At 41.7% G+C, this 124,941-nt stretch overlaps 2 protein-coding genes across 3 annotated transcripts; both read right to left on the bottom strand.

The window, feature by feature from the left end:
- Window positions 1–11,341: 11,341 nt before the first annotated feature.
- On the bottom strand, window positions 11,342–79,784 carry lrp2b (low density lipoprotein receptor-related protein 2b). Its single transcript, XM_088905944.1, has 79 exons — window positions 79,747–79,784; window positions 78,743–78,808; window positions 77,606–77,625; window positions 77,313–77,435; window positions 74,974–75,090; window positions 73,428–73,538; window positions 73,006–73,119; window positions 72,445–72,561; window positions 71,762–71,905; window positions 71,043–71,159; window positions 69,703–69,831; window positions 69,156–69,325; window positions 68,401–68,624; window positions 66,770–66,976; window positions 66,466–66,668; window positions 65,983–66,123; window positions 65,004–65,207; window positions 64,231–64,423; window positions 63,256–63,381; window positions 62,561–62,691; window positions 61,282–61,419; window positions 60,655–60,936; window positions 60,041–60,280; window positions 59,149–59,268; window positions 58,621–58,737; window positions 58,058–58,435; window positions 57,602–57,850; window positions 57,016–57,227; window positions 56,443–56,627; window positions 55,399–55,627; window positions 54,663–54,840; window positions 54,176–54,304; window positions 53,320–53,486; window positions 52,938–53,081; window positions 51,676–51,785; window positions 51,107–51,284; window positions 50,272–50,485; window positions 49,798–50,034; window positions 49,193–49,384; window positions 47,987–48,907; window positions 47,218–47,383; window positions 46,227–46,385; window positions 45,570–45,859; window positions 44,831–45,034; window positions 43,944–44,186; window positions 42,760–42,885; window positions 42,259–42,378; window positions 41,326–41,457; window positions 40,746–40,947; window positions 39,258–39,553; window positions 38,159–38,675; window positions 37,662–37,814; window positions 36,789–36,959; window positions 35,982–36,205; window positions 34,839–35,016; window positions 33,893–34,089; window positions 33,239–33,481; window positions 32,718–32,846; window positions 31,673–31,792; window positions 30,737–30,853; window positions 30,028–30,144; window positions 27,864–28,001; window positions 27,391–27,513; window positions 26,499–26,627; window positions 25,954–26,085; window positions 25,378–25,503; window positions 24,351–24,494; window positions 23,206–23,374; window positions 22,532–22,660; window positions 21,582–21,802; window positions 20,088–20,270; window positions 19,380–19,499; window positions 18,503–18,590; window positions 16,775–16,839; window positions 15,932–16,055; window positions 15,308–15,386; window positions 14,206–14,319; window positions 13,372–13,431; window positions 11,342–11,604 (listed from the first exon to the last, which is right to left on the bottom strand). Exons 1-79 carry the CDS (start codon window positions 79,782–79,784, stop codon window positions 11,587–11,589), a joined length of 13,581 nt encoding a protein of 4,526 aa, XP_088762070.1. The 3' UTR covers window positions 11,342–11,586.
- Window positions 79,785–82,661: 2,877 nt separating this feature from the next.
- On the bottom strand, window positions 82,662–121,976 carry LOC148814561 (protein HEG homolog 1-like). Of its 2 annotated transcripts, XM_088906447.1 has the most exons (14): window positions 121,602–121,976; window positions 97,794–98,480; window positions 96,975–97,118; window positions 96,321–96,464; window positions 95,407–95,523; window positions 94,868–94,977; window positions 93,803–93,861; window positions 93,061–93,191; window positions 92,028–92,165; window positions 90,248–90,290; window positions 88,157–88,194; window positions 87,414–87,501; window positions 85,953–86,133; window positions 82,662–84,456 (listed from the first exon to the last, which is right to left on the bottom strand). In XM_088906447.1, exons 1-14 carry the CDS (start codon window positions 121,678–121,680, stop codon window positions 84,322–84,324), a joined length of 2,094 nt encoding a protein of 697 aa, XP_088762573.1. In that variant the 5' UTR covers window positions 121,681–121,976; the 3' UTR covers window positions 82,662–84,321. The 2 variants fall into 2 exon arrangements, with proteins under 2 accessions (XP_088762573.1, XP_088762574.1); XM_088906448.1 differs by lacking the exon at window positions 96,975–97,118 and having other exon boundaries at window positions 121,602–121,971.
- Between the last annotated feature and the right edge of the window lie 2,965 nt (window positions 121,977–124,941).

Here is a 124,941-nt window from a genome sequence, read left to right as displayed (position 1 = left end):
GGTATACTGTACCTTCAAGTAGTTCATCTTTAGACCAGCTAATTCAAATGCATCTTTTATATTTTTGGAAACAAACTGTTAACATTTAAAAACCTGGTGCTGTTCCATAGAACAGAAATGTGTAAAAACAGAAAAATATGCTCACAGAGCCCTGGCTGTAGAGAATATGACAAATTCTATCAAAGCACATTTAATAAATCTGTGATTCATTCCTTAGAGCCAAGTATTCTTCAGTTTTCCTGGGAGACAACAGCAAGCATAATCTGAGTAGAAACCACTATGTCAGCATCACTGGTTACTTACAGTACCTAATCGGACTAAAGAAATGAATGGTCTCCGTCTAACCCCCATGCTCCGTGTTGAAGAAATTTCTTACAGCTCAGCTTCGATTTATGGTTTTAATGTTAAACGAGCACTCAGAAAAATGAGAATGGCTGCAAATTATTCACCTGCGTTGTGAAAGAAAGTTCTATGTAGAGCTTTAGACCTGACAATCCACTCACTGAATCATTGTGAAAGGAACATGTTTGACAGCAAAAGTCTGTTTGGCATTAACAGTCACATATCCGGAATGGTTACGAGCTGCCTAATCAATGCTTAGATAGCTTCACTTTTACTGGTATTATGCTAGTTTTTATCCAAATTTGAGCTACACGGTAAATTTTCAATATGTTTTGGCTGATTTTTTGTAAACAGAAGAAAGATGTGTGGCACCTAAAATTAGCCATTTATTGAACAAAAGAATCTTCTGTCCCACAGGCCACTCAGCCTAATAATGAGGTACAGTATGTCCTGGAACCTGAACTGGCTCACAGAAATCTTCTATTAATAATTTAACTAATCATGGGTAGAAGCCTCTTATTGCTAATGTATTGGCAATATTAATTTTCTTTTAGGTTATAAACTATTTATAAGGAGATTTCCAAACATGAATATAAAGGGTAACTGTTTTGACTGCCACATAAAAGATATTCATATTTACTCCTTGGAGCTCTGGCCTGCCACTGAGAGAATCTGTTCATTTGCAATCCTGTTACTGGAACCAATGAGTGTACGATACATGTCAGGTTGGAATGACATACCCAACTGTTACAAATGTCATAATAAAAGGGTACTAATACAGTATTTACATATATTTCAAAAACATCAAGACACTTGCAAAAAGATATAGAAGTAAAGATGTCCTAAGCACAACATTGTGAGCATCTACTGTCACTGTATTGTATTTATGGAAGAGGTGTTTATTTTACTGTCAGCGTTCTGTCCTTCAGAGCAGGCTGGTCTGAATAGCTACTGTTTATCACATAACCAATCATTGATATTGTTGGCAGACCTTAAATTAGATGTTTTTTTCCTGTGACTACTGAAGTCTAACAACTATTGAATTCACTGTTTGCTGTAATGGACAATATTTTAATATCCAAATAACATGCTGAAATTAGTTTCATAAACCTAGTTTGGCATAACAAATTCCTGTATATTTAAAATTACATTTACCGCATACAGAAATGATATAACCAATTAATATATTGGCACTGGAAGTGCAGTGGTTAGCATTACTGTCTCACAGTGCTGGGGCCCTGGGCTCAATTCTGGGACCACGGTGCTATCTGTGTGCAGTTTGTATTTCACCCCGTGTTTGTGTGGGTTTCCTCCAGGTGCTCTGGTTTCCTCCCACAGTCCAAAGACACACTGGTAGGGAAATTGGTTTCTGAGCAAACCGTCCCTGGTGTGAGTATATTTCCCCTGTCTTTTACAATGGCCTGGTCCTCCAGCGAGTGTTCTGCCTTGCGCCTGTTGCTTGCCAGGCTTGGGTCCGGTTCCCCTGTGACGCTGAATTGGATGAAGTGGTTAGAAAATGGATGGATGGATTAGATACAGTAGATGGATTTGCCAGACCTTAATTGAGCAGTTTCGTAATAATCCTATCTAACACCTGTCATCTCTGGGAAATTAGGGAGACAAAGAAACATCTGCTGTTTTTGTTCAGGAATTCCTATTCAAGTCTTTTACAGGTATGGGCTCTTTCTCAATCAGCACAAACTTAAGGAATGTAGCTTGTGTTAGAGCCTATGATATTTTGGTTTGTTTAAAACCTTCCCCAGTAAGCTAGTAAAAACCCTTAACATGTTACTGGAGCCTCATTCACTTCCTGCTCAATTTATGCTGCAGAAGATTAGATCTTTTTGATAGTCTCTCTCTCTCTCAAAGTTCTGCTTGAAAGGGTCCCATCTGTTTACTCTCATATAAACACACGTGCGTCCGAACAGCAAAGACTTCATTAGTGTGATTTGTTGAATGCTCAGGAGGTATAATTGAAAAATAATGCCTTGAACCAGTATTTAATCATAAATTAACTGCCACATTTACTGAGAGCTGCAAAATGAACAATTACAAAACATATAGGAGAAGGAGTCAATGAACAAATTTGACTACATATGGGCATACAGTACGAGGTTTGCCAAAAGTGGCATCCGAGTCATCTCTGCTGTCACCTTTCTCAGTCTCAAGCAGAGGCATAGCTAGAGAGGAAGAATGGGACAACAGTTGTGATAATAAGGCCTTGCCACCCCATTTTAGGCATTACTTAAAATTGTCCCCCATATTGGCTTAAATTTACCAACAAAAGAAACTGTAAATGTAGGAAATGGTTATGACACCCCTGAAATGTTTTTTGAGCGTACATGTCTGTACTCCAAACTGTTGACTCTGGTGCAGTCATAAAAGTTTAAGGATTGGTAGAAAGGATAAAATATCAAGGACTGCAAGTAATTAAACTGCATGGGCAATATTAAACTGTCGTGGGATGAGGAGAGATCATCTACCATGAATGTGTAGTCAACAACTTTAAGGGTTTTCTAGCAGTGCAAAAGCAAATTTCAGCCACAGTGAAGCTTGCAAAAGAAATTGAGGTGGGGAGTTTGAAGATATGAAACAGGATTTCCAGTACCAATGATGAACCAATGAATGAGGAACAAGAGCAGATAATATCTGATTGTGATATTTACTGTAAAATAATGGTGCTGAAGAGGGTGAACCAGATGATGGATGGGTGTTTGCCTGTTATGCCTTCTGGCGTGTAGGGGCAGTAAAATCCTGTTGCTGTTTCCGTAACATTAGTTTTTTACGGGACAGGGTTGTTAGCCTTGTGCCCGACCTCCAACATGGAGGACCTGGCGCCCAACATTGTACATGAACCCACTACCCTAAGACTGAGTCTCATGCTCTACCAACAGAGCTAGTCGGGGCCTGAGCCAGATGATATACCCATCCAAATTCATATGCAAGGCAGACCCACCCTACAGGGAGATCTTGATTGAATTTAAAACAAAATGGCAACAAAAAAAATCACTGTATTTTTTCTATGCCTAGAACAGCCACTTTAGCTCCTGATGATCCTCAGCAGTCAACATCTGCAGCATGTTTCTATGATCTCCAGCCTTCGTCTTCATCCATTTCAATGGTCTTTGAGGCCAAACTTCTTGATGATCCTGAGGATCCATCAGCCTCAAACAATTAAAACCTCAGCTTCCAAATGCATCCTGATCAATAGAAGTCTTGATCATCGCTATTCAAAGGTAAGCATTTAATAATTATATTACTCTATGTTAATGTCATAAAGGTTTATGCTATTGTCGTACAGTATATTTTTTTATTTGTTATTAGATGTTAATTTCATGTAAGGTTCAGTATAGGTAAGGCCAATCATTTGTGTGTATACTATTATCTATATAGGGGTTTACGGAAGACTGTACATGGCATATTCCTGTATAATTGAAATGAACTGGACAGTTGCACTTCATTTAATTTCTCGATCTAGGGAAACTGCTGGAATCAAATTAAACACTTAATCGTAAAAATGAAGAAGGCAATAAAATGTATGAAACTGAATTGCAAAAACTTCCAATTAAAATACCAAGAGACAAAAACAGTGTGGAATTAGGTTCCAAACTACCTTTCTAATGCCAAGTTTAATTGCAGGTCTCCTGTTCCTTCTCTTTTTATTAGCAGCAGTAGGGGCGGGAAAGTTAAATTAGAATGCAAATCAGGTTTTTAAACCCTCCAACAATGACAATATCACTCGTTTTCAGAGGAAACATTAAACGTCAGGGAAGGCAGCTGTATCTTCAATAATGTTCACACAGCCAAAAATAATTTTCTAGAATAAATCTGTGACCTACAAATAATATGAAGCTCCATTTACAGCTGCCACTGATTAATTGTCATCTCTCAAACCCTCAATAGTTCAGAAGAATTCAGAGTTTTTTGGGAAAAAGGATATAATTCTGACAGCAGTTTAAAATTCAAATGGTGATTAATGGAAGTAATGTAGTGTTCAGGTCTAATAGGTTTATGAAGTTTTTTGTGAAAGAAGATCAGGGGATCAAATCTCAACCACATCCACTCTACTACATGTAAGTATCTTCGGTTGGTTTCTTCCATCTTTGCACACTGGTTTGTTGGCTGCATTGTTTTCCCTTTCTTCTCAGCAGATTTGCTCAAGCTCTTTCAAGTTGTCTGGGGACTTTTGACTGAGTCACTCAAAGATGTTTACTTTCATAATCTTAGGCCAACCCCCAAGCTTTGAGCTTGTGCTGACCATTGTCCAGCTGAAAGGTGAATTTTTGTCCCCATCTTAGGTGTGAAGCAGGTTTTCCTCTCAGACTTGCCAGTTCTATACCAAGCTTTCACAGCCCCAGCTGATGAGGTGCAAAGCTATAACAACATTGCCTCCACTGTGCTTGACTAGCTTTGCATCAGATGTAACACTCTGTATTTACAGGTCCCCTTTGTGGAGTGACTGAGATATTGTTGACCCCAGAAATATTCTCCCCTTCTCAGCCACTGAACTCAATGAACAGTTGCAACTTTTTGGTAAGTCTTCCAATAACTTTGAAGACAATTTGAAGATTATTTTCTTCAAATAAATCTGCACCTGTAGTTCATTCTGCTTGGAACTGTCGTCTTCCTCTGTGGGAGCAGCCTACTGCTTGTTAAAAGGTACCCCATGACATCATTCACTGCAAGATCACACAGATGCACATATAGGGTCACTATTTTCATGACAGTGTCACCATTGAGGAAATAATCGTACAGTGACTGGCCAATGTCCATTTCATCTTGGAAAACGCAAGCAAATAATAATAGTCTTCTGTTGTAAAAGTAATTGTGAGCTTTTGCTTCAGGTAGAATTGACACAAAACAATGGACAATTTACACAGATACCACCAGAAAGCTTAATTATTATTGACATCTTCCATTTTCAACCCTCACAGCATCCAGATGTTGAATTATGTTTTCCGATTAGCAGCAAGGCTGGTGAATTTCTGACAAATTTGAGACCTGTGAGTAATTCAGCATGCTGGGAAATATTAATTGTATTTAGTGCAGAGGTTGCAGAGATGAGCAAGTAGCAAATGGATCAAAGTGAATTATGACCACCTTCCACACTGGAACTGAACGAACATGCCAGGTAATATATTTAAGGTGAGAGATGATGACTGGCCAAGATTGAGAAAGACTCGCATTCTGCTTGTTATTTTCTCTAGCGCTAATGGCGTTCCAGCTCCTTCTTGTGATGCTAACAGTCCCTTATGCATACTGTATGTCTATATGCAGAAAGCTTTGAAGATTGTATGCATCACACCCTTTGTGGTATGTGGGGTTACTTTCAAAGTGGAATATTTAATACATATGTTCAACAATAAAACAGTGATTGTGTTGTCATTGTGAAGAGTTAGAAATGCTTCCAATGAACACTGTTTTAATCTTAATTTTGTCATAAAGTTCACTCTTCTGTTATAAAGTAGCATAATGTCATTCTCACTGCCCCCCTCCCTAAAATCTTTTTTTTGATAAAGAAATTATAGTGCAGTCCTCTTTTGCTGTAATCAATGCTACAATTCAGAATATATGAAAATGTTTGTAAATTAATGTTCTGACAGACCCTTGAATACCAGTTACAGATTCAACGTCATTTTTAAAATGCAGCAATCCACACTGTTAGAGGTAATTTTGAATTTCCTGATGCTTGTTATGAATTCACATTTTTCCAGGTACTGTGTGTCAGAAAGTGTCCAGTCTCTCCTTGAATGGCCATGGACACTTACTGTACTGCAGTCAGCTCTTGTCTTTTCACTTTAAGTGGAGGGAAGGAGGATTATTGTACCAGCTCTCACAAGCATAAAAATGCAATATATGCAGTACTGAAAAATAAAGGTTAAAACTATGTTTAAGCATCTTATTGTTTTAAGTCTACTAGCAGCTCTCTACAAAGTCAGTCCTTGGAAGCATACCTAACTTTAATCTCTTTTCCATTTAGGTAGCATTCGATATCCAGCTACTGTTCTTCCTATACTAGACCACCACTACTCTTTGTCCAATTCAGGGTCACGGGGGAGCCAGAGCCTAGCCCAGCAAGCAACAGTTACAAGGCAGGGTACAGCCTGGACGGGACACCAGCCTATTGCAGGGCACACACACACTCTCACACCAGGGCCAATCTTCCTGGAAGACAATTTACTTACCAGTATGTTTTTGGAGTATGGGAGGAAACCAGAGCACCCAGAGGACATGGGCGATACACACAGTACAGCATATCATGAAAAAGCAACTGAAATAACATTCATAATAACAGTTAGCCCCTCATCTTGAGATAGAGGCTCCACCCCCCCAGTTGGAAAATAAGAAAAAGAATTGTTATATTCTGGAGAGGCTGAAAGAATAATTCTGCACAGGTTTAAAATTGGGCTTTAGAGAAGCATAGCAAATATTCAAAGCAAGAAAAGGCAGGAAAGATCATTTAATAGGATAATGAACCAGAAAAAAAACATGACAGGCAAAGCTGCTGATGTCAGCTACTTTAAATTCAAAGAACGGCACAGCAGACAACCTGTGGACACGCTTTCTAGTTTTAATATGTCATTCCCCAACAGTACTGCTGCAAGCCTACTGCCAGAGTGAACAACAGCATCTCACATCAGGTTTAGTTTGTAAAGATGAAGTCTGGGCTCATATTACACTTCAGTCGATATTTATTGGATTTCATTCTTGTTTCACAGTTTAGGTAGTCAAAATGACTCAGAGAAGCTCTGAGCTGTTAAGTGGCCTATCGATTTTCATCTCGGGTTAGCACCCAGGGCCTGAACATGGGATTCCCGGTCATAATGACCCCCACACTCCCACACTTCCAGCTCCCCAACCTTGGATGGAAAACCCTGTTCAGTACGAGGAAACAGCTTCTGGTTGTGGTGGTGTTTGGGGTTTCCAAACGCTACTATTAGAGAGTTCAACAATGCCGAAATCTCCTGAGACACACAGTTCCACAGATAATTAAGCAGCAGAACCCACTGCTGTCACAGATGTTTACTGTCTCTTCCACACTGAATATACCCAAGCAGTAAAGTCAAAATATGTTTGTTAATGATAGTTTTCATAACACATCTTATATTATAACAGGTAAATGAGGGAAAGAATAATGTAGCTGAATCCATTCATTATAAGAATCTTACTTATTTCTGGTAAGGGTTGTGTCAGCCTGAGCCCAGTCTTGAAAGCAAAGGGTACAAAACAGAACTACACTGTGGATATACATACAGTACATGCACATAGAATGGCAATTTGGACATATTGTACTGAATAACCCCATACAGAGACTGGAAAAGACAAAGGATTACAATATTTCCCCTGTAGATGTCCTTCTTCCCTCTTGACCATTTCCAAACTATTGCCCCAGAATAGTAACCCCTTGCTGTAAGAGGTTCCATCTTTCAAATAAGTTCAATAACCCAAGGTCCTGACTACTTGGGTAGTCCACTGGGGCTAGAGAATTTAACAGAGGGCAACACAATGGTTAGGGGCCCTAGTTCAATTTCAGACTGCCGGGTCCTCTGGTTTCCTTCCCACGGTTCAAAGACATGCTGTTAGGTTAGTTGCCTTCTGGGGAAATTGGACCTGGTGTGAATGTGTGTATCTGTGCGTGTGTCATGGGATGCTCCCCTGCAAACCAGAATTAAATGAAGTGGTTAGAAAATGGATGGAATTCATCAAAGATCTGGCTTCTGTGTGCTTCTCAAAAATATAGAAATTCAAAAGAGCCAATTCCAACATCGTAGGGTGTTTGTTTAGTAACAGGCACTTCGAAAATTAGGCAAATGGGAGGTGCACGTTAAAAGGGTTACATTAAGAACCTCTGTTCAGCAAATCCATGCTCCTTATATCCTACCACTTCATCAAAGTTATGTTCATGTTCTGTATGAGATAAAGCAGTAAAGTGTCTCTCTGTCTTTTCCAAAAATGTGCAAACCCACAAGTAAAACCTTCTCTGGCAGAACATGAAGGCAGTGCCCTTGGCTGTTTAGATTCAGATTTCAGTTTTGCAGGCTGGCACATGGCTCCTGTAGCTACAGCCTTCTGATCTCATCACATTCCTACGTTTCTTTACATCAGTCTGTAAAAATTACAATTGGAATGAGGCAGATAACTAAACTTTTTCAAAGTAAAAGAACTAACAGGCTTACTACCATAACCTCTTTAATGTAGCAGCCTTCTATCCAGGAATGTCTAGATAAAATCCTTTGTTCGATATTAAATTAGCAAGGTGGGCCAGATAACTTCCTCTCATGTGATCAGTCTGCTGATATAGAACATACACAACAAATAGGAAATGGAAGCTTGCGACAACCTGTGTTCGTACAGCTTTCCTTAACACAACAGTACAGACGTTTGGAAGTGTAGGTGTGTTTCCCCTTTGATGGAACGCTTTGAAAAGCGGAAAAAGTAGATGGGCCATATAGTCTGTAGAACAATGTGTATATAGTATGCACTTTTTCCATTTAAAGGGTTTTAAAGTATACTGACTGAATTGAATTCTAATACCATGTACCAGATAAAGCTACTGTTCCTACCATTTGAAACATGTCATTTGCAAATTTGTCAAAATGAAATGTAATCTAGGCCTTCCCAGTTAAAATCAGAAGAAACACACTGTACAGTGTTCTAAAATGAGAGGGAAACCATTTGGTCTGTCTAGCTCCCTTCTTTATTGAGTTGTTCAGATGATTTCTAACTATTTTTTGAAAGAGGCAATGGAATTCGATTTAACAGCATAGCTAGGTAGCTAATTACAGACTTACATTTACCTCACATACTCCTTTCTTGGTACTCTATCTTTACAATATCCTGAACAAAAGACTTTTTTTAATACTAAAACTAAAGAAATGCTTAGAACAGTATATGAATCAAATTTCATATTTCCATCTATGTCTAGAGCTGACATTACTGGTTAAATCTGCTTTTTTTAATCCTCTTCAAAATCTCAGTCAAGACTCACATGAGCCATCGTCTAGTAAGGCTAAAAAGATTTAGTGCTTTCAATCTGCTATGTGCTTTTCTGCAGTCACAGGGATTATTCTGAAAAAAGAAATTCCTCAGTACCTCATTTCATAAGGAAATTATGGCAAGCATAAAGCTACTATGAAACTTAATATGAATCCTTCTTGTGTGATAGAATGGTTACCTTCATAGTTTTTTGTAGGATTGTGATGTAAAGGCTTTTACACGTAACACTCATAATTCCTTGTATTTTATACTGTCTTCAATTCCAAAGCACCCCAGAGTTTTACATATTGAAGGAGACCCACTTCCATCCACCACTGAAGTGCAGCCCTACCTGGGTGATGTGTAGCAGCTATTCTGCACCAGAAGCTAGGTCCTTTATCCCATACTGTATCAGGTAGAGCAATGACACATAGCTGAATCAAGAGGGAACTTAAGAGAGGTCAGTTTGCACAAGCCCAGAGTGGACACTGAATTTAACACTCCTACTCTTTTGAACTCTGCCATGGGATCTTTGATAACAACAACAGTCAGCACCTCATTCTAACTTCTCATCTACAGTACAGCACAGTACAAAATTCAGCTCCCAGAGTGTCCCCTACTGGTCACTCAACACCACTTACAGCACCAAGCTGAGGTCTCCCTTCCCAGGGCTGACTAGGTACAGTCTTGCTCGTCTTCTGGAATTTGACAAGAAATGTGGCACGATCTTTGTATAATTCAAACCTCTTCAAAAATATATAAAATACGAACTACAGTATTCTGTTTGGATTCTGGCAAAGGATAGAATAGGATGAAGAAGTTTAAGCTAAAACAGAATCTATGGGTTACTCATGCAGTCATCACACAGTTCATCCACTTAACTAGTTCAATTACTGAAATCAGAGTTGGAAGACTGTATTACACTTATGAACTTTGTAAATGCACAGGGGAACTTTAAAACTTTCTTTGGGGTTGTGCTGTGGATATCTTATCCAGTGGATGACGAGAGCAAAGTCTACTGTACAGGCTGCAACCACAATGGCTGATATTGCTGCTCTGATCATGGTCTGTGACTAGTTATAATTATATCCCCAAGTACTCACGTCTGGGCTGTTGGCTTCAAGTTGAAGATTTTTTTTAAAGAAGCTGCTTGGTTTTATAATGCAACAGCACAGCCTCTTCTCTGCCTCAGTCATTTATCTGCATCCTATCTATGGCTGCCTTCCCTGACTCTGTTCCTTTGGGGTGCTACAAGGTCAGGCTCTTCTTCCAAACAGCTGCAGCCAGGAGCAAAGGCTTTAAACTGGCTGATATTCCTGTCAGCACTTGAACTGCACTTGAGTGTTTCAGTTTGTTCAAATAACATTGCTGGGAATCCCAGGGCTGTATGAAGGTGTTTTTCCATCGGAAAGAGGGGGTGGCCTTCTGTAGTGGGACGGAACTGAGAAATAAGATGAGAACTTTAAATATTGATGGCCTCTCGGTAAAACTTCAAGAGGTCCAGTCCACTGGACTGGAGACTGTTACACTGAGCATTTTTCCTGGGAAATTTCCATAGTAGTTAAAAGTCTTTATCCACTATAACTTGAAAGTTTAGCTTGGAAAATTTTCCGTAGAATCTTTTCCATGGTTACCATGGGTTTGTTGTGGTTTTCCATACATATAACACACCTACAGTATGCTTTGCTGTGCTGGACCGTGGCGATGTTGTGATTAAAAGTGTTCCGGGTTTCTGAGAAGTTTACTATACTGCTTCACGGTATTCACAAGGATCAGTGTGGTAAAGTCTTTATCACCCAGTTTAAAGCCAAGGCTGACCATACCCCATGTCACAGCTTGTTCACTAAATATGTAGATGCATTCTGGTTCACAACTTCCAGACCCATCTGAAATATTTATTGGGCAAGCCATATGGCATATGCACCAACTGCCCAACAGTATATGCTTAAGTACTGTATATGGCACAGACACTCAGTTTCGACTGTCATTGCCTTCCAAATTTGAAACCAAGCCATAAGGAATCAAATCATTTATTTCAGAATTGTTACCATGCGTCCATGTACTGTATAAGACAAATATAAAGAATTAATTACACAGTTACAAAGACATAGACTGGGTCTCGCAATAATCTTCTGATGGTATTCCGCAGTTCCAAGTGAAGTGCTTTGCAGTAGGTGTACCGTATTTCTGTAATTACAGCAGGTAAAACTTCCATATTGCACAGACCTGTATTTTCCCACAGAATTAAATTACTGATTCTCCGCATTCTTATTTGTTTGCTGAGTCCTGTAAGAAAAGCATGAGGATAAAACTTCAATGAATAAATAAAAAGATCTTGTTAAATTACAAAAAAAACTTGTTAAACAAGTGACAGAATAAAAATAAATGTGTAAAGAATCTAGTAGTTCAAAGCATTTGTTTAAAAATGCCAAGGAGGTGTTGGCAATTAAGCCAATTTCAAGACTAGCACTATTTAACAGCGCATTTTTCTTCTAAAATAAGACTAAACAAAATGACCTTTGCAATTACTATATTAAAGAAAAACATGCATAGTAAGGAAGAAAAATACTATAAAAGTTTAGCAATTAGATACAGAGATTTAACAGCTATATTAAATTCATATAGCTCTCTCCATACATACAGTAGATATTAAATTTTACATTACATATTTAAAACCAGAGGAATACAATGCATTCTTATACTTTTCCTATTTAATTTGTATAAATAACATTCCCCACATATTCCAAGGTTGTCTAGGTTTAAATCTGAATCCAAGGGGAAATTTGTGTCATTTTGTTTTATCTTGAACCTTGCTGCCCTCTCAATTCAGACTCTCTCAAGGGCAAGCATTTTGTTTTCACCTTCCCTGTCCAGGACGACCCCCCAACACTGAGTGCTGTGCAACATCCATGTACTTCCCTGCAGCTTGGGTTAACGAGATCTGATATGCCACGCTATTTAGCCATTTGGGAAATGACACTTCAGTAGGAGGCGCCATTGGCCATCTATTTTCTAACTGCTTTATCCAATACAGGAGCATGGGGCAGCTCCTGCCTACCCCAGAAACCAATGGAGACACCCTGGACAGCAGGGATAGTATTCCTGGACGCCAATTAACCTACCAGTATGTCTTTGGACTGTGGGAGGAAACCCACACAAACATGGGGAGAACATACAGTACCAACGCCATGCAGGTAGCACCCCAGGAATTGAACCCAGGGCCCCAGCACTGTGATGTAGCTATGCTAGCTGCTGCACCACCATGCTGGCCGGCTTCACAATTATGTTGAAAATCCATAAAGAATTAGAAAGCTAAAACCTAGAATCCCAGCCGTCAAGGACTGGGCTTATCACCTCTCTGCATGCCACACACCCCGTTTCCTCACCCCACCCGAAGTGTAATGAATGTTTTGTTTCTGCACTATTTATCACTTTGCTGCTGCAGTTCATCACACTGTTTTTAGTGTCAAACACGCTATGCAACTGTCTAAAAAGATAAACTGCAAACATGAATCATGAATTGCGAGCAGACCAAAAGAGTCCAAAAGGGCAGAACAATCAGTCTTATTTATTTTCAGGAGGGATGCAAAATATTATCAGGCAGTAGCTGTCAGTAAGTCTTCAAGCTGACAGGCTCTCACCATGGGCAATTCCATTTTTATACTGGATTGTCTCCTCCATGCCAAAGGACTCCAGAGCTTTCAAGCCTTAGCACAGTTTATAAGTAACACACACATTGGATAAAATTGGTTTATACAAAAGTGATTTCAGAGAGTTTTTCGAGGTTTTCAGCTTTTCTAATGGATGGGGAGAGAGGCACAGCAACTGAAAACTGTGGCAACAGAATGAATTTGACACCTTGGAGCAATGAATAAATCTTGTGATCTTGGCAACAAGTAGAAAACATGATTTAAGTAATTACTGAGTAGAGGAACACCCTCAAGCATGTGAAGGACTTTTACTGTAAATTATTTGAACTGTTTTGGAATCTTAAAGGGAAACAATGTACATGTTAGGTGCACTATTGTTTTAATGCAATCCTCTTTGTCCTACCTCATAAAACGGATTGTCAAAAGCATCACTGGGCAAATTCTCCTTGAATAAACCTTGGATCTGCGGGACGAAAAATAGAACAATTCAACCAACTGCACTGTTATTCCCAGGCAACCACAAGTCTCGTTTAACTTATCCGTTCTGTTTGTACTACAGCATAATGAACAGTTTGTGGTAAATGAGAAGGCTGCACTAAGTAGCAGAGCTACAACACCTTAAATAAACTGCCCCCAAAGCAGTGGAATTCTGAAAAGCTTTGTGTTCAATCCAAGTACTGTAAACCCACTGTAATGTTGCAAGTTCATTCTAAGTACCAATTCGCCATGATACTGTATATAGTCGAAAACATCATCAACCCTCCATTTTGTGCAGCCAGAACAATCCATAGCTTTCAATCCAGTTGAACAGCAGTTGAACCAGTGGACCATGCAGTTCAATCTCACACAACGTTACCCTCCTTATGTCATTAGCTAAAGCCCGTTCTGCTAGAAGAGTGTGAATGGGAATTAGCTGCAAATAGTTCAGAGCCACATCATTTTCAAGCTTTGCTCTTCTGAGGATCAACACTTTATGCATTTCTAGTCTATTAACGGGAGAGCTCCCTGTCCCAGAGTTCCAGCTCTTGTCCTGGTCCTGACTTTTATCCAAAGAGCACATTATATATTTCATTTGGGAAAACTCTGGATTAAATTAGTTACCAAGCAGATACGGGCTTTCCATTCATTACAGATTTAGGACTCGTGAGTTTTCAAATAAATATAAGGTAGCATACAGTTTATGGAGCTATTAGGATCTAGTCTCTTGGGCAGTATACAATCAACATCATGCCAATACCTTGGCGGATGTGTTGGTAGCAGAGTTTGGTACCTCTCCGTTAACAGTCAAAGAGGAGTACACAGGGTTGTCAAAGTTCTCTCTGTTTTGTGCTTCAGCATCTGCAGTCACATGCTGTTGAGAAGAAAATGGTTAAAATCTGTTAACAGCTAGCGCAACCTCAGCCAGACGAGTGCCAGCCTGTGCCCTTCAGACTGCTAGAAGGTGCAGTGTTGCATCCTAATAAGCCCACTGTGAGAGAGAGAGAGAGAGAGGTGCACGGAGAACAGGCACAGCGAGATGCCCACTCGCAGCTCTACTCCAGTGCTCTGCAATAAAGAGCCCTCTGGCTTCCCAAGGACTGCCCTTCAAAACTCCGACACAGTTCTTTGTCAGGCCTGAGGGACACAGCCAGCCTTTCTCTGGCTTCAAAAATAACTTGCGAAAAGCTAGAGGCCGTTTGAAAATTAAAAAATATATATTCTAAAGGGGAACATAATGCCACAGCCGGTTTAAGCCTGTTTTCAATAGCATTCAGGCTAGAAGAAGCATTAGATTTTTATTTTGATGCTTTTAAAATGTACTGTACATGCAACACAATGCTAAAGAGAACAGACACATTCACTGTTAGCCTGACCTTGTGACCTTGATACTGTAATAATGCTCATGATATTTATACATAGAATGGTTTGCTCTTCCAAACACTTTTTAATCCCTATTTTATTTCAGTTTTGTTTTAAGGACTGTTTCATGCCTTCATTGCAAGATCTCTGTTGAGATCTTTCAATAACTTGTTTACTTTTCATCCTGAGAGAATAGTTTGGGGTTTATAGGTAAATAGCTGTATATTTTTATAAATAAGTATTGGCTGTTGGTATTTGTCTTTATCATGGGGAGAACATACAAACTCCACGATGAGAGCACCCCAGGAACTGATGCCAGGGCCCCAGCACAGCCCTCACGTGAAAGAGCAGCTACCAGTTCACTCACTGCTACATGGAAAATTATGCAGAGCTGCACTGACTTCCTCTAACCACCTGGTTGATTCACTGGGAAAGAGACTGAGATTCACAGGAAACAGATGTAAAAGAATACGTTCATTATGAGATAAAGTAATACAGACCGGACTGAGGTCCACAGAGTTGACTGCCACCTCTGCTGTGTGTGAGACATTGGAGGGACTGAAGTTTTGTGTATGATTCCTGAAAAACATCATGTAAACGCACAATTTTATCTGTCTATCCAATATTAGCAAGCTGATATTCCTGGTGAGGGTCACCAACAAAGAGCCTGTTCCCAGAAGCACAGGTTACAAGGTGATTCTGAGAGAATAAAACCTGCAGTAACCCATCTGTGAATGGAACCTCGAAAGATAATTTCTTTCTCCTTGTGGATTAATATTAAATATTTGCTGTGTATTTTTATAGATACACTTTTGTTCAGAGAGTATAAAAGCAGAAAATCAGAATCGTACTTCTGATAAAAGTTACATGCTAATACAATACATGGTATCTGAAGCATTTGTATATATCTAAACAGGGACATCCAAAAACTCAGTTTTGTTTGAAGCGGCTGTATTTCAACTGATCCCACATTAGAATTTTACAACGAAGGCTTACACTTGTAAATATTTTTCTTTATGGCTCAGAAAGGGTTTTGAGAAGAAGGGTCAGAATTATGGGGTGATTTGTAAAGGTGGACAAGTGCTTCTGGTCTGATTGAACGGTGGCCCGGTGCACGGACTCACCTGAAGAAACTGACGATGCTGTCGTAGCTCATGACCAACCTGAGCCTGGATTTGGTTTGGGCGGCATAGACCAGACACGCCAACAGAACCAGCACGGCCAGGGACACTCCCACAGCAAGACCCACTACAAACACAGACGACAGCGCATCAGCCCTTTATCCACTGAGGGTACAGGCTCTACCACCGCAGAGTGCTCTCCTCTGCCCTTCCCAAACCACTCAGCGAGACCTCGGGAAGGGCAGATAATCTGACCCCCAGCCCCTGGAGGCCTCGACTCAGATGGTTTTCCAAGTCTCTAGGACATATCCAGAGAATATGGGCTCTATCATGAGTCAAACCTGAAAATATATTAAGCAAATCCAAGTCTTAAACTAATGATTTAGGGACCATTAAAACCCTTGGGTTGATTATCCAAGTATTTTATTTTGTATATATTATCCCTCGGATGGATCATAGTTTTCCATCCATAGGCCGCTAAGTTCTCACACCAGCTTCCTGTAGAACAATCTTGAGTCCTTTCTGCAGGGATGAAGGGGCTGCGGTTAACCAGACTGCGTTTCTGTCATCTGGGGCTTTTGCACCACCACTTGCTGCTGCATTTGAAAAGCACATTTCCCTTTCTTCAAGACATCAATGGACAATTCCCTTCAAGTTGCATCTCTGTACCTGATCTTCATTGCGTGACAGTGACGGCAAATTTCTTCAAACGGCATATTTGACAATGCGTGAACCAAAAGCATCTGCATCAGTGTGCATTACACAAGGATATAATGTGGTTTAGTTGGCAGTTCTCTTACTGGTTGTGCTTGCTATAGGAGACTGTTATGTTGACATGAACAGTACCTGACTGCTGAAAGTGATGGTTCTCTCCTATCTGGCAGAAATCTCCATGCCAACCATGAGCACACCTGGAGGGCAAACAAAAATATTGGTTTGTTGATTTTAACATCTATTCCATGTGAGTAATTTACTTAGGAAATAGCTGCTCTCCCAGAGGGAAGTGTTTGATCCTGATCTGTTAGGATTCAAGAAAAAATGAATACAGTGAAAAGAAAAGAAAAAGAATGCAGCTGATTCAAGAAAGGCAGTCAACACATTTTGTTATTTTGTTGTACTGCTTGGTCAGTAAAAGATAACTTAGTGACTGGCCAGGAGGATAGGGCACTTTCCTATCCTTATAGGCTAAGGTGGAACACCCCCTGTGAAAGCAGACATGGGATGACTCTTAAACAGCTGGAAGATGAAGAAAGAGGTCAGCACTGATTCATGGGAGAGGTTGTATGATTTTGTGAATTTTCTATTTAGCCCAAAATTAATGCCTTTTCCAGCCCATGCAGTTTCTGTGCTATAAAGCAGGCCAACCTTTGACCTAGTATTTTTCCTTTCTTATTTTTTTTACCCACCAAGCTTGGACACACAAACTGTATATGACTCAACACCTTTAATGGTTGAGTTATTTAGGAAACCTGGCCTTGAGATTTTAAGGTAAAAAAGTTCTGCGTCTACAGAACATGTGTCTCTACAAAATCAGCAGATGACACTGTTGGGGATAGAGAGGCTCTTCTAAGATGCAAACTTCTTGGATTCTGTTTATTGGTGCATTCAACTGTGCTACACTTTGGTCCAGTATGCATAGCATTGTCATATTAGAGGGAGCACTGCCTACACAAAGAGAACATTATTTACACAAGCCCAATAAATCAGGTGCTGTTATGTTTGTGTCTGCTCCAGAGTTTGCTTGGTGTGGTGTCAGGTGCAGATTGCCTTCATGTCAAGCTCACTTTAATGTCACAGGGCTCTGCTGTTACATGGCTACTCATGTTGACCTTTTATAGGCTGTGCTTACATGCTGGTTTCCAGCTTTTTGTGTTTATTAGAATCAAAATGAACTGTATTAAACTAAAAAATAGCTTGAATCTCAAAATCTACGTGGAAAAAACCCAACATGATTTTATTTCATCAGCCTTCCCAGTGCATTGCTGTGAAACTACAACTTTATTAATCTGTTTTCGTGTATGAATCTGTGTAGCTCTGTCTGTAAGGTTACTGATGAGTCTGTGAGCCTATGAGGTTAATTAAACCAGTTATTTTCTTGCAGTTTCTGCATGTTTGACATTTGGTTAGTTTAACAAGGTGTTTCTCTAGTCTAAACAGCTGTACTTCACATTGATTACATCCTTCGTCATTCACTTAAAAGAACGAAGAGATCAGTTTTCATTGTAGACCTTGCAAATTATCAACATGTTCGTGCATCATCGACATGCATGATCTAGTTACATTTTTTAGAATATATTTGGGTTTAAAATCAGACAGAGGATACACAAATGAATGTTGAGAGATGGCAGCCCCTAGCTACCTGTATTATTTAGAGAGCTCCATTACATATGTTTGAGTTTTCTTTGTTCCTTTCATGTTTTCTCAGGCTGGAGCAGGAAACCTAACAAAACATTTGCCTGTGAGAAGTTTCCCCGAGTATAGCTGACTGACACCTCCCTGTCTGGGGAATAGGGCACATGGAATGCATACAGTCCAGTGATGACAGAGGAAGGAGGAGGTTTGCTGTGTCCTTACTTGCACTTGGCTTGACCATCGTCGTAGTAACAGGTGGCGCCATTCTTACACAGACACAGGGGAGGTGTGGGAGGCACAGGATCAGACCCTTGCAGAGATGAAAGAGAGCTGAGAATTAGAATTTGCTTGAAAATAAAAGCTTGCAAAGTCGTTTTGCATATGTAACTTAATGTAGAGAGGCATCCTGTTGATAGCTTGGGAAAGCCAATGTGAGAATAATCTACATGGGAAATCAGCTGAATGTAAGCACATTAAGCCTCAGATAACCCATAACCATGAGAGAAATCAATCGATTGTTTAAACTGAGGTTTTAAGGCAGCCATACCAGGAGAATGTATGATAAATGTAAAAAATAAGAATTAATAACCGTATATATATAGTATTCATTATGCCACTTCTATATATTTCTGTCACGCAGTGAACCAAAAATGAATCACTGCATGGATGAACAATACACAACACAGTGTAATTTCTATATGACTAATAATTCTGCAGCTGTGATCACAGATTCAGATCGATCCCTGAACTGGTACAGGGAACATTGCAAACACATTCACACTACTTGGAATCCCACAGCTCATAGCAGTCTTAGATCAGCCTGTCCCAGCAGACAGGTACTTATATCCTAAGAACACAGAACTAAAGGAGATTTGTATGACAATAAATCATTTATATACCATGCTGTGTAGAACTCCAAGGATGTATTGGGTTTTAAACAGTGTCTACAAGTGGTATGATAAGGCTTCACACAATCAATTTAGTCAGGACACAAACAGGGCAGCTCTGCACAGTCTGATGTCTGGAGTTCTCCATCAAGGGAACTGCAAAGCTCAGATTGTGAAAACTGTTAAAAATCCATTGTGGAAAATTCACCTACCTGCATCACAGATCATGAAGCTGCCCAGGATGAAGTTTGTGCCCTCTGGGCATGCACATGAATACCCCCTGGGCTGCAAAAGGCACAGGTGGCTACAATTTCCTTTGCATGGGTTACTGACTGAACCAGACAAGACACAGGCAGATTGTCAGTTCCTGATCACAGAAATCGAGCCCTTATCCCCACCCCAAGTGTCATTACTTGCTACTCAGTTTCCTTGATAGATTGTGCATTCTCACTGTTCTGAATTTCATAAACATTGTAAAAAAAAGGAATGTATCTACAGTGTGCGATTGAACCTCATTTACTGGGTCATGCCTTTTAAATAGGGAGAAAGTGTAACTTGTGATTTATGACTTGGAATATGTCTACATCACAACAGACAATCACGGTAACATGTTTGACCCTGCTATGGTGGAACAGTCTTCTGGAGCTTGAATGGCATTCCAAATATGAGGGGTCTCCTGGATGGGTTTTTATGCGTGTTTGCTTTCCTGCTCTGTGGAGATGGCAACTAAATCCCAAAAGAGGCTGAGATGCGCACAGTGAAGCAGAAGGTGTTAGCATGTGAAATACAGCATTTTGATTACTGGAACATTAGACTCAGTAGTACAGACATGTGAATGAAAGGCAGTACAATAGCGCAGAAAGCTTAAACTCGGTGGTTTGCAAAATTTGGGATTTCAGTTTGACTGTGCGTGTACTCACTGTCTTTGCCATTGTATTTCTGCTGCTGATAGATGTTGACTTGGGTCAGCCATGGGCCAGCAGTCAACAGTTTGACCTTTGACCCTTTCCCAAACTTGTGCTGCCTGAACACTTCTCCTTTTTCTCGAGTGCTCCAGTAAATCTGATCTTCAAACACACTCAGGCTTATGGGATTCTTCAAATCTGAAAGAATGACCAACACAGTAATAAGTGATGTGTACCTGTTTGAGGAATGTGATTTGAGAGTAGTCTTCTCCACACACAAGAGGGAATCAAGCTCATGTTCAATTAAGATCAATACTAATAGGAGTATTGCTTCACACTAAGAGCAGTAGGTGTGTGGGATGTGCCCTCAAATTTCGCTGTTGAAATAAACTACCCTACCTCCAAGAAATTCTGATTTTCATATGCACTGTATAGAGCGATACATTTGTATATAATTTAAGAATGTTTGACTATTATTCAAGTATGAATGCACTATTTCTGACCTCCATCCAGTAGACCCTAAACACACAATTCTGCAGGCTGCATCAGTAATCCTTCTCTCTGCCTTGAGTCACTTAAACCTACAGTCCATCACCAGCACTACTATCCTACAGACGCAAACACCTGTTCTTGACTTTTCGCTACTGTAAATGATCAATTACGGTTGTAGATAGATAGATAAGACTTTATTGATCCCGAAGGGAAATTGATAAAATTGTGGAAATTGTGCAACCTGCTTAGTAGCTAACATTGTGTATCTTGCACTGTTCCTTGGCTCAGTGGTGTAATTTATGCATTTGTTTACTGAATTGTGTAAAGAAACTAATCCGTGTGTACTGGTGCCAGTTCCCAAGGATAAAGGCTTCATGTAAACTAACAGTAATTATTCTTCCTTCAGATTGAGATTCCTGAACTTCAGTTTGTTATTCCAGAGGTGCCCATTCTACTGGACAGGTATGTCTCTGTAAAGGTTTATTTTGGCAAATGATGATAAAAGCTAGATAAGGTATATTAATTTACATCAAAGCACAGTGGTTTGGAGGATAGTGCTTCCTACTCATGACAACTCAGGACTAACTGGAAGGTGGGGATAACACATTACAAATTAAACTCATCTCAAACCCTCACTGGACTGTGTTTTGACTCCTTGCTTCCCTACAACATAATGGACTGTTTTATTCAGGAGTTACTTTTGTCCTGCTCCCCACCTTCATTCTTCTAACTGTGGTCTCCTGTCTGTCCTCCAAGTCCATCTATACACTGTGGTTGACAGGGCCTTCTCCTGCTTCTCCTGCTATGCCTCAAAGCTCTGGAATTCTATCCCTAAGGATATCAGAGTCACCTTTCCTGAGCTCTTTCAAATCAAAGACTCAAAACCTTCTTTAGAAGGGCTTATATTTAACTGGGTCAGAGTCTGCCCCTTTGCTTTCCTTCTGTGTTCCACACCCTCATTGTAAATACCTGTCAGGTACAGTATTTACAGTGGTTAACTGCTAAATGGATGCTTACCCATATACAAGGCAATACGCCGGTCTTCTCCAGATGGCAGGATGGATTCTATGAGGTTCTCCTTAGCATCAGACCAGTAGATGCGGTCGTTATTGGCATAATCAATGGATAGTCCTGTAGGCCATCCTAACTGACTGTCCACCAGGACTTTCCTCTGCTGTCCATCCATCCAGGCACTCTCAATCTTCTGGGTGTTGCCCCAGTCAGTCCAGTACATCATCCTGCACAACAGGAGGAAGATAGAAACTTGAGTTCACGCAGTCTCTTCATATCTTAAACCAGGGCCATCCAGTCCAGGTCCAGTGAGGGGGCTGGGGGGGTCAGGGGAGTCACAGTCCGACTTTCTTTCCATCACCAGCTCCACAGGAGAACCTCAGATCAATTTGCCGCTCACTACCACCCACTACTCATTGGCCAAATGGCCACCTCTCCTTTGTAACCTCTCTTTGCATTGAACTGGAATGAAACAGTGGTTTCCAGGACCATAAGGTTATAAGGCTGCCAGCTACACTGATGGATGGGAGTGCAAGACCAGGTTTTAAAGTTTTACCTAAAAAGTGTATATGAAATACCATCCAATTATCCAACTATAATACTAATATAATATATTACTACATAGCATCAGACATACACTATTTCCTATAATCTACTAATATAGGTCTATCTTAAATATTTTCTTAAATATCTTAAATATTTATTAAAAACTAGATTTTCCTATTTTTTTCCCGATGAATTCCTTGGTTGCAGTGCTGTATGTTTTGAGTCATTGTCGTGCTATATTGTAAAGCACCACCCAAAAGAATGGGATAGCTTTAACTGCTGTCATCATTAGTTACAACATCAAGAGACAAATTGCAGGTACAGCTAACTATGACCAGGATATTTGCATTTTTGGAAGGCAGCAATACTGCAGACAGAAAGATGTGGTAGGAAACCCTAACTAGACTCACCTCAGCCTGGGGTTCACTGCCAGGGCAGTTGGCTCGTCAATGCCCGATTTGATCAGGTGTTTTCTGTAGCGCCCATCCAGCAATGCCACCTCTATCCTCTTCTTGCCTGCATCTGCCCAGTAAAGGTTTCTGAAAACAGTTTCAGGGTGCACTTTCATTTGGGAGATTTTTGCATTTTTGGATATATAAAGCATATTGCAAATACAAAGCTGATTTATTTTTGCCACTCTTTTGCTTCCAAAGACATTTGAGCACCTTGCAGTACAGATTTAGAATCTGCGTCCACTCCAAACCAGTTACAAACCAGTACTACAAATTTACATAAGCACGTTCAAGGTTTTGGGTATGGAATTTCAAAATTCCTTTTGGTAACCAGAAGTGCAATGCACAGGCAGGAATAACTGATCAAACGTTCCAGCCCCAGCCAACTTAAAAAAAAAACATAGACAGATCTGCATTTTTGGAATTAGGGAATAATTTGTATATATAAAATAATTACAAAATAACAAGCCCTTCAATATTAGTGTAGCTTCTTTTTTAAAAGAACTTTAAACACTAACCAACACAAAAACAGACTGTGTTAAGACTGATTCTAATAAATGCAATTGTGAGCATCAAACTAACAAAATTGCATTTCAACATGATTTTGCTATAAAGATATAGAATTCTCGTACCTTCCTATCCAATCCACTGCAATGCCGTTGGGCTTCATAATGTATTTGAGGTTAAGAGCCAAGGCCACAGCAGCATTGTTACTGTGGTCAGTGTCCTCAGTGGGCAGGTAGGCTCTTTTGATGGCTCCCTCACTGGTACCCTTCCCCTCTATTGTGAAGTAAACCATGCCTAAGGCAAAGACAAGAAAATTCCATTTCAAACCCAGAGAACATCTCGCTAAACAAATCACAAATGTATTTGCAAATATCTACATAGTTCTAAGAGAAAGACTGAAAATGGTCAAATCTCTGCTGGGCTGCAGGATGATAAATCAGAGAAACTCATAGAGCCAGAGGAGCTGCATCCATATTCACAGGTAAGGTCTGTGATGGGCAGTACAGTAACACAGCTTCCATGTCCCTCCATGTGCTCTGCGGTATTGTGCTCAACAGCACAATGACAGCCTCAATGACCCGCAACACAACTGCCATTGAAAAGTGAAGAAAACAAACTGACACGCAATGAAATAATCATTATAACTTTGGTCAATTACAGTGCGCAGCAAAAAAAGATAGAGACCAGCTGTTCATTATTCACGCCTCCAATCGGATAGAATGAACAGCTCATCAGTAATAAAGATTTAATCTAGGAGAGTCAATGACACTTAAGGAGACTCATTAGTCTATGGCAAAGGATAATTACTGTAGCACTTCTGAAACATGGATATCTGGGGTAAAAATAAAATAATTAAGCTGAATGAATCATAAAATAATTTCTAATCCTCTCCTTTTTCTATTATATATCAAGCTTGTTGTCCTTTTGCACGGCGCATAGCAATATTGCATTTTAAAACAATTAAAAATAGTGCACAGTTGTTTGAAGGCATCTTTAAAATCCTGTCCTGTCTCAGTAGGATACGGTTATTCGACTAGATGGTCAATTCTGCTTCAGGGAGAATCCTTCCGTATCTTTGACTGATACTGTATTTTTCATTATATTTCAATGCTTTATCCAAGGTGACATACTAACAGCTGCAATTACACCTGTGCTGTGTTGACAATTTTCAGTTTACAGTAAGAGCACATGGCAAAACCCACTCAGATCCCACGGCCAGATGGCAGCCCCTGCTGTGAAGGGGGAGGGATACGGGAATGGGAGCTCTTACTGTGCCCTGTGTTGTTGTGGTCCCAGTCATAGTCCAAAGATACTATGTGCTCCTGGTCCTCGATGTAATCGTGATACTCCTCCGACATCAGGTTGTATTTCCGGATTCGAACGTTCTCCGGGAGCAACATCAAAGGGCTGGCTCCTAAGAGACAACACACACAGACAAAACACAGGGGGGCTTCAGCTGAATACCATTTCATCCACCTCCATCTTCTAACCACCCCATCCAGCTCAGAGCCCATCCCAGCAGGCGGGGGCACACCCTGGACAGGTCACCAGTCCATCTCAGGGCAGATATACAAACAGACCCCAGTCCGGAATCGGGCAAGGCAGCAACGCCAACCACCGTGCCACCATGCTGCACAGCTGTCTGGTTTCTACAAGTCGCAACTGTTCTCTCTAAGACCATCAGCATTACAATATTTTACATAAATATGCATTTTAGTGCAGCTGAAAATCTGTGAAATGTGATGCACTGTAATAATTGAAAGAAAAATGCTTCGGTGACCACCCTGTTGTAGTTTTGGATTACATTTTGACATCAGCCCAAGGTGCAAGCAATTGCTTCTACCAGTCTTATCTGCAGATCTAAAGAAACCATGAGTGTATGCTACTTTAACTACCAAATTATAACTGAGGAAAGATCCAGTTTGCAGAGCCCAGTCATTGTTATAATGTTTCAACTCAATATCTCTCAAACTGCAGAGCTCTGACATATTCAGACAGCCAAACAAAAAACATAATAACACTGTTCAAGTTCCGAAAAACATCCATGAATTGAGTAGAAACATCATAAATGCAAGTGTATGCATATAGGCCAAGCTAGCAAATGAACTGTTGTGTTTCGTTCTTCTGTGCGTTTTGTGCTAGGGGTTGTACTGTAAACCCTCCCTCCTCACCACACTACCTGGCTGTCAACACTGCTTTTCTTAACTCTTCTGCTTCAGAGCAAACATGACCCCTTTTTCTTCAAGCCAAGTATCTGGCCACTCAAAACAACATGACATGTCAGAATTGTTGCTTACCTTCTGCTTCACACTCACTCCCTGCTCCCACCTTCCTGTAGCCCGAGGCACACAGACACTCATAGCTGCCCTTCATGTTCCTGCAGTCCTGAGGGCAGGTTCCGTAAATGTCACACTCGTTGATATCTGGGGAAGACGGAAAGATGCCTTACTGCTAAATCACAGAGAGGACATTTTCTGTTCAGAAGTAAACAGCACCCATGTTTTAAAATACCATTGCCATTTTAATCTGTTTGCATGGACAGCCAATATAACAGAGTATTTTAAGTCCTGGAACAGAAGAAATACCAGCAAAGACACGAGGAAATGAGATTGAATGAGAGATGACTCCCCAGTTCCAAGTTCTGATTGATAATAAAAAAAAATAGCCGATTACTGCAAAACACCTGTCTGTTGTCTGCTGAGGGAATCTGCTCTGTCTGACTAGACGATTTGGTCAGCGTTAAAATATTGTGGCTTGCCAATGGAATTTGAGCAGATGAGGTGTTTTGGTATCTATATACTTTTAATGCAATGAAGTTGTGCCGTGGGTAAATGCTGGGGTGCCAGCAACAGGTGTCTGGTTTCTGAAGCTACCGTTGCAGTTGAAGGGGTTCTTTGGGTCCACAGAGAAGCCTGGCCGGCAGGAGCAGATGAAACCCACTCCACTCAGGCTGGTGCAGTTGTGCTCACACAGTTTCTCCTCGCAGCTGCGGTTGTGACCGAAGTCTTGAAAGATAGAAGTAAAAATAAAAAGAACTAGAAGGAGCTGTATTAACAACAATTAAGTCAGCTCTTCTTTGCTCTGAAATTAATTGTAAAATTTAAACACTACAAACCTAGGATGAGAAGAGATGTGAGTGGAATTACACATTGGTTTTTAGCCTGCCTAACTAGCAGCTTATTTGGAGTACGGACAAGTGGAATAGATTTATCATGAATCAAAAGGCTTCAAAAGTTGCTTGGTCAATTTTTTAAATACGTTTTCCTAAAGTAAAAATTGCTTCAGCAGTTTTACTGTACCTTGTTTTACCCTGCTACTGTTATTGTGAACACTCCTTGTACTGTCTGCACTTGCGATCATAGAGAACGTTCAAGTGAGATGGAGCCGAGACTCCTCGGCGCAAACATTGCGTACTCACTGCAGCCCAGCTCGTCCGACAGGTCTCCGCAGTTGTCGACGTGGTCGCAGACGTGCGTCAGCGGTACGCAGCGTCCGTTTGCACACTTGAACTCCTGGAGCGTACAGGGCGCAGGAGTGGGCTCCCGGCCTGCAGGGCACAGACACATGCACACACTCTCACTTACGAGTGTATAGCCCCTTCCGTGGATAAGTGTCTTCAAATGACAGAGCTATGCAATAACAGCGGGAATTAATGATTCGAACAAAGACACCCATACAGCGTGAAGCAAGGCAGTAAACTAAGCAAAATCTGGTAATGTGGGAAGCATTGTTATAAAGGGGACTTGTATAAACAGAAATAGGTGTTACCTGCTCTTTCAAAATCAAGCTCTCTGACATCCGTTGGCAGTGTGGATTTTATTTATCCTAGTGAGAAGCTCTAAATGAGGGCTTTGAGGGAGTTATTACCGACATTTTATTTATTTTTAAAATAACATCAGGGATATTGGCCCAAAACCAATCAAACCAAGAGCCGAAAAACCCAAATAAGCTCACAGGAATTAACCTCAAAAAGACCTAGTTTCAGCAAGATAGGTGACATTTCAACAAATGGAAAGAAAACAACAAGCAGACACAATATCTTTGTATCTTTAACATGGCAGTCGAGGACATGAAAAACCAAATACAGGGTAATTAGGTTACGGAAGAGCAGACAGGAATGAGGAAGGGAAACAGAACAGCCAAGGAATTTGGTTTCGAAGTCCCAGCAGAAACAAGTGCTTAAGTTCTACAAGAAGTCTACATCTACAGGAAGCGAAGTGACAATTACATAGTTTGTAATTGTCCAGTAACAGACCTCCCTATACCAGGCATGATGGGAACGACCAGTTTGAAAGCACTGCATGACTCACACAGGTCTTCTGTTTCGTCACTGCTGTCACCACAATCATTTTTGCCATTGCATATCATCCCGGCGTAGATACAGTAGCCATTGCTGCAGCGGAATCTCCCCGGAGGCTCACAGGGGAGGGTCACTGCAGGAACACAAAGACAGAAACCCCCTGGGTCAGTGGACTGATCAGCTAGACAAAGACTCCTCTCTAAATTTTGGTTTGAAGGCTTGGTTGAAAAGGTCATGGGTTTTAACTTTTTCCTTCATGTCCTGAGTCCAATAGGATTTCAGTGAGCACCACTGGAAATGTTACCATTTTGTGCAGCTGACCAAAGGTCCCTTTAAAGTGTGTAATCATCTCACAGATTGACTGTTCAATGCCAAGCACTTAATAGGGAGATCTTTGTTAATTAAAGAAGCTAGATCATAGTGTGAGAACAGTGCTGTATTAAGTTCTAGAGCTTATTCTAGTGCCACAGAATTTCCACCTACAGCAGAGTCCAAGCTGTTCATCTGACTGGTCCCCACAGTCATCGTACCCATCACACACCCAGCTCTTGCTGACACAGATGTGGTTGTGACACTCAAACTGGGTTGGTGGGCACCATCTTCCTCCAGGATAGCGCGTTGCTGTGGGGCACAAGAGCAGGAAGAACAAGAGCTCAGTGCAAGACGAGAGTAATGGAAAGAGGGCATTTTCACTGAGACCTGGTGTCTGGAAACAGTCCCCTTGCTGTGGTCCTGCTGTCTGACACCCGAGGGCCCCCAGTCCTGCAGATTAGGTTAGATTCAATAAACTACGACCAGCCAAACCAGGATAAAGAGCAAAGTTTGTTCCATTTAACTACAAATTACAGTACTTAAGAACCAATGTGGGATGAAATCAACAGAGCTCGTGTCCCCTGAGGGCCACCATTCACAAACACAGCCCTGTGGCATCATTTGAACTTTACTGGTTCAGGATCTCTATGTGATTTTTTACTCAGAAACTTGAGAACAATCAAAATGCAGATCTGACCTGAAGATACTTTCATTCATCCTTTCATTGTGGCACTGAAATGGCACTTGCTTTACACTCTTCAGAGGATTCTTTTATTTTTCTATCTTAATAATAAACACATCGAATGATTTTCTACCATTTATTACAGCACAGCACAAGACTGAGTAGACCACACAGTCACGTTTTTAGTTTAAATCGACAAGGGGACATTCAAATGAAATATCATGTTTTAATATTCGTTACTGATGATATCTAGTGCGTTACAGCTCCCAGAGTTACAGATCTCTTCTTGTCCACCATTCTCATTCTTTGACCTTATTTAATATACAGTACATGCCCTGCAATGGACTAGCCTGAATTACAACTCTTAAAAGTTACAAGTCTTACCACTTTTCTCAAGTAATTGCACTTTTATTTTTGCATCTGTTTATAACTGCACTTCTCATTTGGTTATGGATACTCTCGGAGGCTGTGAGTTAATCTTAGACAACCTCACCACTCTGATAAAACCATTCTAATACTTTGCCATTCATGGTCAAATCGGAGCTTATTTCTGCCGTACAGATTATACTTACCATCAAAGAATGTTTTCCACACTAATCAGTTACTTTTGGTGTTAATGAGATTTGTAACATTGTGAAAAGAGAAAAGAAGTCTGCTAATCTAATAGTGGGATACCTGTGCCCTGCTGAGTACTAATTAAACTCTTGGGTCCATGTTTGATTCTGGGCATCTTCCTTATGGAATTCACATGGTCCTCCCTGTGCTAAGGTTTTGCTCCAAGTCCTCAAGTTTCCTTCCCGTCTCATGCCTGCTCATTAATTCACCCTGTCCTAGACTCTGTCCTTACCATGACTCTGAAGGAGAGCTATCTGTCATAACTGTCTCCTGAAGACCGCATTCTTTCATCAGCTCACACAACATTCATTTCTCTTCATTTACTCTAAGCAGAGAGTATTAAATTAGTGTTCATTTACTGTAAGCATCTGCTATCTTGCTGCCTGTTCCCACTTCATTCTTCAAACAGCGTTACCTTCATGAGGTCTCAAGGAGGGTGGTGATTTGTGGGATGGAGCAATACTTTTTACCAGATTTAATGGTTTTCAATAGGACCAAGAACAAAATTGTTCTATGGAAGGGTGACAGCTCTGTGAAGTCTTTCCCATGTATCCCGAGAGTCTGTTCGTTGGACTGGAAGCTCCTAGCATTTTGACCAATTAGCAATTAAAGGTTCTGCCACAACAAAGTAGCTTTCTCACAACATGAGGCTCCATGACAAGTGTTTGTGCTTACTCCTCTTTGTGCTTTGCAATTCACTGTACACATTAAGGGAGCTCATTAAACTATGAGAGGACTCTGTAGAAAGAGGATAGATGATATTGCTCTTGTTCTTTCCTTACCTTGAATATCTTTTATTCTCTAATGTGCCATTCTTTTTTTATTTTGTCTTGGCTCATTAAGCCGTTTTACCAAGCAGAGAATGTCTGTGAATAAATAATTTCCTTCTCCTGGACTGCCCCTGAGGAAGCATAATACTGTACACAGCAAAATTGCGCAAGTCAGCAAATAAATATAAGCATCTAATTGTCTAACTAAGATCAATAAGCTGTATAAGTTCAGAATGAACACAAATCGCAGTCCTGGGCTGACACTCACGGCACATGGTCTCGTCTGTGAAGTCCGAGCAGTCTGCCCGCCCATCGCACTGGAGAGAGGAGGAGATGCAATGACCCGAGTCGCACTGGAATGCGTCGGGAAGACACGTCTTCAGCTCTGGGATGAGAAATGCCCATTAAGAGGGTACCCGTTAATTTCCCAAATTCTTTTTTCTGACTTATGAGGTCTTGAAACGTTTAGCTCCAACACAGGCATTCATTCAAAGCAAACATTCCATCTCAGTTTAACAACCTAATGAGTGTGGATGCCCAAATCAAAATTTGTAATGCTCCAAAAGTGAGATCGTCTCCCCACAGTTGTGAGTTTTTCTGTATTTTCAAAATTTTAAAAGCATCTTTTTCTAATCTCATTTTTCAGAGCCAGAGCCATGATTTATATTGCATGATGTTGCAAATTATTTTCTTTACAAAATCAAACTAAAGTCTTCAATTATTATAAAAAACTGGTGCAGAAAACTTCTTAAGTATTAAAAGTGACTAATTTCACCAGATCCATGCTATAGCACTTGAGGTAAAAATGTCTTGTTTTGGGGGAATCTTCAGTCTCCGAGGACTCCTGGTTGAAGAGGTCCTGCTCTCCAAAATAATTGAAGAAAGGAGACATGTTTCATGGGAAAAGGCAGATTTCTTCCTACTTCCTGGATCCTGCAGGCTTGGGAAGAGCAGGAGATGAGGGCATGGGGCCTCACCACAGTCGTGCTCATCCGAGTTGTCCCCGCAGTCGTTGTTATAGTCACAGACCCAGGCTCCTGGGATGCACAGCTGGTTGCTGCATCGGAACTCACTCTCTGTGCAATCTCGTGGCACTGTGGAGACAGAGCGGAGTGGGTCACCACACTGTCACAGTGCGACGTTCTGTATCCTTTTTCATCAAATCCAAAAAACAGCAGTTCTCAAATTAAATAAAAACACGAGGTACATAGAAAGGCAGCTTTTTAAAATCTTAAGTAAAAGAATATGTCAGTGTCAGTGCAGTCTTTTATTTACCAGAACAATGTAATATTGTATGTCTTTACATTAGAATACTTTCTGTGAATGAAAAACAATGAAAATCAAGCTGTAGTTCTCCAAATGCGAGAGTGTCTCAGGCTCCACTCAACCCCTTAAGACAGATCTGGATTTGGGAAAGAAGGAGTGAAACACAGAGTCCCGAAGGATCTTGTACTTTTCAGATTTCTTAATCTACATTCTCATTCTACTGAAAAACAGTGTATACTAAATGATCCACACATAAGGCCATTTTGATTGCACAATTTAAAAAAATGTTTAATACTTTCAAGTCAGGCATGATTTCATATACAACGTTGCAAATGCAAAGGAGGAAGGGGAGCTCTGGGTCAGAAATTGTTCAATAATTTATAAATATGCTACAGTTGAGCACTTAATGGGGTATTTGGCTTGGTCAGGCTTGGAGTCACTTCTGTTGTGGTCCGTGTTGTTTGAGAGAAGGACAATCTCTAGCCAAGATATGGAAACTATTACACTTTAATTTGCTTGGGAGGCCATGATTCCTGAGGTCTTGGGTTACCTGAAACGTGCAGCGTCCTCCAGATTGCGATCCATGCTGTGGGAAGAATTCTCAGGTTAGGTCGGGCCCTAGCCTCTTGCATCTACAGCAGACTCACCGCAGCCGCGCTCATCAGAGCCATCACCGCAGTCGTCTTTCCCATCACACTGCCAGCGCACAGGGACGCACAGGTGGTTGTCGCAGCGGAAATCTCCCTGAGGGTGGCAGGTCACGCTCTCTGACAGAGGGAGGAGGAGGATTTCATCAGGCGTTTCCACTACAACATTGATTTCGATGCATCATGATGAAACAGGGATGAATGAAGAAATCCTTATTGTCACATTACATGCACCACTTTTCTGAGGACTGAGGACTGTACCGAGACTGACAATACACCGTTACTGCCTATGACCAGTTTCAAAAAAAGATTCATATCTGGCATACTTTAAAATATTTTTCCTTTGCTTTTTGCGTTTTAAGGCTAAACATTCATGCAAGGGTAAATTAAGACCACTATTTGGTCTTTACTGAAATGCCTATGCTAAAGGCATCATTTCTGAGGTCATTAGAAGGAATAATCATCATGTATGTTTCATGACATATTTTAGTTTTGGAAAGAGCATATACAACCACAAGGAAAAGATTTTAATTAAACACTTCAGCTTTAGTATTTTCAGATGCTTACATTATCACCAAATGGTACTTTTTAACTTTTAAATGGAATTTATGCAAATATAAGAGAACAGGGAAAAGCCAAAAATTGTTAATTGAATAATGGATCAATGATCCTCTAAACCCTTTGCTCTTTTGTCTAAGACCAAAGAGAAAAAAGCTTGGCTGAATAGTATATTAGTCTGTAGTATGCAGTCTTTGTTTTAGCAATCCAGTGAGGTTTGTACAGTTAAGCATGACAAGGATAGAATAAAAAGTGTTCCTAATGATTTCTCAGATAATTCTTTCTTCCTTTTTCCCCATTTTTTTTTATGAATAGCTGCCCCCACCTCCACATTTCTCCCGATTCTTCCCAACAGAATCGGGTCAGACTTAGGCTTGAAATCAAGAAGGCTCATGCCTGCAGCACAGTGCCGGCTCCTGAGACTGACAGCACTGGGATCCACAGTCCAGCTGTCCAGCTCTCAGTGCTGTGACAGGGACAGGCTTACCGCAGTCCTCCTCATCGCTGTTGTCCACACAATCATTTCTCCCATTGCAGACAGCCCACTGGGGGATGCACTGGTAATTGGTCTTACAGGAGAATTCTGTCTCTCCATCACACCTGTGCTCGGGACCATCTAGACAGATAGACAATACGAGAGAAATAAAATCAGCTTTATTATGTCTCCTCCTCTAGAACATAAAAATGATTACAAATGAGGGAAGGCCTTTCAGCTTTCTGAAAACCATGTGGTACACCTTATGTGCATCCACTTCAGTTGTCACTTGTTCAAAGAACTCTAAAAGGGTGGAAAGATCTGCCTTTTGAAAATCCATGTTGATTATTCCCTAGATTGTTATTTCAATATTGGTGTTCAATTCATTTAATTCTGATATTTGTTACCATAACTTTACTTGTTCAATAATTACTTGATTCAGTTCTCTCCCCCTTCCTATAGATACATTAAGAGTTCCAATCCGGAAGAGGGCTGGGTCTGAGGACTAGGCCTCAGGCTGCGTCCAGACTCACTGCACTCGTCGGGCTCGTCAGAGTTGTCCCCGCAGTCATCTTCCACATCGCACACGTAGGCCTGCGGGATGCAGCGCCTGTTGGCACACTGGAACTCCCCGGGACGGCACGTCTTGGAAGGGCACTCCTGGACGTTTTCATCACTGCCATCGGCACAGTCTGCGATGCCGTCACAGTGCCCAGAGAGAGGGATGCACTGCTTGTTGGCGCACTGGAACTGGCTCTCCTCACAGCGGTGATCGCCTGGAAACAGAGCGTGGATCTCCTCCTTTTCTGAAACACTTTGGCTGACAGCACAGCCCACAGCCCTCCAAGGAATGTGAACAACAGTTTAGCCCCATTTGTTAAACTTTAAATGAGGAAAATGAGACTTCCATTGCATAAGAACATGTTCCATTTTAAGTTTTAAGAACTGTTCAAACAGAAAAGCAAATAAACATACCAACTTTATTATGGATTGTGTGTATGAATCTTATTTAGCTTTTTATCCAATCAATGCATAGTGTGTATATTCTCGTGCAATTGTAGATAAAGTGTAAATTGATATTTAGTTTCTCTCCTTATCCCCGTTCTTCATCTAAAATAAGACAAGGACAAAACATAGTAACGCTGACAGGATTTCTACTGAATTTAAATGGAATCATTGGTACGAACTGCAAAGGGCTGGGTCCTCATCAGATCCATCAGGACAGTCGTTGTGCTTGTTGCACAGAAGGTGAGGGATGATGCAGTTTCCATCATAGCACTGAAACTGGCCTAGGGGGCAGTAGCGAGTCGGGCAGGACCGGGGTTCATCTGAGCCATCCCCGCAGTCTGATTGGCCATCACACTTCCACCAAATAGGAATACACCTAATAAAGAGAAAGAGATGGCAGTGAAGATTGTGGGTCTATCTAATTTTATATTCATGTTTCACTGTCATTTCTGAAGTCCATTGTCTTGACTTTTTCAATGCCTTTCAGGATTATTAATGCTTTAATTAGGCTCGCTTGCAGCTCTGAGTCTTCATGTACAAATCTGAGATGCAAAACCCTTATTAAAATCAGTTGAGCTGGATAGTGCAGTATACATTTAGGAATAAATACTTTTAATGTTTAAAATGATTCATCTTATTACTTACAAGAACATGACAAACAATTGTCTAGTAGGCTATGCCTATGAGATTCCTTTAATTCTGAACTGTTTGTTACAATACTACCACCATGTGGCTTGCATAAAGAAAATCTACTCAAACCCTTTCATCTACGCACCGTACTGATAAATGGCAAATGCAATCTATACTGTAGCTGTCCCAAACTGTGGTAACCAGTTATCGATTCTGATAACGAGCATGTTGTATGACTAGGTGAAGCTTTTAGTTTACAGCAAGGTACTTATAACACCTGTACACAAGTGTTTTTGGGTGGTACAAATTAGCAAAATTATCCCTTGGCTATAAATGCAGTGATTCAAATACAACATTTTCCTTACTGAAGAGGATAAGGGAATTCCTACGAGGCAGAGGCCAAAATATATCTTTATTTTCTTCAAGCAGGATAAAGTGTGCATTATTCTAAATTAAACCCACTTTCTGAAAGCAACATCTTTTTCTAGCGCTCACTTTTCATTGTCTCCGCAGCGGAACTGGGTGCTGGAGCAGTCGGCCACACACTGGATGGTGAAGCCGATGAAGATGGCGACGAAGTGGTCGGGACACTCGCAGGACGAGAGCCGGCCCCCCGGAGCGATCAGACACAGGTGACTGCACTGGGTAGAGCTCTTCTGACATGGGCTCTCCACTGAAGACACAGGAGAAACATCCCAGCTCAACAGCTGCACGCTGGATTAAGAGGCTTTTCCAGACGGCTGGCAATCGCACTAGAGGGTCTATAGATTCTAACACGGACATATAACCTATTGCAGGAGAAAACTGAAAATCAGGAGTGGTGATGAATGATTTTGAAACTAAAAGCACAAGAATTAAAAACTTTTTATATCAATATACAATTGCCCTCTCTTAACTCCTTCAAAAAAGTATATCTCAATGAAAAAATGTTCTATCTCATGTGATTTCATGTTTATTTCCCCTGCTCCTTACTGTGCCACATTCAGATGTAGGAGAAACCCTTGTAAACATCTTATACAGTATTTCAAGGTAACATACAATTCTTTAACCTTGCTGTGCACGTTATAACTACAACATGATATATATATATTTATGCATTTGATTTTTGTTCACCTTATATTTCCACCCAATTTGGAATCTGTGGTTATTTAAGAAGGAGTTCATGGTTACTGGCGGTACATGGCACAGCAGAATGGCATCGCCGGCACCGGCAGTTAGAGGCAGTTGACATAGCAGTGATGGGACGAGCAGTGTTTCTCACTGCTGTGATTGCAAGCCTACAGGTGCCAGGCCGGTTGCAGGACTCTGTTCTCCGATGGCAGAGAAGTGGACCCTAGCTGACACATCTTACTCCTGCAGCAGTGCTCTCATGCCTGTGAGCCACTGGTGTGGAAACCCCACACTTGGAGGGGGGCGGACATGGCATGCCCAGAAATATCGGGCTCGTAGGGAGTCGCTTTACGGATCAAACAACTGGGAAGCCTCAGCTCATAAATGTTTCACACGACCACAGGCGCTTTCATTGTAACCATGGTGACACCACAGGAAAGCCACAGTGAGGCTAAAGCGAGAAAAGGAGGAAGTGATGTGAAAGCTCCTGAGCAGGAGGCCCCGGGAGGCGCTGCGCGGAAGACCTACTGCGCGGCTGTCTGTAGGGGTGGTAGACACGGATGTCGTGGGGCCGGTGTGTGTTGTTGACCATGGAGGCCCGGCCCTGCCCCGTGAACTTGTGAGCCCGCTCCACAGTGTGGGTGTTCCAGTCCGTCCAGTACACCGTGTCCTCGAACAGGGTGACGGCGAAGGGGTGTGGCAGAGTGCCCGCGATGGCCACGTGCCGGTTCCGGCCGTCCACATCGGCATACCTGGCAGGGGAGGAGGGGACACAGCCGCCTGGAGCAGCTTGTCAACATGAAAGGAATGAAGAACTAACAAAAGGGCCCAGACAACCCTCTTGTTACTTCAAGGCAATTATTATTATATTTTAGCATATTGAATATTATCAATTTCATTTTCCACAGATTTCACTTTACTTCTGCACTGACAGACTCAAGGTATAAATTATACAAGACATATCCCAGCTCTCTCCTAGCAGTTCTGCTTTAATCGTGACCACATACTGGATTTATTGGGAACCAATTTATTTAATATGTTTTACAACAACAGGCATTAAAATTCACTCAGATTAAACAAGATTTTTTCAAATGCAGCTGATGTCACACAATTGTGATGTAAACACCACAGCACCTCTTTTGCTATTATTTTCTTAATGTAATGCAACAAAAAGAATCCAAAGATTCTCTGTGTTCCTACCATTCTCCTCCACGTTCATCCTCAATGCTACATTGCATAGAAGGCCCTCTGGTATTACTCATGGTTAAAATAGCAACTGGAGAAAAATCTAGCCTGGGTTTCTGATTTAAGTGTGGAAGGGCTGCTTGGTCTTACTCCAAGTAGTCGAGATGGGCATCAGCAAAGAAAATCTTGTCCGTGGTGTAGTCTATGGTCAGGGCTTTTGGCCACGCCAGCTTGGTTGTGATGATGGCTGATGCCTCCTTGCCATTCATGCCCACCCTGCCAATAAAGGCCTTGTTGCCCCAGTCTGTCCAGTAGAGCCACCTAATGTGAAGACCGGGAAACAGAACAGAACACATCACTCTCCAGCTCCCTGTGCCTACTCCACATAGGCATCGCCCCCTTGTGGCTGAAGCAGAAGCTTTCCATGATCATCAGAAGTGCACCATCTCTCACCACCTTCTCTGGTCAGCATGAAGGTCTTTCTGATGACATAGTTCATTGTGATGTTTTGATTCTGCTGTTGGAAGCTGATGAAAACGGCTGGTAAGGATGTATATTTTCACTTTCTTCATTAGTGCTGTTCTTCTTCAATGCTGTCTCACTGATGTTTATTTTTTTTATAAAAACAGTTTCACTGCTGAAAAAAACTATACTGTTGGATTTACAGGATCTTGGAGATCACTTGCACGTGCAATATTTTGTGCAACAATTAAATTAATATGTTGCTTATGATGATGCAAGTTTAATTTTAGGACATTGTGACTGTACCAAGTGCGTCAAAGACTTGCACTAAGTTCACAGAAAGGTTTGCCACACAATCACTGGCCTGAATACAGGTAGAAATACATACAGTGGTAAAAGCCGGCTATATGACCAATTTTTTCCTGTTCATTTTCAGGCACTGACCCCATTGTTTCGCGGAATAATGGACACACTGTGGTCTAGATTCATCATCAGCCTGACCTTGGAGGTGGTGTTTGAGAGGTGTGCCAACTGCAAGACAACTGCTGCTTGTTCTCTTACCCCACTTTTGGGTTCACCGCCACTGCACGGGGGTTTGCAAAGCAGAAGGTGTTGTTAGGGGGTAGACAGCCACTCAGGAGCCTTTTTCGGAACCGGCCGTCCAGCTCAGACACATGCAGGGCATCTTGGTTGGCATCTACCCAGTACATCTTCCTGTAAGAAGCAAGTCAGGGGGCAGAGAGGCATGAATGGCTGATAAACAAGCTTGGACCTTATGTTTTGGGTAGCCCATACAGTAACCCACCAGTGCAATTCTCTTACTATGGAAATTGTACATACGAACGACGTATAAAAGCCCTCTTAACTAACACTGAACTAACTGTTGCCTGGCATTGCACCACACCCACATTGTGCTTATAACAAGACTGCTCACTTTAGCATTGCGGATCTCTGTGCTTCGGGAGCATTTGGAGATAATGGTTCCGGTGTGGATCCATCTCCGATCCTGAGAAGCAGTGTGAAGGGAACAGAGAATCAAAGGGCTGCTCCCCACATACCTGCCCACCCAGTCGATAGCCAGCCCCTCTCCCTCAGGCACATCGTGGGCTATTACATCCTCCCTGCCGGTGCCATTGAAGAACATGCGTTCGATCTTCCCCCTCCCGTAGTCGATCCAGTACAGCCTCTGCTCGTAGTGGTCAAAGTCCAGGGCCACAGCGTTGGAGAGGCCCTGCAACACCACAGACATTGAGCTGCCATCGGTGGTGAGGTTGCGGATGTAGTAGCGGTTACTGTAGAGCAGGTAGGGCTGGATGCCGCTGTTCTGGCGGCAGCTGCGCCCGTCTGGCTCTCGGATGTAGCCTGGGGCGCACTTGCAGAAGAAGGAGCCCACTGCGTTCTCGCAGATCTGGCTGCACACCCAGGGGGTCTCAGTGCACTCATTGATGTCCTCACAGGCCTTGCCATCGGGCATGAGCCGGTACCCAGGCAGACAGGAGCAATAGTAGCTGGTCAGGGTGTCTGTGCAGGTCTGGGCACACTGGCTGACGGCTGGATTTGTGCATTCATTAATACCTTTTATAGGATGAGAGAAACATTATTAAACAACTAGATTTGGACACTCATCTATATACAGTTCAATATATTCCGTACGCATACCCCCAACAGCCTTGCTTGGGTAACTTGGGCGTGTAAATTGTGCAGGGTCAAACATAGATGCTCATGCAGATAGCTGATGTTTATACCATGGGTGTTTAAAAGCCCACTATGTAGAGCAAAACAGAGTTGTATGTTCATATACAATAGGAAATGGGAACAGTGTATCTAATAATAAGATCAATAATAGAGTTTAAATGTAAATTAAGTACTGTACATATCCCATGGACAGTTCAAGCACAAATGCTGTGTTACAAAACCCTGCTTACTGTATTACATGAGGAATGTGACATACAGTATATAGGGCCAGACTGTTGGAAATCAATGCTCAAGTGCATAAACACTGACTGAAGACAGGTTCCAGTAAAGAAGAGGGTTCCGCTGTCTAAACATATCTACTGTATATGAAATGCATCGTGATCAGTATAAACAGTGTATCCCTGTACTACAGTAAGTGAATGCCTTTGTTAGGTTTTGCAGGAAATGTCTCCATCTCCTTACCACAGCCCTTCTCATCACTGTCATCAGGACAGTCCCTCTCCCGGTTGCAAACTTTGTTAATGTCGATACATTCCCCGGAGTGGCACTGGAATTGCCCCGGGGCACAGGTGGGCTGGGGGCTGCGACACAGGCTGTCCAGCTCGTCCGAGTGGTCCAGGCAGTCGTACTCCCCGTCGCAGACATAGGAAGTGCTGATGCAGGCCCCGTTCTGGCAGGTGAACTGCTGCTCGGTGCAGGGGGGGTACTTGCAGCCACGCTCGTCACTGCCGTCCCCACAGTCGTTCACCCTGTCACAGCTGCGCCAAGACAGAGGCCCCTTTCAGTCACACCCACTGCGCAGAGGGATGTGCAAAAACTACTCTTGTTTCAGGAGCCTTCCCTGGGTGCAGTGGTTTTCTCTTATCTAAAGACCTACTTTATTTCTTATAGTCTGTGCTACCTTAACTTTGCACCAGGAAGGATAAAGATCGATGCTTTCGTGTGTGTTGGTATACGCTTGTGTGTGCAACATATATCATGGATCTGGAATGAGTCCAAAGAACAGCAATGACATACATTCCTGTCTCAAAGAAATGTCCTGCACAGACAGGCTGGAAGAACTGAATCTGTTTAGTGTTAAACAGAGAAGGCCATGAGGAGACATGATTCAAGTATTAAATCATTTAAGTCAACCCACTGGACTGCTTCAGAATCAACAGAGCACAATAAAAGGAAACTATGTGAAAATTTAAAACTGAGAATAGGAGACATTGTTTCAGACAAGGGGTTGTGGGAATCGAACAGCAGTTACCCAACCATGTTCTTGAAGATTATATTACTTTTTCTTAGAACATGGCTGTATGAGACCCACTTCCCAACTAGAAACTAAACAAACTAGATGAGCCCAAAGGTCACATATCATTTGCAAGCTTTATGTTTTTGAACAATGTTCCTCTGTATCACATTATTGTCCTAAGCATTCCTGTGGTCACATGCTCAAGCTGGTTGCAGAATTTTCCCTTTCTCCCACAGAGACCTGGGAGGAGATAACAGCACAACACATCACAATAATACCTAGCATTTCATGTTGTATGAAATCAAGAGCTTCACGTCAAATCATGGAGAAATCAACAGCAAAAAAGAAAACTCATTAACTCATTAACAATATAATGTCTATTGCAACTTGGATTTGTCCACTGTTTCAAAATCTTAGCCAATGCAGACAAAGTCCCTGGTATGTCATTCTTTGCAGTTTTGGGGCTCATAGACCATTCTTCATCATTTGTAACATGATAGGAGTCTTATATCTTATATAATTTATACCCATCAAAGTGTGGTAAAACCACATTTGGATGCTTGATCGCCTTTTGTTGGAAAGAAACTTCCATATGTGACCTTGATAGAACCATCATAGTCTGCAGCACCATATGGGTGCTCAGCTGAGCTGATCAAGGCAGAAGGCTCTTCTAATTCTATTATCAGATGTCAGAGAAGAAAAGGCAAACGCACTGGAAGCCCATTAAAATACACAGCCCGTTGGCACAGCGGAACTCGTTCATGTGGCAGGTGCGGTTGGGGCAGTTCTGGAGCTCGTCGGCAGCATCAGCACAGTCTCGGTCTCCGTCACACACCCAGGCCAGCGGGACACAGCGAGGGCCGGGGGACGAGGCCAGGGGGCAGGTGAATTGATCCGGGCTGCAGGTCCTCAGCTCTGCCAGAGGAAGGGCACGTGTTTTATGGGAACTATTCCGACCCTTCTTTTACCCATCTTAAAATTTCTCATCTCTGGGTAAATTCAACAATTAATTTCCCAAAGCTATACACTCTTGTCACACCAAATCAGATTCAGTGAGTTAAAACATCGAACACACAAAATTGAACCTGGTAACTATATCTCATATCAGTAAGCAAGTGGGACTGGCTGTGCAGAACATTAACTACATGAGCTTTAATAGCATGAGCTCACCAAACCCAATTCCACACAACCTGTTATGGTAATAAAGTATTGAACTTGAGCTTTGATCTACGAGCAAATCGCAAACCCAGCAATGATGAAACAGTTCACTCCCTCTCCCCGCCCCTCCCTTACCACACTGGAGTTCAGGGGCCTCATCGCTCACATCTCCACAGTCATTGTTCCCATCGCACACCAGCGACTCAGGGACACAGTTCCCATTGACACAGGTGAACTGGTCTGAGTGGCAGGTTCTGGTAATGTCCTCTAGAGGGAGAGACAGACCAGGTGAGAGAGGAAATCTAGCACAAGTTGGAGCGATTGTGGAGTTAGTCACTCCTACAGTGTGTGCCTAAAGTGTTAATCGTTTTAAAACAAAAATGGCATTACAAGATGGCAGCTCCATGCACTATAGTCTTAGTGGTCATTCAGTTGGAATTTTGTTTTGTAGAATGAAATCCACCCATTTTGTAGCTGCTTTATCCGGTGCACCCTCGCAGGGAAGCCGGAGCCCATCCTGGCAAGCAACGGGTGCAAGTCAGTACACACCCTGAACGCCATTTCATCACAGCTCATAGAAAACACTGATTATTTATATAAATAAACACTTTTTGCAATCAATTTAGATAAATAAAAGTGGAGTGTATTTTTGAAAATATTTCATCGTCAGGGACTACTGAAGTCTGAAAGTACAAATATGGGATATCTTGTAAACTATACAAAGCAGATAATTTGGACAACACATTACAAGCCTGGATATGGGTTGTGAGGAGGTACAATTTGTTACGTGAGAGGCTATTCTGTTAAGCACTTGATAACGAGCAGTTTGTAAAATCAGGGATAGACTTCCCTCTACTTAGGGCAAACAATAACGCAGTATATGCAGATGAAAAATTGAGAATGCTTTATTTATGCAACTGATATATCCTTTATGTACAATTTCCTTTCCATTTACTTTGACTTGACAGTTTCCAGGGGGTCTGTTTTACCTTTACTGAAATGCACTCTAATTTTACCATGGTCTATTACAGTGGATGTTTATATAGGTCTGTGCATGTGCTGGCTTACCACACGAAGGAGGTTCATCTGAACTATCCTGACAGTCAATGACATTATCACACACCCAGTAGGAAGGGATACATTTGCCAGAGTCACACCTGTGCTCATCAGGTGCACAGGTCCTTTCATCTGCAGAAAGAGGGAAGACTCCATTCCAGTAAGCTGTCACTTTGAGACATTAACATTCAGCTTGGGTTATCCATTACAAAATGAGTAGAATTCAAAGAAAAGCAACACAGAAAAATCCCTGCTCTCAGATGTATTCAATTTACAAACACATTCAAGGTGCCAAATCTCTTTGGTCTTGAAAGGAAGAGTTTGTAAAGAGATTTGCACACAAATGCTAGCAATGCATACCTCATGCAGATGGTTTCATTAATTATTACAATATCCAATGAACAGATAAAAAAAATAAATACCAAACCTTTCCTGTGGCACATTGCCAGTGAAAATAATTAAACTGAGGCTGTGCTTTACTCTAAGAGGTGCCTGGAACAAACTAAAACTCACGGCAGTAGATGGGGTTCTCATCACTGTTGTCTCCACAGTTGTTGTAGCCATCACACAGACTGCTCGGGAAGATGCAGATGTTGGTGGTCTCACACTTGATGGTCCCTGAGGGGCAGGTTCTGTCCGCTGGGAGGGAAACAAAGAATCACATATCTGTTCATTTCAGATTTCAGAAAACTCTATGTACTGTAGTGTAGGTTAAGAGCCGAGGTTTGCTGTACAGATCTTTATTTATAACTACTGAACTGTGCGATGAGGTTTGCTCCCACTTTAATTGCAACTAGAATGTGACTCCTTTTCTTTCTTCTTCTGTCTGCTGGAGTCAGTGGCTGTCCATTTTTCATACTGATTGAGCTCTATGGACTGCACCCTGTATGCTATAGGTTTATCATAGGCACTTATACTTCATGCTTGTTAACACTGGTTTGTAAATATCCAGTAAATGGTTTAGAAAAAATAATACCAATCTGTGCCCGTTGCATTTTGCCAGTAGCGTTAATTAAAATGATCACGAAAACAGCGCTAAAATGCCATCCAGCACACATACTCTGGTACCAGGATATTTAGCCAAAATCCTGGTTGCCCTTCCCAGAACATGTAAATATGGCCTCTATAGTTCATATCACGATTGTTTGCATGCCAAAGCAACTTTAGGAGTGTTCCACTAGCCTAAACAAAACAGTAATATGGAACAAAGTCACTGCCATGCCTTTCAGAGCTATACGTGACAGTTAGGAAAAGGAAAATTAATCACCCCAGTACATGCTACTACTTGTATGCTAACTTTGTGTTTGGGAGAATTCTTGTGGACATGTCACTGCAGTGAAACTGTAATAATTCCCCTCTATCTAGCATCTGTTTGCTTGGTGTGTTTCTATTTCTTCATTGTCAGCATTGTTTGTATTCCTATGGTAGGTGGATCTCCCTGTCTCGAGAGTTAGCGTGTAATGTGGGCAACAAACTGTAAAAAACATGGCCACAACTGGATCTTCCAGCAAGACAAGGACCCCAGGCACACATCAAAATCCACATAGAAATGGTTAATTGACCACAACATCAATACCAATATCCCACTGATGAAATCCCAGTCGCCCATGCACCGCAGAGAGTAAGAAAGATAAAAGCAGAGCAGCACGGAGCATGTTGTGACCAAGGTGAACCACCCTCAAAGCGTGGACACTCACGACAGTTCCTCTCGTCAGAAGTGGCGTTGTCGCGACAGTTGTTGAACCCGTCGCAGACGAAGTGCTTGTTGATGCAGCGGCCATTGTTGCACGTGAACTCCGTGGTGGGGTCGCAGGTGGGGAAAGGACAGCCTTGCTCGTCACTGTTGTCCCCACAGTCGTTCACGTAGTCACAGACGTAGGACAGGGGCACACAGCGGCCGCTGTCGCACGTGAAGTCCATGGGGGAGCAGGTGTGGAACGCTGGGGAACAAGAGGATACCCAGCTCAGTGGATTCTCCAGCTACAGTGTTTTTTTTTTTGCTTTTTAGTAACCAGAAAAAGGGTTATTCCTTGCTGAAAAGAAAATTTTGCAATGACTCTTTCAGACTTCGATCCCATTAAAAACCTGTGGCGTAAATCGAAGAGGGTGCTCCATAAATAAGCTCAGGCCAAAGGATATCAAGGATCTGGAAAGACTGTATGGGGGAAGAATAAAAAATTCCACCCAATGTGTTCTCCAATCTAGTAAGACATGATTGAAAAAGGCTCATTCTTGTTAACCCTGCACTGGGGGACCGCACAATTGACTGAAAACAGTGGAGTCGATATGATGGAACGTTTTTAAATTTGAGAAGTGTGTAATTTGGTCTGTTTCCATTGAATCATAAATGAATTAAAACATATTCCATATCTTGAAAAATAATAATGGAGCTCAATACCCATGTTGTTCAGTCTTTTTTGTTCTTTGGCATCTTTATCAACGGTGCCAATAATTTTGGAGGTGACAAGGTTCTGCAGGAATATAGTCCCTCAAACAGCAGAAAGATCTTGTCTATAGAAACACCTAACAGCGTAGTGGGTAGCTGAGGGTTTGTGAGAGGTCATCCACCCTCTGCCTCTCTTACCGCACACTCTCTCCAACTCATCTGAGCCATCGAGGCAGTCATTGAACCCATCGCACTTCCAGCGCTGAGAAATGCACCGGCCATTCAGACAAGTGAACTGGCCCTGGGCACACCTGGTGCCCTCGTCCTGCACACAGTCCTTGCCATTGTTCGCCAGATACCACTTGCCCTCCAGGGGGCACTGACACTCTGGGCCTGAGGGTCCTGCAGGCAGACAAGAACAGATTGTCATCACAGCTTATGTAGAAAGTCCCAATCTCCAAGCATGCACAGCACTGCAGAGAACTATCAACACACAAGAGGGTAACAGTTTAGAAAAATAGATGAGAAAATGAAACAGTGATAAAGTAATGAGGCCATTGTCACATGTGGCCTCCTCAGGGCTCCAGGGATTCTAGTTTAGATCAAGAGGAAGCAGCAATCAGTTTGTTGATGAGGTCAGACAGAACACAGTGGCTGGATCTTAAATGGTAGACATTGCTTTCAGCAGGGACCTTCCCTTAGCTGGAACAGACTCAAACACATTGAATCAAGCAGATTGATTTCACAGACTGCACTAGCAAAATCCATGCTGTACAGGAACACGATCATGATCAATATCAGGAATCAGAATCAGGAAAAGTCCCATAATGGGCTGGACTTGCAGAAGCGGTGCTCACTGGTAATTTGGACCAAATTAACGGAATCCCTCAACTCTAGCACCTCCACTGCTGTCCAGAAACAAAACAGAGACTCGCACCCGGTACACAGACATGGCTGCAGCCCCCGTTGAACTTCTGACAGGGACTGGAGCAGCTCTCCTGCTTGGAAGGGGCTGCCACCTGGATGTCATTGGGCTTGTACAGTAGATCCTGGATCACTGCCGTGACTCCAGAGCCATCGTCCTTGTTAGCCCTGTAGATGCTGCGAGTGTCCCAGGTGGTCCAGAAGATGTGCTGCTGGTACACGGTCATGGCGAAGGGGCTGTGCAGGTTGCTCACAACCACCTCTCTGTCCTGACCCGTCAGCGAGGAGCGTTCGATCTTATCCCTGTAACACAATGCCCTTCTCACTCTGGATTTTTCCAGATATACACACAGGAAAAGGAACGAGTGTGGATTCTGACATTCTTTAAACCTAAATTCTGAACATAGTATTTTGGTCAAACAAATCTGAATACTATGTTAATACCTGAATCAGGTTACTTTTTTTCAATTCTGTGCATGATTGTCACTGACAATTTTAAAGCAAGCTATGGAGGAAAAGCAAAGGAACTACCACAACTACCACTATCACAGCTGACTTACATTATATACTAATTAAGAATTGTCATCAACTTTAGATCTTTATAAAGAAAGACAGAATCTGGCAGGGGTTTCTATAGGCTAGTGCATATTGTAAATAGTTCCATACATACAGGTAAGCATCTGCCCAGTAAAGCATCCTCTCCTCATAATCAATGGACAGTCCACTAGGTCGAGACAAACTGCTGTTGATGATGGAGACCCTAAAACTGCCCCCCAAGGTGGCACGCTCAATCTTCGCTGGGAAGCTCCAGTCTGTCCAGTACATGTACCTACAGCGTGCACAAAGGGACACACACATAGAAGAAAGTACTTTAAAATAATCTAAAGATGGAACTCTGAAAAGGATTTTCTTACAATCCATGAAGTGGTACTGAGCTTTTATTCTATTTAGTGGTTTCGATCACATTACAGTACATAAAGGTGATATGCCATGACAAAATAGTGTAACATGTTAAAAATAGTAAATTGTAGTAAAATGCACTGTAAAAGGGTAGCAGGTCCTGCAACAGATCATTGTGGGAACTGGTTAGTAGAGGACATCAGGGACCACATAAGAAATCAAGGAGAGGTCTGATCAGCTTAAGAGACTGCATGCAGCTCATGAGCAATAGTCATTGTGGAATCTGAGTCTGTAGGTTCTTTGGATTACAGGGTATTCTAGTTGATATACCCAGGACTGGATAGACCACGATCTACCTACAGTATTTGTACATTTGAATCACCTACCCTAGAGCCTAGACCAACTGCAAATGTTGTTTATTCAGACTTTTGTAGTGTGTATGCATGCCAGTTTCAAGATGGTGAAAATGGTTAAATGAGAAATGGTTCGGAGAACAGCACGGCTCTATCAATCATAGAACTGGATGATAGCTACACAATGAGTGATGTTTTGTAAAGCTCAAGGCGAAAACGTCCCCAGTAACTTTAAAACCCATAAAAGTCCAAATGTGTTTTTGGTAGCAATATCACTTTTTTTTAAGCAATGGAAATAATGCTTATTTTCTATTTTCTCTGCCTTTTTAGGTTCTACCATTTTGAAATGGCAAGCAGCATAGAAAGGGGCACTAAGCATTTGTACAGTCTAGTTGTCGAGTAGCTTACCCATAGCAAGGATCCAACACAATGGCCTGTGGGCCCAGGACGTGGGCAATGTGGGTTCGGTTCTGTCCATCCAGTCCCATGGCCTGGATGCTCTTATTGTAATAGTCGCTGAAGTAGATCCTCTTGTTAATCCAGTCGAACGCTAGTCCTTTCGGGTCATTCAGATCTAAGGAGATGGAGGATGAAGAAGTAGCTTACTCAAACTCTATAGTACTTTTAATCAACTGAAGACATCCACAGCCCTGACTCCCCTGAGAGCTCTAGAGAGGGCTGAGGTTCCTCTTAGCTGTCTCTTCAGCATTAGGTAAGTGGACCCGAGTTTGCTTCATTAACGCTGTACAAATCGACTGTGTAACGTTGCTGCAACCCATTCCACGGCTTAAGCCTTTTTTATTAATCAGGAACAAACTGGACCCAAGAGGACTTATTAGCACACTTCCAAGGTGATTAATAATCCCAGACACACAATTTGTACAATAAATGAACTGACTGCAAAGGTCTGTCTTCCACCAGACTTAGTGCTTTGCAAATCCAATTTATTCATTAAAAAGCTGCAGGAACCTCTCTGTGCACCTTTCTTTGGAAGAACAAAACAAAATTAATACCGAAATGAATACGACTTTCCCTCAAATTCTTCTTGAGGAAACCTGGTTCCTCTTGCTGCTCAAAAGACCATGTGAACCCGACTACTGTTCATAGTTCATTGTTCTGTTGGGCTCAATGTCTACAATAGAAAAACAGTGATGCTTGGGGGCTCCCCCTAGCTTACCAGATTCCACAATGACTGGGGAGATGGAAGGGGACGTGGTGCTGAAGTATCCAATCTTGCTGTAGCGATAGCCATTGCTCTGGGCAAAGTAGATCCTCTTGTCCTGGAAGTCAAAGTCCAGGGCGGCCACACTGTAGCTCAGTGTGACGGGGGTAAAGGGCAGGCTGTGGTCTTCTGGATCCAGGCGGGCACTGTGGATCGAGTAATCTGTGGTGTAGATGAGGAACTCGTCCAGACCATACCCACATGACACCCCATTGCTCAGGAGAGTGCCATGGGCACACCCGCACTGCGGCTGAGCGATCTCGGGCAGGGCAAAGCAGATCTGCTGGCATCGCCCATGGTCTTCCAAGCAGGGATTAAAGCCCACCAGGTTGGCCGAGAGGGGCTGGACATGGGCGTCAAAGACGGTCACATCTGTCAGGTCACTGAGGTTGTCACGGATCACTTCCGGGGCATCGGAGTTCCCTGGCTGCTTGCTGGCCTGGTACACCCTTCGTAGGTTGCGGTCCACCCAGATCATATAGTTGCCAAAAATAGAGATGCCACAAGGAGAGGGGTAGCGGCTGCCGAAACGGACGATCTGACGCTGGGTGCCATCGAAGCGCATGCAGGAGATCAGGTCAAGGGTGTCATCAGTCCAGTAGAGGTAGTCACTAGTGTAGTCTACCGTCAGGCCTTTTGGTGTTGCCAGGCTCTCAGATGCCAGGACTGTCCTGTTCCTTCCATCAAGGAATGCTCTCTCGATCTTGGGCTTCTGGCCCCCATCGGTCCAGAATATGTAGCGCAGGCGTGGGCTGACAGCAATGTCGCAGGGCCTGTCCACACTGCTCTTCAGCAGAACCAGGCGGTACGTGGTGTTCAGTCGGAGAACCTCAATGTAGGTCTGGGTCTCGAAGGCATTGGTGAAGTAGAGATTACCTGCAGGAAAACATTGGAGAGACAGAATTCTACATGATAAATAAATTTGGTAGCATATTTCACATTTTAGCAAGATAAGTTTGCCTAGCATATGTGGAATGACAAAGTGTTAATCTAATCTAATGTTTAAATGAATGGCTGAATATTTATGCACTTTCACTCTTCCACATAAAAATACGCACCCCACCCCCTTCAGAATTTGTTGGAAGAAAAAAAAATTAGAAGGTTACACTCTTCTTCTGTGTTGTTGTAATTCACCAAATGCTTGAGCTCCTTCTGGCTTACCCGCGACCCAGTCCACAGCAATGCCCAGTATCCCATTCCTTCCAATTCCAGAGCTGACGATGGGGGCATACTGTGAGCCGTCAGTTCTCACCCGGAAGATGCCCTTGTAGGAGGAATAGATGCTGTTGTCTGACCAATAAACAAACCCAGAGGCCACGTGCACATCCGTCTTGTTAACCTCAGAGTAAGCGACTGCAAGAAAAGATGATCACTGTCATTAGGACCACGGTATTTTATTAACTGTAGGATAGTAAAAGTAAACAGTTTTCCTCTATCTTAATGTGTGCAGCCAGTCTCAGGCATGTCTGGAAACTATCCTGTGACTTTAAGACCTTCAATGTTTTTAAAAACATGCACTTCCTCTTTCAGTTATCAAGTCAATATGGGTCAAGAAACTACTCCTCAATATGTCTTACATTTTCAAGCTTTGGAAAGGAGTCAATCTGCAAATATCACTAAATACTAATGTCCAGAATTCTGTGCAAAAGATTTAATATGCAAGATATTTTACTTAACAGATTTGTATTTGAGGGCATAGGGTAAATGCAAAAATTGAATATACCCAGAATTTAATTCATACTTACATAAATTTAATTCATACTTACACTGTGAGACAGGCACCATGGCCTCAGAGTGGTCGGAGCTGTTGATGTGGAAGCCTCGGATTTCAGTGAGAGTGGACACCACAGCGAAGGAGTCGTACTCCACACAGCTGGCACCAGCCTGGGAGGGCACAAAGCCAGTGGTGCAAGCACATATCTTCTGTCCATTGGGCTTGGGCAGGCAGAGGTGTGGGCACCCTCCATTGCTGGAGCTGCAGGCATTGCTGCTTCCAGATGAATCTGCAAGAGAAATCCCACGACTTATGGCTCTCCACAAGACTGGCTTCCATCATCTTTTACAGCAGACGATCACAGATTTCAGGCCCACCTCTGTGTTTTCTCTTAAAGTCAATAAATAGTTCGGGAGAAAGCGCCATCAGCTTATTTGCACAACCATTTATAAACAAAAATGCACAAACCAAAGGGTGAGTCTGTATGAAGTCTGGATTCTGCATCTCTGGGTGTGCCTGCACTCACCATCTCTGTAATGGACTTTGAGAGCCTTCACTCCAGGCATGTTACTCCTCATCACCACCATGTTGGCTCCGCTGGCCTTGTCTACTCTCTCGATGACCTCATAGTCCAGGTCGGTGTAGTAGAGGAAGTTCTGGTGAACAGCCACACCCCAGGGACGAGAGAGGCTGTGCACGATTGTTGTACGACTCACACCATCCATTGTCCCACACTCGATCTGCAAGAAAAAAAAACACAGACATAACCAAGGGCAAGATGATATTCTAAAGGTCGTATTGCTAGCCTTATCTGAAAACCCTGTAATAATCTATGTCACAATTAGCCCATAAGTGACTACAGACAAGCACACCAGTATCTTAATCTAAGACTTTGCATAGATATGAAGATGTCTAAACTAAGACTAGTACAGAAAAAACTAATTCAGAAAACCATTGGCAGCAGATGCTATAATTATATTCTTAATTTCCCTTTGCTGTATGTACTGTTTCTACTATGTCAGGCACATGCAAAACATTTCATTCTGGAATCTTTACACCTCATGACCTACAGATCGGATGTAAAAGCATGAACCTGCAATCTTATAGATTATACAGCACATGACAAATCCTAACAATGCACCATGTATTTAAACCAATAAAGAGAGTCAGATATTATAGACAAGAAATGGACCATGAGCAGAGATTTACAAGATGTTAAAGATTTTCCAAAGATGGGTGCTGCCTCGGAGGTCTTTAGGTTTGTGCCTTTCCTTTCTGGAAAAATCAAAACAAATAAAAATATTGTTCTAAAAAAAAGATGTCTTTCACTGCAAACCCAGCCTGTAAGCGACTCTACCTACCACTCCAGTGCTGGAGACTCCCCAGTACAGCTTGCTCTCTGCAAGGTCGGCGGCGATGAACTCGACGTGCTCCAGTCTGCCGGTGTACAGGTTTCTGGGGCTGCTGCCATCCATCTCTGCTGTGGCCACCTTGGGAGGGACATTGCGGTTTGTCCCTCGGTCTGTCCAGAACAGCCTCCTGAAGAGACATGGCCAACAGGGTGAAAACACTCGCTCACGTGAAGTGGCACTTACAAACAGCCAGAGGGTTTCTGCAGCATTAAATTATTAGCTAGCTAGACTATTTTTTTGATTCGATACTACTCTAAGTTTACTAGAGAGGAATCTAGTAAAAAATAAAATCTTACTTGAAATTATATCAAATGTTTCTATTCTTTTTGAAACATCATAAAAATGGTCATAAACTTAATTGTAATCATCATAAAATTTAGGTGGGTAGTTGCACTTAACTGTTTTGAATTGTCTTAGCTCAGCCTGCGGCCACAGTCATGGACAAAGGTAAGTGTACAATTTCTTTTTGTGGGTTTGCAGCACAGTCTGTAGGCTGTGCAATGGCAACGCATACCTACCCTCTGGCTGGATCCAGAGCGATTCCAATCGGCTCTCCAGCCCCTTCAGGCTTCCCAGTGTTGGTGATTATTGTCTTTCTGTAGTGCTGCTCTCCGTCCACCCTGATCACCTACACAACAAAATTCTCATTTTGACATACGGCTGAACTCACTGGCCACTTCCTGTTTTTAATACGGTGGGTGACCGTATCGTGGCTTTCAGAAAAAGAGGATGGGGGAGGGGATAATCGACACTCGACACATGCCTCTAAAGTAATGAATCTTTATTACTTTTTCTAATCAAAGAATCAATTTCAACTCTACTTTTTTTTTCCAACTTAATTAACTTTTAAACAGTTGCTGGGGTTGCCATTTCTCTTTCGTAATGGCAAACAAGGTCTCAACAAGAGGACTCTAGTTTATAACCCTTTCCTCTCGGGTTAGTATTATTTTTGTGTATTTTGTGCCAGTATGCAGCTGTCTTCCTCTGTATTGCCTTGTATAGTGCCACCCATGTCGCTCTCAATCTCGATGTCTGGGTAGGATCTGGCAGTGCACAGAGGACAAACTTGTATTATACAGGAAGAAAGTAACAGAAGCTCATTATAATAACGAGCAATAAACTTTTCATACTTGGAATAAAAAAAATCTAAGAACTCAATTCAGTAAACTATAAACACAGAGGATCACTAGTGCAATGTTTCTTGATCCTGGGATCTTGCGTTTTCTGTTCCAGATAAGCTCTTGGCTGTTTAAGCTACAGAATTTTGTCTCAACTTAGTTTTAGAATTGCTTTTCTCCCTTGGCAAACAGCTAGTTTGGTCATCAATTAATGCTGTATATCCACAGGTGAAAGTGACACAGCCAAACATTCAAATTATATTTGTTTTTAGGGATGTATGCATCTGCTGATTAAATTCCAATAATTATTGGTTTAACTAATAAACCATAATAAGAGGAATCCTGAAAACCACTTTAAGAAGTGATGTAGAACTGGTTTATAACCTTCTCTTAGTAATCATGGCTATTCAGAGAAAAAAATACCTCACTTAAAAGGTTAATTGGACCAATTTAGCCATTCTGCAGATGCTGCTAAAATGTTTGAATTATGCTGTTAGTATTACTTTCAACGGTTTTGAAACTGTCATTTTGAATCTGGGGGTTTATGAAGCACTGCTCTACATTTGAGATGTGATATTTGTAGATAACCAAAACCAAACTATTGATAAAGAGACAAACAAGTACTGGACTCTGTGCTCAATGTAGTAGATCTGAAGTTTTACCTCAATGGACTGGCCGGTGGGATTGGTGTAATACATCATCCGACTTATCCAATCAAAAGCTAAGCCAGAAGGAGAACCAATCACTGCTGCTGGAGCGAACTGCGTTCTGTTGGTGCCATCAGTCTTCACTCTGTGAATGGCTCCCTGTTTGAGTACAAAAGTCCTCCAGTCATGAGACTATTCTTACCACACAAATCCAATGAGCAAATATCGAAGAATTTAGCAACTGTCTTAAAGAATCGTTCACCAATCTCGTAGATGTACTGTAAGTCTATATATGGATTTCAAAACCAAAGTCAATGGCCTTGCTATGGTTGGTTAAACATGTTCACCACTCTTAAGACAACAGCAGTTACTGTACAATCGAAGATTCATTACTTACAGGGTTCTGTACCCAGTACACATACTGCTCCTGGTCATCAAAGTCCAGGTCCTGCCCATGACTGATACCCATCACGGGGATCATGGCGTTGTCATTAGTGTTGTTAGGGTCCAGAGGGATGCCGAAGATGGCGGTGTCTCGGAGAACCATTAAGAAAGGGGTGTTGTCTGAAACCATGAGGTCATGCATCAGTTACAACCACAGTCCCGTGAAAAGAAACAAACTCCTTGGGAATGGTGATTCTATTCAGCTTTTCACACGTATGATTCAGTAATGTTTTGGAAACTTCATTTTGTGTACAACTAAGTATTTTTCGAAAGTGAGTCACTCTTTTCTTGGTCATGAAACAGTTCCCAAATGAATTCCAGATGGATCATCATGATGAAATATAACAAGTCTGTTCATCCATTAATTCACTTCCTGTGTTAGGATGTCCAACACAAATACTGTATGCAAAACAATGGATTTTTCAACTTTGCATTTATGTTTGCTTTATTACATTTTGAATTTAACAGCATTTATAGCACAAAGTCATCAATAAAATTTGAAAATGAATAATACTGCAGTCTGGCAATGTCTTACTTTATTAACATTTGAGGTGGTTTCATTTATGGACACATCAAAAAGGTACAACTAGAATGCAATCTTTTACATTGATTTTACATCCTGAAATGTAAAATCAAACATTTTCTGAAGCTTGAGCTGGACCCAAGAAGCAAAGTGGATAACTCTAGAAACCAAGCCAGCATGATGGACTGACTGGCTGGCACCAGCTCGGTTTATAATCAAGGCATTTCTAAAGGAACTGAACCCCTTAGGTCCATGTTCTAAACTGATACAACAGTAGACGTTGTACCTTTCTCGCATGTGCGTCCATCACTGCCAAGATGCCAGCCAGACTGGCAGGCGCAGGAGTAGTACCGAGGCCATATGCCCGCCAGCAGGCACAGCTGACTGCACTGATGGTTCAGACAAGGGTTCCAAGCTGTGAGGAATAGAAAAGGATTTGGGTATTGGCTAGACCATCCAAATCAATCAATCTGCATCAAACAAGTGAATATTACTTTACCTTGGGCTGCACCGTGCTTCAAGACTGTATGTGTATATCAACCATTCTTATACACCAGGAAGAGTAACTCCAAGTAAAGATCTTCTCTAGATTGTAAATACTACTTAATGCATTATCCAGATAATTTAATAAGATTTTAATATCTAAAGAGGAATGCACAAAAGGACATGTTGTGGACCTGAAGTTTGTAATTTCTTACACTGATACACTCACACGAGTCTGGCAAGAACGTCATTAACCCTTCTGCCGTTTCTGGCATTGGGCTCAGTCCTACCTGCAGGCTGTTTGACAGGGTGGTCCAGCATGATGCCCATGGGCTGGTAAACGTTGTTCAGCATAACCGTCTGGTTTTGCCCATGCCACTTGTTAGCCCTGATGACTTTGCTGGTGTACCTCTCAGACCAATACACATAGTCCTCAAACACAGTCATGCCATGAGGGTGCTGCAGGATCTGGACATGTCAAAGGACACAAGAGGAGAAAAGATTTTGGGTGAAGAACATGAAAACAAAAGAAAGATTGCAAAGCGGAAGCTGTTCACATACATGTGGTTGTTGGAAGTTCATTGGTCCAACTATCTTAATACTGAATAATGCCAATAATTGTGTATGTGAGTGACATCTTATCTCATTACTCTTTCTCTAAATTGGGAATGCTCTTCTTTTACCTTTACTGAGGATTCGTTGGATGAAGCAGGTTGTAGCTGGATGAGAGCCCTCTAATCTTTACTGCCTTTCCAGATTCTCTTTAATAAACCACTCAAATAAACCAAAGGTTTCTGAGCAAAGCTAAGCCAAGCCCAAGGACATTCTAATGCAGGACCTCAGGGGCCAGTGTGCAGAAGTTGCTAATGTTCCGGGATCTTAACCAGATGGTCATGGGATCCAAACTGTTCTTTTTCCTAGTAACTTTTGTTTCACACAACCTGTCTTATTAAAAGGTACAGTAGCAGCATTTCTGACAGAATTAATCAATCAATAAGCACACAAAGCAGCACAGTGCCAACTCACCAAGTCACTGGCAAAGACCTGCTGGCGGTTGTTGCCATCGTAGTCACAGTAATCAATGTAATCCAGGTAAGCATCTGCAAAGTATAGCCGGTGAGTGGGGTAGTCAATGGCCAGACCGTTTGGCCAGTAGACTTTGTGGGTGAGGATGGTTCTGCGGATGGTTCCATCCATGCTTGCCCTCTCTATCCTCGGGTTCTGACCCCAGTCAGTCCAGAACATCAGATTGGTGCTGGTGAAGGAAGGTGACATTCATCATGGCTTTTTCAAGCTCAGGGTCTCCTTAACTTGCTGCGAAATATCTGTGATGCTTCCTCCAGAGCAAGTCAGGTTGGAAACTTTAAGTTTCTCTTTCAGTTCTCATCTGTACACCTGTGACTCCTGTACCAATGTTGTTAATGATCTTAAACACCGTTGCCATCTATCCATACATGGCAAAAATCCAACAGTAACCCAGTCAGTGCTTTTCTACATACAGTTCATCTTTTTCTTCCAGATGTGGAATTCTCAATTTAAACCAGCCCACATTGAGAGGCTCCTGTAATCCATATGTGCTTTGAGATATACTAACTTTCCAGAGGGTGAAGTCATCCATGGTATTTATTACCAATGTTTTGAGAACAACCACAAACTTTTTTTTCCCCAATTCCTGAAGACCTGAAATCTTTGATAAACCCGGTGAAATAAAAACGTACAACACATGTCACAGGACCTACGATGAGGAAAAAAACCATCAAGGAAACAGTCAAAATGTAAACAATAGACAAACATACCTAACTGTATTAACACTTAAGGAAAGAACAAAGGATCCCAGGATAATATCCTATGGCCCAGAAAGTAGTCTGATGGGTCTATTTGGGTTTTTCCCAATCAAACGTTTCTCAAAACCATATACTGGTACTATTTTTAACTGGATATTTTGCTTCATAGCAAATGTGTATTCAAATGTTGGTTCATAGCAAATAGTGTCCATCTGTTGATTATAATGACCCACATTAGTGATTATAGCTTCTAATTGAAGGAAATTGCTCTTCATCTGGAACCTACTGGTTTCGTGGGTCCAGAGCCAGCCCTCGTGGACTGGTGATGTTGTCACTCAGCAGCACAGTGCGGAATCTGCCTTCCAGAGTGGACACCTCGATCACCTCCAGCAATGAGTCAGTCCAGTAGAGGTTCCTGCCCACCCAGTCAACAGCAATGCTCTCTGGTGCTGTCACCCCACTGGAAAAGACCTGGAAAGACCAGGGACACACAACTGAGTAGGTTGCAGCCACTGAGCTAAGCACTAAAGAAGGATTTGCTGGAGTGGTCTGGATAAGTGCTCTCAATTCTGTACATATACTAATTGCATTTTCCTCTGTGATGGAAACCCTCCTTTTTTACCACCTGCTAATCAGCTTAAACAACTGGATATCAAAGACTTCCAGGCGGAAAATGTTTGGAATGGCATCATCAAACTCCCTTGAGGATCACAATCCAGCAGGTCTTTTAAAATCAACAGCTTAAAGCCAAAATAATATCACTACGGTGATGCAAAAAAAGGCTTACAAAATACTTCCAAACAAAAATGTGAATTTAATGTGTGCAAATGGAATACAACAGCTATCTTGGGCATCCTACCTCTTTGGTGTCAGTACCATTCTGCAAAGCACTCCAGATTTTCTTCTGTGATGCATCTGCCCAATAGATTCTGCTGGTGACCCTGTCAAAATCCACTGCCACAATATCTGATCCACCTAGAATCACAGGCTGGATGATGTTGGGCTGAGCACTGATATTATCTGAGATGATCTGGTCCCTCCTGGTGACAAGGAGTAAAGCATCCCTTGGATCTAAAAATGCACAAAATCTTTATTAAAAATAACAATACATAATCATATCACTTTACAACACTGCATCACTGTGCAGGGCTTGTGCTGTCAGTATTGTACCACATTCCCATTTCTTAAGTTATGAATAGTATTAATGTGGCACAGCGGTTAGGGTTCTCAAATTCCATGGGTTCAAATCCCAGGCAAGACACAGCTGTTGTACCCTTGAGCAAGGCAATTACAGTACTTGCAGACTGTTCCAGTAAAAAACGCAGCTGAAAATGTGTGTGTAAGTCACTTTGGAATAGTGCATCAGTTAAATAAAGTAAATGTGTAACATATTCCTAGAAACCTGAAACCCTCCATGAGTTTCCATTAACAAAGAGGAAAAGCACCTGTAGCTTTGCAGACTCTGCCATTAGACTCTAGAGTATAACCATCCTCGCAGTAGCACCGGAAGGAGCCACGCTCATTGTAGCAAGCCTGGCTGCAGGTCCCAGGGATCTGGCACTCGTCAATGTCCACACAGGTCTTGGAGTCGTTTAACAGCTGGTACCCGGGGCTGCAGGTGCACTGGGCTCCAAAAGGCCCCTGCACACAGCCATCAGTGCAGCCCCCATTGTTAACAGAGCAGTCGTCCTCATCTGCAGAGAACAAGCGCCAAGTTTACCCACCTTGCCGAGCACCTTGGATTAAATCCGTGTTAGACATTAAATCAATTTAGCTAATTTCCAGTTTACGACTGAGTAAAAACAAGAAGAGCCTGAAGCTCTCAGAGAAAAGGATCTGACAGAGACTAGTCACGCCCTGAGATCCCGGGGCAGGAGGCCAGGGAGGAGACCTGTACTCACTGCAGCTGGGAGACTCGTCCGCTCCATCTGGACAGTCTCTCTGCCCGTCGCACAGCCGGTCGATGGAAACGCACACCTGGTCGGTGGGGCAGAGCCACTGACCGCTGGGGCAGCTGAAGGGGGGCGTGGGGCAGTGCCGCTCGTCGCTCAGGTCCCGACAGTCGTTTTCGCCGTCGCACACCCAGGCTTCGGACACGCAGTTCCCGTTGTCGCACAGGAAATAGTTGGGGCGGCAGGTGTGCGGTGGACACCCTCTGTGCTCGTCGGAGCCGTCCTGGCAGTCGGGGTGCCGGTCACACTCCCAGCTCTCAGGGATGCAGAAACCATCACCCTGGCACTGGAACTCATGGTCGTGGCACATCCCCGGGGCCCGGGTGGCTAAAGCAAGGCCATACATTTCCATCAGACTGGCATACTGAGGCACACCAACTTTCAGACATTCATGCCATCTTCCCTACACCTGACTTTTTCTCTTCTGGATGTGCTGCTGGACAGATATTTAGAGGAAAAGCTAACACTTGAGCCCCAGGTTAACTTGAGCGCCCCCTGCGGCTTTGACTTACGACATCCCAATTCGTCGGAGTGGTCCCTGCAATCGAACACGCCATCACACCTGTAGCTCATCAGGATGCACTGGTCTCCACTGGAGCAGGCAAACTGAGTCACAGAGCAGCTGAACACTGTTCAGACACAGCAGGAAAGACACAAGAAGCACTGCTGAGTGGAGTGGAACAAAGGAGAACTTGGACAACCTGCCATCAACCAGAGCACAAACATACTTGAGAAAGCAATGTGCTGGAAGCAATGTTTTACACAAAGGCCAGTGTCTCTCAGTACTGGAAAATTCTTTAGCTGAGTTGTTGAAAATCTCATCTCCAGATTACAAGATATTGCAACATGAAAACACAGAAAACGTGAGAGATAGTAAATCAGTCATAGTCAATATCATCACTAGTAATCATCAACAGTAATGATGCATTTTTTATTTTCGGTGAGGGATAATGTTAAGGCTGTTGTGACAAGAGCTTGCACTGGCACATCATTCTGGGAGAGAGAGAGAGAGAGAGAGAGAAACCAGTCTTCACTCTTACCGCAGTCCTTCTCATCTGAGCCATCTGCACAGTCCAGGTCTCCATCACACACATACACGTCCGCAATGCAGCGATGATCGGGGCACAGGAACTGGCCGGGACGGCAGGTCCCAGACACATCTGGAAGGAGGAGAGCACCCCGGGGCAGGAGCAGGACAAATGGCAGTCAGGCATAGTTACTTCAGCCCTCCACTTCTCCCTTTTTTAAAAGGTGCTGTGACACTTCAAATAACATTACACATTCTTGCCACACTTGGTTTGCACTATCTGATGCACACCTGCACTTACAAACTTAACGCAAAGCAATATTCTTAATTTTAACAGCTATCCCAAAGAGACTCATCAAATCCTTCCACAGACACATGGAGCTAGAAACTTGGAGAACATGGCGGGTTAGTATGATTTTCATTCACAGCCCACAGAATTTAGGGCTTCTGTTGAAAACAATCAAATTTCAGTCATAAGTCAACTTATATTACTTATGTTAGTAGAGCATAGTGATGGCTGGATGTTGCACAGATCTGCTTTTCATTCACAAAATACTCAAACTGTGAACGAGCAAACATGACACCTGTAGAATAAGATCTAAACCTACTTTATTACAAATGAGTCTTAACATGTAAAAGATGTTTGACCGGGCAAAGATTCCTTGAATTCCTGACTTCCCACTTTCAGAAGAGTCTGAGAAAACGACAATGCTGATCCATGGCTCTGCTATGATTCTCTGTGCTTATGATGTAAAGCATACAAGGGTGTGCTAATGAATTTGTGCTCCAAGATGTCCTTTACAGTAAGTACACTCTATTTTGACGAGGTGCCCATATGACTTTCACAGAGATCAGCTGTGCTTTGCCTCCTCTAGCAAGGCCATGCCGCTGCTCTACAGACTCACCACAGTTGCGCTCGTCAGATCCGTCTTCACAGTCGTTCTCAGTGTCGCACAGCCAGGCGCTGGGGATACATCTGCCGTTGTCACAGCTGTAGTAGCCATCCCGGCAGGAGACCGGCCCCTTGGTGGGACAGTGGTCTTCGTCCGTCCCGTCTCCACAGTCATCCTGGCCATCACAGTGCCAGGCGGAGGGAATGCAGTGGCGGTTCCCACAGGTGAAGGCGATCGGAGAGCACGTCATTTCTGCAACAAAAACATCTCATAACAAATATCCAAGCCTCCATCCAAACATGGAGTTTGTGGAGCCTGGAGACCTTATTCTCTTGCTTTTCACTTTTCCTGCCACCAGCCTCCACAGGCAGCTACTTGTAACATCATCAGAGATGGACGAGTATTCTTTCACTTCTAGCAGCGCATCCTTACCTCCCTGGGAATTTTAGTTCACCTGACTGAAACACACTTCTGCACAGACAAATATGGACAGGCTTAATACTTAACCTCCCTGATTTCCATTGCGGATCTGGGTCTTATTACAAGCGGGTCTGCAGCTGCTTGTCTATGCAATGCTCTTGGGATAATAGTTCTGATTAAACATTGCTATCCTTGGGAACCCTCACCGGGAGCGGTGCAGTTGGCCTCATCCGACTTGTCATGGCAGTCTTGGATGCCGTCGCATCTGTAGGAGTTGGGAATGCAGCGGCCCTCGTCACAGGGAAAGGAGTACGCCCCACAGCTCTGATCTGGGGGCTCCACAGAGTCATCCGGGATGCAGTCGCGATGGTTCTGCTGGAGTTTCATGCCATAGGGACAGCCACAGTGGCGACTGAATGGCACTGGAAAGCAGAAGTGACTGCAGAAGCCATTGGGAGTGAGCGCCCCATTGCACTGGCTGTTGATAGCTGTGAATTTCAAGACAAAAAATGTATAATACTGACTCGTCTGTGGCGATATGCCAGATAAGTTTTAAATTTACTAATCTTTTTGAGATTGTCAAGAGGAACAGTTCTCGTTCCTGAAAAGAAATGCAAGTAAACTTCAGCAACTTTAATTTCAACCATTTGCTAAAAACTATTTTAGCATTGATTATCACTTTCATTTAGTTTTCATTCGTATCACTCCTGAGATGAATTCTCTATTTCCACGAAAGGGAAGGTTGCCATTAGTGCAGATGTACTGTTTTCTGCTGTCAAACACTAGGCATTTCTTGATCCAAACAGCACTTCTCTCCAGGATGTCCGTCTCACCTGTCTGAACATCAGCACTGTACACCTTCACACTCTTGAGGTCCAGGATCCCCTGGCGCATGGGCAAGAGGCTGCCGCCATCCCTTTTCCGCAAACGGTACACAGTTCTGGTCCTCCAGTCAGAAACGTAGAGGTGATCTGCATGGGAGAGAAGAAAACTCCAACCTCACCAGAGATCCTGGGACAACTGTCTTTTCAAAGAGCACATGGTCACCCATTCTGGTAAAAATAAAAAATCCTCATTCTTAGTAGTAAATTGTTTTTACAAAATACTTTGCCTACCCATCCATCCATTGCTCCAGTTTCCTCCCATAGACCATGAATAAGCTGGTAGGTTAAGTTGCTTCTGGGAAAATTGGCCTTGGTGTGAGTGTGTGCATGTCTCAGTTTGCTCCTGTCTCCCGTGCAATGGACAGGCTTCTCATCCAGGGTGTTGAATGCCTTGCACCAGTTACTTGCCGAGATAAGTTTAGACCCCCTCCCCAGAAACCCTGAATACTTTGATTTAAAAAATGTCTGTCTCACGAGTACAGATTCTCGAATATGAAATTAAGTTCAAGTTCATCATGGAATATGATATGTCACATATACTGGTGTGTGACCTAATGAACGATCTAGACGCTCAATATTTATTCCTGCAGCTAAATGTACTGGACAGCATCTCTACTGCGAGATACCTCCCTTATTCTCCTGGCAGTTTGGAGTATCAGAGAGACCTTGTGCGTCTTTGAGCCCAAATTATCAAAAGTGACATGATTGGAAAATAAAGAAACTGATATTCTTTTAAATGGAGGAGGTGTGATATTGAATATGAAAAATTCAACACCTAAACACAAATGATCCATCATAAAATCCATAGAAAAATGGATTTCTCTAACTACCTTAATGAAGTCAGGATTCAAAAGTCAGTTTCTGCGATTTGCAATTGAAGTGCTTAAAAACCTTTTGAATGATACATTAATTCATTCACTGATTTTGATAGTGTGGAAAACACAAAACAAGAATGAAGACTGAAGACAGCCAATACAAAGTCAATACAAAGTACCCCCATTAGTTGCCAAAATCATATTTAGGGTTGATTATATCCTTGTGTACTTCTTCAAACTGTCACGTGTGGATTAAAGAAAAAAAATACCACATGTGTTTCAGTGAAAATCCTTATCTTGTTGACAATAAAAATTAACTAATATCTCAGACAAAAAGTCTTCAATTTTGCAACTCATGTGTTTGACAATTGTGGACCAGAATTAAAGACGTTCCTTCTCTCAGTATTGCTCACCCAGATATAAAGATAAGCTGTAGGGATGGGTGATCTGTCCCAGGTTCGAGAACGTCTGTCTGTCCAAGCCATTCAGGTCACTGTGCTCAATCCGGTCAAACAGAGCGTCCACCCAGTAAATCCTGTCCACCCTGTTCCAGGAAACATCGACCTAGAACTCACATCTACAACCTTTGCAGATCAAGCAAGTGCACAGTACACTGTAAACATTTAAGATCAAAAACCACAAACCACATAGGTCTATAAAATCATGGTATTATATTGGATTACTTGGATTTATACATCCGTCTACTGTATACCACACACAAAGCAAGAAGACAAATGGAATAACAAGAAACAAAATCACAGCCAGATGAAAGAGCTCAGAGTCATATCTGAGTTGCCCTCCTGATTTACAGGATAAAATGCCAATATCACCTTCTGTAGGCATTCCAAGAACTAAGTTTTATCATTTCTGTGTAGCATTTTATCTGCTTTAAACCTACAAAAGTAAATTAATCTTATACTGGTTAAAGTATTCTATAGAGTAAGGATTTCCATACCCAGAACCATTTTGCTCTTTCAAGTTACAGTATATTCTACAAACACTGTTGTAAACACCTGTTTAGGGGGTTAGGATTAACTAATCCACATGCACAACTCGGGTGTCCTCAAATCTGACAGACTAGACAGATGGATCAGACCAATTCCCATACATGTAGTCGATGGCCAGACCATTAGGCCAGCCCAGAGTGGTGTTGACAATGGGCTGAGCATTCGTGCCATCACCCCAGGCCCTCATGATGGTGGCAGGCCGATACCAGTCTGACCAGAAGAGGTAGCTGAAGGAAGAGATAGAGAAGCATCAGAGATGACATTACAGAGGATTGTGCATGAGCAGGCACACACTGTTTAGCTGTGCTTGAATCAAGGTCTCTGTGGCAAAAGAGAAGAAGTTTGAAAACTTGCCCGTACTCAGGGCTCTAAGCGTGTGACCTCTTTCCTAATATATTGGAAAGTATAACCAAGCAAACATGTAGGAGATACAATAAAGTAACTTTTTGTTCCCATCTCATACAATTAGCTGTTAAAAGTTGTCTAAAGTAAGTTAAGTATAACTAACTAAACTAAAAGTAAATGGTAATTTCATGAGTGTCACTGTAATTTATACCTCACAAAATAAAACATTACTGTCTCAACCTTTCTAAGCAAAGCCAAATATTTCAAATGCTCTTAAGCAAATGAACAAACTTAACTGACCTTACACACCTCGAAATGATGGTGAGCTGTGTTTAGAAACATAAGCCAGTGCAAACACTTGGGGTTGAACACACGGCTGTCGGTTTTCATTCCAGATGATCTTAATTACTTAATTAAAGCCTTAGTTGAACTAATAAACTGGTGCTTGATTGGGACATTTGCGGGTACTTTTTCAACTCATGAGTTAAATGGCTATCTCCAATAGGATTAAAACCTGAAAACATTTACACAGTTCAAACTAATCATGTTATTAAGGATTAAATGCCTTAACTGACAACTTGGCTGATAACAACCCAACAGGTGATCGTGTCTCCTGGACCAAGACTGAGAAGTGTAGTCTGGGCACAGGAAGAAGCAGACAGTGGCTCTCTTTGCATACTCGTGGATTTCTGTGAGCTGCTGAGATCTCTGAATAACAACAACATCCTCACCCTGCCCCTGGATGCACCACAATCGCACGGGGATTTTGAAGATCCTGGACAATGTCTCGACGCGACTTGTCCGTCACTCTGTAGGCGGCAATCAGCCGAAAGGAAGTGGATGTCCAGTACAGAATCTTGGAGGTCCAGTCAAAGGCCAGGCACTCAATAAAACCTGTATGATGGCCATTCAGAACCTGCATACCTGAATATACACCAGCGTTAATCATTTGTGTGTGTTGCACAACTCCCAGTGACAATTTAGTTTATTATTAATATTGCCATTAATATTAACACTACCACAGCTATAGGTGGAGTACAAGAAATCAGGATTAATCAGGATTAAATTTCACACTGATGCAAAAAGCTTTTGGTATAATTTAATTAGTGAACTTTTAAAGACTAAGTGGTCCAAACACAATTGGAAGCAAAGTTACATAAAAAAAAGGTATTCCAGATTTTACATTTTTCCCCATATTGATGGGTCATTGGCAGGCTGCTCAGCACATTTTGTAATTCAACTCATTAATCTCAAATTGCATCAAAGATTAGGCAACACATCCTTCCCTAAAGATCTTTCAGATCAAGAACTTGTCTCAGGATGCAGTCAAATCTATATACTGTATGATATAAAGGAAAACAAATCAGAGCTGTAGATTAGGACTTTTCTCATGGTGGCTAATATCTTATTGAGAGCTAATTGGACTCTACTTGAGACACTGAGAAACAAAAGATTGGCAACACTGGACCTACTGTATGTCAGCTCGTCACTACATGAGCCCTACCTGTGCCATTGACTCCAGCCTGATACACAACTCCTCGCATTCTGTCAGCAAAGTAGATGGTCTCCTCTTTGCCATCATAATCCACGCCAGTGAAGAAGGAAGGACTGGCAGTCAGGGGTAGAATAATATCCTCTTGCATGGACACATTCAGAGGGATCCCCCGGACAGCAACACCAGAGGACATCAGGAGAAACTCCTTCACCTCTGTCAGACAAAGAGCAGTGAAGACCTTTGTGCCCTATTTACAGCTGCTAGGTCCACAGGCACTGGGGATGTCAGGACCCCTATGCCAAAACAAATTAACCTGTAGTAGGCTGATGAGTATCTGCTTATAATGTGTAAAAATATGGATAAAACTGAAGTAGCAAATGTGTATGTAATTGTAATCCTCTGTTTCAAATAAGGAGATAATTTCCACCAAGAAGAGGTACTTTTCTCCTTTTCCCTTTACTGGAAAACCCTCAAATTCAGTTCAACATTCAATTATCTTCCTAAATGTATAGTATAGGGAGAAGATCATTCTCCACAATAGCTAGAACACCAGTCTATTGCAGGGAATACACAAACCTATTATAGATTCCATGGCCAGAATTTCTTTGGAAGAGAATAGTGCTTGGAGACAAATACAGGAGGAACATGCAAACTCTACAGACCAGTTTCCCCAACTCCAGCCCTGTTGAATTTTTAAAAACCGACTGGTCCAAACACATTTGGGAGGAAAATGTTTGTTTTTAATGTCTCGAGAAAAAGTACTTTTAACTAAAGAGATGTATCAGGCATGTCCAATCTATGACCAAAACAATTTACCAAAATAGCACAGGTGACTGGTTACAAGGAATTTTAAAATTTGAGGAGTGAAACGGTTTTTGTGACGCTGTTATTTAGGTTATCATACAGGTATAAAACACATGGTAAATGCTATGAGAATATGAGCCCTTGGATATTCACTCTCACTTTGGGCAGCTGAAGGGATACGTACTGAAACAGGTACGCCTGTCAGGCTGCAGGTCATAGCCCATCCTACACTTGCAGCGAAAGCCCAGGCCATCATTGTCAGTCCTGTGACTCAGCACGCAGATCTGCTGGCAGCCTCCATTGTGGCGCCCACATGGATTAATAACTGAATGGATGTCAAAAGGAAAAGAAGGTTAGGGTCATTGTTGTCCATTACATTCCAGTGTATGAACAGATGGGCTACAAGCAAAAAAGTTTCTCACCCACTTTCTGATTTGTCAAGAATTGACACACACAGTCACAGACATGTAGTGTCTGACCTAGGCTGAGAAGCAAGACTTCTGCACATCTGTGTCCAGACCACTGCCAGGTTCACTCAAACTTGCCCATTCACTCATGTGAGCCCCATAGGGCAGGAATGTTCTGTCATCCTATGTTTCTGTCACATACTGTATGTTCTCGGGCTTTATCAGCATATTTCAAACCTAAGTATCTCACTTTTCATTACCGAAAGGCTGCAGGACGGAGTGAGAGATGACCAAGTGGTTGGGCTGGTCTGTGGTGCGATACAGCAGCTTGGGATTGCTCCCGTTAAACCTGTTTGCCTGAATCACCCCCATCTTGGTCCAGTCGGTGAAGAAGACGTGGTTCTCAAACAGTGCCACTCCATAAGGATGGGGCACATCTGCACCCCCACTCAGAATGGATTTCCTAAGAAAAGAGGAAAAAAAATCAAAACATTATGGATCATCAAAATTAATTCTATGTACATTGAGCTTTTCATTTTAAAAGATGCCCTTGTCCCATCATACCTGTCTAAGCCATTGTAGTCAACTGTTTCAATGTAGTCATAGTGGCTGTCTGTCCAGTATACTCTCTTGGTGAGGATGTCCAGCGATATTCCTGATGGTGATCCCAGCTTTGACTTCACTAGATCCAGCCTGTTACTGCCATCCATGAAGGCTCTCTCCAACTTGGGCTCATTGTTAAAATTGCTCTTGTCTGTGAAGAACATGTACCTGTGGAAGAACGCAAAAGCACAGATTTGTCTTCCACCTGCCATAAGTAGTCTATTCCTAATCTTAATAGTCTTCACGTCAGAGTTTTTTTCTGGTTTCGGTAACAGCAAGTAGACTGAGAGCATGTGACTCTCCCCAGATGGGATAATACTGACAAAAAGTGTTTGAATCAGATCTCTAACTTATAAAGACCAGCTCTTTCTTCTGTTCCTGAATTCTGCAAGTGAAGGATCGATGGGTAAACTGCACAGAGCTGCACAAGCAAAGTTGACGTGCTTATAGCTGAAGACATGCATTTGCACATTTGACATGCCTTTAGAATGGGAAAAAAACTAAATAATTAAAATAAGACACCTGATACTTTGGAAGGCATGATCCTCACCAGGGCAGGTGGAATGAAGACCGATCACCTAATAATTTATAAAGTTTCTCTGATGACTGGATCTTTAAAAAATATTCAGTGTACAGTATGTGAACAATTACTTTTATATGCCCATTCCAAACATGAAATAAAGCCAAGAAATGGATAGAAAATTCTCTCTTCAAAAGTTGGTATCCCTGACCTCACCAAAATCTGATATTTGGGATCAACATACAGCATGAATAAAGAAGTATTGCTTGCAGACAAGGAAGTCTTTCTGATGGTGCAAAGAAAAGGTCATATGATGTTTGTGATGGACCAATGAAAGGTCCATCACAATATCAATCCTAGTTCATCTGTTTGAGCAGGATGTTTGTGTGCTTATTCAATAGAAAGACTACAAGAGCTGAACAACAGACTGCACAAGCAAGACAAAACCCAGCGAGATGTTTCTATAAGAGTTTGTAACATTAAACTCATCTTTGCTCTGGTAATGACCATATCACTGCCACAGCAGGTCATCAGGATAGAGCTCATTCTAGGTCCTGTAGCATTAAGCGAATTAGAGGGCACAAGATTCCCTTTTCCAGATTGGACCTACACAGTTGGGTGGACTGGGGTAGCTAACGTCAACTACCTTACTCAAGGTACATCAGCAGTGCCTGAAGTCATGAGTCTGACTTGCTTACACTTTGTGGCTTGGCTACCCATGTCACCTGTAATTTCTACCTATGGGCACACCTGAAAGATCAGATATTTCTGGATTACCATATTTGAATTGTATTGGATCTTATTCTGTTTCCGTCACAGTGTATTTTTAAAAAATTGACTTTATGCTTTAAATGAAGTATGAATTTTTAATGTTCGGTAATAATTCAGATTCTAATTTGGTACATTTTGCCCTAAATTATTAAAATATAACAAGCTTGTGAAATGGTCATATTAATAATAAATCTTTAGACGTCATTCAGTTAAAAAAAAGTGGAGGTAATGTTTCTACTGAAACAAAGCCCTCACTGGTGAAGCGCACACACAAAGTCAAGGACTGAGACCGGTTACCTACCCCACTGTGGGATCCAGAGCCAGTCCATGAGGGTTCTGGAGGTTCTCTGCTATCAGGGTGACCCTGTTTCCACCATTGTAGTCACAAAGGTCAACCCTGTCCACTGCACTCTCAACCACATACAGTTTGAAGTTGATCCAGTCCACAGCGATGTTCTCTGGACTGTCTATGGACATCGACAGGACCTCTGTCATATCTGTCCCATCAAATTTTATGGAGTACACCTGGGGAAACACGTGGACTAGATCAAGGCATGATGTAGCAAGCAGAGTTCTGTCTTCCCTAGGTGTCACTGTTGTTAAAGTAGTTTTTCTTTCCATGTTTAAGTTCCGGACTTCTTTTAAAGATAAAGTTTTATGTGGTTCTTGCTCTTGTTGCATGCACAGGGTTTTGGACATGAACAGGCGTTTATATTTCATTTAAACTCCCCCAGAAAAGAGAGGTAAAGAAAGTGTTTTGAGGCATCAGGGCCCAATGACATACTCATGGGATTTGTCTGAGATTAGTTCCAAGCTGGGGACAATAGGAATGAAACAGTCTTCATCTTCTGGAAGTAAAAAGAGCACTAGAATCTCACTAGATCACAGCACAAGAATATGCTTGAAAACAGAATGAGAACGGCTCCAGCCTTTTACTGTAGAAAAGTCTGAAGGTGTAGTTTTCAGAAACCAGATGCTTTCCCTGTAAGGCAGGAATCACTCAGCAGAGGGGCATGAATAGCAGGTTAAACCCATTAGATATATATCAATACAAACCTTCTTGCTGGTTTTATCTGTCCAGAAGAGGCGCTGGCTCACCCAGCTGTAATCGACTCCCACAGCCCGCCCTTTGCCCTGCGAATGGACCAGAACCCGTACGTTCCTGCCATGAACGTCCCCAATCATCACGTCTCGGCCGTTAGAGAAAATGAGCTGGGGAAGGCCAGCTGCAGGCAGGCACAGAGAGCAGCAGTGTTCAGGCTCATTTATCAACAAATCAACCTACCTGCTCTCCCAGGTGTGTATTCATGCAGCAGACATTCTAATTAAAAGATCTACCATAAACCTGATTGTTATTAACAGTTTTTCACAGTTAGACAAAGGACAGTGTAATCAAGTACACGCATTACTGCACCCCAAAATCTCCCCTAAAAAGTGCACAACTTAACTGACCAAGAGATGCAATGCAGGTTTTAATTTAATAATACCTTTCTTGCAGATTAACATCTAATGAAGTACTTGTTATAACCGATATTACACAAAGCTCCATTAACCCTTTGTTTAAATGACTGGGGCAAGGAAATAAAGACATTGTGTTCCTCACCTGAGTTATTGGCTTTGCAGTGACGTCCCTGTTCTAGAAAGTACCCACTGGCACAGCTGCAGACATGTGTGCCAGATCGATCCTCACAGAACTGGTCACACATCCCCCAGATGTTACAGTCATCATAGTCTGTGGGTGCAGTAGGAGCTCAGTATTATAACTGGAGTATAAGTGAAACATGAAACTATGGACACAGATGAAAAATTTGCACAAAAGCCCGTGGGAGTCTTAAAGAAATGATAGGAAAAGATCCATGGATCCAATAAAGTCTGGAATGAAACAAGCTAAATGGCTTGAATGGTCATGTAGAAACTTTCCCATCTTCTTATTTTCTATATGTAAGACCTGCCAGCTTTCACCCAACCAAAGGTATCGACCCTTAAATGTCTGCTTTGTGAACTAAAATTGTTTTCAGAATTCAGGTCAGAGAACTTTTGTGATCTGTACAGGAAAGACTATGCATGCAGGCTGACTATTTATTAGCCCAGAGGTGCTCAGTTCTGGCAGATTGTAGATGGCACTGCAGGGATGCAAGAAGTCTCACAGCAGCTGAGTGCATTTTTTAAAAACATTTATTACGAGAGGCCTTCTGGACAGCTGAGCAGGGAGGCACCATTTTTCTCTTCTTCCCTCAACTCTAAAGCTCAGAAATTTCTAGCTGCTTTTTATACCCTGAACACAGCTTTAACAGCCTCTTTTGTTACCACAAATATCAAGCTAGGAAAAAGATATTCAGAACATTGCAAAATCCCAAAAGTTCAGCTGCCAACCAAGTTTCATCAATGATTGGAAGGGCTTCAAATATATTTTGGCAGCACCATTTATTTAACTAGAAAAGGCAGACGTGATTTAATGATGCTTTAATTGAGCCAATGTTGACTTCGCTGGATTAATCAGGTTTTATTTCCAAGTCTTTAATTCTTGAGTTAATACCTCCTATAGAACAGGAGTTCTTAAGTCATTACAAGCTCAAGTAAAATTAAATCCACAAGACGCTGTGGCTCTTAAGCATGAAAAAGCTTCTTGTGACGTTTTATTAGTGATCAGTCATTTGCCAGAAACCCCCATCTAAAGAGATTAAGGAAGCATTATTATAACAAATGTTTAAAAAATTTCTGTAGGATTAATTTAAGGCTGCACTAGGAGTGAGCACTAAGCAATTCGTTTTTCATCTCATGTGCAAGACAGTAGAATCAGCACTCCTTCAGACAGACACCTGCGAGAGTGACAGAGCTGAACCAGGAATATCACTGCTCCACCCAGCCTCCACAGTAATTTTATATGGTTGTGGGTGATTTTTTCTCCTATTACAGCTGAGAGTTTGAGACCAAGAGGCTTACCGACACACGTCCGGCTGTCGTTGGCTACGATAAAGCCATCAGGACAATAGCAGGCTCCCCCCTGAGGCGAGGGGTGGCAGCGAAACTCACAGCTCAGCAAGGAGCAACTCTCCAGCCCTGAAAGACACGCTTTTTCTTAATCTGGCTCCTTTCTTCCAGCTTTTTGTCTAGCACACATGAAGCAAAACCCTCCTTAGTGGACAGGTCTTCCTCACTTAGCTGGTTGTATTGATTGCAAGAGAGGGAAAGGAGCAACAGAAAACAGATGGGGGACATTTGAGGAGTGTAACTGGACATTTCGGACAGTTTAATTTTCTAGAGAATGCTCCACAGTTTAACAGCCTTAAGCCTTTAGACAAACCTAAAGTGATACAGCACATAGACCAGGCTGCATTATCCAGAAAGACACATTGACTGATGCTACACCATGAGGGCATGAACCTCTTGAACTTCTTGATGATGTTCAGGTATGCTTTAAGCATTGCAAACCAGAGGTGAGCCAGGTGAGACACACAAGAGACAAGTAAATTACTTGTTGTCAATACACAACAGATAAATTAGAAACACAATAAAACTGACCATATCCAATGTGCATATGAAAATAACAATACTTGTTCATTTAATAATAAATAATGATTCTAAATGTTCTTTCCTTTACATGCGCAGATGGATGGTTTTATAAAAGTCTTTGCTTGCTATGGAAGGGACTCTGGGCTCACCACATGTCAGGTGTGCTGTGGTGTTGGTCTCATCAGTTCCGCCTGGACAGTCAACATGGCCATCACACACCTTGCTGACTGGGACACAGAACAGAGATCCGGGGCAGGGCCACTCCCCAGGATAGCAGTCCCGAGAGCCAGTATCTGAAACAGACAGACAGGACCATAAGCAAGACTCCTAGCACATGTCTGTGGTATGGCCTGGTAATGACGCATAGAAATATCCAAAAAGCATTATTTTTAATGAATTGAAAAGACAGCATCACATCTTGCTTGCCTGTATTTTTTATTTTAATGGTCATCTGAAAAAAATGACAAAAAAGTGTTTAACTGCATATTCTATGTTCCTGCCTCTTCTCAGGTTATAAATAGAAGCAAAGTCTCAAGCAGATACAATATACATCCCTAAAAGACACAAATAGTAACCAGTTGAAGATCTGCTTTCAGATGCACATACTGTATCTTTTTTGCTATCCAACATCTGTTTTTCACTGCATCCAGGAGGAGTACAATTTTCATTCATGTTAAAACTGTGTCACAGCACCAGTCTGAGATGAGCAGCAACATTGCCTTCTGGAGCCATGGCAGGTCAGTTTCCGAGAAAGGGGGGTGTCAGCCCAAGATGGAAGGACGTGGACCCTCTCTCAGGCATGTGCAGATTCGCCCCCCCTGCCCGTGCTCACCACATCCCTTCTCATCGCTGTGGTCCCCACAGTCGTTGAACCCGTCGCACACCCAGGTGTGGGCAATGCAGCGCCCGCTGGTGCAGGTGAACTCGCTGCCACTGCAGCTCCCATACTCTGAGTTCAAGACAGACAGAACGTCAGCAGGGTCGACCACAGCCAGCGCCAGCAGAGCCCTTTTCAATCTCTGCAGTCAGGCTGCCGGCTTCTGTTACAGAATTTACTAGTAAGAAATGGTTACACAGACCTGCCTCCTGAGGCTAAAGTCACACTTCTTAAATATTACAATTAGGTGTGAAGACTACTCATACAGTATATATGCACATGCTCTAGCCATTAACATCCTCATCACTGTTAGCACTTGACTCAGTGATGATCAAGTGGGAGTTTCTAGGAATCTATCTCTATAATAAAATCACCGTTGGCAATAATTTCTCATTGCAAATCTCCCAGGACTTTCATGAATTCTAATCCCTCAGTTTCCATGTTAGATGACCTAAATTCCACTGACATTTCCCTATAATCTCCTTGCCCAGGTCGAGCTGTGGCCTCACCACTCACCACAGCCATGCTCATCGCTGTCATCACCGCAGTCATCCCAGTGGTCACAGACAAAAGACAAGGGGACACAGAAGCCATTGTTGCACTGATACTGGTGCATTGGGCAGTGCTGGGCTGTGAAATAGTAGAAAAATGTGTTGTAGACAATAATGTGTCACAGAGATGAATTCTAGACAGGGGTATGTTATATTGAGGGGAGAGATCTAGACAGCTGTGTGTTATAGACAGTAGTGTTATAGCCAGATGTGTTTGGATGTCACGTTTTACAGTTAGGGCATGGCCTAACCTGTCAGACACAAAATGAACATGTATATTTTGGGTAATATGGATGGATGTTACAGGTTCAAGTGCCTGATACCAACACTGCTGTTGATGTCCTGACCAAGTGACAGAAACAGTAAACCATTTCATTTTCGACTTACTGCAGTTGGCTTCGTCAGAGCCATCCCTGCAGTTCTGGATGCCATTGCAGTGCTGGGAGTGGCTGTAGCAAGCTCCGTTAGCACAGGTCAGCTGAGAGCAGCTTGGGTAGTCTGGGAGGAACAAGAGCACAGTCACCTAAGACAGAGTGTGAGAGTGAACTTTACGGAAAGCATGAGTCAAGTTCAAAAGACCATTTTGGACCCCAGACAACCAAGATCTGGGGACAGACAAATAAATAGAGTACCAGACCACATAACACCTAACTAACTTTTACACCTAACGTCTTTGTGTCACACTGCAGCGAGCTGACAGGGCATGACTTGGGGTATCTGTGGGAGTTTCCGCAGAGCTGAGGGAGCAGCGAGACTGAGGTGAGAGCTGGCAGGCTGGGGGAGGCCAGCAGGAGGAGGGCTGCTGGATGAAGACTGCCCAGAGTTTTGGGCAGCAGGGCCAGGCAGACGAGGGCAATGAGGGAAGAGTCTCATGGTAAACATCAGCAATGTTTGTTTGAGGCCAGTAAACTGTTTAGCTGCTTGGCTGGGAGAGTTAGGGACTTTGAAAAGAGGTTTAGGCAGGAACTCAAAGAAGAGCTTTGGATTTTGTTTTGGTGTTTGGTTGTGATGCATTTTGTGGTTTTCTCCGCACTGCAAAATAAAAGGCAGGGGTATTTTTCTGAACCTTAGAGCTGTGTGTTTGGTATTTCTGTGGCCTGGACCTGCATATTTTAAAGATATGGCATCACAGCACGCCCACACTAGGTAGGAACTGTAGCACAGAAAAAGTCTATAAAAAGTAGATTTAAGAATGCAATAAAAACAATGAATCTGAAAAGATTTTACACTACAGTGCAAAACAGCTCAACTATTTACAATCAAATAGCTGTAATTAAGATGATTGTCTGTCTTCACAGACTGCCCTTTGATACTCACATTTTTTAAATGACATTCTTTTATTATAAAACGTTTTAAATGAAGGAATAACTGTTGTAAAGTTTGCTCAATGACAAGACAAGACTCGTGATTCAGCATACTAGAGATGTTCCACCACCTGAGTTTCTGTTTAAGGGCTCTGGTAATGACGCAGTGAGCCCTGATCATCAAAATACCTATTGCTACATGAGTCAATTTGATTTAATAGAATGCTTTTAATTTTTTACAGCCTCCTTCATTGTTGGTAAGTAAGGATTAAAGAGTCGCACTGCAAATAAAAATTATGAAACATAGTGAAAACCTGTTTTAAAAGTGATTAATTTAATGGACAAGGGTAAAAGACCTAGACCTGCAACTCTATAAACATATACATATATATATATTCATTATTTATCAATACAGTGTTGAAGCTCTTAAATTAGTGAAAACCTAATTTCAGAAGCATGGTAGCAATTATTCCATGTAATGGAGTGAAATGTAGTGTCCATGTACCCAGATACTTTTTTTTTCTCCAACTAACAAAATCGCTTTAAAGCTCTAATCCCCAGCAGAAATAACAAGCCAATAACTCAAGCTGAAAAGACAGTCCCATCAGTACCACAACGGCATCACTTACTGCAGTTGTGTTCATCCGAACCATCCACGCAGTCCTGGACTCTGTCGCAGCGGAAGTTTCCCGGGATACACTGGCCCTCCTGGCATGTGAACTGGCTGGGAGCACACTTCTGGCCATCTGTGGATGGAGAATCTTACTCAACAGGAATTGTATGCATTTCTTCAGTCTGATCTCCCTTGTACTTCTCATGTATATCAAATGGGAACTGCAATGTTATTTTTATATTTCATGGTTAGAAAGAGTTGGCACTGACAAGTGCATTTCAAACAATAATGCAACTAAATGTACACAGTAATATGTAAATTGGAGGTTTTATATCACAAAATAGATTAACTGTTCTGTGATTCACAGCCAGACAACAAAACATCCAGTGAGGTGAAGCAGCCTTACTACATTGTGAACAAGCAGGCTTGTGAATATGTCTTTTTTAATCCAATAGAAATATTGCTCTAGACTTTGAGACAGTTTTGCCAACAAATACACCTTACTGTACATGCAGATCATCTTGGGACCAACCTGTACATCTAATTACATTACTCATTACAGTGACTAGGGAGCAGGAAGGGTTGCTTCAAAATTCATAATTTTAAGCTTAATTCAAAATTAGTAAAATTTTGTGATACTATCAATTGACTTATTTTTCTACCAAGATTGAATAACCATTCTGGAAATTTGTAATTGCAGTTCCCTTTTAAGAGCTTGGGGGCACAGGGCTGCTTTTGGGTAAATTAATATTACATTACTGTGTATTACTGTTATGATTATAGCGGTGGCCTGATCAGCATCTTTCTCTAGTGCCAGTAACTATTCATCCTGCCTGCATCAGCAGGTATATTATCTAGCATGCAACAAGTGTAAGATATGGGCTAAAAAGGGAAGCTATTTACTTTATCTACTCCACACAAAGCACTGCAGTTTCTCTTATCTTAAAAAGTCTGATAACTGAGGTGGCGACACTCAGTGCTTTGCAATTGCCAGTATGTCGTTTCGCTTATCAGCCTCTGCATCAAAGCGGTTTTTGCTACTGGGAAACTACTGCTTAAGGAGTCACTATCTGTAAAAGCTTGCAAAACTAAATATATTTCAGCAACCAGCATTAAATCAGTTGTGGGAGAGTCTTTAATATGATTACACAAAGAGAGGACATGTTGCAAATATCTGCTGGTAGACCAGTAGGTGACACTCTGGCACTAGTGGAAAAATCCTAACCTCCTTCTGTGATCAAGAGTGGATCGCTCAGGAGATGCTGGCTTTTGAATGAGAAATTTAGCTGAAGTCCTGCCTAACTTGTGGATGTGCAAACCCCCCCTGGGCCATTTTTGTAAGAGAAGGGATATTTACTCTTATATCAGAGGTGTAGATAAAAAAAGTAAAAGGTGATAAAATCGGAACTATCCGAATGTCCCCATACGAACTCTCTTGGCTGTTTGCAAAACAGATATAAAACAAAAATCAAATAAAAGGACGTCCGACCTCAGGGCTGAAGTCTGGTGTCTGTCATACTCCTCTGCCACTTCTGCTTTAAAAACTGGTTCAGTATGGAGCTGTATAGACTCCAATATGGGGTTAATTTTCCTTTTACTGAGCCAATACGAATACGTAAAGATAAACAAACTGAATAAGAATAAATCTCAGACGTCCATCTCAAAATGCAAACTCAATAGTCTTAATAAACAATCTTTTCTCACATTTAAAATATGCCAGAGATACTTAAAGCTGTATCTGTGTAATTAAATTGTAGTTAATTCAAAATTCATCACAATGTGGGTTTGGCTTTATTCCTTATCTCAATCCTGTGTGGCCCACAGTGTAATGGGCTGGTAGGACAGGGCATATTTATTTCTCCTCAAACGTCAGTATTAAATTACTGTTAATGAATCATGTGACCTGTGCTCCCATAAAACAGGCCGTTCTAGATTACTTCTCCATAAGAAAACATTAGTTGTATAGACAGTTGGTAAAAGAGGGCTTTGAAGGGACCATATAGATAACGTTTTGTTCTTTATAACTTCACAGATATAGCTCCGTAGAGTCAAGTGACAGCCAAGAACAAACCTGGATAGTCTTCCTTCAGGTTAGCAGATAAAATAATTAGGATTTGCATTGACTCAACCAATCAACAAAAGTCAACGTCGTCTGCCAACCACCCTTATGGCATTGTGAGAGTTAATGTGAACTATCTCCAGTATATTCAAATGATCAGCATATGACAAGCAATTTTAAAATGCTGATAACGGCAGTACTTCAGCTGAAACATTAGTTTCGTGAGAGGTTGAATACTCCTGCTTTGTGCATCCACACTGACCAGCTTTAAAGCTGGGACTCGGACCGATACCCACTGCAAGTTCTCTGCTCGTCCGAGCCGTCTGGACAGTCCTCCTCACCATCACACACGAACAGTATGGAGATGCATTCTTTGCCCTGCACACAGGTGAACTGGTCTGAAGCACAGGAATGGGCAGCTGAAAGGGACACATGCAGAGCAGCATTACTACACCATCCAGCCCACCCTTGAGCCTCCTCTTTTAACACATCAAGACAGCACAACTATGCTCAGAGCCAACTAGAGGAGAATGGCAACAGTGTCACATGACTACAAGTGCCAGCAGGCAGCAGGGGATGCCGATCAAACCCACGATCCCCGAGATCAGCCTGCACCGAGTTAACAGCTTCACCAATTGCGCCACTCCGAAGGTCCCCCAGCTATCATTTTTACGATCTCATTATCAACAGGTATACTATACTGCGATTCTCAGCCTCACTGGCTGTGGATGTACATACAGGACTGTATGTTTCCTCCACTGTTTAATAACATTACAGGTGTGTCTTCTAAATTACTAACGCACCCTGCTTAATACTAACCTTCATTAAGATGATACCAAACTACATTGGAAGCTTATATTGTGTTGTTAGGTGTATAAAACTCTGAATAGAGCAGAAAAAATGAAATGATCTAATGCATAAAAAATTGTGTATAAGCTTCACTGAAAACAAACCAGACTCTTTTAGCGTGCTGAATGTATTGAACAACCAAGTTCTAAAACTCATAATGAAACACCATTTCTTTAAGCTTTATTAAATTAAAAAAGGTGTTGATATTGAATTGATTCACAAAGAGACATAGCACTTATGTAAAAAGCAAGAACGCAATGAAAATGTAAAGTGTTTAATAAACAAAATTGACAATCCTTTTGATTGTAGCCAAATGTCAATGTGTTGTTTTCTTTTTTCTGGAGCATTTCATGCCGAGAGGCTATTAAGGCTGCAAAAAATAAAGTTTGTAAAATACAATCTCCCCTCCGAACTGTACTCATTCTTGATTAAACCTTTCAAGTCTGTGTCCTCCTGACTCCACCCATCTAATTACACAATAGCATTTAATTCTCATTTTTCATAGTGTTTCAGTACTTTACATAGGATCACCAAATGTGAATGGTAACTAATTTCATGTACATTGTAATATACGTATGCAAGAGTACAGATGTCTATTTTTAGTACAAATCTAATATGCAACCAAATAAGTTTGAAAATAAAAAAAGTGCTAAAAATACCACTGAGGAACACATCCCATGCGGAACATCAGCTCAACGTTTCGAGGCCTACCTTGTGCAAATCGCAGGCACTGACCAAACACGATGGATAGGAGGAGGATTCCTCTCATCATCCTGGAATGTTGTTACCTGTTTTATTTCTCTCCTCTTTTTGAGAAAATGTTAATTCTAATGCTTCACTTCAAGCATTGTGGCATCCCTAAAACTGCTCTAAGTACCTGTCCTCCAGGAGCTGGGGCGAACCCTGTGTGGCAATCTTCCCTGCAGAGCAAGGACATTTACACCTTCTCGGGAGTGTGGGGATTTAAATTAACAGACACATATGACTTTTATGGGTTCTCCTTCACAAGGTGGGATATAAGATTAACTTTGCCAGGTTAAAATGTTGATATCAGCAAAATGCGTTTACCGTCTTTGTTGTATACATGGTAAGTTACAAGCACAGCATTAAACATTTCACTTTAAACAATAATGCAATTCTGCAAGATACTTGCAGTATACCCAATACAATAATTATTGTATTCGTAATGTGGAGAACAAGTGCAACAAATACTCAGTAGAGAAAATTTTATAGAGGTTACTGATTGGTTTCAGTTACAATTACAGCTTTGCAGACAAGACATTCATTCTTGTTTATACTTGGGGCCTCTGCATTTAACATAGTGGAAGGGAAGCTCTTCAGTCTTGCTTGCTCTAAAAACAAATTGCCTCCAAGGACATGTTTTGTTTGTGGATGATGGATACATGATAGAGCACTTTGCATTGGTTCAAAAAGTGCTAGACCTTTACAGCACTACCTAGAAGTGAATATCGATGAAAATCATCCATCAGCCTTCCCTCAGCAGAGCACTGGAAAATGGGAAAGCTCTGTAATATCACCGATTTCTGCAGCCACCCCTCCCATCCTTATAATTTTAATAGCTCCTTCATAGTTTTGATTATGAAGTCCAGCACTGTGTCACTGTTTCTCTCTTCAAATTATGACAAGTACCTGAAAGTCCTGCAGGATCCATGATACAAGACAACTGCTGTTCATTCCCCTCCACCATAGTGAAACTTGGACTTCTACCAATGCCACATTAAGATGTTTAAGATGCAATCAGCAGTGATTGCATCAAGTCTTAGGGATCACAGGAGAGGACCAGTGGACCAATGAGGGTGTCTTCCATTGTGCGATATCCACCAGCTTTGAAATGCATTCCAATATCCCAGAATTGCTTACCTCCTCAGGTTCTCTTCTTGCATTTCTCCACTGGCCATCACTCAACTGAAGGAAATGGTACCGAGACCCGTTCAAGGTCACCCTCAAGTAAGGTGTTGACATGAATTACTGGGGGGGGGGGGCAATGATTGGTTTACTTGCCACACCTGCAGCAGAAGGAGGAGGAAACCCAACTCAGCCACAAATCCCACTCCCCATGTGTTAGGCTGCAGCCAGCTGATGGAGACTGGCACTTCCTTCCGCGAGGCCAGAGAACCCACTGCAATAGCCCATTGAGGGCTCGGAGAAGGCTGAAGCCTGGCAGAGACTGCTGAAGTGGAATGAAGACCAGCAGAGATGCAGGATGTAAGGGGGCAACTGAGATCTGACAGGACTGGAGATGAGCTCAGTTGTCAGGGCAGATGCAGACAGGGGTGCTGAGCTGCCATGGGGAAATCTTGTGGGGACCTCTGCCAGGGGTCTGGTGCCGAGCAGATGCATTAGAGACCAGCAGAACAAGTTCAGGACAGCCTCTTTTCAGGCAGATTCAAGGAGAGTATCCCTTGGTGAAGCACGCACACTACCTTGGTTTGAAAGCATCTCACCGACAGAGCAGCAGATCAGTGGCAGAACAGCATTTAAGTAATGGAGCTCCCATTAAATGGATGAAGGGGGCTGTAACAAACCAGTTTAAGCACGTCCAGACTGACCTGCATGGAACACGGTTCCATGTGGGAATGTGCCTGGATTCCAAGGATAGAAGCCTGTCTATAACACTTCTGGAAAGGAGTTTCATGTCCAGGTGAGGTATTTGGATCCCATCTTGGGAGTCAGCTGCAAATGTGCCCAGCTGCACAACTACAATGGTGGCCATTTAACAGGTGGCAGCATTCTACTTTTAAAAAAAAAATACTTAAATGACCAGTTGAATTAGCTTGCCCTTTGATAGAATGATGGGTGCAATAAAGACAGCAATCCCTAACTAAAGTAGCAGAGTTGTGTTATTTGCACTTTACAGTTCTTTGATTGCAGAAGACCAGGATGTTGCAATTCAGTTGGTAACAACCTTGATCCATGCCACCAGACTTTAGCACATAATAAAACAAGCACAACTATCTGTCATTGTACTTCACAGAACCCAACAGGCTTGTACTTTGTGCTTTGGCACAAGACCAGGAAAGAGGAAACTTCATAGATCATAAACAAAGCACTTAACACATTTTGGATTAAAAAATACAACAAAATGATCTGCAAGAATTAACTTTATACCATGAGTTCTGTGAAATAAGAATTAACCTGGTAGGATCTCCATTGTTGGACTTCCATGAGGTTGTTTTCATAGGAACATGTAGTTCACACAAACAGCTAAATAATGGGTGACAAACCTACCTCTATACAGGGCAATCACAACAGAAAACCAAGCCCTTTATACCAGCAATAGACAACAACAATCTTCTACATACAACCAAGGCCTACTTTAAAAAACCAAATACCACCTACTCCATGAATCCTTTACATACCAAATTAAAACCCATGTGAGAATGTGACTCTCAGTCATTCTCCAATTATTTAATTAATCAATTACAGGACCACAGCTGAATCTATTTACATACAATAGAGGGCAAAATGACCTCAAGTGGCAGGTCACCTGAAATTAAGTCTCACTACTCATGCCCTTGAATTGCCCTTGCAGACCTTCCCGATGTCATTGTCCAGGAGTGACTGTTCAACTTGATCTTTATTCTCTGCCTTACACCGTTTGATTTTTTTATGCGTGTTTGAATGTTCTTCCTAGAATCTTTATTGCCACACGAGTACTCTCTTTCTCATTTATCAGTTCCTCAACTTCTCTCATCACCCCCAGTTTGTTTTTACCATAGATTTTCACCCTTTTACATGGTATAACGACATCCTCATAATAACTGATATAGCTAGAAATAGCCTCTGTAACCTGGTTAATGTCTGTAGATTACATCAGAATCTAAAAACATGTCCCAATCAGTGACCCTAAAACGAGCCAGCAGAATTTCACCAGTCTGCCTAGTTATCCGCTGGCCATGGTCTTCCATGGTCCATTTTGTGATGGTTCTCCCATCACAAAACATGCTGCCAGGGTTTGACTGGCCTTTCTCTATAAGGCTGTGATGAACTGGCATCTTGGGGAGCCATGTGCCATCAGTACAGTACTGCCTTTAACCCTCTGCTTCCCGGACAGGCCTCAGCTTGCAACGATCCTTACCAGAAAAAGGCTGCTTATCTTACTGATAATGGATAGATGCATTCCTTGTTATTTTAAATTTTGACATTTAAATTGGACATTTTTAATGGAATCACTTTGACAGTTGCAGTTATGTTATTCATTACTGAAGCTCTGGCCTGCATTGTAAAGAGACTAAGAGTTCTTTTGATGAACTTCAAGAATGATGTTTACATGTATCTGCAGAAGTGGGCCAAGGAAAGGAACTTTGTGTCAGGTGTAGATTCTGGGGCAGTATTGCATTATACACAATCTGGGACATTACAGTACAGACTAGAGTGAATGGTCATCCCCCATTCCAGAGTGTCTGCACATTTTCTAGATTTGTTTACAGCACCAAAGAGCTAAGACAAGTTCTTAAACTGGTCCATTTAAGCCAATAATGAACTAAGTCAGGTCTTCAAAAGCCCATCTGGACCGAAACCCTATAGATACACTGGCCCTCCAGAAGCAGGATTGGGGACCCGTGTCTTTGTCAATACCGCTACAGAACAGAATAAAACCTGATAGGTAACAGTGCTCACTTTTCAGAAACAAATACAGTATGACAGTCTTTTTCAGCATAATCATATGTATTCAGAATATGTGAAAGTCTGTATTGAGGTGAATAGGCACCTCTAACACAAAGCTTCCAACCCAAGTCAAGAAAGAACAAAGATGTGGAGAAGCTCGCCAGATCTGATCAAAATCAGAGTTTCCACACATTTTATTTTTAAACAGGTCAACAGCTTTCATCCTGAATTAATAATAGAAAAAAACAAGGGGCTCTTCTTAACAAATGACTCATTCATATACAAATACATCAATAATAATGACAACAAGCACAATAAATTAAAGCAGAATCTGCAATACACTATTCTGTTGAAGATGCAACACATTGATCTGGCCCAATGGAAAGATACTGTGAGAAAACATCTTCAACACGACCATAAGGGAGAAAAGCCTGAACCAGCTATACACTTAAAACATCTCAGCCTTTGAACAGGTTTAAATTACAAATTTATTTCCATTTGTTTGCTTCTTCCCAAGCATAGCTCTTCTCACATAGAAAACATGTGAATCTGTTTGTACATCTGCAGACCCAGAAGAAGCACATTAGGCTTATATACATACATGGCTACAGCATAAGTATGTGTACACTGCCATACATTCAAAGTAATACAAAAACAAGTAGATTGGCACATCATTAGCATCCTTTCTAAAAAGGAGTTTGGAATTATTCCTGTTATTAAATCCATTTTAAATAATCCAATGAAACAGGCACTCTGGGTTATAACAAAAGCAGTCAGCTTGCATTAAAGTTACCTATATATGTTTGATTTCTTCTTCATTATCTCACAATCACTCTAGGTTTCTAGGTAATGGTAACCTAGAAAACGTGGATTAAGCAGAGGAACCAGCCCTTATTCAAACAAAGGAATTGTTTTAGACACAATGCAAGCATTCATAAATTAAACATAAGTAAAAATACAAAGTTACATTGTCATATCCCTTACAAAAATGTACAGAACTGTAGAATTTCTAAAAGCAACTGAATCTTTAGGGAGAGTGTTTTATTTAGAATCCACAGAAACCACATATTTTACAAGGGATCTTGTGAAGGGATAGAAACACTAAGTTTCAGGATCATCTCCTCCTTGTCAATATATTCTTGCGTTCCTTCCTGAACTGTGGTTTTAAAATATAATTTAGTGGTAATTGTATAATTCAGCTCGGATGTGATTGCATAAATACACAGAGAGAATGCTACAGCACTACTTAAATTGAAAAACTACATTTACCATCTATAATAAAATACAAGATCACTGATAAAACTAACAGCCACCTCAAGTGCATAACTAGTAAAAACTAATCTGGAAACAGTGACCTCTACTGGACGAAAAATTATTTGGTTTCATTTGTTTCCACCTTACGAACACTTAGGTTCACTCCATGTTCTGGACTGGTGGGCTTCATAGGTATTTGGAAACTGGTACATTATTCTAATTAAACCACTGATTCTGATAAAGTCATTAATAGTTACAGAGGAATGAAAACCTGGGACCTCCAGCACCAGCAGTAAAAGTCAGTGCTATAGAAGGCTGGGGCGGTCTGTGACAGAACCTCAGGCATTTGATTTGATCATAAAAAGAGTTAATTTTTAAGATCACAGAAAAAATTTGAAGAACGTAATTTTAAGAAATCGATTCTGGCCCAACAGAAGTGGTAGATGGATTCCAGCTGTTTAGGAGCCACAATCAACCTTGTCCTCATGACAAATGACTTTGAATGAGGTATCTGATTTTTAAAATAAAGTACAGTGAATGCTGTTCCTTTTCTTCTCTCCCTCTTCACTGGTCTTACTTCAGTGCTTTCTTGTCTTCATCAGCAACAAAGTAGGGGTTTTCCTGTCCATGGCACAGGTACGAGTAGCGCGACTGGTTCTTGCCTTTGAATGTCTTCAAGTCTTCTGCATCAAGATCATAAGATTCAGTCTAAAATGCAAAAAGATTACCATACATTTAGCGCTGACAACGTGAAACTGCATAACATTATCCAGCTCTTCCAAGGAGTTTGCAGTACGGAAGCCAGAAGTGTGTGCGTGTTTGGTGCCACGGTGGTGTGAATGGCACTTTGGTGCCAATGCCACACAGATCCCGGGTTCACATCCAGCTCGGGGCAACTATCTGTGTAGAGTCTGTGTAACCTCTCCAAATGTGTTTGATTTTTCTGATTCCTTCCATGACCGAGACACGTGCAGGTTAGAGGCTAGGTTTAACAAAGTACAGTCAAAGTTGTGTAAATTATGGTGGAATCTGAAGTCAGGTTAAAAGTACTTTATGTAGTACAGCAAGGAAACCATTTAGGAAGCCTAGAGGGGTGGACCGGGGCCAAGCTTGTACAGAGAAAACAGAATTTCATGTGAAAGGGCCAATAAATACTGCATTGCCACTCTGCATGCATTCAATGAAGTATAGTTAATGTAATGGTGGGGGGCTGAATAACAATCACCACCTATCTGTGGAAGGGTGACCCTCTCCCAACCTCCCCACCACCATTTTTTAACATGCTGGCCCTGCACTGCTGTCTTGATCTCAGAATTACAGCAATATTCATCCATCCATTTTCTAATTGCTTTAACCAGCACAGGGTCACGGAGGGAGCCAGGGTCTATCCCAGCAAGCAATGACCACAAGGCAGGATATAAGCTGGATGAGATAACAGCCTGTCACAGGGCACACACAGACACAAACACATACGCACACACACAGAGCCAATTTTTCCAGAAGCCAATTAACCACCAGTATGTATGAGACTTGCTTGTAGAATCTGAAAAAGAATCAAACTGTTTTACATTCATTTCAGCCCCCATCTCCACAGCTCATCACGCAGAACCATGAAAAGCCATCAAGTCGACACAGTTGAGGATTGTGGAGGCGTCAGGGAGGAGGGTGCACAGGCGATCTGTGAGTCAGCTGTGGAGATACAGCTCTCACAGCTTTGCAGGAATGCAAGGTGACAGGAAGAGAGATAACTAAGCGTATCAGAGCACATGTGCTAACAAGAACTGACCAGTAAGAACACTGGACAGTACAACAATACCCAGTTAACCAGCGAAGTGGTTGAAACTGATCGCTTGGGCTTTCGTCAGAAAATGACTGCAGGGGATCCTTAGATTAATTAACTACTAAATACCAAACGGGGCCAGATGACCACTGGCCTCGCCCTGTTTTTGAACTTTCTTCTGTTCTTACAGCTCTTAGCACAATGGATTTCTGGGGAGGAAGTTGAGTAGTGGCAACAAGTTCCAGCCTTCCCTGTCATCCATAGTTTGTTTTTTGTTTTGTTTATTAGCCTTCAGAGAGATGGTGATCCTGTTACAGGCACATCAGCTTACTGAATAATTTATTTTGCTGTGGTCTTATTTTGGTTTTATTTCCAGTTTTTGCATGTAATAAGTGGGTGCTCAGCATCAGCCGTTGTCACTCACCGCCCCGTTGCCCTGGTGATGCTTGTTGACCAGGACGCGTGTGCTGCCGTTCTCGGTCATCTCCATGGGGGCGGGGTCCCAGCTGGTAGAGGCGCGGGGGATTCTGGGTACTTCCTGTTTGGGCCACACCAGGAAGTCTTCGGCTGGGTATGGGCTTCCGTAGGTAGAACCCTTCCTTTTCCTGAGAAAAAGCACACGTTTCATCAGTGCAAGTGTGGAACTCGGAGAGGTGACAAGTCTTCCACATCCATGCAGAATTTATAGAAAACTTACAATTTGTCTACATTCCAGGACAGCATGATAATTAAGACCAATTAAGTCAGCAGATTTAACTTGTGGCAAGCCCGGGTTAGTGGGAAGGATAGTGCTGTTGCCTCCCAACTCATACGTTCAGGGTTTGACTCCAGACCAGCTACTCTCTGTTTTGAGCTAACGTGTTCTCCATACTATATGTGAGTTTTCAATGGATGCTCCAGTTTCCTCTCATGCAGGCTAGACTATTTGGAGTCTCTAAACTCTGCCTTTGTGCTTGTGTTCTGCAATGGATTTGTGGCACATCCAGAGTGTGGTCATCAGAGTGTGCTCTTCCAGAAGAGGCTCCAGCTTATTGCTTATACTCTCACCAGGAATAAATGCCTTCCAGAAAATAATTGAATGGATCTTTTTTGACATCACAAGAATGTAATACCATTTAACGTCTGTAAATCTTTAATTAAGAGAAGAAACGACGCTAATGTAAGGTGGAAGACCAATTCAAGTTTGCCTGTAGGTAGAAATGTGCATTAGCAATGGTAATCATACAACTTCAAATAAAGACCTTTGGAGTTCTGGCCACAGTGAGGTGTGTGATCGCCATTGCTACTACACAGCGCCACCTAGTGGCACTCTAGAGTAAGTCCTCCACTGTACACTAACTTGCTGTTCCTCCTTAGCTCCTAATATCAGTGACATGTCTCAATTCAGAGATATCCTAGCTGTGTATGTCTACTTATACACTATCCTCAATGACTAGTCCCACTCACTGGCTCCATCATCGAGGGACACTTTGAGGCAGGACAGAATCTAAAAGCTGCCCTTCAGCTGAACAAAATTTCATGTAAACCAACTGTTACATCGCTACTAAGCTGATACAGCTGTTTGAATAAGTGACTGTTTAACTGATAACTACTCTGGTCACTGGTCAGAACAACTGATCATTGTAGGTGGGACAGTCAGTGCCAATATAGGAAAAGAGATATGATATTTGATTAACATAAAAGAAAGGTCAGCATTAAATTCCGAGCAACTGCAAAAGAAAAAAAATTGAATGTATTTAAAAAATAAACTGTAGTCCACTGCCTTTACATTTCATTTAAAAACTAATATATGATATGGCAACATAACAAAACTAGAATTTGATTTTAATTCTAGTTTTTGGTCTTCCCAAAAGTTTTTACAGTTGTAACTTTAACACTTTCTTACCTACAACAGTAGATAATAAACGCCAGCACTACAATTAACAGCAATCCACCAAGAACACAGGAGATCACCACAACTGCTAACAGAGATGCTTTAAAGATAAAAGGAGATAACATACATAAGTACATATTTACATTGACAATTTTTTCCACCCTTTCACATTTGTATTGTCTGAATTAAGCACTCTGCAACCAGAAGGATTTCCTTGACAGTACTAGGGCAGTGAAGAGCAATTTGTCCAAGCACAAAGACACCACAGATCAACCAACAGGAAGTCCACAGACCACTTTCACTATGCCAAATCTGAAGAAAAAAGCAGCTTTATGTTCTATAGAGTTAGAAACTAAAGTATCTGGCTTCCAATGCTACTTTACAGGAAACAGCGGGACAATAGAGCTGCCTAAAATTAGACACAGTGGGTGAAAATAGACAGGCTCAACTGATCAAATCCCAAGAGCTGTTTATTAAAACCTCCATAGTTTTGGAGTAAAAAATATTTTAAAACACCACTGGGAGCTCGATTGGTTAGTGCACTTCAAACCAGTATTCTCTGGTCTGTAGAAGTCTGGGCTATGTCATTAGCTGGTCATTACTCGGATTTCTTAAACAGGGGTGCACTATTGATTTGGGAAATACATTTTGCCTTGCTGTGCAAGCTCTGACCTGACTCAACTAACAATTGCCAAAACCAGAAAAAAAAGCCAACAGGGAAAAATCACAATTTAATTGGAACTGAAGATACTTACAGTCACTGCAGTTAAACCCAGCATAACCAAACGGGCACCTGTAAAGATAATGAACAACATTAACCACAGCCAACCTATAATTCTTTACAGATTTTAAACAGGAACTGTCATCTAAGCGCTACATGAGGGGAAAACCATTCAGAGGCAAGCCATAGATGAACCTGGGACTAAATTAAAATTTAGAGGCAATTTGGGAGGGAGCTTCATAGGTAGAACATACTGTAACAGGGAGTGACTTGATCCAGAGGAGGGGTATATAGTAATAGGCAAATGTTTATAGAGTGGAGTCAAATTGTTTCTAGCAAATATATGTGCTGCAACTCTGAATAAACTGCACTTTGTTTCTAATCAGCTATGTCTTTCATCAATAGTCAATCCTTATTATTGACATGAGTCCATAATAAGTGTGAACAACACAAACAGAATTATGCAAACTATATAATTACAATGTAATTACACAGAGATAAAAGAGACAAAGTGTGGATACCCACACACTATATAAGACACAGTTTAAAGGTTCAAATCAGACATGCTCATTTCACTCCTCCAAACTCAGCCAGAGACATGAGAGCCCGAATCTCTCTCTCTACTCTCTGGACGAGCCTCTTCCTTGCTGCTGCTCTGTCTTCCCAGACAAACTTCTCCTCTATCCCTCAGACATTCTCCCGCCCATATGCCACCTTCTGATGGTGATATGGTGTGTAACCATCATGTCAGCCATACCCGGTTGCAGTCTCAAGAGAGACCAAGAACACAGGTCTGACAGTACTGGATAAGAGATGTGCCAGCACCATGAGATAAGCCAGAGGACAGTCCTGCTCCTTAAGGGACACAGATACTAGTTTTCTATCCTACTTCAGTTCTTAGTTATATGGCCAAGCCATGGCCAAACTGAACAGATTAAGTGCTGTTTCCAGGTTTTGCCTGGGTACAGAGCAGTACCACTGTCTAGTATGACCCGTTTAGATCTCTTAAGGAAAATCAGACTGGTTGTCTATATGGTGCTTGAGCTCTGTCAGGTGGCACTTTTCCATCTGCTCCACAATTTCCTAACCAGCGCCCCAGTATGGCAACAGAGGACACTGTGTTATAGAAGACATTGGCCTTTGGTTGAGATGTTAAGTTCCTGGCCACTTGTTTATTAAAGATCTCATGTCTTATTGCTTGTAAGAACAGGGCTGTTGATTCCAGTATCCTGGCTAATGTCCACTCTGAGCTCACACAGTCTGGCCTCGCCAAAATATTTACTCACTGAGGAAGCAATTTCTCCACCCGATCTACAGAGTATTAGGGCTGTTAAAGCATATTGGCTACTGTGCATTAGTAGGTGTGTTATACCTGCTGGGATTCCTCACACATTCCCAAAGACAGAAAACTTTATGAAGGTTGCAGTTGAATCAGAAAGAAATCAAGCAGTAATAATAAGTGAGTGAGACCAAGATCTTTCTGCATCTGCTGTTACAAAATGCCAAGAACATTGTTCATTTTCTTTTTAATTACTGGGCACCCCTTTAATGCAAACATATTGTTGTGTCTGCCAGGATTGTTTTTATTCAATCTGCAGATATTACTTGCAATACATCCCTTGTGTATGTTTACCTGGTATTAAAAATGAAACTGATGTTTTCAAAAACAAGATTTTCTCTATATTTTTCATTGTTTAGGTACAAACCATATCAATTAAGTAAAAAAAAGTGCTTGCTATAGACCATTTTATTTCTGAATTAGACGACTTAAAACACCATTTCAGTTCCAGCCTGGAGCCAGAAGAATACCAGCAGGAGTAATCTGGGAAGTGTGATCGTATACTTTGGAACTAAAGCACTTTACTACAACTTCCACACTCACTGACTGTAAAAAAGTCCAGGCTGCTCCAGAGCTTAAACATATTCCTGTCTCACACCAGCTTGAGGGTCACATAAGTGAGCTGAGTTCTTTAGCACTTGGCAGCTCCTGGACTTCAAGGACTCACACAGTCAATCTGGCTGCTATCAGACCAATTAAGATTGTGCACCATGCAATGACATTTAACATGAATATTAATGCTGGCCTCAATCTTCATATTCTTCAGAAATAAAATACTGTACTTACTTCACACATTGTGCACCATCCTGCTTGTAGCCACTGAGACAAGCTGTCAAAATCAGAGTTAGATACTGTCAGTGGGTGTACATAATAATACTGGAAAAATTTCATGAGCCAGATACAAAACGTCACATCTGTGATATAAGATTGGTAATATTTAATTTCACAAAGCCACACTAACATGGTACAGATTCAGTTTAACTACAACTACTTTTAGTAGTTTTATTGTAATTACAGTAGCATAATAATTACATGGTTATACTGTTACTAACTACAAGTGAATTACTACTGCAACACATCTGAAAAGCCAAGAATGTTCATAGCATAATTCTAATTCCAGCTACAATGATACAAATCAGAAGTCTCAGTCTTAGTTTCCTGAGAGCCTAGTGTCTTCTGGCTTTTGTATCAAACTGAGAGGTAAATTAAACAATCAACTTAATTATTTTTTTAAAACATAAAAAGGAATTGTTTTTGGATGTTTAACAGCTGAAAACCTTTAAAATATCCCTGACTCTATCTAACAGTGTTACAATTGCTGTATGCAACAATTAGGACATACAATATGTAACTGAGAACTAAAAAAACAAGATGACACTGAGCCATCCTGTTACAGGTAATTAAGTGGTTTCAGCAGCACAGAAAATGAATGAAGAACCAAATGAGTTTGAATTTTGCTTTCTGAAATAGGACATCAAGTGCTAAACCCTCATATGTGACCATATAGACATTTTCAGAGCACATCACCAGGAATCCTGTGTTCAAATGTCTTAGTCAGTGGCTGGAACACTAAAATAGCACAAAAATGGAACCTTGTCAAGTCTTAATCTTCTCTGTTTATGAGTTAACTTGATGGAACTGAAATCTACTGGCAAACTCAACCCATGAGATTACTGTAAGGGCAATGACACAGGGTGAAATGCATTTTGGTCCATAAGCAGTAAGACCCAAATGAGCAAGATGTACTGAATATCTGAAGCCATTCTTACATTCCTGTGTACTGAAATGAGTTTGTGCTGGGTGTGGGGCTGGAGCTGGGGAAATCTTAACACTGCTGTGGGCATCTAAGTTCCTCTCTTTACAAACAACAACAACAAAATTCTAGGAACTGGCAGGAAGTGTTAATTCTTTGCTTGTATCCATAGAAACTGCTATGGAGTTGAAAAAAAACACACAGACTGCCAAGGACACACAAGTTCTTGTCAGCTGCCCTCATACAATGTGTTTTTAAAGAGCCTACAGGCAACAGGTAATTTTGCCTTCCTTACATTTATATGAACTGGCTAATGTAAACAACCATACTGATATGGAGAACTCTAGACTCCATTTTTCTGTTCATATTTAACACATGTCCATCCTCTCAATAGAAATGCTTACAAAACATAATTGCAGGAGAGAATTCAGCTGTGGCAAAACACTGAGCACAAAACACAGCAGGACCTTGGCAGGGATATTAGCCTGGCATAAGTTGCACAAACTGATGCTAATCAGTTGACTTTTACTCTGCTGATGAGTTCTGCTCTGTGGGAGAAATCAGAGCTCCACAGAATTGTGGATAGTTCTCTTTTAATGTTGGTGCTCTTGTACCAAGATCTACAATTCATGTGGGCAGGCAAGAATAACAAAAGTCTACTGTGGGAGCCATGAATAATGCATACAAATACTCCATCAATGTCCATGTTTTAATGTCCATGAGTTAAAACCACCATAATCATATAGATACAGATTCAACAAAAAGCACATCATAACATGATGAGTATAAAAGGGTTGTCTAAGAAACACTCACCCATGCAAGATCTGTTAGAGTACGGAGACTCAAGAAAACCAGGCCTGCAAATGCACTTTGCGATTCCACTATCCAGGTAGTTGCAAACAGCTGATGTTGTGTCACAGGGGCTCTGAGACTCCTGACACAGATTTCCAGCTGCAGACAAAAAAAACAGTGACTTGGGTGAGTGAGATCAGCAATGAACTGGAGCCTATAGTGCACCAACAACTTCCTGGGAGAAAACTAAGGAGCACGGATCATTCCCTAGGGCTCCCAAGTGCCTCACCCAGGATAGCAGGTCTTGCTCAGGGCCCAGGTTGAGCCCTCCATCTGTATCCCACTGGCCCGTGCCTGCCCAGTGGCCTGCAGTCAGCCAGGGTGTGCACAAAAACCCCAGACATGCAATGTCCGGAGTCCACCCTCCCTCCTGGACTTGTGGAGGGGCCAGGAGTGGCCAGACAAATGTGTAGGCAATTATCAAAAATAAAGCGTGATAAATAAAGAGAGAAATGATAGATCCATCCATCGCGGGGGAGCCGGAGCCTATCCCAGCAAGCAACAGGCAGAAGGCAGGATACACCCTGGAAGGGACGCGAGTCCATCGCAGGGGTCGCATAGTGTCACAAACACTTACTCACACTAGGCCAATTTTCCCAGAGCTCGATTATCCTACCAGCATCTCTGTGGGATGTGGGACTGTGGGATGAAACTCACACGAACACGGGGAGAACATCCAAACCCCACACTAACAGAAACCCGGATCTGGAACTGAACCCAGGGCCAAGGCAGCAATGTTAATTACGGTGCCACCGTGCCGCTGAAGAGAAATACTCGTCAAGCCTAAATTAAAAAACAATGGGTTCCTTGTCAACATTCTTCAACTTCAACTTCCTCAACTACTGAGCTTGTCAAATGAGGATTTCAAACATTTTGCTTTAAAAAATGTCTGGCTGAGACACCTACAGGTATGTTACCTTTACAGCTATGGGGAATTAGATTGCATGATTTCCTTGTTTTATTTGTCTTTTTAATGAAGGAAGAGGAAAAATACCTGTATATGCTGCCTTTAAGAAAAGAGGCGTATTTTGGATCGCCTTTGTAATGTCCTCCTTGACACTGGAGACAGTAGCATCAGAGCTGGGTTCGTAAATATTCTGTATAGAGGCAACAACACTCCCTTGCCTGGGGAAAATGAAAAGAATGTGTTGTTGTTACAGCAGCACCAATACCTTTACCATTTAATACTGACCGCCAGTATGAAGTCAGTTTTGTTACAAAAATCCTTCCACACAGAGAAGATCTTTTATTTAATTCATAAGAGACAAAAGCAAACATTGACTTAAAGATGGGGAAAGAAATTAGCTGAAAGACCAAAACAATATATAATGTCATCCCATAGACATAAACGCGTTGTATAGTCCATCGCCATTCTGTTATGATCTCTTCCTCGGCATTCTGTGATGATGTTGAATATTAATGACTGTTACATCAGCGTGTTTGGTTATTTGCACAGGGTCTGAAATCTTCTTTTGCATGTGTGCTATGGAGGGAACACGTAATTTCTAAAATAAATATTCAAGAATAATGAAACCCACATACTGGACACTTATCAAATAACAAGTTCAAGGGGGTCAGTACGAACAGAGGCGGGGTGAAAGTAAACAGGCCTGGGAAACAGTGTTTGCCCCTCGTTGCAGGAGGCACAGTTGTCTGGCTTGATAAACATACACCCGCAACCCGAACACAAATGAAAAGGGATTTGCAACACACTTATGCACAACGGCAATACTCACTTGAGTTCCAGGACAAGAGAATTCAAATAGCCTTTGGTATTCTTCAGAACCCCCCTTAACTTGACAGGAAAACAAAAGTGAAAGAAATGAAAAAAGTAAAGAGTATGTTGGCACCTGAGAGCAAATCTTTGACTCACCTGCCAATGGTCAAAAACAAAGCAAGAGCACAACAGAGTCCTTTAGCCTGTCAGAGGCTGACCAGCAGAAACTGGCTACCAAGTGCTGGGATTATACTTTTAATCTGGTAGAATGGGCAACTTGGGTTAGACTGCAGGCTTCAGTTTTTAGGTACATGCTAATGGTCGCCATTACCAGGACTCTAGGAAAATCTTGCTCTCAGCACAAAATATTAATCATTCCACACCAACATGTTTTTATTTATAGTCTACCGACCCTCACAAGGAATCACATCTTATCACTTATTGTATCTGGCTGGATACCGAGAAGCAATATCTTTTTTGTATGACATGGTGATCAAAATTACAAACAATATTCTAAATAAAGTCTTTCAAATGACTTGTACAATATCATTAACGTTTCCAGGACTGCAGGTCGAAAATCCTTACATCACAGATATTAATCACACATCAGCAAAGCAATGTGCACATCGCTCAGAGCTGCAGTTAAACGCTTCAGTGTAGATGTCAGGTTGTCAGGTCTTGTCAGGTTTTAATTAGTTTCTTGAAATTATTTTTTTTCACTTTTTCAAGACTTTATGGACAAAGCAAGTATGCACTGCTATTTAGTAAATTCTGATCACAGATCAAAGATGGTGGGGTTCTGTGCTCTACACCCCAAAAACCATCACTTACACTGAATAAACAGTATTACTCTTGGTGATCTTCTGAACCTTCTCTAAGTTAAAGGTTTCTTTTCCCAAATACTTAAAATGCTTAAAATGATAAATGTACAAAGAAAAAAGAACAAGAAAAATAGTTTAAAAATTCTGTAGATTGCAGCAAGTATGGTAGTGTAAGGTTTTGGAGATTCAGTTAGAAAATTACTGAAGTAGAATGACTTTATACACAAAAGTCTACATACAAAAAAAACTAAATTTTAACTTACCTCATTACTAATTAAAAATGCTGTGTCTTTAAAGTCTTTGGAGCTTTTGTCAGACATTTGACTTGTGTAATTAATTCTGACCAGATGCAAACTTCCAGGAAAAACTTTGGCTGGAATTTAAATAAAAACAGATTTAATGAGGAACTCTGAACTGACTGCTTATCCTGTCATAGGGTTCCAAACAATTCAGTCAAACCTTGCGATTTCTTCTGTGACAACAAGTACATACATTAATACAAAAGCTATCCCTAGATTTCAAAAATGTGTTTTGGCCATGCAGGTAATTGATTAATTGATTTTCAGGACTTACATATTAACTTATTTTGGAAGCTGTTCAATATTTACCTTCAACACTGAATGCAGTTAGATTAATACAGCAAAGACATAGAGACAATATGAAAATACTCAAGGACTGTGGTTTTCCTGCTACTAGTATACATATGCACCTGTTACAGAAAAGGAATTAAATTATGGTGGTATTCAGGGCTCCTTACATGTGTATATTTTTCAGAAACAATTTTGTACAGAATAATACTTACCATCCACACAGTTTCCTAAAGAATCATAGTAGAGACCAGGCAGACACTGACAGGTGTAATTGTTGAAGAGATTCACACATGTGCTTCCAAAAGGGCACAGGTCAGGACTGCATTTTCCTGCAGTAAAGCCAGCACAAAGGAAAGAGCTGTTGGGTCTCGGAATTAACATCCACATCAGTATAAACAGTGTAAAATTAAGACTTGTCTTACACTGACAAACCATTAACACATTTGTGGCCACTGGGTAAGTAGGTGGGAGTAGCTGCAAGGAAAGCATCGATCTTCATCATGTCACAACATTGTTTCCAGGTTAACTTCAATCTCTAAATGATTTACAATAAAAACGGGCTGGTACATTAGGAAGTAAAATGTCTGAACTGAGCATCACTGCAAAATTTTACTACATCTTTATCAGCACAATTTCAGCAGCAACTGACTGTCTGTCCTTTGTTGTGCTTCCAAGCTGTGATGTTAAGAACGTTTGTTTTCTGAAGTATTGTTCTTGCCCATGGGTATGAATGTGAATGGTCAAACTCCATTCTGTATCTAATCTCTGCTGTGCACAAGTGGATGTTTGCTTATGAAGCTTGCTGAAAAGACACATCTGTTAATAGTGATTCAGAAGGTAAAGGTAAGAAATGTGCATTACTCAGCCCCACTAAACAAATGTTGCTATTGTTTAAAAAATGATCATGTCAGCAATCTAGCCCCTGCTCCTCCCATTTTCTAAACGCATTGTCAAGAAGTACATCGCAGTGCAGAGAAAACAAGACAAAGAATATAGTACATTCCAAGATGGACAGCAAAACGGGGCACAAATCTCTCATGGGCTAAATGAAGATGGAAACGGTAATTCCTGACAGTGTCTAATTTTCAAATGAAAGTCAGCCCCAGTGGAGCAGACAGGTACGCACTGGAGTGGGTGGTACTCGGAGGTGGGGAGGTCTGGACTGTGGTGGACGTGTCCTCAGGATGTGTGGTGGGAGACGAGGACTCTGTGCCGGGAGGAGAGCTGGGCGAAGACTGGACTGTACTGGTATTTGAGGTGAGGCTGGTACCTGCAGTAAGAGACAACACCTTGTTATTCATTTCCTGATCTTCCACCTGTGCTGCAAGACTAAGCTGCCCATGGGTATGGATGTGAATGGTTAGACATCATTCTTTATTGGATCTCTGATCTGTACAAACAGACTTCAGCAGATACAGATTGCCATAACTGATTAATTATATTAGTGAAGGGTTCTACTGCTCAAAGATAAGCCATGTCATTCTAATGCCCTAAACACCCTACACCCCCACCCTCTCTTAGTCCACCCTTATTCTAAAACTATCCTCAACAAATAGACTGCAGTGCAGGGAAAACAAGTCAGAGGATATAGTACATTCCAAGATGGACTCCAAAATGAAGCAAAAAAGTTTGATGCACTAAATGAGGGAGGCATTATCTGAAAACTCTTGTGAAGTTGATAAAATAAACTGCAGTACAACACAAAAGGCCAAACACTAATTCCTGACGGCGTCTAATTTTCAAATGAAAGTCAGCCCCAGTGGAGCAGACAGCTACGCACTGGAGGGGGTGGTACTAGGAGGTGGGGAGGTCTGGACTGTGGTGGACGTGTCCTCAGGATGTGTGGTGGGAGACGAGGACTCTGTGCCAGGAGGAGAGCTGGGCGAAGACTGGACTGTACTGGTATTTGAGGTGAGGCTGGTACCTGCAGTAGGAGACAACACCTTGTTATTCATTTCCTGTTCTTCTACCTGTGCTGCAAGACTAAGCTGGACCCAAGCGGTTGAGTGAAACACAGCTCTGTCTGGGACACCTGTTGACTACAGCTTGTTGCCCACTGTCGTCAGCCTGCTCACTGACAGGCCTGATGGGCCCTGACTAAAGTTTGGAATTCAGAGATCAATTCGGTGCTTTACCTGAACAGGAGTATGTGAATACCAGACCTTCCAATACACTTCACTCCTGCACAAGGCAGCTCCATGGTTATACAACTGACAACAGGAATGAGTGGCTAAACAAATAAAGGGCTGGTTTCACTTTTTCACATGGATTGGACAGTCTGGTATTCTTACTCTTCATTTCGCACAATAAGTATACTAAATACTACAAATCCATTTTCTTAGCTTTCATTGTAATAATTGAATTAATCATGAATTAATTAACAGTGATGAAACAGCTTCCTGACAAGTAGTCTCTGGCTCCCTGTCATCAGGGATAAAGCAGTTAAAAGGGAAGGATTAACTGATTAACTTCTGTACAAATTGCAGTTGTCTGGATTCTGCTGGAAGAGAAGCTTTGCTTGCGACCAGGACATGGGTAATTTAAGCTGGGCCCATGATAAAGCAGGACATGCAGTGAAATGAAGAGGACTGCTACATACCTGTAGGAGTCATTGTGGTGCCCGCAGTCCCAGGCTCTGTGGTGCTACTGTAACGAGATGTGGTGGTAGCTGAAGACTTGTCAACCTCAGTGGTAGAGGCTGTGCTGAGAGAGGTAGCTGTAGTAGGTGAGAAGGAATCTGTGATGGTGCTGCTTTCTGTGGCTGCTGTTGTGTTGTGGATACTGGTGGTGGGAGATTCAGGAGCTTGAGTAGTGGCCGGCATGCCTGTGCTGTTTGTTGTAGTTTCTACCCCTGTAGTTGTATGAGCTACAGGTGGGGTTGTCAATGTAGTGGACATCGTGCCAAGAGTGCTAACTAAGCTATCATTTCCCTCTTTCGTAGTCATTGTTGTTACTGGGAGGGTTTCAGTAATGGTAGAGGTCTGATCAGTGCTGTTGGTAGAGGTTGTACTTTGTGGCACACTGGTGGTCGAAGTGGATTCTGTTGATTCTGGTTTGCTGGTGGTTCCAAGTGTGCTGCCAGATTCTTGCGTAGGATATGCTGAAGAGGGCGTCCTGGCAGTGGGAGACGTGCTCGGTTCTGTAGATGAAACGTTCGAAGATGTGCTCTGTGCTGAACCAGTAGTGAAACCATCAGTTAGACTTTGGGGGGTTGAAGTCACAGTTGTCACCAAAGTAGTTGTCTGGGTGGTCTCAGCACCTTGTGTTTGGCTTGATGCTGTGCTGCCTACAAAGAATTAAAACAAAAGACTTTAAGCTAGGTAACTGCAGTCAGTGATGAAACATTTGCATGATTTTATTGTTTACCGTGTACTTTATGATGTACTGGACTTTGAGAATGAACTTTGAGATTATTACAGGTTGTGTCCAGCCAGCCTGCAACAGCTGACTTCATACTTGCACACCCAAGTTACACCCTAGTGCCACAGTCACCAGGGTTAGGCCTGATACCTGCCCACAGGGAAGACAAATTCACAGTCTGTAGCTATCAGACTGAGGCCTGGGTTACATCCCACCTTTGACCTTTTCTGTCAACTGGAAAATTCCAGACCTTCCGATTCAGTGGCAGCTTTGCATGAGGCTGACAGAAAAAAAAGCCTCTGAAAAAAACAGAACCAGATTGTATTTTAGGAATTTGCTGTCTGCAGGAAGATAGTCTTGATTTTATCCAGGCTATTAAACATGCTGTTTTTTTGGTCCTTGGGAAATGCCGCATTGAGCAGAAACGAGAATGTCTGAACGTAATCACTCCTTGAACTTTCAACTTCCAACTTGGGTTCGTGTCGACTCAGTGGAGGGCACAGCTGTTGTCAGGGTGGTCTCAGAGTTTCCTGCCTGCGTTGCTGATGTGATGACTAATGCAAAAGAATAACACAAAAGTACATCCTGAAATGGTGAGTCACCATTTGAAATCACTCCAGGGGTCTCTAAAGTGTAACTCGGAATGACCAGTTGTAGATTAAAAAGGCATGCAAGTGTTAAAAAGTCCACAGCAATGATTTTAATTAATATCATTATCTTCATCCTTCTCTTCTGTTATATTTATTTGCTTATTGATGGAAGCACAGGGACTCTTATCAGGCAGTCCCAACACAAAAACCAAAACTAACCTTGTGCTGCCAAATACTTAAAACATATTTCCCTAACGACAGACAACTTTACAGGTTACTCTTCAGATGTTTATACCTGAAAAGGTAACAGACAAAAAATACATTTTTTTCCATTGATCAGCATGCAATTAATCTTTATTTGTAACTTTGTGAAAGTATGCAGAATTAATCGTTTTGTTGGTAAACATAATCACGGCCTTCTCTATTGAAAAGCAGACACGCCACCAGCAAACAAACCAAATAACTTATTCGGAAGACAGCAGGCTAGGATTTGCTAGTATTATGCTCTTTGTAGGTCTTCAATCCCTTTAGTTACTGGGCTCCTATCAGGGTTAAGGTCTGAGACAAGATTTACAACCCTCCACATTTGAATAGTGTCACTGGATTCTGTGTGCTGTATGAAAAGACTAGATACAAATTCTGCTGTCTCTTATGTATCCTTTCAATCTCCATCTCCAGCAAGTAGCATATACTGTACATCAGATCCGGAGAATGCTGTGCACACATGTGCACCAAAGGATGTCAGGAGGGAGCACAGATCCGTGTCTTGTAGCCCCCCGCACACACGATCGTCTCCAAGGTCAAAGTGTTGTGCAGATGAAACACCTGTTCTACCCTCCACCCAGCCAATGCAACGATTCGCTATGTGGGCTGAAGAGTTAATCCACCCACAGCCCTACACATTTTTGGAAGCAGTCTTCACTCGATGGAATGAAATTCAGAAAAGTAAGGATCGGTGTCCTGAAGATATTTCTCTGCTCAGCTTTGGTGGTTTATTAAGGGAGACTGGTACAAGCCTGAATGGATATCTCCTTAAAAAGAGCACATCTCTTGGGAAAAGGTCCTCACTTGATGCTCCACTGGAAGTAGACTTTCAAATTGACCTAATGTAATACTTCAGAGCAAGTGTTTAATGACAAGGGACAATTAGGGTAAGACATGAAAAACAGCTTTAAAATACTGTATCTAGAAAACTAGATAAGACTCTTTACCCAAAACACAAAGAACACTTACAAGAGCCACTCTAGGAAAAAAACAAATGGTTCATGCCATAAAAATGCAACTATAATACAAATATTTCAGTAAATAACTCCACCAATCAAGGCTCAACAATAGCAAAACCAGTGCACTGTTATATCTGAGAGCCCAGGATTTGAAAGTTTACTCTGGGAAAAAAAGTATGAGAACCACCTGAGTGCAGGCCTCTCAGTCTACACAGCTACACTGTCCTCTTATCAGTACGACAGCTGTTTAAGATCCCACTGCACTTGTGATGAAAAACAAAGCCAAGGAGGAGAGTCCCCGCTCTTTGTCTGCGTCACAAGATTAGATTACACTTTCTTATAAAAAGCCATCCTGGGCTTTTTCAAGGCTCTGCAAATGGAGCAGCAATATACTGCAGAATTTTTAAAAGCAATGTGAGAGTGTATGTGTCCAACACACCTGCTGTGTCAACAGCAGCAGCTGACTGGGCATGGTCACCTCCAATTTACACTCTAATGCAGCAAATATAGGAACCGTTACAAGCAAGAGGAAGCCATTTAGCCCATCTAGACCATCCAGTAGTTAGTAGCTGCTGTAATTGATCTAAGAATCTCAACCAGACATTTCTTGAAAGATGCCAGGAATTTAGCTTCATAAACAGTTTGATCCAAATTCCCAGTCCCCTTTATTTAAAGACATGTCTCCTGTGCTAAATAGAACATCATTTTGAATGCACTTCCACTTGTGTAGTTCATGTTCCTTTGTTGATTTAGAAGAAGACCACTGGGTTGATTTAATCGGTAATTTAAAGGATGCTGAATACTTCTATCAGGTCCCCTAAAACCATTCAGTTATTTTAACCTGTCAGTGCAAGACATTCCTTTAAGCCCAGGAATTTATCTGGTCGCTCTTCTCTGAATTCATGGAAAGTGGTGACCAAATTTGAGCTAAAATCCAGGTGTCACTAGTTCAAGCCTGGGTCATGTCAATAGCCAACAACGGATGAGATTCTCAGAGTAGAGCACAGGAATCGCTAAGATAAGTGCTCTTATGGCTTTCTGGTGAACAGCAACTCCTTTAACTTGGCAGGTGTCTGCAGATGTCTAATGATGTCAGTGAGAGATACAGTACTCCTTCAGTTGGCACTAACTCCTCTGTTAGTGCGTCAGGTGACAAATGGTTGAGTAGGTGGGCTTAATTCAAGGAGCTTGTCTGCATGTCTTATTCTCTCCTGAGTGGGATCATGTAATAGTGGAGGAAAGAGGAGTTTGAAAAATGACATAGTTTTAGATTACATGGGTATACAAAGTAACATAATTTTTAGGAAAAATAATAATAATATTACCTTTCTCTGAACTGTAATATTCCAAATGGACTTTCCATTAGTTAGACACAATGAGGATGCTTGAGATTTGCTACCTGCAGGGCACGGGTTTCTGTTTATTCAAAACAATATGTGCGTCATGCTTTGTGAAGCACGACTGGGAACAGAACCTCTTATGTCTGACTATGACTTATCTCCTTCCTCCTGGTTTTGTCTGGAAGGTTTATGAAAGATCACAATATAGAGTGTTCTAGTCATGTTAATTAAGGACCCTGCAGAAAAAATGAATCTGTAACAATTGTAAACGTCTCTGGAAGACAATCAGTACAATGATCAAGGAATGTGAGCAGTCAGAGGAGACGTCTCTGCCTGTGTTAATAGGTAATTTGATAGGAAGACTAACGTCCAGAGGTTAAAATCTGTGTGGGCCCACCAGATTCTATTCCCTGTGAACAGAGAGGCAGCATTGTGAGGCCTGGATACCTCAGGCACTGCAAGGTGACCTCTCATAGGTCACAGGGGACACTGTCCCAAGAGTAAACACGCCTGGAAACCGCCACTACATCGACAAGCTCCAATTCCTCCCCAGCACAGAGTTTCAGAAAGGCTATGCTATAAGCAGTTAAGACGTTTTAACCACTCAGGAAATCCTGGTCATCACGATTTGCTTGTTTGCACCAGTGCGTGTTTCAGTTTTAAACATGTGAAGACGGCTGGCTGAATCCAGCCTGCTGACACTTCCAGCTCAAACGCTGCAACAAGCCTATCGGCTTCAAGAACAACCTGGCGGATTTAAAAGTAGTTTGTCTCCCATGTAATTCAAACTCGAGGATGAAAATAGCTGTTTTTGTGATAACCCAGCCTTTTCTTAATTTCACGCATTTGTAGTGCAAAAGTTGTATAAGTTTACAAATACCTTCTGCCATCACGTACACTGGGCTGGTCAGTACAGGTAGGGGAAACAAGGCTACTGCTGTGAGAACGTCCACTCAATTCTCTCTCAATCTTGCCTCCTTAAGAGCTCCACTTCATTTTTTTTCTTTTCAAAATTACGTTTTTCAATTAAAAACTATGTTTTTCACTTTTACTTCAGTTAAAGGACTTTCACTTAGCACTGAAATGTCAAGAGTCAAAAATAACATCTGGTGGCACCACACTCACACCAGAGAAAACCGCCTGCAAGCAGACTCTCTTCTTCAGATATGAGAAGTAGCAGAAGCCCTAAGTAAACACACACTGTGACGACATTTAAAGTAAACACAGGTGACAAAAACAAGCATTAACCTGCCTTAGCACTTAAAATACTCCACCCGGAAAGGAACAGCAACTACTATTACTGCGTTTGAAGCCATATTAGTGAAGAACAGCGAAACCACCTAGCAATTCAAAGCCACAGTTGGTTACACCCTACTGGCCTAGATTCACTGTAATCTGAGCACCTGCTTCACAAAAGTGACTTTTATTTCTTTGGCAATAGAAGGTACGAAGTAAAAAGTCACGCAAGTGGTTAAATGTATGGGTGTATGTTTTCCGAGTAGCTGCATTTATTGAGAACATCAATCAGTTCTGCCTGAGCCCAGAGCTGCTCAAAGGTTCATTCTCCTCCTGCAGGACTGCATCAGCACAGCTACATCTGCAACCAAGGTTGTGTTTTAGTCTCATGTTTGGAATATCCATCATCCATTTTCTGACTGCTTCATCTGATTCAGGGTTGTAGTGGAGCTGGTGCCTAACCAAGCAAACAATGGGCACAAGGTGGGGTATCACCTTGGATGGGATACCAGTCTATCATAGTGCAGACATATGTGGGACATACCAATTGTCCCACAAGCCAATTAACCTACTAGTATATTTTAGGACTGCTGAAGTAAACTAGAGTTCCCAGAGGAAACCCAAGCCAACATGGGGAGAACATACAAACTCCCAATAAAGAGATCCCAAAAGAAAGCCCAACAAAAAAGCAAGTTTCTTAAGAAGGAGGAGATCAACTCGCTGTCTCGCCCCACTCTGATAAGCTGCGATCAATCAGACCACTGCAATCCGAGGAGGCATGTGGTGGGAGGCTTGGCCTGTTGCCAGGCCAGAGGGTGAGCACATCTCGAAGATCAAAACCCCCCTCGCTGACAAAGAGCAGGCCTCTCCAATCAGTCCTCATCCCCAGACTCCCCCAGTGTCTTCAGGTTTCTTGATCTAGCCCAACTCTTTCTGGCTTAGTGTAGACAGACCGTTTTAACTGAACATTTGTCACTTTTTCAGCTGTTAAAATAAATTGGACAGGGGTTATAAATCAGTGCTGACACTGTACCAAGAGCTGGTTTCCTCCTCTCCCCTCATGACCTGTTGTGTAGTGGGCTAGCTGGTGTGTAAGGACTGCTGTACATCACCACGACAGCGGTTCCACTTGAGTGGGGCATGAACCGGGTCTGTGCACTTTAGGACCCTCTGGGAAAAAAGGTGCTACATAAAATACCAGAAATTATAAGCGTTGCTTCAGAAAGCAAGGATGCAGAGTTTAAGCAACTGAATCCTTAAAGATTCCATCTGAAGCAGATGATCTGATACAGTGCAATTAATTAGAGTATAAGAAAACAATTTGAAAATATCAATAAGAGGAGATCTATTAGACATCTTGCTGGTATGATTGCTGGTAGGTAAGTAAGTTGAAGGCAACGAGGTAAATCTTCTCCTTCTGTCTTAAATGCATCATTTCCTTATTTGGACTTGTGACCCAGCTGACCGTCTCCCGTCAGTGAGATTGAAGTAAATCGCATTAGTGGAGAAAGAAGCACGGAATTACTATCATACTAGACCTGCAGCTAAGTTTACACTCTGCCTGCCAGGACACAGAAAACCCTGCTTATCCCCTCCTTTAGGCTTGTGACAGAATGATCCTCAGCAAGTAGAAGCCATTTTATTTATTAGAAATGCTGGCTGGATAACTAAATTCAATCCCTCTGCCAATCTGCCAAGGTTTGTTTTGGGCACAATAACTAAAATTACATTTTGCACATGTCTCTATTGTTACTGTTGACCATGATTTGAGTTTGATTCCAGAGATGATCACTTACTTAAAGCAGATGCACAAAAATGCAATGCCAGAATAATCTCGTTGTGTCTGTAACCCTGGAGCTGGACAGCCAGGTTATCTTTTACTAAATATGTCAATGGCTGCTCCAAACACACCATTCAGAGCACTGCTGGAATAAGAACATATATATATACAGTAAGGATATCAATTCTTTACTTCTCTACTATAAAAAAATGACAATGAAAGAATAAGTATAACAAGTAGGTTTTGTGGGCTTTTTAATTTTAGAATGGGTTAGGATTGGTCCCTAGTTTATAGTTTATAGTTGGTTGAATGAACTGTGTAATATATATAGTTACAGTTACCTGTAATCGCGATGCTTCATTGTGCAAAATGTGATTCTTTTAATCAACTTGACTAAATCCATCAACTTGAAAAAAAAAAGTCTGTGCAAGGATTATATTTTATTTTAGCCTGTCTCAGGTAGAACAACCCCTTAAACAAAGAGGGAAGAGTTACAAAAAAAGTCTATATAAGGAAATGCTAAGTGTTCTTAACGGTACTGCAGTATTCCCAAATTAATCAAAAGTACACTGCAGGAATTTGAGCACGAGCTGTGTTTCGCACAAGACGCCTCAAGGTGTAACATGTAATAGTGAATCATCTCATTATTTACCCTCCTCCAGCTGATTTCCTTCTATTCCCAGAAAAGATACTCTACCCAGAGCCCAGCAGGGATTAAATGGTACACATTAGGCTAAAGCAAGTCCTATCCCGATCCAAAGAAAAACCTCACAGTATTTGGCAGAGCACTGAATCTGGAGCTGGAGGCCACTGGGGCTCCAAAAGAAAAACTGGGATCTGGCACCACTAGAGTGGGAAAAGAGAACAAGTTTACAAACAAGAGCCATCAAGTCAATCTGGTAGTTAGTAACTAACAGATTCAAGGATCTCAACCAGACACTTCCTGCAACACAGCTGGGCAGCTTGTTCCATACTCCTACAACACTTTGGGTACGGAAGTGCATTCCGTTCTTGAGTTTAAATGTACTTCCTCTTTGGTTTGTGTTTCACGGTTTATTCTGAAATAAACTGACTTTGTCAGTGCCTTTTGTATTGAAAACCTGTTTTCACATTCCCTAGGTTCTCAGCATTGCAGTCATTAAGAACACCCTTGAAACTGTAGGGCATAACAGAAAAACAATTAAGGGGAAGTTGATAAGTTAACTGTTATGTACCTTCTTCCAGTAGGTTCCTGTTGCTTTCTCTAAAGCCCCCCTCAGTCCCTGAACACAGCTTCAGTCACAAAATCATATTGATGTTTCACCCTGAAAGCTTTGTTTCTTTTAATAACAAAGCAGCCTGCAGTGTCACGCACCCACATAGAAGAAAGGTCTAAATACCTCAGGGACTGACGTGACTGCTGTGAGAATCTGGACCATTTCACCGCACCGGGAAGTGCTCATTTTAATATGGCCAGACTCTCCAACTCGATTATCTCAGAGTGGGTTCCATTAATGGGCCTTTCCACCCATCCATTTACTAACCGCTTCGTCCAATTCAGGACCGCAGGGGACCGCTGAACGGGTCACCAGCCCATTGCAGGGCACACAGACACAAACACACACGCACTCACACCAGGGCCAGTCTTCCCATGAGCCAAATAACTACCGGTACTGTTCTGTGGACTGTGGGAGGAATCCTGAGCACCCAGAGTAAACACCAGTGAACACGGAGCGATCGTGCACACTCCACACCGATAGCACCCCCGTCCAGAAATGGACGCAGAGCCCCATACTGTCCACTTCTCATTGACCCTCAGTGTTAATGCAATTACAGAGCCTTCAGAACCGCAACCTCGCACATTACTCTGCAACAGGCAAATTTTTTTAATTCTTCATTCGATTACAACCAGCCCTTTAATCCATGTCACAGGGCATTTACATTTTTCCGGCACTTGAGTACACTGCGAGAAAGAGCAGATTTGCTGCTGCAACCGATCTGCAAAGATTGTGTAAGATGAAACGGCTGTGTCTTTCACTACAGAACAAACTCAACCCTGATCTGATGAAAACTCACTCACTTGATCTGAAAGAGCCCATTCAGAGAAGTCCTGGCTGGTTCCACAGTGACAATCCGCTGGTAGACCCCGCATCTGGACTCCATAGCCCCTTTGTCATGCTGACTCCAGCAGTGCCCCTCAGTGAGTCAGGTCAGCCTTCCCACGAGGAGACCTTCAGGCTGCCTGTCTGCATTTCAACATCACCCCCCCCCCCCCTCTCCAGCAGCAGCTTATCTGTAAAGTACTGGTGCATTAGACTAGTAATAAAGAAAGCTAGTTCTAACCCTAGAATACTCTATATGCACCTTTGCAAATCTCAAACAATTTAGCAGCTCTGTTTCCCAACAGCAGGATCATTATTTAAATATTTTTTCGCAAACCAAAGTGAGTTCCAGCAGACCAGGTCATAGTCTCTGTGGTTTTGAATCCCATGGCATTCTTTCAGATCCCTGTGACAGAACAGTTTGCTTTTCTTTAGTCTGATCATACCTGCTCCACTCCAGTGTCTTTAATTCTGTTGAAATGCAACACTGAGTTTCTGCTGGGATGGATGAAAACAGGGACTGCTAAAATGGCAATGTACAAGCAGAATATTTGCTACTGATGACATCATTCAAAAGTACCCAGAAATAACACACGTTTTGAAACCATTTATGTGTTTGACTTTGGCTTAAAAACTAAAATCTGCAGGATTTATGGGAAATTCACTGTTACTATACATTTCTTTCATTGCACAATGACCTCACGCAGGAAATTTTTTCCTTTTGAACAAGCCGAATGAAAGGCAGAAGGTATCTGCTCACCCAAAACCAACTTTATTACACCTCTGGTCACAGTGCAGATGCTGTCATGGAGAACAAAGACATTTCCTAACTTTTTTGCTCCATTGGGAAACTTTCATCCCCAGTTTCCCTGATCTTATATATTGCAGTAAATGTTTAAAGTGAAATCCTAGCAAGAGCCTATTAACCACTGAATTAACCAACTGAACACATGTAATGTGAATAGAATTCAATGAGCTTCTACAGACATACAGAAATAAATAATAAATAAAAGTATTATGTAATGTGCTACATGTTTTAGCAGCCTGCAAAGCAAATTTTCCATCTGGGACAATAAGTGAGTATAAGCATTGTGTATCCAGTCTATATAGCTGTATCAGATTTGGGCCTTTGTTCTCATGAAAATTCTCATGTAAGATACACTTTCATTACCAGTTGCTAGGAGAATTCGATGTACCAAGGAAGGAATCACTGTCAAATAAGTTTATCAGTGAAAAACACTGATAGAGATAAGGGAGCACAGATAATTAGGTCTGCTACTTTAATTTTGCAAAGCTGCAAAAAGCTTTAAACTCTGAATCCTTAATGTGGGATGCTGCAATATAAAATTAAATTGCATCTTCATTTATATTTTGCATTACAAAGCGGAAAATTATTCACTTTTTATCTTTTTAAAGGCTCAATGCTATTTTCCATACATACATACAAATGGAAAAAATTTCAGCTACCCTGTCGTAAATCCTTCATCAGACCACAGGTCCTGCGGTGAAACAACAAAATATTCCAGCCCCAGAAACCTAAAACAGCCAACCGTGATAATGATGTGGAATATTTCCTTTTTCAAGAGGAAAAGCCCAGCAGTTCCAGCTAGCACAAGAGAAATATAGGGTGAAAATGGTTGGGTCAGTAGGTCACCATCTGCACGAGACCAAATCACCTCTCTGAAAATAACATCATATAAAAATAGTAACAGACACTACTGGAGGAAAAAAACATGTAACAAAAACTTTCACATTCTACAGCGAACAGTCCATCTACTGGAGTAATGAAGGAGCTCTGTAGTTATTACGCATTTAAAGACACCAATGAATTCACCTTCTGTAATATGTTTGGGTAACTTGCTCATATCACCCACCACCCTCTGAGTAAACTAGTGCTTCCTGTTCTCCCCCCTGAACACTCCATATCTTAAGAAAACAGTATTAGCTTTTGATTTTAAGTTTCCTCAAATTATTTTACTGAAGAAAGTAGTGTACATTTACACTTAGGGCTATGCACTTCACACCAGGGGGTAGTGGGTTCGAGTCCAAATGCCTGAGATCCTTAATATCTCCAAAATAAAATAAAATTGAAATAAGGAATACCGCCCCTCCTTTATTATCCATTGACCTCTGCTAATAGGTTGGCAGTTAAAAAAGTACAGGACCCCCTCTGGTGATCATTAACCACAAGCTTTGATCAGCTGAGGTCTGTGTTTCTCTTTCTCCAGGTTTTAGCCCTCAGGGTTAATCACTCAAGCACCATTGAGAAGATCCCCCCCCACTCAGACCCCCTCCCTGGAAAAAAGCTGCCCACTCACAGGACACACCCCATCGCATCGAGTCTCATTGAGAACTGTCAGGAATTCCCATCTTCCCCTTTCTTTCCTGAAACAAACAAAGCCTAAGCCAATTCAGCCACACAAACAAGTCTGAGGTTCATCCACTCTCAATGTCAAACTACCACGTTTATCGTGTGGTTTCGGTAGTTTCATGGAGAGGCACTTGACATACCTAGGGACACACTGAAGGCCAGATGCTTTCCAAAATTGTGATTTTCAGCACTCCATTGCCAATAAAAATGAGCTGGTTTAACTTTTTATTGCCACAATGTCAGGGTTTGTTCCTTACAATACAAGGAGATCTCCCATGTTTTTATGTAACTTTGTCTCAGAGCGACTGGTTAAAAACACATTTCTAAATTCACCAAAACCTGCCTCTGCTCTCAGTTATTTTTCTTGATTGTGAATTTGTACATTTTGCTTTTTTTCTAGAAACACACGTGCAGGACTCCTTGCACACTATATTGACATTCCAATCTTACAAGGTCTTCACTACGGTATTGAAAAATAAGAACTTTGCCTTGTTTATTATGTAGCATAAAATAACCTATAATAACAGAACAAGAAAAGGTGCAAATGGGAGAAAGCTATTTGGCCTATCTAGCTCATTTGTTTCCCAGTAAGATTACTGATCCAAGGATGCAGGCGCCTATTGAAATAATATGACTGGCAAGTTTGTTTCATACTCCTGAGTGACTGATTCCAAACATCATTGTAAATATATTGAAACAAATATATAACTCCATCACCAACGTTTAAGAAAACAAAGAAATACATTATACCTGATTTCTGCAATGGCTTTGCTAATTTCAATATATGTGATCCAGGAATTGTGACATTTCTTGTGCCTTTTAAAAGCTTTCAAAATGACTCAATCCTATTTTTTTTTGCTTGAAAATGTAATCATCTGCTTTCAAATTATAGTAAGGAAGAGAAGATTTAAAGACTTGTTTTATGGCCTTTAGGGGTTTTCACATGTCTCTTTCCCCATTACAATTCTATGCCATACTGCAGCCATGCATGAAACACACATCTCATTTACAGGAGTTACACCACACATTGGCAACAAAATTCAGAACCTTCCTGTGGTTTAAAAGGAATTGCAGTAAAAGATCTGGCACTGTTGATTGACTGCCCTTGTATAAATCAAACCTATCTGCTCCATCAGAATTGTACGTTATAATAGAACTTTCCCTAGCAACAGGCTATTTACAGTACCACCAAAGGAACAAAAACCACTCTCGCAGAACACCTGTAAAGAACTGTAAATTAAAATTTCTCTTTTGCAATCTCATGGCAGTTTTAAATTAAGCTGCAGCTCTCATAAAGCTTATTCTGAGCTTGTTAAATAAAACTGTAATGAGTCTATGCAGGCTCATTAAAACCATGAAATTAAAAGGAACCTCTTTCAAGCAAAGGATGTGGAGGCCATTAATTGAAAACAACAAGAAAAAATGAATATGTAAATGTATACATATACATTGAAAGAGCCACAAAAGCTTAGGTAGACTCTTCCTATTACATATATTTTACATGACACACCTGAAGAAGGCTCTACAGCCAAAACATTGTCTCTTTTTTCTATTATTTTCAACGATTAAACTTTTACATCTGCAGACAGTAGAAAAAATATTTATTATCTTGCCTAGATTGTTCACAGCATAGCTGCAGAGCTCCAATGTCCAATGGCAGAACCCAACAGGTTTCCCAGGTCTCTCTAAATCAGCAACAGCTGAAAACCTCTGAAAAGGTGTTGAACTGGGCAGGTTAAACTAATGCTTAGCTCAATTACTGTTGGTCAGTTAGAGCGGATGTGGAGTAAAAACCTCCAGGACTGGAGGTGATACCATGGGTTCACAGGATGACTGTCCCCACTGCACAGAGTGTTTAACAGACTCAGCAGAGGCATCATTCAAAAAGAATAAGAGATGATCTCCATATCTTGTTTGAGAAGCATATTCTATGTGGCAGCTGGAAAGAGAAACAACAGTGTATTTAGATAATGAAGAAAGAGTAAATGTTTCTTGTATGTTTGAAGTGTATGTTTTGTTTATAGTTTGCACAGTACTAGGGACAACAATGATGTGCCATTGTATTTAGTTATGTTTCAAGGTGGAGATTTTGTTTTTTACAAAATAAAACCAAGGTTTAATAACCTGTGATGCACCTGTAACCTTTCGGCACACACATAGGCTAAACACAAAGGCTTTTTATGTTACCTTTCTCGCTTGCTTCCTGCACTGCCCTTTGACACTGTGGATCAGCCTGACTCAAACAGTGACTGTAGTCCACCAAGAGCTTTTAATACAATCGTCCATCAGTGACAAAGAAAGCACTCATACTGCTAACTCACCCTCCCCATCTTACCCTCTGGGGCATCAGCAGATTGAATGGACTTCTTCCATCGCTGTGGTCTGCAGGCAACCAAGCAATGGAGATAAAAGCACATTTGCATAAGGTGTCAGGTTTGCCTGAGTAAACAAGATTGGCACTGCTGGCCATGCCCTCGTGCCCCTCAGAATACAGATCAGCTGCAAACCACAGCGTGGATCAGAGGAAGTTATACACTTCCTACACTGTCAAAACAATCCACATGAAAATGAGAATCCATAACTTCTGCATCGCAAAGGCCAAAAGGTTTACACCTTGTTCATCTTTAGCCCTAAGCAGAAATAAAAGATTTTGAAACTTTAAAAAAACCCCAACCAGAACATTGCTATGTGCTTATTTTAATAAGCGATCAGATATTTACTGTTAATCATAGTCAAACCATCATTCACCCAAGTACGTGGAAGATGGCATGCAGTGATAAACCGGTAATATTTCTCGTCATCTGGGCTTCTGGGAAAATAAAACAGGCATCCATGTTACAATCTGTAACTTAGTGGAAAGTAACACTGAAGAAGCACAACTGAAATGTGACCTGCTTGATTTGACCAAAACAGAACTGCAAGCAAAGTTCAGCTTATTTTTTAAAAACAAAACAACTGCATTCCTGAACTCAGTTACAAATTTTTACCCCCCCATAAAACCCGAAGTGAACATGTCCAGATTGCCTGTTGCAGGGAGAAAGGGACCTTGAAGAGATTTTAACTGAGGAGTTACAAATTCACCAAAGGCCTGAGCCAGGTTCATGCGTTACCAAGGAAACCTCCCTGGCTACACAGAAGGATTAGAGCGCATTCCTCAAATACTTTGTCACACTTCAGGCACCTCCATAGTCTGATTAAACTGCTGACACGGAGACTGGCCTGTTCACAGGTTAACGTTCCAGTACTGTAAAGGACAAGATATCTACAATTAAGTAGCCAAAGGGTCTGGGCTTTGCCAAACTGTGCTCGATACCTGAACCGTTTCAAAAGTAAAAAGTGAGGTTTAGTGTTCTTTCTTATTTTAGGTTTCACTTTTAACATAACACTCGTTTTAGTTTGCTTTATTAAAAAAAAAATAAGACCGGCATATCGTTTCAAATTTGGCTGACAAATCAGTGTTAAATAAAGCAGGAGAGCTGAGTCGAGAGAGGAACAGCCAAGAGTGTCAGGGCTGCAGAGGAACAAGCGAAGGTTAATTCCACTCTGAAGGGGAGAGTAACGACACAAAGCATTTCTTCTGATGAACTTTTTTCAGATGTGCTCTAATGCATGTAGTCAAGCTACAGAAAAGTTCCAGTATACCGGCTTTATCAGTACATCTGACTCACACAGAAAGACCTTCTGCAACATACAACATGCAGTACATTGTTGTGCAAATATTATACGTGACTGTAAAAATGAATGCTTGTATATAGTTCTTCAACTTGTCTGGGTGTTCAGTATCAACATGACTCACACTCCAGAAGTACACAAACTGACAACATCCGTTCATTTTCTAACCTCTTTATCCAACACAGGGTCACAGGGGAGTGGATGCCTATGCCAGCAAGCAACAAGCGCAAGGCGAAATATACCCAGGACAGGACACCAATTTGCATTTAAAATATACAGCTACTTTTTAGGGGAAAAAATTATAAAAACAGGCTAGGTAAGACATAAAAACAGATTAAGAGGACTGAACAGTTTGAGTCATGCTCAGTTTCAAATATTTCTATTGTTTGATCTGCAATGAATCATATAAGATACTAAATTTAGACCATATCTAAAAATGTCATCTATGCAGACCAGATAGGAGCAGCTCTAGTAATTCCCTGCTTCTGCCAATGCACTGCTGTTCTAGGCTAAATTTCCTATTACCTAGGTCATGTCTACACTCCTTTACACAGAATCAATCAACCAGACATCTGTGGACCACAGCTAGAGAGTCATACACACCACTGTCAGTCACAACTGTAAGTGTTGTAAGACAGCTTATCTAGAACTCAGGTCATCTCTACACAGTGTACGCCCTCTGCCTGGTTCACAATAGGTCACACAGTGGGCCAGTGGCTTCCACCTCTAGTCCAGGAGAAACTCTTAAGTCTTGTGGTTTTTGCACAGCCAAGTTAAATAAAAATGGGAGGAGGGCGTGTCTGGTACTGAGGCAAACCCACCAGTGTCTCTTCATCAACTGGTCACCTCGTAAGAGCTGCTCAGAAAGCAGGCAAACCAGAATGTGACTCTGCATAGCTGAAGCTGTTGGGAACAGTACCGATGGAGCTGGCTATTTTTAACACTCAGCACTGACTGAAGAAACAATCAGAGCAATTAAATCACCATTTCACAGTGGAGCTATAGAGCTCAGGTAGAGTGAAAGGCAGCAAAAAGTGTTCCATTGCAACAGGCATGGGATTAGGGCTAGTTACTTAAACACCTGCAGTTAAATTACCTGGCTTTTTTTCTTAGCAGTAAGACTGTTAGTCCAAGCAAACTTTGTGTCAAGGCTTAGTAAATAATACATTAATGGCTCATTACACAAAGAGATGTTGGGTTGCTCTGAAACATTTAGTGGACTATTATGGCAAGCATGTAAAGGTTTATTAGAAGCTTTTTAAGATTGCACTGATAGTCCAAACACAGGTGTGCCTGTAAGTATTAGTTTGATAAGTGGAAAATGATTAAAAACTACCATGTGGATACATTAGATTATATTGACCATTCTGGGGATGTGGCTTAAGGGTGTTGTAGACAAGAACTCAACACCTTGAAATCAATTCCCTTGTTAAAGGTTAACACTTCTACATTAAAATACCTATGTTTTATTCACAAGATCTTCTGTTCATCAAGGAAGATAAAGGCTTATTCTCTGAGCTTACAAGTCCCCCTCTGGTTGTTATTACTCTTTGGAAAAAATGAGCTATCTCTCCACTGTTCCATTACATTTCAGGCATACAAAACCCATTGTGATAATACTCCGATTTTTTTGGCACAAGAATTTCTTTCATTTTAGTTTTTAACAGAATGTGCATTTGTATACTTCTTCGTCCTTAATCTTCTTGACAATTGCCTTCGAGAAGTTGTTTTCCAAAGTTGTTTCCTGGGAGAACTTAGGTCTTTCATGACCAGTGTCCAGACAGCAAATCAACGTTATAGCAGTTCCATTAGAACCCAACCAGGACCAGTTGTCACCAACTAGAGAAAAGCGTTGCAATAGATCAATAGTTTTAGAAAAGCAGCTTATAGAAAACAAGACTTCAATGTGCAGTCATTAGGACAACTCCAGGTGAGGCTAGGAAAGACGTAAAAACAGCCCTTTAAACTCACCGCTGGGTTAAACATTAGTCTTATCATAAATACAAAATAAACCCACTCACACCTACTGCTAATAGGTTAAGTGCTTTGACTTTGCATTATTTGTGAAATTACATTTATCTTTTCTAATTTTTTTTGTGGTTGTGGGCTTTTGCTGTAAAACCTACTACAGTAACAGAAACTGTAGATGACATTTTCAGTCCCACTTAAAAGTGCATTGTTCTCCACCTCAGAGGAACATGAATCAATCACATGAACCATCAGACAAGAGGCAGTTCAGCCATCTGAAACTGTTAAAAGCAGAACAGCCATCAGTAGATTACTTCTGGCTTTTAAAATGGGGTATTCTGGAAACTAATCTGTGCCATCTCAAAGTGCGCATGGGCTCAGGCAGAACTTGTTACTGTGTGCCCGCCTCACATACTCCTTCTGCCTTCCTGGTCCCAGTGGTGTGTTTTTATCTCGGGGCAGGTGGAGTCATGGGAGTTTTCAGTTTCTGGGGAAAGGCCAGTCTAGGAATTGGCCTCAGGAATCACTCACCCCCCAGATAGCCCCTCATCCAGGCTGGGCTGTGGTGCACTCTCTGCATGTCCACCCTGATGTTAATTTTGGCAGTAGTTAGATACTGTTACAGGATGTCATTAAGCAGAAGTTCCATTTCCTTTGTTTCTAAGAATGGCTGGAGGCTATATTTTTACAGTCAAACATCAAAGATAACCAGCTGATGTCTCTCTCTAACCAGGCTTAAAGACATTACCTTCCTTCATCACCTACATAGCTGTAGTAGCGTACACTTTCGGTTAGCAGTTGTGCATGCTTTTTTTAACATGATTCTAACATATATCCTAAGTGGTGACACAAACACCATGTTAGTGAATATCTTTTGTGTCATAAATAAAAAGGGTCATAAATAAAAAGGCACTTCTGTTATTGTGTTTTATTGAAAGTTCCCTGTGAACCAGAAGCATTAAACCAAGTTCCTGTTTTTTTTTCCTCAATTAACTTTATCTAATGAAATCATCTGAACCAAAAGTTGTGTTTTTCAAAGCCTCTTAATATTGATGTTTACAAAATGCATCCCCTTTCCAAAGACATGTTTGTCAGGCCAGCGGGTGCAGCTGCAGACCGTACACCATGTTCTGCAGCTGTTCCATAAGGAAAAAAGGGGATTCCCCATCTCACGCTTGAAGCAAGGAGCCCCACCAAGGACAGTGGCTGAATCGCTATCCTGGAGGGCCCCTGGCTGTCTAAAAGAGGGCCCCTGGAAGCAACGGCCTCCTGTGGCTGTTTGTACTGCCCACATGACAGATAAGGGTGCAACAATGTGCCGCTCAGGTCTGTTAAGTCTCCGCAGGATCCAGGAGACAAGGTTATTCCTATCAGGAGGTCTGGATGCCATTGAAGACAGGTGCTGACGAACAGGAACCAGACTGCCCAGCCTTCAAGACCGACAGACAGGATCAGTGATCCACAGCCCTTGGCTTGATTTAGGCGTTAGACTCTCCTTTCGTCTAAATGGCTCCTTACTTTTTCACATTTTTGCTTTACGGAGTGCATGTTTGTGGTATTGTATTTCAGAAATACATCAGAATGAGAATCAATCAGAAAGAAGGCATAATTTGGTGTACTCTACATAAAAAAACAAAGTCTGGTTTGCAAGTTGTTTTATTTGACGTTTTGTTTCTAATAAGTTCAGTTGAGTAATGCTGCCACCTAATATCCCCAAAGATGTTTCTGCCTAACACAATATAACACCTTAGAATACATAACGAATAGTCTCTTTGACTGTACTCATCAACCCTGGTCCTTGAGTGAGACCATCCAGAGGGTTTAAAATACCAGTTTTCTGATCAATGCATATTCATTTATTCATGGTCTTTCAGAGCCGCAGGGTGGTCATGACTCTTTTTTTTGACAACAAGAGCAGCATGATGTCTAACATCCCCCACAGGCTCCCGAGTGAGATTCTGGTCTTTGGCGGCTGTCTGTGAGGAGTCTGCACGTTAATCTCACATTCGCTTGGCTTCCATCAGGTGCTCATGTTTCCTCCTACCTCTGAAACACTTACTGACTAGGCTTCACTGGCATTTCTCAATTTTGCCTTTCTCCTTGGGCCTGAAGTGAACCCCTGGTGCAGGCCCTAGAGTTGTTTTAAAATTCCACATCCCTTTGTTTGAAAAATGTCTCTTACTCTCCAATACTCCCCCCTCCCATAGTTTCCACTGGTGCACTCAGGTTTGTGTTTCACGGTTGTGTCTGAAGAATTCCATGGAAATGGCGTTGTTAAGGATTCTGAATATGCTATTAATAAAGTCCCCTTATAGTCACTTAAGAGTTGGACATTCCTTAATAAAATTCTCACAGTTGCCGAAGTGTAACTCTTCCAGTCCAGGGTTGGCCACTCCAGTTATCAACACGAAAGAAAATTTTAGTCACAATGCATCTCTCTTCAAAAGTTACAGAGAGTGGCTACGTGGGCCAGTGGTTGAGATAAAGGTCTTGCTACCAGGAGTTCTCCAATTCAAGCCCTGACTCTGGCACTGAATTTCTGTGTCAGCCTGAACCACTGACTGACCCTCTTTGTGCTTCAGCCCTCGTACAAACTTGGGCTCCTTATTCTCAGCGATTGCAGCCGAGATCACAGTTCAACTCCAACTCCCTGTTAGCCACTAGGCAGGACAATTTAAATAACTTACTATTAAGAGCAAATTTTAAACCAGCTCTAATTAAGCACATTATTAGTTTCAGGGTTCGATTGAGTAATCCAGAGCTCAGTTTGAGTAAAAGCCAGCAGATGCAGAGGTACTTGAGGATCAGTGTTTAAAAGCATTGCTGTTTTGAAAAGTGAATAGTAAGCCTTTAGTAAAATGTACATATTTTAATTACCTTGCACTCTGTTGCAGAGCAAATAAGACCTGCTTATCTGCCGTCCTTTGTAATGCGGACTTAATGCCAGGTAACAGATGGCACCTGCTAAAATCCTGCGTTTGCCGAGGCGACTCTATAATATCCTATTAAACCTTGTGGTCATCTCCATGTGCTTCCCGGTTACAGAACAAGCTTACCCCTCCTGAGGCACACAGTAATCCCACTGCGTGTGGAAGAGGACTGCCAGCTCAGCACAGCTCTGCTGATTCAGAGGCAGCTGCTGACATTCAGTGAGCGAATTCACTCAGGCAACATGCAGAGAGAAGAGCTACTGTATGGAGTACCGGGGAGTTTGTTTCAGACATCCCACTAGCCTTTTTCCAAAAGAGCACCTCCTGTTTCCAATCCTAATCACGTCTGTTTTTACTTCCACTTGAGCCCCTAGTCACTTCCTTCATCGCTGAGCATGAAGCAGTGACGAAATTCGCTTGCTACCTCCTTTGCTCAGGACTAGAGAGACTCTTGTCATCAGCCAGGTTGCAGGAGAAAATTAAATCTGCAGCCACACATCTTCTACAGAGGAGAAGGGTTCAAACTGCATGTGTTGTCCATAGCACCTGCCATTCCAACCAAATGCTGGTAGTATTTGTTTGTGGTGTCCCTTTTATCTTGTTATTCAATCGATAGGTCAATCATTCGATCTGAGCCACCATCGCAGTACCCCCACAAGAAAGTGCTGGCCTGCCCAATGGAGCCATCTTCCTTGCTCACTACTCTGTATAAATAAAACTCCTTTGTTCTGAAAAGGCTATTTAAAGCGTGATCTCCAAGTGTTTATGGTCCATTATGTATGAGATGTGTGAGAGCAATCACATCTCCTCTCCAGGAGCTGGCTTTTGTTTGCTATCACACCTTAAAGGGGCGGTTTAAAACACAAAATAGGGCACTTTCTTCCTGAGCTTCCAAGAATTGAGCTCGCTTCTCCACGACAGTCTGACTCAGTGAAAGGTAGGCGTAATGGACTTTCAGTGTTATTTAATAGAAGCCGTTTCTATGAGAAGCATCAGGCCAGCATTCTTGTGCAGCCTTTTTAATATGCAAATTAGGATTAAATTCTTCTCGCACAAAAGAACGTCATCTCTTAGTATACAATCCTTTTTCAATCTTAACGATGGGAAACCATCGAGTGAGGATCCGCTAGCAGTATAATTTCCTCCTTCTCCTTTTACACAAACCGTTTCCCACTGGTATAGACCATTCGTGCATGCGGGATTCCAGCTGCGTATCACATTTCCGAGACAACACTGCAATCCTCAGGTGACGACATTACTTTCTCAGATCAAAAGCCAGCAGTTCCTCCGGGGCCAGGTATCAGAATCGAAACCCTTCCTTTCTCCGGGCTCACATTTCACGTGACTCCTGAAAAGATTTTACAAGTGAGCCCCGGGCTTCCTTTAGATTAACAGAATCTGTGTAAATATTAACTGTCCCCCTTTTTACGTCATTTCTTAGACTCTTCAAACGACGTAATGTGATTAATTAGCAAGTGTTCTCTGGACCGGTTCCACGCACCAGCTGTCAAAGAGATGTAATCGGGAAGAAATTAACACCGACGTTTTAACTATTTTGCGACGCAGCTAGAGAAGTCTTATGAATTTAATGAGTCAGTTTTATCTCAACCTGGGCCTAATTATTTTTTTTTTAAATAGGGCAGTATGATGGGCGACACTCGAGGTCTTGTTTGTAGAAAAGGTTTGACTTTCCAACTAAAGTTAAGCGCAAGCCTTTAAACAGTCACCTGCTAACGAAACAGGTAGTATTTCGTTAAAAAAAATATGAAAAATAAATTTAAATACGTTCTTGTTTAGTCTTCTACTCTTGAAAATAACATGCACGATATTTAGAAAGAAATTGGGCTATATATTAATTAATTATTCCTTCTGTTGTGAGAACTATGACATACATATTTCGCTAAAGATAGTGATAAACTTAAAATAGCACCTCAATTATGAAAAGATAAATTGAGCCAGAAAGTTGCGACATCCTCCGCCTTTTGTGTCGATTAATGACACGACTGCTATTGCGCTTCCTAAATTCCAAACTGTGGAACTCGTCAAGTCTATCAAACTCCTTTTGAAGGAGTTAAGCGTAACTTTAATCATTAACTACAGTACAAATGTTTCTCCTCTTTGATAGGCGCGTTGCGCAATACTCCCCTAAGATTTAACTATACTAATACTGATATTCAAGGAGAACACACCAAAGGTATACACATTACGTATTTTACACCTCGATAACACCGACCCTTATATTTCTAATCTATTCGCAATTTCGCTTCGCTGTAATGGACCTTTTGTCCTTGCGTCGCCCTACAGCACCCAACACCTTGAGACGTGTAGTCCTTGCGTATATACCTCTCTGGGACAAAAATAGTAAGCTGGATAAAATGGAAGCATTTTGTGCCACGGGGGGCCCGTACTTCTGGGCTCAGAAGTAGACACGATTTGATGAACTATACTAAACTAGATTGGTATGTCGACACTCATGAATAAATGTAAGCAGTCAGGGAGTTGTGCATATTGCAATGAGCAGCCTGGGACCCCTGCATACAACACTAAACATAAAACTGAGAGGCTACCGTGTCCTGCAGCTTCCCTCTAAGTATCAGACAGGGCCTGACGCTGACGCTTTCATGGAAAGGTGACATGCGGTAGAGGGCGGAAGCTTTTTGAGGCAAATTGACAGTTAACACATTCGGTTATCACTAGCTCTTTTGGCATGACGTATTATACAGTTACGGGCAAAGCATTTGTACAAAACAGAACTGTATTACAGAATATAAATGCAACGCGGTTTGTTTTACGGCACTTTCAATCATGATTGAGTTGCTCTGAGATCTGTCCCCGGCTCCCTGTCGAGCCCTGCGTCTGCTTCCTGATTCACACCGTTTTGCTCTGCGGCGACAACGCGTACGTCTGGGACCGACCAGGATCGGCTGTTCTCTAGGCAATGTTCACATTTTGAACTTCAAAATAACAAAGTCGCCCTTGAACATTTACGCCGGAACCGAACGCTTATTAATCTTAATTCAACTTTCTCACCAGATCCAAAGACGCGCTCCTGCAAAATCCTCACCTAGACCTTATCGTTATCGCTTCAAGAAACGTTATTCTACTTGGTTGACCCGCGTCAGGTTTTGACCTTCTTTCTATTCTGGGGTATATGGCTCGGTAAGTGCTAAACCCATTAGATTGGTTGGGATTTTGCAGGAAACAGGGAACAACTCTGTCGCGGACTGAACCGCTCTGTGGAAAACTCCGTTATCTTGGGTGGTGGTTTTCTGCCACTTCAAAGCGCTGTTAGTTCATGCAACTTTCCATTGGCACGGATGTTAGATATATCCCCCTTTATCAGTCCCAGAACTCCTGACATGCGATTTTTAGAATTCGAGGTATTAAACTGTTGTGGATATATATATATTCTATTCTGGATGTATCACTGGAGAAACCTTTTTTTTTTCTCCGATTAAGTGAATCACTGACAAGTGTTGCCGTTGCTATGAAAACGGCAATGAGTCACTCCAACAATATACCGAAAAAGAGCTTACAAAACAGCCTTCAAGGGAGCGTTATGTATCCAGGAGACAACCTTCGGCACATTTTTTAAACCATTCTACACAAATGGAATTAGTGTAATGGTCTTCAAATACAGTTACTGCCCAGCGACATCGGGGTAACACTACTTATGCTTATATAATGCCCAGCTGGCTAGAATAATCATTGCTCGGGTGCCCTATGTACTGCACTTACTGATAAATTAATATCAGAGAAATTGTACTTTTAGGTCGATTTGTCAGATAAAGGGTCTTTCACAGCTTTCTCGCTGTTTTCCAAACTACACATCAATAGCCAGAAGTAAAGATCTTACCCCTTTCAGGTGTAGTGTCCGTCTGTGCCAACGACGTGGTTATGAGCCAACACAAGACAAGATGCTGAAGCCGAATCATTTTCACAGCCTGGCAGAACGACGAGGCGCACAAATCACCGCCGCTCCTTAGATGTTTGCGTTCAATGGAGCGAAAAAAAACCCTTCAGGACTCGAGTGGCTGAAAGGTGCTCTCTGGGACTCTTCGGGTTTCACGTCTCTCGAAAGTTTCTGCGGAGTTCCGGCACACTGGCCCAGGTGTTTCTGTCTGCTGGCCTCAGCGGGTTCCTAGCGGTTTAAGTGTGGCCACACCTCGCCGGGGCGGGACCTGGACGCGCAACCGGCGCAGCGCTGTCTCCACACTGGAGGCAATGTACTGTAGCCGTTTTAGAAAATGAGATTCAATATGCATCCTTTAAATGAAAAAAAAACAACATTTTTTTTCAAATTCAAGAGAGGTCGACACAGAACTGTGTCAAAGGGAGCTTTTTAAATTCGTGTTGAATATTACCATAAGAGTCAATAATAAAATAGTGACGTTCAACAGGTTAACCTAAAATAGCGAAGTCTATACCTGCATGGAAAAAGAGTTAACTGTTCTTTTTATTTTTTAATTTAATATTTTAGTAAACCTATAGACATTTAACCAAGCATAATTAGTATTAGTATTATAATTACTATATTAGTAGTGGGTTCGCTATAACGCTTATCAGGCAAGATGCCTGGGTTTCTTCGTTAAAAAGAAAACAATGTGTTAAGTGTTATAGCCCTGAGAAATACGCATTTATGATTAGTTAAAAAGCTAATTGAAACGGGATGTAAAAGCTGTAAGGTATGAAAGCATATAGTGATCTTAGCGGTTCCCTTTTTAATGATCAGATGTAATTTCGCAAACTATGTTTTTCATCAAATACGTGGAGTTAGTATCTGTAGCGTTTTAAAAAATCTTGTACAACTCTCAACAAAGTTTCGGCTGTCCATTTCAATGAGGGCTACAACTCAGAGGGCATATAATGCTACAGTGCGGATTTTAATTCGTCCAAAATATACCCCCCCAAATAACACATTTTAAAATAATCAAAATCTGAAAAAAATAAGCGTTAAATCGTTTCCGAAAAGAATTCGGTATATCCTGTGACTTTTGACTTGTGCTGTCGGGAATGTAACTGAATTAATCTTCCACCTGCGTCATTGTGCTCGTACCCTGGTTTCTTCTTCTAATGCTGATGTTTCAGTGGCCTTGAAACAGTGGTCAAGACTCCGGACTCCGGGTCAAATAACTTCCCGTGTAAAAGGATCTCCTGATGGGTACAATAAACGAGAAATTGTTTGCACTTCACTCACCTGATAGAATCCAATAGTATAAGAAATTAATTAAGACTGGAATACTGTAACTCCTCGCTCACAGGGCCGTCTTCTAAGGTATCAGACTGGTTTCACTATGTCCACAACTTGCTCATAGGAGGTCCTCTGAATCAGGATATAACTCCCATCCACTCTACTTTGCACTGGCTTCTACTGTAACATCAGAACAGAACTGATTATACTTTTGTTTTGGCCTTTTTACTGTTAAAACACGAGGTGTGCAATAGAGTCGCTGTCTCTCGCTGCCTGAATCCATTTGAGTCTCTGCAGCTGTCATCTTTTTTATATCTCACTTAAAGACCTGTCCACCCACTAAAGCTTTTGGTGTATAATTTAGTCTTATTCCGACTTTCAATCTGCTATGTTAATAGTTGTTTTAAATTCAATTTAAAGTACTGTACTTTGTGACAGTCATACGAAATAATCAAGACGTGTAAATGAATAAATGATCCAAACCAATTAATACAGTTAAAATAGGGTTAGAGTTAAATAAGCTTGTCATTAAGCAAAATCGTGAAATGTTTTATCACAATTACCTAAGGTAAACTATGCATAATCTTAAGAGTGAAAGAAATACCCAGCATACTTAATGGGGTTTGAATGCTCTTCCACACAATTTCCATTTGTGTCGTCTGGTTTGTGCTTCACTGGTAGGAAGCTCGGTAGGTTTAAGTTTAAGGCCTTTGAGGATGTCTAATTGTTTGAATCAGGTTCCCCGCAGCCTCTATTCAAGATTAAAAACGTGCTTTCAGCCTGTCAGTGCTGGACATCCAGGAACTCACCTGCTGTATCATCCCTGGCTTCTAGAGCAGCGATGTCTTTTTCTTATTTGAACATCATGTTCTAACAGACTTCGTTCTGGTCCACGGTGCAATTTTAACATAACATCCGGTGATTTCAATTCTTCTCTTCCTAATTTCTATCAATGGTCAAGGTTCGGGTATAAGTTGTAAATTAATAATGTTCAGATTGGATACCAAACAAAAAAAAGAGGATGAGCTCATCGTGAAGAAGTTGCAAAGGGACTTCAAGAAGAGTTACACATGATTCGGAGCTGGCAGATGGTATTGCAACGTACAATGTACAGAGCGTTACATGCAGGTAGCCAAAAACATAAATTATATACAGTATAAATGATTATATTCTGTGTATAGCAGTATGTGTTAATCACCACAGATAATTACCATTGTGTTCGCACAAAACTACCCCAAAATACAATGACTCTGCTGTGATCAATGCAAAGCCTGTGTTGCCTGAGCGTGCGGCACGTGTCTCACGAGAAGGTTAAAATGTTTTACAGATTTACGTTTTTTACCGTAATATTTAGAGCATGGTGTTGGACGTTTTATATGTTGAGAACTTTATTTATTTATTCAATAAAAATATCGTATGCGACTCTGTGGATGAGTGAACTACACGTATTCCTCTGAATACAACCGGTGTCCTGTATTTATCGTGATATTCAAAGGATTATCATCGCCCATTGCTAAATGCGTAATAAAACCATTTCGATGTTGTATGGTCTTAGACAGCAAGGTTTTGAGCCGAAATGCCGAAACTAAAACTATTTAACCGAATATTACTGGATCTGCTGTTTACATCACAAGCGTTCTGTGTATGAGACGCACGGTGTGTTTAGAGGGTATTAGACACGGGGGTGGTAAGCTTTTATAACGACGCATCATTTTCGTCTTTTATACTATTTGGGGAAGCAGTAAAAAGCAGTAAATTGTAAGGTAAAACCGTATAACTTAAGCCGAGGAATTTTAAACCTGTACAATTCACTAGTAAGAGAAAACTTTGTCACTTTGGAAACAATTGTCAGCCCAATAAAATCATATGATCTTTTTACCGAATCAACTAATGAAATGCAGAACTATGTAGCACTGAAGTAACTCATTGTAACACGCCTTCTGGTTTTACATTTCCCAGAAACTTCTACTGAGGTTAAGTATTAGGGTGTGTGTGCGTGAAGGTT

The sequence above is a fragment of the Atractosteus spatula genome, chromosome 26 (assembly GCF_055471065.1).
Source record: "Atractosteus spatula isolate fAtrSpa1 chromosome 26, fAtrSpa1.hap1, whole genome shotgun sequence".
Classification (NCBI taxonomy): domain Eukaryota; kingdom Metazoa; phylum Chordata; class Actinopteri; order Semionotiformes; family Lepisosteidae; genus Atractosteus; species Atractosteus spatula.
The sequence above is the reverse complement of the archived record's forward strand: the minus strand, read 5'-3'. Positions and strand labels throughout refer to the sequence as shown.

Coding starts and splice junctions, on each gene's coding strand:
- lrp2b (XM_088905944.1), bottom strand. CDS start 79,784: ATGGCCAGTGGAGAAATGCAAGAAGAGAACCTGAGGAG. Junction 21,803..22,531: donor GCAGTGAACCCCAGGCTGAG/GTGAGTCTAGTT, acceptor CCTGTTGTGCAG/GATGATGTACTGGACTGACT. Junction 18,591..19,379: donor CTTCATGATCTGTGATGCAG/GTAGGTGAATTT, acceptor CATCTCTGCAAG/GGTCTGATCCTGTGCCTCCC.
- LOC148814561 (XM_088906447.1), bottom strand. CDS start 121,680: ATGATTCGGCTTCAGCATCTTGTCTTGTGTTGGCTCATAACCACGTCG. Junction 97,119..97,793: donor CACCACAATGACTCCTACAG/GTATGTAGCAGT, acceptor CTCCTACTGCAG/GTACCAGCCTCACCTCAAAT. Junction 84,457..85,952: donor ATCACCAGGGCAACGGGGCG/GTGAGTGACAAC, acceptor TTTGCATTTTAG/ACTGAATCTTATGATCTTGA.